The 115,110-nt window shown below is 44.5% G+C and overlaps 5 gene segments (V, D, J or C); all 5 read left to right on the top strand.

Moving 5' to 3' along the window:
• The first annotated feature begins 2,156 nt into the window (after window positions 1–2,156).
• On the top strand, window positions 2,157–3,035 carry LOC130363525 (Ig heavy chain V region PJ14-like). The segment is given in 2 exon segments: window positions 2,157–2,286; window positions 2,752–3,035. Coding segments are annotated over 2 exon segments (345 nt in total).
• A 7,638-nt stretch (window positions 3,036–10,673) lies between these two features.
• LOC130363370 (immunoglobulin heavy variable 4-30-4-like) lies at window positions 10,674–20,015 on the top strand. The segment is given in 3 exon segments: window positions 10,674–10,725; window positions 10,815–11,138; window positions 19,909–20,015. Coding segments are annotated over 3 exon segments (477 nt in total).
• A 17,602-nt stretch (window positions 20,016–37,617) lies between these two features.
• On the top strand, window positions 37,618–38,180 carry LOC130363214 (Ig heavy chain V region PJ14-like). The segment is given in 2 exon segments: window positions 37,618–37,760; window positions 37,843–38,180. Coding segments are annotated over 2 exon segments (384 nt in total).
• A 375-nt stretch (window positions 38,181–38,555) lies between these two features.
• On the top strand, window positions 38,556–77,308 carry LOC130277074 (Ig heavy chain V region PJ14-like). The segment is given in 3 exon segments: window positions 38,556–38,582; window positions 75,953–76,051; window positions 76,836–77,308. Coding segments are annotated over 2 exon segments (375 nt in total).
• A 7,799-nt stretch (window positions 77,309–85,107) lies between these two features.
• On the top strand, window positions 85,108–107,431 carry LOC130363155 (immunoglobulin heavy variable 4-38-2-like). The segment is given in 2 exon segments: window positions 85,108–85,192; window positions 107,013–107,431. Coding segments are annotated over 2 exon segments (465 nt in total).
• Window positions 107,432–115,110: the final 7,679 nt, after the last annotated feature.

Below are 115,110 nucleotides of genomic sequence, written 5' to 3'. Positions count from 1 at the left end.
TTGCAAAGTTCAAATGCTGATTTTTGTGGTGAGGACGTAGAAGAGGTATTCTTCTGATGACTCTTCCATGAAGACCATATTTGTACAAGTTTCTCTTTATAGTAGAATAGTGTACCACAACTCCAGTGTCTGCCAGATCTTTCTGGAGGGATTATGCAGTCAAACATGGGTTTTGAATTGTTTTTTTCACAATCCTGCGAGTGGTTCTGTCTGATATTTTTCTTGGTCTTCCAGATCTTGCTGATGACTGCCATTTCTTAATTACATTCGGAACAGAGGATATTGACATCTGAAAATGTTTTGCTACCTTCTTATAGCCTTCTCCAGCTTTGTGAGCCTCAACTACTTTCAGTTTCAGATTTCTAGACAACTGCTTAGAAGAACCCATGGTGCTGATTGTTGGGGCAAGGTCAGATGAGTCTGGGCATTTAAAACCTTTGAGATTGACATCACCTGGTCTTCCCAGATAATGATTGAGAACAATCCATGACACTGGTCTCAGCTTTGCAAAGGGGGCAGTGCATGCTATAAATTCTGCATGGTGCCCAAACTTTTGCAGATGCCATTTTTTTGTTTTCTGTTATTTTGAAAGTGTAAATGATGGAAATAAAATCTAACTTTTGTTGACATATTATAAGAATGTCTAATCTGTAATTTGATGCCTTTTGGAGATTTTTCCATCTTCCCTTGTCTTCTTTATGCACATTAATACATTTTTTTACCTGGGGTGCCCAAACTTTTGATGCCCACTGTACGGTCCCATGTTGCTGAAAACATAATGTGAACCCAGCCTAATACTGTTGGGGGGGGACTTTATAATGCTTCAGAGGTGGGACCACAGAAAGGGGGCCTAATACTCCTGGGGGCCCGGACATGGCCCTATCCACTATTTTGGGTCACAGTGGGAGACCTAACTACTATATCTCTATATATCTCTATAGGAAAGAATTAGGTGGTCAAAAAACCAGACCTTAATAAAGGCTTAAAAAATCCTGTGGTATGTTTGAAGCATATGTAACAGCATAACAGCCATTTGTTTGGAAGTGGATCAGTTGGCCACTACACTCTCAATTCTGGTCATCCATGGGCTCCTAAAGGTTCCTGAGAAATGTTGTTATAAATGCCAGTTATTACCAGGTCTCTATGATAATAAGTGTCTTTCAACAAGTGTAACCATTAGGGGGATCCCTCTAGTTTTGGCTGCAAAGATTAAAGAGTGAAGGCGGGGAATAGCAGAAAACCATCCCTTCCCCTTTGTGTGGGACCGGTAACATACAGGACAAGAAATTGTCAGTGGTTTCCTTAAATTTGCCAGTAAAAAATATGTACCGTATATACTCGAGTATAAGCCGACCCGAGTATAAGCCGAGACCCCTAATTTCAACCCAAAATCCCAGGAAAAGTTGTTGACTCGAGTATAAGCCTAGGGTGGGAAATACCTCATCCCCCCCTGTCATCATCCAGACCCGTCATTAACATCCTCATCATCATCCCCTTGTCATCATCCCACACATCCCCCCTTCATCATCCCCTTATCATCCCACACATCCCCCCTTCATCATCCCCTTGTCATCATCCCACACATCCCCCCTTCATCATCCCCTTATCATCCCGCACATCCCCCCTTCATCATCCCTTTATCATCCCACACATCCCCCCTTCATCATCCCCTTGTAATCATCCCACACCCCCCCCTTCATCATCCCCACCCCCCTTCATCATCCCCACACCCCCCCCTTCGTCATCCTCTTCTCATCATTCGCCCTCAGTGGTCTTCAACCTGCGGACCTCCAGAGGTTTCAAAACTACAACTCCCAGCAAGCCCGGGCAGCCATCGGCTGTCCGGGCTTGTTGGGAGTTGTAGTTTTGAAACCTCCAGAGGTCCGCAGGTTGAAGACCACTGCGGCCTTCAACATCATCCAGCCCCCTCTCACCCCCTTTAGTTCTGAGTACTCACCTCCGCTCGGCGCTGGTCCGGTCCTGCAGGGCTGTCCGGAGAGGAGGTGGTCCGGTGGGATAGTGGTTCCGGGCTGCTATCTTCACCGGGGGCGCCTCTTCTCCGCGCTTCCGGCCCGGAATAGAGGCGTTGCCTTGACAATGACGCAGAAGTACGTTGGCAATGAACGCACCTCTGCGTCGTTGTCACGGCAACGTGACTATTCTGAGGCCGGGCCCGAAGCGCTTAGAAGAGGCCTCCCCGGTGAAGATAGCAGCCCGGAACCACTATGCCACCGGACCACCTCCTCTCCGGACAGCCCTGCAGGACCGGACCAGCGCCGAGCGGAGGTGAGTACTCAGAACTAAAGGGGGTGAGAGGGGGCTGGATGATGTTGAAGGCCGCAGTGGTCTTCAACCTGCGGACCTCCGGAGGTTTCAAAACTACAACTCCCAGCAAGCCGGGAGATGTAGTTTTGAAACCTCTGGAAGTCCGCAGGTTGAAGACCACTGCGGGTGGGGGAGTTCACTCGAGTATAAGCCGAGGGGGGTGTTTTCAGCACGAAAAATCGTGCTGAAAACTCGGCTTATACTCGAGTATATACGGTAAATACATACTATTTTAATAGAGAAAAGACTTTAGGAAACAGCATTTCTGAACAAATCTTTAGCGTTAACATGAAGACTCTCTTGGGGTTGCTCAGTGCTGTACTGTCTCTACAATGTGGGTCTCATTTCAGGAAAATATTGGTGTCAGTGTTATCAATAGCTTACTGAAATTTTAAGAATTGACAGTTATTTCTTTTTCTTATGCAGGTGTCACTTCACATATCTCTATGGTGGAGTCTGGTCCTGGGACTGTGAAACCATCAGAGACTCTGGCCATGACCTGTAAAGTGACCGGAGCCTCTCTGACTGATAAAACTAACTTGTGGTGTGTAGAATGGGTCAGAGAACCTGAAGAAAAAGGCCTGCAGTGGTTGGGAAGAATATGTCATGATAATTTCAAACGTTCTGCCCAGTCTGTCCAGGGAAGATTAACTCTCTCAAGAGACACAAATAAAGGAGAAGTTTACGGTATCTTAAACTCACTGGAATGAAACCTGAAGAATCTGGGAAACATTATTGTTTTAGAAATACACAGTGTAACTGATGAACTGAGGACATGTACATTAACCGATTAACCTATTCCTACCCCATTACATAAATTTACATCATGGCAAGGTGGGTTTTTGTGCACAAAGGGACAGCAGCATCTAAGAGATTTGACAGATGAAGTGTCTCTACTTTTGGCACCCCGCAATTCAATCACAGGGTGTTACTAGGTTGCCTCAAGCCCCAAGGTCTGCAATCTATATTCACCTATAAAGCACTGCCAGAAGAAGTTCAAGTCCCCAAATGGGGTGGAAAAAAAAATAGGAAAAAAGTTTTATAATTTAAAAAACAAACAATTTTTTAATGCCGAAAGATAAAGAAATAGAATTAAAAATAAATAATATAGAAAAAAAAAACATGATTAGTGTCTTGGTGTCCATAGCCCATACTAAATTATCACATTCATTAACCCACATAGTGAAGACTATAGATGAGCAAACCTTTTAAAATTTGGTGCGACCAGTTTGCCGAACTCTAAAAACCCTAAAAACCTGTAATTCACCAATAGCCCAAAATACATGTATAACACTGCCTAAGAGCCCTAAAAACTCAGTATAACACTGTTAGATCACCTAGGAGTATATTTGCTTTAACCTCTTCAGTACATAGGGCGTATGGATACGCCCTGCATTCCGAGTCCTTAAGGACCGAAGGTGTATCCATACGCCCGTGGGAATTCCGGTCCCCACCGCTAGCCGGTTGGGGATGGGAGCCGGATGCCTGCTGAAATCGTTCAGCAGGCATCCCGGCATATCGCCCAGTGGGGTCATTATGTCCCCCCATGTCGTCGATCGCCGCAGATCGCTGGACAATTCAGTCCAGCGATCTGCAGCGATTCCGGGTCAATCGGGTCTCCAGTGACCCGGAATTACTGGCTGTTCGAGGCCGTCTCTGACTGCCCCGAACAGCCAGAGCCTGCAGGGGTGAGGTGGCACTGGTGCCACTTCACGATCGCGCTGATTCGTCGTCCGGATTACCGGCCGACCAATCAGGGCGCCTGCTGCGGGTGTCACTCCCGCACCCGCTCGGCCCCTCTTCCGGAGGACGTGAGCGGGTGCGGGACGTGCACCCCAGGTGCTGGGGACCCCGATCCCCGGCGTCAATGTTGGGATCGGGGCCCCAGGAGCAGCGGCGGCGGCAACGACGAGGGACTGACCTCATGCAGCGTGGATCGTTGGAGGTGAGTGACAGCCTCCTGCTGTTGCTTAGCAACAGCTCCCAGCATGCAAAAAGGGCATGCTGGGAGCTGTAGTTTTGCAATAGCAGGAGGCAGACCACCACAACTCCCAGCATTCCCTTATGGGCATGCTGGGACTTATGGTTTTGCAACAGCTGGAGGCACATTTTTTCTATGGAAAAGTGTACCTTCAGCTGTTGTATAACTACAACTCCCAGCTTGCACAAACAGCTAAAGTGCATGCTGGGAGTTGTAGTGGTGCATCTGCTGGTTGCATAACTACAACTCCCAGCATGCCCGTTGGCTGTCGGTGACTGCTGAGAGTTGTAGTTTTGCAACAGCTGAAGGCACACTGATTGTGAAACTTAGAGGTTTTTTTGTACCTAACTCAGTGTTTCACGACCGGTGTGCCTCCAGCTGTTGCAAACTCCAACTCTCAGCAGTCAATGTACACCATGCACCGTACATGCTGGGAGTTGTAGTTTTGCAACAGCTGGAGGCACACTGGTTGTGAAACACTGAGTTAGGTCACAAACTCAATGATACATGACCAGTGTGCCTACAGCTGTTGCAAAACTAAAACTCTCAGCATGTACAGTCTGTCAGCGCATGCTGGGAGTTGTAGTTTTGCAACAGCTGGATGTCCCCCCCCCCCCCCCCATGTGAATGTACAGGGTACACTCACATGGGCGGAGGATTACAGTAAGTATCTGGCTGCAAGTTTGAGCTGCCGCAAATTTTCTGCCGCAGCTCAAACTGCCAGCGAGAAACTACTGTGAATCCCGCCCGTGTGACTGTACCCTAAAAACACTACACTACTCTAACAAAAAATAAAATAAAAAGTAAAAAACACTACATATACACATACCCCTTCACAGCCCCCCTCCCCTCCCCAATAAAAATGAAAGCGTCTGGTACGCCACTGTTTCCAAAACGGAGCCTCCAGCTGTTGCAAAACAACAACTCCCAGTATTGTCGGACAGCAGTTGACTGTCCAGGCATGCTGGGAGTTTTGCAACAGCTGGAGGCACCCTGTTTGGGAATCACTGGCGTAGAATTCCCCTATGTCCACCCCTATGCAAGTCCCTAATTTAGGCCTCAAATGCGCATGGCGCTCTCACTTTGGAGCCCTGTCGTATTTCAAGGCAACAGTTTAGGGTCACATATGGGGTATCGCCGTACTCGGGAGAAATTGCCTAACAAATTTTGGGGGGTATTTTCTGCTTTTATTCTTTTTAAAAATGTTAAATTTTTGGGAAAACAAGCATTTTTTTTTTTTTTTTTACATATGCAAAAGTCGTGAAACACCTGTGGGGTATAAAGGTTCACTTAACCCCTTGTTACGTTACACGAGGGGTTTAGTTTCCAAAATAGTATGCCATGTGGGGTTTTTTTTTGCTGTCCTGGCACCATAGGGGCTTCCTAAATGCAACATGCCCCCCAAAAACCATTTCAGAAAAACGTACTCTCCAAAATCTCCTTGTCGCTCCTTCCCTTCTGAGCCCTCTACTGCGCCCGCCGAACACTTTACATAGACATATGAGGTATGTCCTTACTCGAGAGAAATCGGGCTACAAATACAAGTAAAAATGTTGTCCTTTTACCCCTTGTAAAAATTCAAAAATTGGGTCTACAAGAACATGTGAGTGTAAAAAATGAAGATTGTGAATTTTCTCCTTCACTTTGCTGCTATTCGTGTGAAACACCTAAAGGGTTAAAACGCTGACTGAATGTCATTTTGAATACTTTGGGGGTGTAGTTTTTATAATGGGGTCATTTATGGGGTATTTATAATATGAAGACCCTTCAAATCCACTTCAAACCTGAACTGGTCCCTGAAAAATACAGAGTTTGAAAATTTTGTGAAAAATCGGAAAATTGCTGCTGACCGTTGAAGCCCTCTGGTGTCTTCCAAAAGTAAAAACACGTCAATTTTATGATGCAAACATAAAGTAGACATATTGTATATGTGAACCAAAAAAAATATATTTGGAATATCCATTTTCCTTACAAGCAGAGAGCTTCAAAGTTAGAAAAATGCAAAATTTTCAAATTTTTCATCAAATTTACGGATTTTTCACCAAGAAAGGATGCAAGTTACCACAAAAATTTAAAAACTATGTTAAATGGGTACTGTCATGAAATAAAAAAATTGATATGTTGTAGTACTTAAGTACTACAACATATCTCTAATATAGTTTAATTAAAAAAAGTGATTTTAAACCAGTTTAAAATCACTTTTAAATTCGGCCACTAGGGGTCGCCCTCCTAGTGGCCGAATGCATTCGGCAGTGACGTCACTACAGAATTTCGTCTCATTTGAGCCTGGCAAATGAGTCGAAATTCCAGTCACTGCGGTGCTCGCTCCCGTCTGTCAATCAAACAGGCGAGAGCGAGCACAGTGAAATCCAGGGCTGCGCATTGGCTCCCTGGACTCACACACTGGCCGCCTCCCTGCTGCATATTCTCCCTGCAGCAGGGAGGCACATGGCGCTTACCTCTCCTTACAGCCGTGGCTCCTATGGGGATACGCCGCCTCCTCACTGCTGTGTCCTGTCATTACCGGGAGCGCGTTATAAAGAGAGGGGGGCGCCATTTACAGGAGGGCCCATCACACTCTGAGCAACAAGCGTGTGCCCGGCTTCCTGTCATGCTCCTACACTCTGGTAACTCTCTCTATGGTTCTGGAGGACTTTCAATCCTCCAGAAACATAGAGACAGTTTCCAGAGTGTACGGGCATGACAGGAAGCCGGGCACACGCTTGTTGCTTGCTACGGACCCCCGCTCATGGTCCGGCACAGGTGAGGGTGAGGGGGGCGATATTGGTCGGGGGCTGGGTGTCTTCCAACACAGGGTGCCTCCAGTTGTTTCCCCACTACAACTCCCAGCATGCCCTGACAGCAAATAGATGTCAGGGCATGCTGGGAGTTGTAGTGGTGAAACAGCTGGAGGCACCCTGTCAGGAGAACTATGGGCGGAACTCGGCCCCCAGCAGGCATCAGTGACGTGGTGCCTGCTGGGGAAGTCTGCCTGGTAGTGAGCACACTACCAGGCAGACAAAATGGCATTTTTAAGATAATAAAAAAATAAAATAAAGGCAGGGAGGGGGTTAGGGATAGATGGGCAATAGGCAGGGACAGAAAAAAAAAAAAAGAGGATGGTGGGAGCTACCCTTTAAAGTAAAATATGTCACGAAAAAACAATCTCGGAATCAGAATGATAACTAAAAGCATTCCAGAGTTATTAATGTTTAAAGTGACAGTCTTCAGATGTGCAAAAAACGCTCCGGTCCTTAAGGCCAAAATGGGCTCCGTCCTGAAGGGGTTAAAGGGGTACTCCCATGAAAAACTTTTATTTTAAATCAACTGGTGCCAGAAAGTTAAACAGATTGGTAAATTACTTCTATTAAAAAAAAATCTTAATCCTTCCAATACATTTTATGGGCTGTATACTACAGAGGAAATGCTTTTCTTTTTGGATTTCTCTGATGTCATGACTACAGTGCTCTCTGCTGACCTCTGCTGTCGATTTTAGGAACTGTCCAGAGCAGCTTATGTTTGCTATGGGGATTTTCTCCTGCTTTGGACAGTTCCAAAAATGGACAGCAGAGGTCAGCAGAGAGCACTGTGGTCATGACATCAGAGAAATCCAAAAAGAAAAGCATTTCTTCTGTAGTATATAGCCCCTAAAAAGTACTGGGAGGATTAAGATTTTTTAATAGAAGTAATTTACAAATCTGTTTAACTTTCTGGCACCAGCTGATATAAAAAAAAAAGTTTTCCACGGGAGTACCCCTTTAAAGGCAAATTTAATTTCAAAGTTATGGCAACATGTATGGCTATGGTAATCCGACGGTACCCAATGACAAAAGCTTATTTAATCCTTTAAGATTTTGCCCTTAAGGACACAGTCAATTTCATTTTTACATTTCCTTTTTTTTCCAATAACCAATTGTACTTTGTAACAAGACCTTTTATTTTACCACAAAATGTACAGCTAAACAAAAAAACAAAAAAATTTGGAAGTTGAAAAAGTCTTAAATTTTCCAATTTTCCAACAAGCTCCGTTTCGCACACTTCAGTGCTTCGTCCAGCCATATGGCCGGAAGAAGCACTTAAGTGTGCGAAACGGAGCTTGTTGCCACTGTACCCCCCTGCTCTTCCCTTTGTGTTCCCCATGTATGTGAGTATTACTAAAGGCATGAAATAAAGCCTGAAGCAAGAACTATTTGGTGAGTGACTGGCTGTTCAATTTTCTTCTGACTTTTTTGACTCTTTAAAAGAACACTGCAGCCACCAGGGGAACCTAGGAAGATGAGGTGCAGAGTGAATGCTGATGAACTGCAAATGAGCTAACAGCACTTGTTTACAGTTACTAAGCACCCACTTACTGGAAAGCTAGATACTGTGGACACAGAAGTCCCATATGACCCACCATAACTTCTATTGAAGCAGAGTAGCTGGCAGTCTGGACTTCTGTGGCCTCTAAACAAACCCCACAGTTTCACTAGTGTAATTCTCCAGTGCAGACATCCTCACTATATCATGCTGACTGCTGGAAGGTGAGAGATGATGTGGGTAGGACTGCATGGCAGTAGGACAGAGCAGAGCTGTGATGGGGGAGTTATTTTTTGTTTTTTGGGGGGAGGGAGGGGCCTAACAATACTATGAGGAAATAGCAATAGCAATTCTACTGGTGGGGACCTAACAATACTGTAGGGGGGGGGCTTAATAATACAAAAGGGGGGGGGACCCAACAATACTATGGGGGAGACCAAATAATACTATAGGGGGCATCTAATACTACAGGTAGGGGGATCTAGGGCCCGGAGGTGGTCCCTTACTTCTATATGGCAGCACAGTGTGAGGACTAATTACTATATTCCCAATGCATCAATTAGATATGTGTATGCCATGAATTTAGGGAGCCTTGGGAAAATCCTGATACACTGGGGGTCGTGAACTGAAAAAGTTTGAGGACCACTGCTCTAGCAAGTACACTATATATATGTGTGTATATATATATATATATATATATATATATATATATATATATATATATATTAAAAGAGCATAAGAAGGCCAGAAAACCAGTCCTTAAAAAACTCAAATCCTTAGGAATGTATAGGGCATATGTAACAGCATAAAAGCATAAAACAGTGTCAAAGGGGCTCTCCACTGCCTTAACCTACTTGTGGCAGTTAGTTAGTACTGTGGCTATATGTTATTATGGCTTTTTTTTCCAGTTGCTCACGGTACTGTATGTGGTGTTTTTCTTACCTTGGTTCCAGACCCGGAAGCTGGTTTCTTCATTTGCTTCCTGCCTTGCCTCAACCACTTTTTTTTCTTCCGCCACCATCTTGCCATCGAGACGTCACCGTAGAGGGTGGTGTGTGGGAGGCCGGCCTGCCCCTCGCTACGTACGTGCCCGCCTCCTGCGCAACTGAATCCTCTGGCTTCATCAGCGCGCACCCTCCTTACTTTCAGCTTCTTCTAAGCTGAATGCGGATTGGGCTGCTTTCGGCGAATCAGATCCCTTGATGGGCGCATGCGCAGTTTGTCCTCGCTCAGGAGGGTCATCTGCACATGTGCCATTGTGATGTCAGCCTCGGGACATCACAATGGCACATGCGCAGATGACCCTCCTGAGCGAGGACGAACTGCTCATGCGCCCATCACGGGATCTGATTCGCCGAAAGCAGCCCAATCCGCATTCAGCTTAGAATAAGCTGAAAGTGAGGAGGTGCGCGCTGATGACGCCAGAGGATTCAGTCACGCGGGAGGCGGGCATGTACGGAGCGAGGGGCAGGCCGGCCTCCCACACACCACCCTCCACGGTGACGTCCCGATGGAAAGATGGCGGTGGAAGAGAAAAAAAGTGGTCGAGGCAAGGCAGGAAGCAATGAAGAAACCAGCTTCCGGGTCTGGAACCAAGGTAAGAAAAACACCACATACAGTACCGTGAGCAACCGGGAAAAAAAAGCCATAATAACATATAGCCACAGAACTATCTAACTGCCACAAGTAGGTTAAGGCATTGGAGAACCCCTTTAAATATAAGGCACATAAAATTCATAGCCACATAGACACTACCCTATCATTTCTCTTCAGACATTGGCTCTTAAAGGTCCCAGAAATTTTTTTTAAATGCCAGTTATTACCAGGTCTCTATGATAATAAGTGTCTTCTTTGTAAATGTTTAGCTCCCTTTAGTTTTGGCTGCCAAGATTGAGTGAAGGAGGGGAGTAGCAGCAGACCATCCCTTCCCCCTGTGTGGGACCGGTAACATACAGGACAATAAATTGTCAGTGGTTTTCTAAAATTTGCCTGAACAAAATATGTAAATTTATACAATGTAAATAGAGAACAAACTCCAGGTAACATCATTTCTCCACAAATCTTTAGACTTAACATGAAGACTCTCTTGGGGTTACTCAGTGCTGTACTGTCTCTACAATGTGAGTCTCATTTTAGGAAAATATTGATGTCAGTGTAATAAATAGCTTTTGGAAATTTTAAGAATTAATCATTATTTTTTTTCATTCAGGTGTCACTTCACAGATCTCTATGGTGGAGTCTGGTCCTGGGATTGTGAGACCATCAGAGACTCTGGACATGACCTGTAAAGTGACTGGAGCCTCCCTGACTGACAGCACTAACATGTATTGTGTAGTATGGATCAGACAACCTGCAGGAAAAGGCCTGGAGTGGTTAGGAATGATATGTTATAATAATGACATATATTATGCTCAGTCTCTCCAGGGACGAATAACTCTCTCAAGAGACACAAATAAAGGAGAAGTTTATTTCAAACTCACTGGAGTGAAACCTGAAGAATCTGGGAAATATTATTGTGCTAGATACCCACAGTGTAACAGATGAACTGAGGACATGTACATTAACTGATTAACGCATTCAATCTCCATAACATACATTTACATAATGGCAAGGTAGGTTTTTTTGCACAAAGGGACAGCAGCATCTAAACAATTTGACAGAGGAAATATTATCCCTATTAGCACCCCACACTTAAAGGGGTTATCCAGGAAAAACCTTTTTATTCTATATCAACTGGCTCCAGAAAGTTAAACAGATTTGTAAATTACTTCTATTAAAAAATCTTAATCCTTTCAGTACTTATGAGCTTCTGAAGTTAAGGTTGTTCTTTTCTGTCTAAGTGCTCTCTGATGACACGTGTCTCGGGAACCGCCCAGTTTAGAAGAGATTTGCTATGGGGATTTGCTTCTAAACTGGGCGGTTCCCTAGACAGGTGTCATCAGAGAGCACTTAGAGAGAAAAGAACGACCTTAACTTCAGAAGCTCATAAGTACTTGAAGGATTAAGATGTTTTAATAGAAGTAATTTACAAATCTGTTTAACTTTCTGGAGCCAGTTGATATATATATAAAAAAGTTTTTTCCTGGAATACCCCTTTAAATCACAGGATGCTGTTAGGTTGCCTAATGAAATCCCCACAGTCTGCAATCTATATTCCCCTATTAGGCACTTTTAGAAGAAGTTCAAGTCCCCAAATGGGAAAAAAATAAAGATAAAAGTTTTAGGATGTTTTAAAATGTAAAATAAAAAAAACTATTATTTTAATGCCAAAAGATAAAGAAAAAGAATAAAAAGAATATACATAATTAGTGTCTCTGTGTCTGTAATAGCCCATACTATTAAATTATCACATTCATTAAAGGGTACCTCTCATCAAAAAAACTTTTGATATATTATAGATTAATGTATGCAGAATAACTTTACAATTGCATGTTATTAAAAAATATGCTTCTTTCTATTTAATTTTCCACTTTGAAGAAATGACCACTAGGGGTCTCCCTACCAGTCCTGGCAGCAAGCGTTTCAGACTCATGCTGGAGTCCTAAACGCTACGAGCTGCCAGTCTGCTTTGTTCACAAAGGAGAACACTCAGAGCTGCCAGCCTGCTTTGTTCACAGCCTGTTTGGCTGTGAACAAAGCAGGCTGGCAGCTCTGAGTGTTTAGGACTCCAGCATGAGTCAGAAATGCTTGCTGACAGGACTAATCGGGAAAAATACAATAGAAAGAAGCATATTTTTCATTAACATGCTATTGGAAAGTTATTCAACATTCATTAATCTAAAATATATCAAAAGTTTATTTGATGAGAGGTACCCTTTAACCCACATGGTAAAGACTACATATGAGCAAACTTCTGAAAGTTCAGTTTATCCAGTTTGCCAAACTCTGACAAAACCCTGTTATTCACCAATAGCCCAAAAAAGTATGTAAAAGGCTAGGATTCCACTGAGGTTTTTTTTTCACAGCAGCAAAAACACTAGAAAAATTGCGACAGCTTTTTCCTGCGTTTTGGCAGTTTTTCTGGCGTTTTTCCTGAAATATGGAAACAGCCAAATTTGTCCCCAGTGGCAGTTTTCTCACTGACTTCTGGTACCACTGTGTGGGTCAGATGCTGAGCGCCCGGTCCACAGAGTGTAAGGAGATGAGGAATGATGTATAGCATCACTACTGACCTCCCATATAGTATACATGGGGCATAGTGTACCCGTGTATACTATACAGGAGCCGGGAATCATGTCACTATACTGACAGGACTCCCTGCTCCTATAGCCCCTTTGATGGCTATACACTATATACAGACATCTACACTCCCCCACAGCCCTCGTTAGCCATTTTATTAACAGAAAAAAAATGCAGATCATCCCCATATTCCACAGGATACACGGATCTGAAACGAGAAGAAAAAAAAAAAAAAAAACGAAAACTGGGTTAGTACATGCATAATGCATTGTCTTCCCAAATAGGGAGCCTCCAATTGTTTCAAAACTACAAATCCCAGCGTGCCCTGACAGCCTTTCGTGGGAGTTGTAGTTTAGCAACAGCTGGAGTCTCCCTGTTTGGGAAGACATTGCCAGAAGGGTCTGTTCACATTATAAAACGTACAATGTGAACAAAGCCTAACACTCATCATCTCTGGCTCCCGGCTGTAGCTCCACCCCTAATTACATAATTAGGGAGGGAACTACACAGACCAGCCGGAGCAGAAGGATGGGTTAAGTGGACAGATTCTGTATACAGTATATGCAGCCTGTAAATGGCTACATATACTGTATAGAACCAAAGGGTTAACCAGCAGTGATCTGAAATGCTGGTTAACCCTTTCCTTGCTGCGCTGGCGCATGGCACTCAGCAAGGGGCTGACGTATATCTACTGCTCAGCATCAGCTGTGCTCCCCGCTCTGTAGCCGCGAGCACAGCTGAAGTCCTGATCTATACAGGGACAGTTTACAGGGCAGCGCTATGCTGTGCTGGAAGCTGTCTGGCTGTGGAGAGATGCTGAAACTATGGCGTTGTTTTTTCCTGCGTACAAATACGCTTAACAGTGGCCTTATCATTGCAAAGGGCCTAAATACAAGCAAATAGCTTACCATATACTACCTTTTATTCTGTCTCTGTGCTAAATTAAGTGTTATACCACACGTTATACACCTGCCGATGTATTAAAGAAAAAAAAGCTTTTTCAGTGGCCTTATCATTGCAAAGGGCCTGCATACAAGCAAATAGTGTACCATATACTACCTTTTTTTCTGCCTCTGTGCTAAATTCAGTGTTATACCACACGTTATACACCTGCCGGTGTATTAAAGAAATAAGGCCACTTAATAGTGGCCTTATCATTGCAAAGGGTCTAAATAAAAGCAAATAGCGCACCATATACTACCTTTTTTTCTGTCTCTGTGCTAAGTTAAGTGTTATACCACACGTTATACACCTGCCGGTGTATTAAAGAAAAAAAAGGTTTTCCTGAGTAAAAATACGCTTAACAGTGGCCTTATCATTGCAAAGGGCCTACATACAAGCAAATAGCGTACCATACACTACCTTTTTTTCTGTCTCTGTGCTAAACTAAGTGTTATACCACACGTTATACACCTACCGGTGTATTAAAGAAAAAAAAGTTTTTTCTGCGTACAAATACGCTTTTTCAGTGGCCTTATGATTGCAAAGGGCCTACATACAAGCAAATAGCGTACCATATACTACCATTTTTTTCTGTCTCTGTGCTAAATTCAGTGTTATACCACATGTAATGCACCTGCCGGTGTATTAAAGAAAAAAAAGTTTTTCCTGCGTACAAATACGCTTAACAGTGCGCTCATCATTGCAAAGGGCATACATACAACCAAGCAGTGTACTATTTAGTACCTGTATTTCTGTCTCGGTGCTAAATTCAGTGCTATTCCACACATTAATATACACCGGCTGGTGTATACAACAAAAAAAAGAGTTTTTTCCTGCTTATAAATATGCTTAACAGTGCGCACATCATTGCAAAGGGCATACATAGAACCAAGTAGTGTACTATTTACTACCTGTTATTCTGTCTCTGTGCTAAATTTAGTGCTATTCCACTAATTAGTATACACCTGCTGGTATATTTTAAAAAAAAAGTGTTTTTTCTGTGTAGAAACACGCATACCAGTACACTCATCATTGCAAAGGGCATACATACAACAAAGGAGTGTACTATTTAGTAACTGTTATTCTGTCTAGGGCCTATATACTTTGAAAGGACAGCCGTAAGTAATCGCCTGCTGCTGTTCTATACCCTCATAAACACACTAAGTATGTCAGGCAGGGAAGTGCCAGGACGTGCACAGAGAAGGGGCAGAGGCCTACATACGTCAGGCAGAGTTGGCAGCAGACTTGGGGCGAGTGGCAGCAGGAGTCGCAGCAATAGGCCTGAGCTCCCGTTAAAACCCAGCGGTCGTGTCGTCGACCCATCTCTCCTCGTCAATTGGTTTGCACACTCATCCCCATCATCACAAGCGACATCTGACAACCCCAGTCAAGAGTCGGTGGGTTCCTCAGACACAACCCTCAGTTGGCATGGCCCGGGAGCAGACCAAGTAATCACATTGCTTTTGTCCTATGCTGTTCCCTCTCCCAAAGAAGTATCTCATGCTTTGGGTTCAGCTCCACTATTTAGTGAGGACGATGTAATAGAGGACAGTCAGCAGCTAATGGGCAGCCAAGAATGTGAGGAGACATGCGTCGCTTGCTCCGCAAGGCGGGCAAGTAGTGATACAGAGAGTGACGTGGGAGGCAGTGTTTCAATTGTTCAGGGTCCTGAGGCAGACACTGTTGTGGAACACGAGGAGGACATCAGTGACATGCACACATCTTTTGATGATGATGAAGCCGATCACAATTGGGAGCCGGATGCAGAAGCCGGGGCTTCATCATCATCATCAGGAGAAGAGATTTACTCTTTGTCTATGAGGCAGCAAGGCGGTAGCATGGTTGGCAAACAGCGTGGTGGTGGCAGTAGTGGAAATTCAGCCAAGGCTACACCATCTCAGCCGAAGGGAGCATTGTGTCAAACCCTCCTTCTTGCGCTCCTGCTTCTTCCGCTCGTAGTCAGCCATTCCGCCAACAATCGATCGGCGAAGCCATGTCCAAGAGACAACAGTATGCGCCCACTCATCCAACGGCGCAGAAGTTGAATGTGCTCCTGTCCAAGTTGCTGGTGTTGCAGTCCCTCCCTTTCCAACTGGTGGACTCTGCAGCTTTCAGGGAATGATGGCTTGTGCCGAGCCGAGGTGGAGAGTCCCAAGCCGTCATTTCTTTGCGAAGAAGGCAGTACCAGCCCTGCATACGTTTGTACAAGAGAAGGTGGGCCAGTCCTTGAGCCTGTCAGTGTGTTCAAAAGTGCACGGCAGCACCGACGTGTGGAGCTGTAACTACGGGCAGGGACAATACATGTCTTTTACGGCCCACTGGGTAAATGTTGTTCCTGCACAGCCACAACAGCAACTTGGACAGGTCACACCGCTTCCTCCTCCACGCTCTCGCTCCCAGGCAGTTGGTCCTTTTACAGTGTGCGCCTCCTCCTCCCCCGTGTCCTCGGCCTCCACTGCACATCCAAATCTCGGTGGCCCTTCATCGTACCACGTGTGTAGGGCACAGCGGTGTCAAGCCGTCCTTCACATGGTTTGCCTTGGCGAACAAAGTCACACAGGGGAGGAACTGCTGAAGTTACTCCACGCAATCTGGAATTGGGAACCATGGTGACCGACAATGGGAAGAACATTGTGGCCGCGCTGCGACAAGGAAGTGTGAACCATTCGCCCTGCATGGCACACGTGTTGAATCTGGTTGTCAAGAAGTTCATCAAGTCTTCACTCCATTTGCAAGATGTCCTGACAATGGAAAGGAAACTGTGCATGCACTTCAGCCACTCGTACACCGCCAAGCACACTTTGCTTGAGCTGCAGCGTCAGAACGGTATCCCACAACATAGTCTAATTTGTGATGTTGCCACACGTTGGAATTCCACCCTGCATATGTTGGACAGTCTATATGAACAAAGAAAAGCCATCACAGATTTTTTGATGATACAAGCAGATAGGAGTATTCCCCTGTGTAACTTCAATGTGAATGAGTGGCAGCTCATACGTGACACCTGCCGTTTGCTGAGGCCCTTTGAGGAAGCCACATTTTTTGTTAGTCGCTCGAATTACACCATTAACGACTTAATTCCACTCCTACATTTACTCCAAAAAATGATTGAAAACATGGCTGGTCACGGCAATGGAGACGTTGCGCCTACATCAGAAGGCTAAATGAGTCCTGTGGGGGATGAACTGGCGGAGGATGATGAGGGGCAGAGCGGAGCACAGTTTACGGTGGATGAGATGGCCGGTGTTTCTGGTCATTGGACAGGAGAGGAGGAGCAGGAGCAGCCAGAGGAGCTGGAGGGTTATTACAAGGGAGGCGAGACAGAGGACCCAGACACACCGTGGCAGTATGCAGTGGAGATGGAGGCAGGTAGTCCCAGCGAGTCACTGTCACAAATGGGACGATGCATGCTGAGTTGCTTGCGTAGTGACCCCCGAATTGTCAAAATTCGTCAGCGCGATGACTTCTGGATCTCCACCTTATTAGATCCTCGCTTCTGGCCCAGAATGGGAGCCTTTTTTACACCCACTGAGAGGGAGGACAAACTGACCTACTACAGGGAGCTTCTACGTAGTCGGTTGGCCAATGCCTATCGGCCACATGGTCCATCCACTAGTAGTGTTGCTCGCGAATATTCGCAATTCGAATATTATTCGCGAATATCGCATATTCGCGAATTCGCGAATTTCGCGAATATAGCGCTATATATTCGTAATTACGAATATTCGTTTTTTTTTTTTTTTTTTTTTCACAGTACACATCACAGTGATCATCCCTCTCTGCTTCCAGCTTGTGTGGTGTAAAGAAGGCTCTAATACTACTGTGTGAGACTGGCAAGCGAACATTCGCATATGCGAAAATTAGCATATGCGAATTTTCGTATATGCGAATTTTACCTTATGCTAATTTTGTATATGCTAATTTTCACATCTGTAAATTTTCGTATACGCAAATATTCGCATATGCGAAAATAAAACGAGGGTATGACGAATATGCGAATATTCGCGAATATATGACGAATATTCGTCCATATATTCGCGAATATTCGCGAATTCGAATATGGCCTATGCCGCTCAACACTATCCACTAGCAGGTCTGACTCGGGGGGCCCTCTGCACTCCCCTTACTCTGCCATGGCTGCTGGGGAGGGGAGGGGTGGCAGGAGCAGTACCGGCTCAATCAGCAGCAGCCTGAGTCTACAGTCGCTGATGGGTAGCTTCCTTCAGCCGCATAGTGAAGCTGCTCATCAGCAGCAGGTGGACATGGAGCCGGACATGAACCAGCAGGTGGTGGCTTACCTCGACATGACTCTGCCAACAACCGTTGAAGATCCGCTGGACTTCTGGGCAGCCAAACTCGATTTATGGCCGCAACTAGGGGAGTTTGCCCTGGAAAAGCTGTCCTGCCCGGCCAGTAGTGTGCCATCAGAGCGGGTGTTTAGTGCTGCCAGGGCTATAGTCACCCCAAGGCGAACTCGTCTGTCTAATAAAAATGTGGAGAGACTGACGTTTGTCAAGATGAATCAGGGATGGATCAGCCAGGATTTCCAGCCACCAATGACAGATGGGTCTGAGTAGATTGACCATGCTCCTACAACAACATTTTCTCTATTATGGTTGGTTATGAAACCCTCTGGGGCAGACCTGGGCATTGTACGGCCCGCTTGCCACATACGGCCCTTTGATTGGCTCTGACCGGCCCGCGCTCATTGGGGGAAAACTATGCTGCCTAATCTGGGGGACAACTATGCTCCTAATCTGGGGGACAACTATGCTCCTAACCTGGGGGACATCTAGGCTGCCTAATCTGGGTGACATCTATGCTGCCTAATCTGGGGGACAACTATGCTCCTTATCTGGGGGACAACTATGCTCCTAATCTGGGGGACATCTATGCTGCTGCCACACAGTAAAGGATTTGTCGCTCTGTCTGCAGCAGAAAGTGTCACACTGGCTCTTTGGTCAAAATCTGAGATTGGGAAACATGGTGGCCGATAATGACACAAACATTGTGGCTGCCCTGCGTCAAGGTGGCATTATACACTTTTCCTTTATGGCACATGTGCTAAATCTTGTCATCAAACATTTTTGGAAAAATTGTGGCGGTCTGAGCGATGAGGGAGCTATGTGCAAGAAAGTTTGCATTTGGTTTAGCAGTTTTTATGCTTTTAAATATGCCCTTCTAGACCTACAACGTCTAGGAGGACTACTACAACTCTCACAACCCACCACTGCCAGCTGTCCTGTCCACTGGCTACCACAACTCCCATCATTCTACCACTGCCTGCTGTCCTGTCGGCTGGCTACCACAACTCCTACCAGTCCACCACTGCTTGCTGCCTGCTGGCTACTACAATGACCTCCACCAGTCCACCTCTACCTGCTGTCCCATCCATTGGCTTCTACAACTACAAACAGTCCACCACAGGCTGTTGTATGCTGACTACAACAATCACTAGTCCACTATCACCTTTGCTTTTGGGAGGGAGAATTTGTGTAGTTCTTGGAAAAATGAATTGCTTCTTCCGATACCTCTGTGTGCATTTAAACAACTAGAAATACTTTATGCAGCTTTATTTTCGTGTTAAAAAGCATACAAAACTGTGTGTGCAGTGTGTTTTTAAACAAGCTGTTAGTTACCATGGGTTACCGCATGTTGCTGTAACTTTGATATTAACTTAGCCTTAAAATACATAAAAAATACTTAAATACATTCCTAGATGACCCCAGCAATGTTACACAGGAATTTAGCTCTTAGGCAGTATTATTTACATGTTTTACGGCTATTATTATTGCTGGTTCACTGCTGGAGTACCTATTCAGCGTGGACCAAACTTTTTAGCAAAGTTCGATGAGTCAGCCAAGCCGAGCTTTTGAAAAGTTTGCTCAACTTTACTCAGGACCATGAATATTTATGAAGAGGGGCATTGCATCGGGCAGACAGAAGAGTGCAGCAAGTGGCTGGGAATGCCTTCAGTGCACCAAAGCACTTGATCTGCACATTTTGAGGCTAACTTGGGAACATGGCTAGGTGGGAAAAAAGATAAACAGTGTTTGAATCAGCATCATTCACACTATTACCCTATACTAGCTGGTTAATGTGAGTGACGCTGGTAACGGATTTCATATACATTAAATTTATCTATTTAAAAATGTGAATATGTTTCTCATACTTTTCTTAAGATTCAGTGGAGCTGCAGGAGGTTCCCTTCTTGGTCGAAGAACTATCCCGGGTGATTAAGGACCTTCCAAGGAGCAAGAGCCCAGGCCAAGAATGGCTACACGGCTAAATTTTATAAAGTCTTGGAGTCTTCTTTGTCTCCTCTCATGCTGTCTGCTTTCAAATCTATATCCCCCTTTATACGCCAAAGACTCCCCATATCATTCACTATGCTTGTACTCAGGAGATCCCTTTAGTGGTCCTCTCCTTGGACGCAGAAAAATCTTTCAATCATGTGTCCTATCCCTCCCTGGTACAAATTCTCTGGCTCATTGGACTGGGTCTGATATTTATTGACAAGATTCTAGCACTGTATTAGTTCCTGGTGGCCCGCCTTAAAATGAATGGTTCTCTTTCCGCTCCCTTCTCTATTCACCAGGCAGGGTTGCCCCATCTCCCTCCACCTGTACATCCTGATGATGGAACATCTTCTAGCCTCTATACAAGCCGATCCTGACATTGGTGGCTTTGTTGTGGGCGGCCACAAATATAAATGTTCGGCCTTTGCTGATGACCTGTTGGTCTATCTTTCCAACCTCTTGGTATCTTTGCCTGCACTTATGGCACGGCTCTCTGTTTTTGGCCGTTGGTGCAATTTCAAAATCAAATTTCTCTAAATCTGAGACGTTGGGTGTTTCACTGCCAGGGTGTATGCTGGACTCTCTATGTTCATCGTTTCCACTCTCTTGGCCATCTCGCGTTATCTCTTACTTAGGTACTATTATTCTGGCTGACCTGGCTTCTTTATTCCACCTCAACTTCTCTCCCCTGTTAGCCCGTTTTCGAACAGACTTGTCCTCCTGAGATCATAGGGAATTCTCTTGGTTTGGTAGGATCAACATACTTAAGATGATGCTAATGCTGCATTTATTATACTTGCTCCAAACTCTACTGGTCCATATTCTGGCTTGGTTCTGGATGCAGCTTCAGCTGTGTTTTGGCACCTTTGTATGGATTTCCTCCTACTACAGGATTAGCAGATTCCTTCTGTCCAGACACAAGCTTATGGGTGGGGCTGGGTTGCCTGATGGCCGACTCTACTATCTCGCCTGCGCCCACGCAAGGGTTTTGTACATGGTTCATAACATGGACCACAAACTCAGGGTTCGTTTTGCGCAGAGCCTATGCCCTCGATCTATATCCACGCTACCTTGTAGTTGGTCGCCTTCGATTCATGATACATTATCTCTCTCTTTCTGTACACGACACACTCTGGCCTCCTTGTATACATCTAGCCCTACTGGTTCTCTGTTAGATAGGTCTGGTCCCCTCCTTCCGATTTCAGATAATCCCGATTTTTCCCCGAGCCAGTCCTCGGTGGGTGGGATCTTGGGTTCCTCCCTCTCCCACCGCTGCATTTCTCTCACATCATAGCTGGAGGTGCTCTCCAACCCCTTGACTTCATTTTAAAATCTTGGCCCACATCTCGTCAAGCCCTGTTTGAATACATCCAACTTAAATACTTCTACTCTTCACTGTCTGGCGGATTTGACCTGCACCGCTCCCTCGCCCCCTTTGTGCAGCTTTGTATGGCTTTAACCTGCCCCCGACACTCTATATTACATATATATGCTCTGCTCTACTGCTTTCTCCCAGATCATCTAACGCGTTTCGGTCAGTACGCTGACCTTCGTCAGAGATGGCCATCTCTGACGAAGGTCAGCGTACTGACCGAAACGCGTTAGATGATTCTTTGGCTCCTGCGCCTTGCTGTAGCTGCAATCGTGACATCACGTTCAGTAATCAGATCTCCTTGCAAACTATCACAGCGTGGTCGTACCGGTGAGACGCTCACGGCCGGAGCAGATCTCCCGGCGCCTTCACCCGCTGTCCACCTGGACTGCCTGTCATACTGTCCCTCTGGGGGCTCCTGGAAGGACTGTGTTTCAGTACCCACACTATACTTTTGGACGAACAACGCTCCGTGGATTGTATCGGGCACACTGGTATCCTTCACCGCAACTCAGGACAAACAACGCTCCGTGGATCAATCTATGCAAACCAGCTTTCAGATCACAGGTACCTTCAACCACTCATAGTGCCTATTACATGGTACCATATATAGATTTACACTTTACTATTACTGTGTACATGTAAGCAGATTGCATTATACTCAAATCAATCAATCACGTTTATCTTACAAATATATGTAGTGAGTGAGACAGAAGTTTTCCGCCAATTACGGTCATTGAGACGGGGGGTCGGCATCTATCTGCATCATAGCTCAACTCTAATAAGATAAAAGTAAGTCTTTCTGCTACACTATTTAACAGTACAAAATCGACACAATCCTATGACATCGATACAGTATCTGGATTATTTACTTAAAAGCCGTTCCTTTAATTTCTCTGCTTAGTGAACGAAACCAACACCAGCCCACTCCTCAAAATCTTCTTATCTCATCCAGATGCTAATAAACCAACTGCATTAGTAAGTTTGTTCCCATATGTGTGTTCCTTTTATGTGCGCCGATACACAAACACAATTTATCCTTGAATTTACATATCTGTTTAACTTTTTGGCACAATTGGATTTAAAAAAAAGGTTGAAGACCACTGCGGCCTTCGACATCATCCAGCCCCCTCTCACCCCCTTTAGTTCTATACAGTACTCACCTCCGCTCGGCGCTGGTCCGGTGCTGCAGGACTGTCCGGAGAGGAGGTCGTCCGGTGGGATAGTGGTTCCGGGCTGCTATCTTCACCGGGGAGGCCTCTTCTAAGCGCTTCGGGCCCGGCCCCAGAATAGTCACGTTGCCTTGACAACGTCGCAGAGGTACGTTCATTGCCAACGTACTTCTGCGTCATCGTCAAGGCAACGCCTCTATTCTGGGCCCGAAGCGCGGAGAAGAGGCGCCCCCAGTGAAGATAGCAGCCCGGAACCACTATCCCACCGGACAACCTCCTCTCCGGACAGCCCTGCAGCACCGGACCAGCGCCGAGCGGAGGCGAGTACTGTACAGAACTAAAGGGGGTGAGAGGGGGCTGGATGATGTCGAAGGCCGCAGTGGTCTTCAACCTGCGGACCTCCAGAGGTTTCAAAACTACAACTCCCAGCAAGCCCGGACAGCCGATGGCTGCCCGGGCTTGCTGGGAGTTGTAGTTTTGAAACCTCTGGAGGTCCGCAGGTTGAAGACCACTGAGGGCGGATGATGACAAGAGGATGATGAAGGGGGGGTGTGGGATGATGACAATAGGATGATGAAGGGGGGGTGTGGGATGATGAAGGGGGGTGGGGATGATGACAAGGGGATGATGAAGGGGGGGTGTGGGATGATGACAAGGGGATGATGAAGGGGGGGTGTGGGATGATTACAAGGGGATGATGAAGGGGGTGAGGATGATGACAAGGGGATGATGAAGGGGGGGGTGTGGGATGATGACAAGGGGATGATGACAGGTGATGATGATGAGGGTCTGGATGATGACAGGCGGTGATGATGATGAGGATGTTAATGATGGGTCTGGATGATGACAGGGGGGATGATGTATTTCCCACCCTAGGCTTATACTCGAGTCAATAACTTTTCCTGGGATTTTGGGTTGAAATTAGGGGCCTCGGCTTATACTCGGGTCGGCTTATACTCGAGTATATACGGTACTTATTAGGTTTCCTCAGTCTTCTTTTCTCTAAGTTAAATAACTCTAACACTAAGCACAAGCATATTTTATTGATGCTTGTATGTTCAGCAGTTTTTTGCTATAAGCAACAAAAAACGGCAATTATTATTAAGCAGTTTTTTTTTCGGTTTATTACGGTTCAAACTTTAGTGAAAAAAAACTTTTTTAGTCCAATAATATGTTATATTAATGTCTATGGAAAACTGGCAATTAGTACATGTTTAAAAAAATGCAATAATTCAAATGTCTATTAAATAGCATGCTCTTTGCCAGTTTTTGGGTAAGAATTGCTGGGAAACAGTAAAAAAAAATCAGCTATAAATCAAAATACTTTTTTGTTTTTCACAAAAACAGCTGATTTTTGAAAGGCTACAAAAAATGTCCTAAAAACTGTGTGTAAATATAGCCTAAGTCTACTCTCCAGCTTTTCTGTTTTAACACAGTGGCCCAGATTCATTTACCTCTTGCCATCGCAGCCAGTTTTTTGCCTCAACTCTGAAGCCCTATTTTTCAAATCTTTATGTGGTAATAACTTCATGATGCATTTACGTATCCAAGTGATTCTGAGACAGTTTTTTTCTAACACATTGCACTTTATTTTAATGATGTACTTTAGTTGATACAGCGTTTTATGTGAACAACTTCAAAATGTCATGCAACATTAGAAAAAATAATTTTTTTCTAAATTTGAAATTATCTGCTAGTATGAAAGATAGACTTGCCACAAAAAATAGTTTTTATTTCAAATTTACAATAGGTTGATTTTTATGTTCAGGTAATTTATTAAACATTCTTTAACTTTTTTAGAAAGTTAAAAAGCTTATAAATTAAGCAGTAATTTAGCATATTTTCAAGAAAATGTCAAAAAATCTTTATGGACCAGTTCAGTTCTGAAATAAATTTGAAGTAATTTATATGTTAGGAACCCAAAATGACCTTTGCAAACTACTAGACTCAAACACAGGCCCTAGAGCTCCTAGTTAATTTTGATGCTTCCATAAATTTAGGATATTTTGTACACATCATATCAGGTTGCAGAGGTCTTGGGGTGCCCCATTCTGTGGTAAATGAGACACTGATCGCTTTAAACAAATTTTTTATTAGGTAAGACAAAAAAATCTATTCTGCTATAGTTTTTCTATTTATTTAAAATTAACACAATTTTTCTTGCAGTTTAAATAGAATGTTAACTTTATTATACAGGTCGGTACAATTATGGTGATACCTAATTTATACACCACAAATACATTTTGTTAAAAAAAAAAATTGTGTTTGTGCGTCCCCAGTTTTATAGGTTAGATTGTTAAGGATGCAACGACAATAAATATGACTATATATGTTTTTTTTCTAAAAAATAAATTTATAATGGAAGAATTTTTTATCAATATTTTTATTTATTCAGTGTTTTTTCTACGTCTGGACTAGTGACTATTTTACAGTATTTTGTGTGGAATGGCTGAAACAGCCTTTGAAGGGGTTGTTAGAGAGCACCAGAGATACACGAGTACAGCAATCGTGCATCCCTGCCACTCCCATACAAATTAATAAGGTGTGTTTAATCTACAGCATGGGCTACCACTGAGGGCCAGGCTCGTTTGTGAAGATCGCAAGGGTCTTAGTGGTTTAACAACAACCACCTCACTCAGCTCCTTTAAAAATGTTATTTAAAAAAGATTCCAAGAGGTTTGAGCAAATTTACCCAAAAAATGTGCTTTCTGTGCACAGCCAGAACATGTCTTTATAAAATTACAGGCGTGAGTACACATCTGCTAGGCAGAATCAAGAAGACATCTCAAAATGCCACTAAGATTCTACTTTTGATTTCTTGTAGAAAAGTAATGTGCGTGTACAAACAAGATAAGGTTAGACAATGCCATCTACTGTCAGCAATGTCAAATTACATTTTCCTTCTTTTTTTTTATGCCAAATATGTTACATTTTTTCTTATAGACTTTTAGCTTATCTTTACATCTGTAAAGCGGATTATTCTGCACATATACGTCTCAGTACCAATGTTGGCTTTGTTCGCATCTGTTTTGTTTAAGATTTTATAAAAAAAATCCAGCAGAAAATATCATAATGTACAGTTCCATTATGTCCAGTAAAATGAAGGACATCAAGATCCAACTGATCACTGACAATGGGGTCTATCGGCACAATTAGTGCCCGTATCCGGTATTGCTTTTATGTTTATTTCTCTCCTCCTATGGATTTCTTCACATGGCGGAATGTCTGTACGGAATTCAGCTGGAATATTCCACATGGACATTTCAATAGGATTCCACTGCACAAAGTAAAACAGTAAGAATATAAGAATATGAGCGAGCCAAGCCAGCAAAACTGATCTCACTTAGAACTTTGGGGTGACAGCAGCTCAAAGAACTTTTGAACATTGCCATGCTCAAGGTGAGTCTGGCAAAGGCAGTTATACTAGCAGAAGGAATGTGGAACACATGGCATCCCATGTTCTATATGGAGGGTGCGTGGGGGGTCCCTCTTCGTGCAGGGGTCATGATGCGCTGCTCTGGGGGAGAGCTGGAGCTCCATACAGGAGATTGTGGGGGGTCCAAGTAATCTGCCCCCCCGTGGTATAGAGGGTGCGGAAAGGGGATACGTTTTGAGACTTCTCCTTAAACAAAGCATTAATCAGTGGGCTGACCTCAGACAGTGATCTCCTGTCACCTGCAGTACTGTATCAAGTTGGTGCACTACAAATCCCAGCCAGCAGTAAACAAGCCCACAAGAGCTATTACATTAGTATCCCTAACAACCTAAGCAAAGCAGTGGTCCAAACTATAATATAAGCAATCCGATACCACCTTTTCTCTACATAGGTTTCGATAAATCTCCTCTATTCTGTGGGTCAATACGATTACCCAGATTTGCATAAAAATGTTTTTAACAAAATATGTAATGGGCCTACTTTTACTATGTAGAACATCAATGGGGGATTCAGTTCCTAAGGGAATTTAAAAAGGTTAAAACAAAAAAAAGTCAAAAGATGTTTAAAAAAAAAAAATGAAAAATCCCATCCATAATAAAAAATTTCAAATCATCCTTTTTCTAATGAGAAAATGTAAACAAAAAAATACATAAATATATTTGTCAGATGTGGAAATGTCCAAACTATTAAAATATAATGTGTGTGACACTGCATGACGAAGGGCCTACACGTAAAAAATCTGATCTGGTAGTAAAAAAAATTGGATCTGCTGTAAAACATGATGAGAACTATACACACTGGTTATTGTTGTAATCATACCAGCCACAGGAATATAGATAACATGTGAATTTTACAGCAAAATTCTGTTTTGAAGTATATTTTATGGTAACATGAAGTCAAGGCTGTCATTACAAACTACAATTGGCCCCACAAAAAACAAGCTTCCATATGGCATCTGTAAATGAAAACATAAAAGCATTCTGTCTCTTAGAAGTAGAACAGGTAAAAAAAAATAACCTACAAATAAAAATGTCTTGTGTCATTAAGAGGATAAAGTATACCTTAATTTTCAGAAGTTGTTATAGTGGGGGTCAGGCTGCTGAGAAACCCATATTACTTGAACAAAGGAACAAAAGCGATCACCTTAGCACTTTCCTCAGAAATCAAAATTCTGTGCGCTCTCTTTTTCAAGAAAAGCCAAGCAGAAATGAAGGGGCACAGTGCTAAGGCAAATGTTTTTTTCCATATTTTGTAGTGATGGTGGGGGTCTCAGCAGCTAGACCCCATCTGATCACAACTTCTGGCTTGTCTTGTGACATGTTTTAATTTGTAGTCACCAAAAAGAAACACTACCAATTATGGTAGGTAGATGTGTACACTACAAGTGTATTAACTTTATGTAAAGGAATGCATACATGCAACTGAATTCAAACAAAATATACCTATAAACAATAGCATTAAATTCCATATTAAAATCTATAGACACCAGAACACATACAGGACAGAACATATGGAGAAGGTCACACGAACATAGGAACTCAGGATACACAAACGGAGTCCAAACAGTGACTAAGGTAAAAATAAACCACCAATAAGTATATAAAATGTATTATACTGCTCACTAAGAAAGTGCTGCAGTGGTAGACAAATTGCAAAAATTATACTGACAGATCCTGAGATACAAACCAGAAGTAAATCTTACAACTATGTGTGGTGCCAAGAAGGCAGACCAGAGAAGAAGACCCTGGGATGACGGCAGCAGGTGAGGGGACTTCCGTCCGCCATCTTGGTGGATGATCACAGAATCTGAGGTGATAATGGCAGACATCAGCGCGATTGCTGATGTCTGCCAATTCCGGTGGGTCCTTAGCTGGTAATAGCAGCAGGGACCTACCACGCATAAAGCGAGAACCGCTCTGGTGCTCGAGTCATCCAATGAACGGAATAAAAAATAAAAAAAAACTCAGATCAGCTTAGGACATTAACCTTGAATCTATTATTCTACTGTGACCTATTAAATCTCCTCTACATGGCTCTAATACACCTTTCTGCCCTCCTACTTGTTTTGTTCCCCACATGCTGTCTTTAAACTACAGGTCCCAGCATCCTTTGCTGCTGCTCTGTGCTCACTTCCTCCTAACTGCCATTTTCTTTCCAGTCCCTTGGCCCCAACCCTCAGAGCGTTACTAAGCAACCATTCCCATCCTGCTTCCATCTTCTGTACTATATAGCAATGATTCAAAAAATGGGTGCCTCCATCTGTTGCAAAACTACAACTCCCAGCATTCCCAAAAAGTCAAAGCCCATCTATAACCCCCCTCACTTCCTTAGAGTTATCAGATCTTTCTTCTGTGCAGTTGCTTCTGGGGGCATGGCTTACATGGACTCAGAGACAGCATAAAAGTCAGATGACTCTGTCTCCAAGGGTGGGGGCCAGTTAGGGGAAGATAGCCAAAACAGAGTGGACGCAGGATGGCTCATTTTCCTGCATATCGCACATTTTGTGCTTCCTATAGCTCTGCAATGGCGCATTACTTTAAATTACTTGCTTAGGAAGTTATATTTATCATTACATGAGGGAATTAAATAAATGATATTTTACTTAACTGAACTACCCCTTTAAGTACCAGGACACCAGGATGTACATTTACATCCTGTGTCGTTAAGGGGTTAAAGAAGCTCTGGAGCAAACAAAATGTCTAAATTTGTTTATAAGTTAGGCACACTTTAACCCTTAACCACCAAGGACGTACCGATACATCCTTGGTCCTGCTCTCCTGATATAACGCGGGGTTACACAGTAACCCCGCGTCATATCATGGCGGGCCCGCCGTCATAGTGAAGCCGGGACCCGCCTCTAATAGCGCGCAGTGCCGATCGCGGCGCCGCGCGCTATTAACCCTTTAGCCACGCGTTCAGAGCTGAGCCGCGCGGCTAAAAGCGAAAGTTGCCGGCTAGCTCAGTCGGGCTGTTCGGGATAGCCGCGGCGAAATCGCGGCATCCCAAACAGCTTATAGGACAGCGGGAGGGCCCCTACCTGCCTCCTTGCTGTCCGATCGCCGAATGACTGCTCAGTGCCTGAGATCCAGGCATGAGCAGTCATGCGGCAGAATCGTCGATCACTGGTTTCTTATGAGAAACCAGTGATCAATGATGAAGATGGAAGCTATAACACTGCAAAAAAAAAGTGAAAAAAAAAGTGAATAAAGATCATTTAACTCCTCCCCTATTAAAAGTTTGAATCACCCCCCTTTTCCAATAAAAAAAAAAAAACACAGTGTAAATAAAAATAAACATATATGGTATCACCGCGTGCGTAAATGTCCGAATTATAAAAATATATCATTAATTAAACCGCTCAGTCAATGGCGTGCGCGCAAAAAAAATTCCAAAGTCCAAAATAGTGCATTTTTGGTCACTTTTTATATCAATAAGTCCTATCAATGCAAAAATTGTACCGTTAAAAACTTCAGATCACGGCGCAAAAAATGAGCCCTCATACCGCCCCATACACGGAAAAATAAAAAAGTTATAGGGGTCAGAAGATGACAATTTTAAACATATTGTTACGCCGAGCGCTCCGGGTCCCCGCTCCTCCCCGGAGCGCTCGCAACTTCCTCGCATTTGCAGCGCCCCGGTCAGACCTGCTGACCGGGTGCGCTGCAATGTCTCTCTCAGCCGGGATGCGATTCGCGATGCGGGAGGCGCCCGCTCGCGATGCGCATCCCGGCTCCCGTACCTGACTCGCTCCCCGTCGGTCTTGTCCCGGCGCGCACGGCCCCGCTCCTTAGGGCGCGCGCGCGCCGGGTCTCTACAATTTAAAGGGCCACTGTGCCACTGATTGGCGCAGCAGGCTTAATTAGTGTGTTCACCTGTGCACTCCCTATTTATACATCACTTCCCCTGCACTCCCTCGCCGGATCTTGTTGCCATTGTGCCAGTGAAAGCGTTTCCTTGTGTGTTCCTAGCCTGTGTTCCAGACCTCCTGCCGTTGCCCCTGACTACGATCCTTGCTGCCTGCCCTGACCTTCTGCTACGTCCGACCTTGCTCTTGTCTACTCCCTTGTACCGCGCCTATCTTCAGCAGTCAGAGAGGTTGAGCCGTTGCTGGTGGATACGACCTGGTTGCTACCGCCGCTGCAAGACCATCCCGCTTTGCGGCGGGCTCTGGTGAATACCAGTAGCAACTTAGAACCGGTCCACCAACACGGTCCACGCCAATCCCTCTCTGGCACAGAGGATCCACCTCCAGCTACAGCAGCTATTACCACAACTCCAGCAACAATCTCCTTCGCCAGCTCCTGCACCTCCTCCGCAGCGAGTGGCCACTTCCGGCCTACGATTATCCTTGCCGGATAAATTTGATGGGGTTTTGCCGTGGCTTTCTTTCACAATGTTCCCTGCACTTGGAGATGATGTCGGACCATTTTTCTATTGAAAGGTCTAAGGTGGCTTTCGTAGTCAGCCTTCTGTCTGGGAAAGCTCTGTCATGGGCCACACCGCTCTGGGACCGCAATGACCCTGTCACTGCCTCTGTACACTCCTTCTTCACGGAGATTCGAACTGTCTTTGAGGAACCTGCCCGAGCCTCTTCTGCTGAGACTGCCCTGCTGAACCTGGTCCAGGGTAATACTTCCGTTGGCGAGTACGCCATCCAATTCCGTACTCTTGCCTCCGAATTATCCTGGAATAATGAGGCCCTCTGCGCGACCTTTAAAAAAGGCCTATCCAGCAACATCAAAGATGTGCTGGCCGCACGAGAAATTCCTGCTAACCTGCATGAACTTATTCATCTGGCCACCCGCATTGACATGCGTTTTTCCGAAAGGCGTCAGGAGCTCCGCCAGGATATGGACTTTGTTCGCACGAGGCGGTTTCTCTCCCCGGCTCCTCTCTCCTCTGGTCCTCTGCAATCCGTTCCTGTGCCTCCCGCCGTGGAGGCTATGCAAGTTGACCGGTCTCGCTTGACACCTCAAGAGAGGATACGACGCCGCATGGAGAATCTGTGCCTGTACTGTGCCGGTACCGAACACTTCCTGAAGGATTGTCCTATCTGTCCTCCCCGCCTGGAAAGACGTCCGCTGATTCCGCACAAAGGTGAGACAGTTTTTGATGTCAACTCTGCTTCTCCACGCCTTACTGTGCCTGTGCGGATATCTTCCTCTACCTTCTCCTTCTCTGCTATGGCCTTCCTGGATTCCGGATCTGCAGGAAATTTTATTTTGGCCTCTCTCATCAACAGGTTCAACATCCCGGTGACCAGTCTCGCCAGACCCCTCTACATCAATTCTGTTAACAATGAAAGATTGGACTGTACCGTGCGTTACCGCACGGAACCTCTCCTAATGTGCATCGGACCTCATCACGAAAAAATTGAATTTTTGGTCCTCTCCAACTGCACTTCTGAAATTCTTCTTGGATTACCGTGGCTTCAACGCCATTCCCCAACCCTTGATTGGTCCACAGGAGAAATCAAGAACTGGGGTACTTCTTGTCTCAAGGACTGTCTTAAACCGGTTCCCAGTACTCCCTGCCGTGACCCTGTGGTTCCCCCTGTATCCGGTCTTCCTAAGGCTTATATGGACTATGCTGACGTCTTTTGCAAGAAGCAAGCTGAGATTTTACCCCCTCACAGGCCTTATGACTGTCCTATTGACCTCCTCCCGGGTACTACTCCACCCCGGGGCAGAATCTATCCTCTGTCTGCTCCAGAGACTCTTGCCATGTCAGAGTACATCCAGGAAAATTTAAAAAAGGGCTTTATCCGCAAATCCTCCTCTCCTGCCGGAGCTGGATTTTTTTTTGTGTCCAAAAAAGATGGCTCCCTACGCCCTTGCATTGACTACCGCGGACTTAATAAAATCACGGTAAAAAAACGCTACCCCCTACCTCTTATCTCGGAACTCTTTGATCGCCTACAAGGTGCCCACATCTTTACCAAACTGGACTTAAGGGGGGCTTATAATCTCATCCGCATCAGGGAGGGGGACGAATGGAAGACCGCATTTAACACCAGAGATGGACACTTTGAGTATCTGGTCATGCCCTTTGGCCTGTGCAACGCCCCTGCCGTCTTCCAAGACTTTGTTAATGAAATTTTTCGTGATCTCTTATATTCCTGTGTTGTGGTTTATCTGGACGATATTCTGATTTTTTCTGCCAACTTAGAAGAACACCGCCAGCATGTCCGCATGGTTCTTCAGAGACTTCGGGACAATCAACTTTGTGCCAAAATGGAGAAATGTCTCTTTGAATGTCAATCTCTTCCTTTCCTAGGATACTTGGTCTCTGGCCAGGGACTACAAATGGACCCAGATAAACTTTCTGCCGTCTTAGATTGGCCACGCCCCTCCGGACTCCGTGCTATCCAATGTTTTTTGGGGTTTGCCAATTATTACAGACAATTTATTCCACACTTTTCCACTATTGTGGCTCCTATCGTGGCTTTAACCAAGAAAAATGCCAATCCCAAGTCCTGGTCTCCACAAGCGGAAGACGCATTTAAACATCTCAAGTCTGCCTTTTCTTCTGCTCCCGTGCTCTCCAGACCTGACCCATCTAAACCCTTCCTATTGGAGGTAGATGCCTCCTCAGTGGGAGCTGGAGCTGTCCTTCTACAAAAAAATTCTTCCGGGCATGCTGTTACTTGTGGGTTTTTTTCTAGGACCTTCTCTCCAGCGGAGAGAAATTAATCCATCGGGGATCGAGAACTACTGGCCATTAAATTGGCGCTTGAGGAATGGAGGCATCTGCTGGAGGGATCAAAATTTCCAGTTATCATATACACTGATCACAAGAATCTCTCCTATCTCCAGTCTGCCCAACGACTGAACCCTCGCCAGGCCAGGTGGTCGTTGTTCTTTGCCCGTTTTAACTTTGAAATTCATTTTCGCCCTGCTGACAAGAACATTAGGGCCGATGCCCTCTCTCGTTCTTCTGATGCCTCTGAAGTAGAGGTATCTCCGCAACACATCATTCCTCCGGACTGTCTGATCTCCACTTCTCCAGCCTCCATCAGGCAAACTCCTCCAGGGAAGACCTTCGTTTCTCCACGCCAGCATCTCGGGATTCTCAAATGGGGACACTCCTCCCATCTCGCAGGCCATGCGGGCATCAAAAAATCCTTGCAACTCATCTCTCGTTTTTATTGGTGGCTGACTCTGGAGACGGATGTTGTTGATTTTGTGCGGGCCTGTACTGTCTGTGCTCGGGATAAGACTCCTCGCCAGAAGCCTGCTGGCCTCCTTCATCCTCTGCCCGTTCCCGAACAGCCTTGGTCACAGATTGGTATGGACTTTATTACAGACTTGTCCTCATCCCGTGGCAACACAGTTGTTTGGGTGGTCGTTGATCGATTTTCCAAGATGGCACATTTTATTCCTCTTCCTGGTCTTCCTTCAGCGCCTCAGTTGGCAAAGCAATTTTTTGTACACATTTTTCGCCTTCATGGATTGCCCACGCATATCGTCTCGGATAGAGGCGTCCAATTCGTGTCTAAATTCTGGAGGGCCCTCTGTAAACAGCTCAAGATTAAATTAAACTTCTCTTCTTCTTATCATCCCCAATCCAATGGGCAAGTAGAAAGAATTAATCAGGTCCTGGGTGACTATTTACGGCATTTTGTTTCCTCCCGCCAGGATGACTGGGCAGATCTTCTACCATGGGCCGAATTCTCATACAACTTCAGAGTCTCCGAATCTTCTGCTAAGTCCCCATTTTTCGTGGTGTACGACCGTCACCCTCTTCCCCCCCTCCCTACTCCCTTGCCCTCTGGTTTGCCCGCTGTGGATGAAGTGACTCGTGATCTTTCCACCATATGGAAAGAGACCCAAAATTCTCTTTTACAGGCTTCATCCCGGATGAAAAGATTTGCCGATAAGAAAAGAAGAACTCCCCCCATTTTTGCTCCCGGAGACAAGGTATGGCTCTCTGCTAAATATGTCCGCTTTCGTGTCCCCAGTTACAAACTGGGACCACGCTATCTTGGTCATTTCAAAGTCTTGTGCCAGATCAACCCTGTCTCTTACAAACTCCTTCTTCCTCCTTCTCTTCGTATTCCCAATGCCTTCCATGTCTCTCTCCTTAAACCACTCATCATTAACCGCTTCTCTCCCAAACTTGTTTCTCCCACTCCTGTATCCGGTTCTTCTGACGTCTTCTCCGTGAAGGAGATTCTGGCCTCCAAGACGGTCAGAGGAAAAAAAAAATTTTTGGTGGATTGGGAAGGCTGTGGTCCAGAAGAGAGATCCTGGGAACCTGAGGACAACATCCTAGACAAAAGTCTTATTCTCAGGTTCTCAGGCTCCAAGAAGAGGGGGAGACCCAAGGGGGGGGGTACTGTTACGCCGAGCGCTCCGGGTCCCCGCTCCTCCCAGGAGCGCTTGCAACTTCCTCGCATTTGCAGCGCCCCGGTCAGACCTGCTGACCGGGTGCGCTGCAATGTCTCTCTCAGCCGGGATGCGATTCGCGATGCGGGAGGCGCCCGCTCGCGATGCGCATCCCGGCTCCCGTACCTGACTCGCTCCCCGTCGGTCTTGTCCCGGCGCGCGCGGCCCCGCTCCTTAGGGCGCGTGCGCGCCGGGCCTCTGCAATTTAAAGGGCCCCTGTGCCACTGATTGGCGCAGCAGGCTTAATTAGTGTGTTCACCTGTGCACTCCCTATTTATACATCACTTCCCCTGCACTCCCTCGCCGGATCTTGTTGCCATTGTGCCAGTGAAAGCGTTTCCTTGTGTGTTCCTAGCCTGTGTTCCAGACCTCCTGCCGTTGCCCCTGACTACGATCCTTGCTGCCTGCCCTGACCTTCTGCTACGTCCGACCTTGCTCTTGTCTACTCCCTTGTACCGCGCCTATCTTCAGCAGTCAGAGAGGTTGAGCCGTTGCTGGTGGATACGACCTGGTTGCTACCGCCGCTGCAAGACCATCCCGCTTTGCGGCGGGCTCTGGTGAATACCAGTAGCAACTTAGAACCGGTCCACCAACACGGTCCACGCCAATCCCTCTCTGGCACAGAGGATCCACCTCCAGCCAGCCGAATCGTGACACATATAAATTTTCCTGCATGTAGTTATGATTTTTTCCAGAAGTCTGACAAAATCAAACCTATATAAGTAGGGTATCATTTTAATCGTATGGACCTACAGAATAAAGATAAGGTGTCATTGTTACCGAGAAATGTACTACGTAGAAACGGAAGCCCCCAAAAGTTACAAAACAGCGGGTTTTTTTTCAATTTTGTCGCACAATGATTTTTTTTCCGTTTCACCGTAGATTTTTGGGAAAAATGACTGACGTCATTACAAAGTAGAATTGGTGGCGCAAAAAATAAGCCATCATATGGATTTTTAGGTGCAAAATTTAAACAGTTATGATTTTTTAAAGGCAAGGAGCAAAAAACTAAAAACGGAAAAACGGAAAACCCCACGGTCCTTAAGGGGCTAAAGACCAGGCCCATTTTAGCCTTAAGGACCAGACCAATTTTAGTTTTGCATTTCCATTTTTCCTCCTCGCCTACTAAAAATCATAACTCTTTTATATTTCCTTCCACAGATCCATATGAGGGCTTGTTTTTTGCGTCACCAATTTTGCTTTGTAATTACATCACTTATTTTACCATAAAATGTATGACGCAACCAAACAAATATTATTTATGTGGGACAATTTAAAAGAAAACAGCAATATAGCAAATTTTGGAAGGTTTTTTTTTTTTCACGCTGTACACTGTATGGGAAAAATGACATGTTTTCCTTATTCTGTGGGTCAATGAGGGACATTTATCAATGTTTGCTTATGTATTCTTTTTTTTAGTAATTTTTTCCTTACTTTTTTTTTGCTTATGTGCGACGTATTTATCAACTGGTTTCAGCCTGTTGATAATTTTCTTTCACGTAAGCAATTTTTCCTTTTCTACTTTGGTAGTAACTTTTTCTGCTCCATGTTTGAGCTGGAGTAAATTTAGTCAATTTTTAACGCTGTTGCGACTTTTTTTTGCGCAGTTGCGACTGTCGCAGTTAATAAATACCTAACTACCCGTAGTCCATTTTAAAATTATTACTACATAGTCAATTTTAGGAAAACTTGCTTTTCTCGCTTTCCAGTCAAAATGTCGCACGAAAAATCGTGTAGTCGCAGTTGCGACAATTTTGCGACAATTATAGTAAAGAAAACCTGACTAAACCCGTTGATAAATGTCCATAAATATGATTAAAATGATACCCATGTTATATGCTTTTCTATAATTGTACCGTTAAAAAAAAATCTCAAACCATTTTAACAAAATTTGTATGTTTGAAATTGCCCTATTTTGCCCACCTATAACTTTCTAATTTTTTCATATATGGGGTGGTATGAGGGCTAATTTTTTGCTCCATGATCTGTAGTTTTCATCAGTACCTCTTTTGCTTAGGTTTTACTTTTTATAAATTTTTTATAATTTTTTTGGGAATAAAATGTGACAAAAAGCAGCAATTTTGGACCTTTTACATTTTTTTTTTACGTTTACACCGTTCACCGTACAGGATAATTAACTATGGCAGCAATGCCAAATATGTGTATAAATTATTATTTTTTTTACACTTTTTGGGGGGTAAAATGGGAAAAACTAACATTTTACCTTTTTATTGGAGGAGGGTATTTTTCAAATTTTTTTACTTTTTTATTTGACATGTTTTTACTTTTTTTTTTTTTACACTTTAATAGCAATCATTTGACTGCTAATACTGTTCAGTGCTATGTATAGGACATAGCACTGATCAGTATTATCGGTGATCTTCTGCTCTGGTCAGCTCGATCTCAGACCAGAGCAGAAGACTCCGGGAGGCAGCCAGAGCAAAATGAGGGGACCTCAGGCTGCCATGCTGGATGATCGGATCCCGCGGCAGCGCAGCGGGCAATCCGATCATCCATCTAAAGTACCGCACTGCCGCAGATGCCGTGATCTGTATTGATCATGGCATCTAAGGGGTTAATGGCGGATATCCGCGTGATCGCGATGTCCGCCATTACCGGTGGGTCCCTGGCTGCTGATAGGAGCCGGGACCTGACGCATATGACGGTCATGGTGGAGCGTAAATGTACATCATGGTGCGTTAAGTACCACGGCACCATGATGTACATTTACATCCATTGTCGTTAAGAGGTTAAATGTTGTGAGGCATAATGGTATGTAAAAGCTATAACCATTATTGTGGAAATGCCAGAAAGACCAGCACATGACAGCTGAGGTCAGTGATCATCACTGGTAGCTTTTGTACTTATTTATTTATTTTAAATACTCTTAACACGGTCAACTATAGATATGGTTGGGTGCGAAAGTTTGGTGAACAGCTTCGGGTCTAAGGCACAGTTTATCCGCACTGCAGAGGGCCCTGCAAACATTTTTTTTATGTGGCCCAGTAATATCTGATGCCTGTCCGGTCTATTCCAATAATATATATGCCAGATGACACATTCTATCTGTAATGGGCATGCTCCAGGGTTGTGCTATGATTTTGATCATACATAACAATATCATGTATAAATATATTTGTTCACTAACTTTAATAAATATATATTTTTTTTGTTTCCTTCAATTGGACAGAAAAATAAGTATGTAAATATATGACGTTGACTTTACATTTAAATAGAGAACACATTCCAGGAAATGTTCACTGAGCGGCATCAGTGCCCACAGATCCTGAGCTGAGATTCTCTATCACTCCACACACCAGACATGAAGACTCTCTTGGGGTTACTCAGTGCTGTCCTGTCTCTACAATGTGGGTCTCATTTAATGAATTAGCTAAATATGTTAGTAGATGATAATATCTTCATAAGGTCCTAATTCTTTTTCTTATGCAGGTGTCACTTCACAGATCTCTATGGTGGAGTCTGGTCCTGGGATTGTGAGACCATCAGAGACTCTGGACATGACCTGTAAAGTGACTGGAGCCTCCCTGACTGACAGCACTAACATGTATTGTGTACACTGGGTCCGACAACCTGCAGGGAAAGGTCTGGAGTGGTTGGGGGCAATATGTTATGAGAATAGCAAATATTACGGTCAGTCTGTCCAGGGACGATTAACTCTCTCAAGAGACACAAATAAAGGAGAAGTTTATTTCAAACTCACTGGAGTGAAACTTGAAGAATCTGGGAAATATTATTGTGCTAGACAGAAACACAGTATAACAGTGTAAACTAAAGACATGTACACAATCTTATTTATAGAAAGTAGTTTCAATTAATTCAGAGAGGTGGGAAGAGTACCAGCTATAGACAGCTTTAGAATGATGCCTCCTTTCACTTCTTACTACAGCTGCCATTTATCTATTTGGATTAACACAACGTCATACTAGGATAGTTTAAAATTGTATAGAAATCATATTGGGGGAGATTTATCAAAACCTGTCCAGAGGAAAAGTTGCCCAGTTGCCCATAGCAACCAATCAGATTGCTTCTTTCATTTTGCAGAGGCCTTGTTAAAAATGAAAGATGCGATCTGATTGGTTGCTATGGGCAACTTTTTCTCTGGACAGGTTTTGATAAATCTCCCCCATTGTCTGTGACCTGCCAGAAAATATAGTAATACACAACATATGGTGAGCACGAGCTGTGATATTATTACATACATTGCATGTATTACCGTATTTTTCGCCGTGTAAGACGCACTTTTTCTTCCGCAAAACTGGGGGGGGAAAAGTTGGTGCATCTTATACGCCGAATACACACCTATCGCGGCGGTCCCTGCGGCCATCAACGGCCAGGACCTGCGGCTAATACAGGACATCACCGATCGCGGTGATGCCCTGTATTAACCCTTCAGACGTGGTGATCAAAGCTGACTGTCGCGTCTGAAGCGAAGATAACACTAACCCGGCTGTTCAGTCGGGATGTTCGGGACCGCCGCGGTGAAATCGCCGCAACGTTCCAGAGCGGCGGGGACACCCCGGGGAAACAGCGACAGCAATGTAGGGCAACATCCAGGGGATCGGTGATGGGTCCGGAGAGGCGGGGACACGTGAGTACTAGCTCCTATACCAGTGGTTAGAGATGAGCGAACTTACAGTAAACTCGATTCGTTACGAACTTCTTGGCTCGGCAGTTGATGACTTTTCCTGCATAAATTAGTTCAGCTTTCCGGTGCTCCCGTGGGCTGGAAAAGGTGGATACAGTCCTAGGAGACTCTTTCCTAGGACTGTATCCACCTTTTCCAGCCCACCGGAGCATCGGAAAGCTGAACTAATTTATGCAGGAAAAGTCAGCAACCTCCGAGCTGAGAAGTTTGTGACAAATCAAATTTAGTGTAAGTTCGCTCATCTCTACCAGTGGTCTTCAACCTGCGGACCTCCAGATGTTGCAAAACTACAACTCCCAGCATGCCCGGACAGCCAACGGCTGTCCGGGCATGCTGGGAGTTGTAGTTTTGCAACATCTGAAGTTCCGCAGGTTGAAGATCACTGTCCTATACTTTACATTGTATTTGGTTCAGAATCTTTATTTCCTAAATATTTATCCTATAAAATGAGGTGCGTCTTATATGCAGGAGCGTCTTATATGACGAAAAATATGGGTTTTATGAATCATGAATTCTGCTGCTTCACATATAATTATAGCTGTATTCTAGCCATTGGCACGCCCAGGAATTTTCTTTGCAGTCCTGTTCCAAGTTCTGGTAAATTCCCTTTCGCTCTCTGTTAAATTTGGAGACAATGCCAGTAGCCATGGTCTAACTTCTTTCTTCTTTACCTTCAAAATGATGTGGAGGATGAGAAGAAGAGACATAGGTGCTCATTGTCTAAGCCAGATATTTTCTTGTCAGAATTTGCCTGCTTCTCTTCACTTGGGGTTCTTTTGACTGGTTGACCCTTTGCTATCACATGCTGCTCCTAAGAAAAAAATCTACGGGTAAGAAAAAAAACAAAATGTAAACAGTGATGTCATACACACTATTACACACATGCACATAAGTAGAAAATGTAGGATGTGGCAGCAGATCCATCAAATTCCAGTTTAAAGGTAAACTGAGAGCAAATTCACCAGCACTAAACCTAATTCAACAGCGTTATAGTACGGGTCCCCCTATACAATGAGCAGGCGTTCACAAAAATGATATATATCTTACTCAGAACAGTGCCACCGTTCTGGAGATACAGGTTGTATTAGCCTCTGTTTCTAATTTGTTAAAGGGGTTGTGCGCTGCCCTGCCTTTTGGAGCTCCGCTCACAGCGTCCGGAAGTTTATTACTCTGAACGCTGTGTGCGGGCTTCCATGTTCGCGGCAGCCGGGCGTGACGTCACGCCCGGCCCCTTCGTGACGTCTCGCCCGCCCCCTCGTGACGTCTCGCCCGCCCCCTCAACGAAAGTCTATGGGAAGGGTGCGCGACCACTGTCACACCCCCTTCCCATAGACTTAGGTAGAGGGGGCGGGCGTGACGCCACGAGGGGGCGGGCGAGACGTCACAAAGGGGCCGGGCGTGACGTCACGCCCGGCTGCCGCAAACAAGTAAGCCCGCACACAGCGTTCGGAGTAATGAACTTTCGGACGCTGTGAGCGGAGCTCCAAAGGCAGGGCAGCGCACAACCCCTTTAATGTCTTACTTTGTGCAGTGGAAACATGACCCGGCATACGCATAGTCCATGTCTCTGTCCCTTCTGCTCTGATACGCCTGTCCACCTCCCACTCACATAAGGTTGACAGCATATATAAGCAGAGAGGACTGAGGCAGAGATGCTGGCTAACAGAGGGTAATACACCCTGTTTCTTCAGAACAGCGGCACCTATATGTGTAAGGTATACATCATTATAATCTGGTTCACTCGTGTATTGGGTCTGTGTCAGGGGAACTAAATGTCAGTTTCCCTTTAAGTCTTAATTTTAACTGAGACACTGGATCAAACGACTAAATCAATTTAGATCTTAAACCAGACCCCTAAAAAATGAATCGTCCTTCTAACCAGACCCCTTTGAAATACACAGACCAGCCTAAATATTATAAATAACCCTACAAAAGACCCATAAAATAGAATAATGTGAATAGTACAATACATACAGTGTGTGTATATATATATATATATAAATATATATATATATATATATATACAGACCAAACTTTTGATACACCTTCTCATTCAAAGTTTTCTTTATTTTCATGACTATGAAAATTGTAGATTCACATTGAAGGCATCAAAACTATGAATTAACACATGTGGAATTATAGACATAACAGAAAAGTGTGAAACAACTGAAAATATGTCATATTCTAGGTTCTTCAAAGGAGCCACTTTTTGCTTTGATTACTGCTTTGCACAGTCTTGGCATTCTCTTGTTGAGCTTCAAGAGGTAGTCACCTGAAATGGTTTACACTTCCCAGGTTTGCTGGTGTGGAGGAGGAGGTGTGATGGTGTGGGGGTGCTTTGCTTGTGACACAGTTGGGGATTTATTCAAAATTGAAGGCATACTGAACCAGCATGGCTACCACAGCATCTTGCAGCGGCATGCTATTCCATCCGGTTTGCGTTTAGTTGGACCATCATTTATTTTTCAACAGGACAATGTCCCCAAACACACCTCCAGGCTGTGTAAGGGCTATTTGACCAAGAAGGAGAGTGATGGGGTGCTGTGCCAGATGACCTGGCCTCCACAGTCACCGGACGTGAACCCAGTCGAGATGTTTTGGGGTGAGCTGGACCGAAGAGCGAAGGCAAAAAGGGCCAACAAGTGCTAAGCATCTCTGGGAACTCCTTCAAGACTGTTGGAAGACCATTTCAGGTGACTACCTCTTGAAGCTCATCAAGAGAATGCCAAGAGTGTGCAAAGCAGTAATCGAAGCAAAAGGTGGCTAGAGCCTAGAATATGACATATTTTCCCACTTTTTTGTTATGTATATAATTCCACATGTGTTAATTCATAGTTTTGATGCCTTCAGTGTGAATCTACAATTTTCATAGACATGAAAATAAAGAAAGCTCTGAATGAGAAGGTGTGTCCAAACTTTTGGTCTGTACTGTGTGTATATATATATATATATATATATATATATATATATATATATATATATACACACACAAAGGGAACACTTAAACAACACAATGTAACTCCAAGTCAATCACACTTCTGTGAAATCACACTGTCCACTCAGGAAGCAACACTGATTGACAATCAATTTCACATGCTGCTGTGCAAATGGAACAGATAACAGGTGGAAAATATTGGGAATTAGCAAGACACCCCCAATAACGGAGTGGTTCTGCAGGTGGTGACCACAGACCCTATGCTTCCTGGCTGATGTTTTGGTCACTTTTGAATCCTGGCGGTGCTTTCACTCTAGTGGTAGCATGAGACGGAGTCTACACCACACACACAAGTGGCTCAGGTAGTGCAGGTCATCCAGGATGGCACATCAATGCGAGCTGTGGCAAGAAGGCTTGCTGAGTCTGTCAGTGTAGTGTCCAGAGCATGGAGGTGCTACCAGGAGACAGGCCAGTACATCAGGAGACGTGAAGGAGGCTGTAGGAGGGCAACAACCCAGCAGCAGGACCGCTACCTCTGCCTTTGTGCAAGGAGGAGCAGGAGGAGCACTGCCAGAGCCCTGCAAAATGACCTCCAGTAGGCCACAAATGTGCATGTGTCCACTCAAATGGTCAGAAACAGACTCCATGAAGGTGGTATGAGGGCCCGACATCCACAGGTGAGGGTTGAGCTTACAGCCCAACACCGTGCAGTACATTTAGCATTTGCCAGAGAACACCAAAATTGGCAAATTCGCCACTGGCGCCCTGTGCTCTTCACAGATGAAAGCGGGTTCACACTGAGCACATGTGACAGACGTGACAGAGTCTGGAGACGCCATGGAGAACGTTCTGCTGCCTGCAACATCCTCCAGCATGACCAGTTTGGCGGTGGCTTAGTAACGGTGTTGGTTGACATTTCTTTGGAGGGCTGCACAGCCCTCCATGTGTTTGCTAGAGATAGCCTGACTGCTATAAGATACCGAGAGGAGATCCTCAGACCCCTTGTGAGACTATATGCTGGTACGGTTGGCCCTGGGTTCCTCCTAATGCAAGACAATGCTAGACCTCATGTGGCTAGAATGTGCCAGCAGTTCCTGAAAGAGGAAGGCATTGATCTTATGGACTGGCCCGCACGTTCCCCAGACCTAAATCCGATTGAGCACATCTGGGACATCATGTCTCGCTCCATCCACCAACGCCACGTTGCACCACAGACTATCCAGGAGTTGGACACCTCATCCATCTCGCCACCTCATCAGGAGCATACCCAGGCATTGTAGGGAGGCCATACGGGCACATGGAGGCCACACACACTACTGAGCCTCATTTTGACTTGTTTTAAGGACATCACATCAAAGTTGGATCAGCCTGTAGTATGGTTTTCCACTTTGATTTTGATATCCAGACTAGTGTTGAGCGGCATAGGCCATATTCGAATTCGGGATATTTCGCGAATATATGGACGAATATTCGTCATATATTCGCTAAATTTGCGATATTTCGCGAATATATGGACGAATATTCGTCATATTTTAGCAAAATTCGCATATTCGTAATATTCGCGTTTTATTTTCGCATATGCGAAAATGTGCATATTCAAAAATTAGCATAAATGGAAATTTGCATATGCGAAAATTAGCATATGCTAAAATTCGTACGCCAGTCTCACACAGTAGTATTAGAGCCTTCTTTACACCACACAAGCTGGAAGCAGAGAGGGATGATCACTGTGATGTGTACTGTGAAAAAAAAAAAAACGATTATTCGTAATTACGAATATATAGTGCTATATTTGCGAATATTTGCGAATTCGCGAATATGCGATATTCGCGAATAAAATTTGCATTGCGAATATTCACGAGCAACACTAATCCAGACCTCCATTGGTTGATAAATTTGATTTCCATTGATAATTTTTGTGTGATTTTGTTGTCAGCACATTCAACTATGTAAAGATGAAAGTATTTAATACGATTAGTTCATTCATTCAGATCTAGGATGTGTTATCTTAGTGTTCCCTTTATTTTTTTGAGCAGTGTATATACTCATTGACAAAAAAGAATAATGCATCAAGAAGGAGTGGTAGATATAAAATGAAACTTTTTGGGAATGTAATGATGACATGACGTTACAATATTAGATACGTTTGCTTGAAAAAACTGCCACCTCTAGCCTGGATATAGGATAAGATTCTGTTGGATATGGAGGCATAGCGGTTTTGTATAGCATCTTGTGGAAAATTTGCCCACAGATGTTGCAGCTTGGCCTGTAGTTCCTGCAGACTTGTTGGTTACCAAATCTGCCATAAATGCATGATTGATGATATATCTGGTAACTATGAAGGCCAAAAAAGTAAATCTGGTGAAAACAGTCCTGGGAAACAATAACTGTATGAAGAATAGAAAGCCAGGGCACTCACCATAAATGCTTGATTCTTCTTTATTAACAATATCACAGGGATCCTTCTAACAGGGTGCATCAGCCTGTTAGAAGGATCGCTGTGTTTGTTTGTCCGCATGTACCCATCTGCACACTGATGTACATGTAATATCATTAATAAAGAAGAATCAAGCATTTATGGTGAGTGCCCTGGCTTTCTATTCTTTATACAGTTATTGATTACAAGAGAACTTACGATAACAGTGAGCACCACCTATTGCTACTTACCAGCTGCTATATAAAGGGAAATTGTGTCGAACAAGGGAATGCACAGCATTGCAGTGCCAAGAATATATGTGTTACGCCGAGCACTCCGGGCCCCCGCTCCTCCCCGGAGCGCTCGCAACATCCTCGCAATTGCAGCGCCCCGGTCAGACCTGCTGACCGGGTGCGCTGCAATATCTCTCTCAGCCGGGATGCGATTCGCGATGCGGGAGGCGCCCGCTCGCGATGCGCATCCCGGCTGCCGTACCTGACCCGTTCCCCGTCGGTCTTGTCCCAGCGCGCGCGGCCCCGCTCCTTATGGCGCGCGCGCGCCGGGTCTCTGCAATTTAAAGGGCCACTGCGCCACTGATTGGCGCAGCAGGCTTAATTAGTGTGTTCACCTGTGCACTCCCTACTTATACCTCACTTCCCCTGCACTCCCTCGCCGGATCTAGTTGCCATTGTGCCAGTGAAAGCGTTTCCTTGTGTGTTCCTAGCCTGTGTTCCAGACCTCCTGCCGTTGCCCCTGACTACGATCCTTGCTGCCTGCCCTGACCTTCTGCTACGTCCTACCTTGCTCTTGTCTACTCCCTTGTACCGCGCCTATCTTCAGCAGTCAGAGAGGTTGAGCCGTTGCTGGTGGATACGACCTGGTTGCTACCGCTGCTGCAAGACCATCCCGCTTTGCGGCGGGCTCTGGTGAATACCAGTAGCAGCTTAGAACCGGTCCACCAACACGGTCCACGCCAATCCCTCTCTGGCACAGAGGATCCACCTCCAGCCAGCCGAATCGTGACAGTAGATCCGGCCATGGATCCCGCTGAAGTCCCATTGCCAGTTGTCGCCGACCTCACCACGGTGGTCGCCCAGCAGTCGCAACAGATAGCGCAACAAGGCCACCAGCTGTCTCAACTGACCGTGATGCTACAGCAGCTACTACCACAACTCCAGCAACAATCTCCTCCGCCAGCTCCTGCACCTCCTCTGCAGCGAGTGGCCGCTTCCGGCCTACGATTATCCTTGCCGGATAAATTTGATGGGGACACTAAGTTTTGCCGTGGCTTTCTTTCGTAATGTTCCCTGCACTTGGAGATGATGTCGGACCAGTTTCCTACTGAAAGGTCTAAGGTGGCTTTCGTAGTCAGCCTTCTGTCTGGGAAAGCTCTGTCATGGGCCACACCGCTCTGGGACCGCAATGACCCTGTCACTGCCTCTGTATACTCCTTCTTCACGGAGATTCGAAGTGTCTTTGAGGAACCTGCCCGAGCCTCTTCTGCTGAGACTGCCCTACTGAACCTGGTCCAGGGTAATTCTTCTGTTGGCGAGTACGCCATCCAATTCCGTACTCTTGCCTCCGAATTATCCTGGAATAATGAGGCCCTCTGCGCGACCTTTAAAAAAGGCCTATCCAGCAACATTAAAGATGTGCTGGCCGCACGAGAAATTCCTGCTAACCTGCATGAACTTATTCATCTGGCCACCCGCATTGACATGCGTTTTTCCAAAAGGCGTCAGGAGCTCCGCCAGGATATGGACTTTGTTCGCACGAGGCGTTTTTTCTCCCCGGCTCCTCTCTCCTCTGGTCCTCTGCAATCCGTTCCTGTGCCTCCCGCCGTGGAGGCTATGCAAGTTGACCGGTCTCGCTTGACACCTCAAGAGAGGACACGACGCCGCATGGAGAATCTGTGCCTGTACTGTGCCGGTACCGAACACTTCTTGAAGGATTGTCCTATCCGTCCTCCCCGTCTGGAAAGACGTACGCTGACTCCGCACAAAGGTGAGACAGTTCTTGATGTCAACTCTGCTTCTCCACGCCTTACTGTGCCTGTGCGGAAATCTTCCTCTACCTTCTCCTTCTCTGCTATGGCCTTCTTGGATTCCGGATCTGCAGGAAATTTTATTTTGGCCTCTCTCTCATCAACAGGTTCAACATCCCGGTGACCAGTCTCGCCAGACCCCTCTACATCAATTCTGTTAACAATGAAAGATTGGACTGTACCGTGCGTTACCGCACGGAACCTCTCCTAATGTGCATCGGACCTCATCACGAAAAAATTTAATTTTTGGTCCTCTCCAACTGCACTTCCGAAATTCTTCTTGGATTACCGTGGCTTCAACGCCATTCCCCAACCCTTGATTGGTCCACAGGAGAGATCAAGAACTGGGGTACTTCTTGTCTCAAGGACTGTCTTAAACCGGTTCCCAGTACTCCCTGCCGTGACCCTGTGGTTCCCCCTGTACCCGGTCTTCCTAAGGCTTATATGGACTATGCTGACGTGTTTTGCAAAAAGCAAGCTGAGACTTTACCTCCTCACAGGCCTTATGACTGTCCTATTGACCTCCTCCCGGGTACTACTCCACCCCGGGGCAGAATCTATCCTCTGTCTGCTCCAGAGACTCTTGCCATGTCAGAGTACATCCAGGAAAATTTAAAAAAGGGGTTTATCCGCAAATCCTCCTCTCCTGCCGGAGCTGGATTTTTTTTGTGTCCAAAAAAGATGGCTCCCTACATCCTTGCATTGATTACCGCGGACTTAATAAAATCACGGTAAAAAACCGCTACCCCTTACCTCTTATCTCGGAACTCTTTGATCGCCTACAAGGTGCCCACATCTTTACCAAACTGGACTTAAGAGGTGCTTATAATCTCATCCGCATCAGGGAGGGGGACGAACGGAAGACTGCATTTAACACCAGAGATGGACACTTTGAGTATCTGGTCATGCCCTTTGGCCTGTGCAACGCCCCTGCCGTCTTCCAAGACTTTGTTAATGAAATTTTTCGTGATCTCTTATATTCCTGTGTTGTGGTTTATTTGGACGATATTCAGATTTTTTCTGCCAACTTAGAAGAACACCGCCAGCATGTCCGCATGGTTCTTCAGAGACTTCGAGACAATCAACTTTATGCCAAGATGGAGAATTGTCTCTTTGAATGTCAATCTCTTCCTTTCCTAGGATACTTGGTCTCTGGTCAGGGACTACAAATGGACCCAGAGAAGCTAGCTGCTGTATTAGATTGGCCACGCCCCTCCGGACTCCGTGCTATCCAACGTTTTTTGGGCTTCGCCAATTATTACAGACAATTTATTCAACACTTTTCCACTATTGTGGCTCCTATCGTGGCTTTAACCAAGAAAAATGCCAATCCCAAGTCCTGGTCTCCCCAAGCGGAAGACGCATTTAAACATCTCAAGTCTGCCTTTTCTTCTGCTCCCGTGCTCTCCAGACCTGACCCATCTAAACCCTTCGTATTGGAGGTAGATGCCTCCTCAGTGGGAGCTGGAGCTGTCCTTCTACAAAAAAATTCTTCCGGGCATTCTGTTACTTGTGGTTTTTTTCCTAGGACCTTCTCTCCGGCGGAGAGAAACTACTCCATCGGGGATCGAGAACTACTGGCCATTAAATTGGCGCTTGAGGAATGGAGGCATCTGCTGGAGGGATCAAAATTTCCAGTTATCATATACACTGATCACAAGAATCTCTCCTATCTCCAGTCTGCCCAACGACTGAACCCTCGCCAGGCCAGGTGGTTGTTGTTCTTTGCCCGTTTTAACTTTGAAATTCATTTTCGCCCTGCCGACAAGAACATTAGGGCCGATGCCCTCTCTCGTTCCTCGGATGCCTCTGAAGTAGAGCTCTCTCCGCAACACATCATTCCTCCTGACTGTCTGATCTCCACTTCTCCAGCCTCCATCAGGCAAACTCCTCCAGGGAAGACCTTCGTTTCTCCACACCAACGTCTCGGGATTCTCAAATGGGGACATTCCTCCCACCTCGCAGGCCATGCGGGCATCAAAAAATCCTTGCAACTCATCTCTCGTTTTTATTGGTGGCCGACTCTGGAGACGGATGTTGTTGATTTTGTGCGGGCCTGTACTGTCTGTGCCCGGGATAAGACTCCTCACCAGAAGCCTGCTGGCCTCCTTCATCCTCTGCCTGTCCCAGAACAGCCTTGGTCACTGATTGGTATGGACTTTATTACAGACTTGCCCTCATCCCGTGGCAACACAGTTGTTTGGGTGGTCGTTGATCGATTTTCCAAGATGGCACATTTTATTCCTCTTCCTGGTCTTCCTTCAGCGCCTCAGTTGGCAAAGCAATTTTTTGTACACATTTTTCGCCTTCACGGTTTGCCACGCAGATCGTCTCGGATAGAGGCGTCCAATTCGTGTCTAAATTCTGGAGGGCCCTCTGTAAACAGCTCAAGATTAAATTAAACTTCTCTTCTTCTTATCATCCCCAATCCAATGGGCAAGTAGAAAGAATTAATCAGGTCCCGGGTGACTATTTACGGCATTTTGTTTCCTCCCTTCAGGATGACTGGGCAGATCTTCTACCATGGGCCGAATTCTCATACAACTTCAGAATCTCCGAATCTTCTGCTAAGTCCCCATTTTTCGTGGTGTACGGCCGTCACCCTCTTCCCCCCCTCCCTACTCCCTTGCCCTCTGGTTTGCCCGCTGTGGATGAAGTGACTCGTGATCTTTCCACCATATGGAAAGAGACCCAAAATTCTCTTTTACGGGCTTCATCCCGGATGAAAAAATTTGCCGATAAGAAAAGAAGAACTCCCCCCATTTTTGCTCCCGGAGACAAGGTATGGCTCTCCGCTAAATATGTCCGCTTTCGTGTCCCCAGTTACAAACTGGGACCACGCTATCTTGGTCCTTTCAAAGTCTTGTGCCAGATTAACCCTGTCTCTTACAAACTTCTTCTTCCTCCTTCTCTTCGTATTCCCAATGCCTTCCATGTCTCTCTCCTTAAACCACTCATTATTAACCGCTTCTCTCCCAAACTTGTTTCTCCCACTCCTGTTTCCGGTTCTTCTGACGTCTTCTCCGTGAAGGAGATCCTGGCCTCCAAGACGGTCAGAGGAAAAAAAAATTTTTGGGTGGATTGGGAAGGCTGTGGCCCAGAAGAGAGATCCTGGGAACCTGAGGACAACATCCTAGACAAAAGTCTTATCCTCAGGTTCTCAGGCTCCAAGAAGAGGGGGAGACCCAAGGGGGGGGGTACTGTTACGCCGAGCGCTCCGGGCCCCCGCTCCTCCCCGGAGCGCTCGCAACATCCTCGCAATTGCAGCGCCCCGGTCAGACCTGCTGACCGGGTGCTCTGCAATATCTCTCTCAGCCGGGATGCGATTCGCGATGCGGGAGGCGCCCGCTCGCGATGCGCATCCCGGCTCCCGTACCTGACCCGTTCCCCGTCGGTCTTGTCCCGGCGCGCGCGGCCCCGCTCCTTAGGGCGCGCGCGCGCCGGGTCTCTGCAATTTAAAGGGCCACTGCGCCACTGATTGGCGCAGCAGGCTTAATTAGTGTGTTCACCTGTGCACTCCCTACTTATACCTCACTTCCCCTGCACTCCCTCGCCGGATCTTGTTGCCATTGTGCCAGTGAAAGCGTTTCCTTGTGTGTTCCTAGCCTGTGTTCCAGACCTCCTGCCGTTGCCCCTGACTACGATCCTTGCTGCCTGCCCTGACCTTCTGCTACGTCCGACCTTGCTCTTGTCTACTCCCTTGTACCGCGCCTATCTTCAGCAGTCAGAGAGGTTGAGCCGTTGCTAGTGGATACGACCTGGTTGCTACCGCCGCTGCAAGACCATCCCGCTTTGCGGCGGGCTCTGGTGAATACCAGTAGCAGCTTAGAACCGGTCCACCAACACGGTCCACGCCAATCCCTCTCTGGCACAGAGGATCCACCTCCAGCGAGCCGAATCGTGACAATATGCAGGTGTGCATTATTTTGCTTAACAATTCCACTTGGAAGCTCTGCCATAAGAGGCGACACGTATGGCTGCAGAATTTCCTTCATATATCACTGAGCTGTTTGTGTCCCTCATATTACTACTAAAGGGTGACTGATGTATACAATGGCTCCCCAGATCATCACACCAGCAGTGGGGCAGTGTGTCACTCCACAACAAAGCAAGCAATAAAGCACTCACCATGAGGCCTACACAATCAAACCCAACCATCAATCCCAAACAGAGCCTGGATTATTTGCTGAAAACAATAGGTTTATGTCTGTAGCAGTCCAGGTTTTTTACTCAAGACACCACTGCATACAAAGGCAACGGTGGCTGGCGGAGAATTAAATGATTTATCAATGGAAACCAGTGGATCAGAGTATCACTGAGCTCCTGGGCAGTCCAGGTGCTGCTTGCCAGCTTGAATAGGATGTCTGATCGCGGGGGTCCAGCCTATGGGATGAAACACCGGGCGATCTGAACATTATGTTCAGAACACTGGGTTCGGTTGACCGTGGTCGTGATGTCACGCCATGCCTTCTCGTGCCATCATGCCAGGCCCCCTAGTGCCGTCACGCCATGCCCCCTCTATTTATATCTATGTTCAGAACGCTGAGTGTTTGCATGGAGTTAAGTATATTAGGAAGTGTGTATATAAGTATATATCTCAAACACAACATTGTCGAATATGATTGTTCTTATACCTATTTATATTCATGGGGAATACCCCCTAAAAGTTCACAATGAGCTTAAAATCAGTCATGTATATCCCAATCCGTACATCATGTTAAGCATGTCCATTGTAATAAGTTAAACAACACTAGATTGAGTACATTTCTTCTTATCAATGGCCTTCATCATATATAAGCGAAAAGAATATGGACACAGCAAATACATCATTAAACAATTTAAAACATCAACTACTGAAATGATAAAAATGCATTATACAAAGTGATTGGTGGAAATGATAGAGACAGCCATTCCAGCCAACATGCAGCCTATGTGTAACATACTAAGCCTACCATACTGGGGGTGTATTCAAAAACTTGATATTCAGATGTTTAGTGCCTAATTTAGCGCCGTGTTAGACATTTTTTTAAAGAGGTGTGGATAGGCTTTTTGTGCTATTAACACCATATTTTCAAAGGTTTAACACAACTTTCTGGTGCACAAATGTCTTGCAGTTACACCTGATATTAAATGATTTGCATTTTGTCCCAAATTTTCAAAAGACCAAACAAACTTCTGAAAATGAGGTGCAGTTAACACTCTTTGAGGTTCAAAAAAAGAGCCCTAATAACACAAGTCTTTTGACATTCCCCTACTATGCGTAAAATACTAAGTATGGCCTCTTTGCATTGTCTGTAATTACACAATTACAGAAAGTTATATTCTAAGCTACAGTATGTTAGTATTAGAAAAACATAACCCAAAATGTAATATTCATTCTTCAACCTTAACCTTAATATTTTATCACTACTTCATTTGTTTTACTCATTCAGTTCTACTCTTTATTTTGGTTAAAAAATATTGACCAAAATACTATTTTATTACTAATATTTTAATTTCCCAATACTCCATTCCTAAGCTTATTACACAATTTAACCAAAACTCATTCCTTAAAAGGGTTATCCAGCATAAGGTGATTTTTGTACGTACTTGGCAGACAGTAATGGACATGCTTAGGAAGGATCTGCGCTTGTCTTGGGCTAAATGGCTATGTTTTGAGATTACCATAACACTGTGGCTAGCTTTCTGTGAACTTGTATTTCCTGTTTTCAGTTTTCTTGTTTGCCTACAAATCCCATGATACCATTTTCCTCCTTCTCACACATCAGCTACCCCACCCATTGAAACATAAATGAGCTGCAGACCTGTGGTTTTCAATCAGGGTGCCTACAGCTGTTGCATTAGTTGCAGATTGATCTCTCTCCCACCAAGCGATCGCTCCACCCATTGAAGCTGACAGGCTCCCTGTCATCAGCTGACTAGTGAGTCAGGTCTCGGCCGCATTGCAACCTGGGAAAAATCTGAGACAACAGTCATTCTGTATGCTGTTAAAAATAAATATTGGGATGAAAATCACAGAAGAATTGTGAGAAAACCATCACACACAGGTACAGACACTATATTATGAACTACAATAACTGTACAGCCCCTGTAGCATAGTCAAATAAAAAAAATTCCCGGAATACCTCTTTAATTGTAACTCCTTATCCCTAACCCTTGTCACGATGCCGGCTGGCAGGAGGTGGATCCTCTGTGCCAGAGAGGGATTGGCGTGGACCGTGCTAGTGGACCGGTTCTAAGTCACTACTGGTTTTCACCAGAGCCCGCCGCAAAGCGGGATGGTCTTGCTGCGGCGGTAGTGACCAGGTCGTATCCACTAGCAACGGCTCAACCTCTCTGACTGCTGAAGATAGGCGCGGTACAAGGGAGTAGACAGAAGCAAGGTCGGACGTAGCAGAAGGTCGGGGCAGGCAGCAAGGATCGTAGTCAGGGGCAACGGCAGGAGGTCTGGAACACAGGCTAGGAACACACAAGGAAACGCTTTCACTGGCACAATGGCAACAAGATCCGGCGAGGGAGTGCAGGGGAAGTGAGGTATAAATAGGGAGTGCACAGGTGAACACACTAATTAGAACCACTGCGCCAATCAGCGGCGCAGTGGCCCTTTAAATTGCAGAGACCCGGCGCGCGCGCGCCCTAGGGAGCGGGGCCGCGCGCGCCGGGACAGGACCGACGGAGAGCGAGTCAGGTACGGGAGCCGGGGTGCGCATCGCGAGCGGGCGCCACCCGCATCGCGAATAGCATCCCGGCTGGAGGCGGTATCGCAGCGCACCGGGTCAGTGGATCTGACCGGAGCGCTGCAGTAGCGAGAGTGTAGCGAGCGCTCCGGGGAGGAGCGGGGACCCGGAGCGCTCGGCGTAACAGTACCCCCCCCTTGGGTCTCCCCCTCTTCTTAGAGCCTGAGAACCTGAGGAGCAGACTTTTGTCTAGGATATTGTCCTCAGGTTCCCAGGATCTCTCTTCAGGACCACAACCCTCCCAATCGACTAAAAAAAAAGTTTTCCCTCTGACCTTCTTGGAGGCCAGTATCTCCTTTAGGGAGAAGATGTCTGAGGAGCCGGAAACAGGAGTGGGAGAAACAAGTTTGGGAGAGAAACGGTTGATGATGAGTGGTTTAAGAAGAGAAACGTGAAAGGCATTAGGAATACGAAGAGAAGGAGGAAGAAGAAGTTTGTAAGAGACAGGATTAATCTGGCACAAAATTTTGAAAGGACCAAGATAGCGTGGTCCCAATTTGTAGCTAGGGACACGGAAGCGGACATATTTAGCGGAGAGCCATACCTTGTCTCCAGGAGAAAAAATGGGGGGAGCTCTTCTTTTTTTATCAGCAAACTTCTTCATGCGTGATGAAGCCTGTAAGAGAGAATTTTGGGTCTCTTTCCATATGGTGGAAAGATCACGAGATATTTCATCCACAGCGGGCAAACCAGAGGGCAAGGGAGTAGGGAGGGGGGGAAGAGGGTGACGGCCGTACACCACAAAAAATGGGGATTTGGAGGAAGATTCAGAGACTCTGAAGTTATACGAGAATTCGGCCCATGGTAGAAGATCTGCCCAGTCATCCTGGCGGGAGGAAACAAAATGCCGTAAATAATCACCCAAGACCTGGTTAATTCTTTCTACTTGCCCATTGGATTGAGGATGATATGCAGAAGAAAAGTTTAATTTAATCTTGAGTTGTTTACAGAGAGCCCTCCAGAATTTTGACACGAATTGGACGCCTCTATCCGAGACGATCTGCGTGGGCAACCCGTGAAGACGAAAAATGTGTACAAAAAATTGTTTTGCCAACTGAGGCGCTGAAGGAAGACCAGGAAGAGGGATGAAATGTGCCATTTTGGAGAATCGATCAACGACCACCCAAACAACAGTGTAATAAAGTCCATATCAATCAGAGACCAAGGCTGTTCGGGGACAGGCAGAGGATGAAGAAGACCAGCGGGCTTCTGGCGAGGAGTCTTATCCCGGGCACAGACAGTGCAGGCTCGCACAAAATCCACGACATCCGTCTCCAGAGTCGGCCACCAATAGAAACGAGAGATGAGTTGCACGGATTTCTTGATGCCCACATGACCTGCGAGATGGGAGGAGTGACCCCATTTGAGGATTCCGAGGCGTTGGCGTGGAGAGACGAAGGTCTTCCCTGGAGGAGTTTGCCTGATGGAGGCTGGAGAAGTGGAGATCAGGCAGTCAGGAGGAATGATGTGTTGCGGAGAGAGCTCTACTTCCGAGGCATCCGAGGAAGGAGAGAGAGCATCGGCCCTAATGTTCTTATCGGCAGGCCGAAAGTGAATTTCAAAATTAAATCGGGCAAAGAACAGAGACCACCTGGCCTGGCGAGGATTCAGCCGTTGGGCAGACTGGAGATAGGAGAGGTTCTTGTGATCGGTGTAAATAATAACTGGAAATCTTGATCCCTCCAGCAGATGCCTCCATTCCTCAAGTGCTAATTTAATGGCTAGAAGCTCTCGATCCCCGATGGAGTAGTTCCTCTCCGCCGGAGAGAAGGTCCTAGAAAAAAACCACAAGTAACAGCATGCCCGGAAGAATTTTTTTGTAGAAGGACCGCTCCAGCTCCTACTGAGGAGGCATCAACCTCCAATAGGAAGGGTTTAGATGGGTCAGGTCTGGAGAGCACGGGAGCCGAAGAAAAGGCAGACTTGAGCTGTTTAAAGGCGTCTTCCGCTTGAGGAGGCCATGACTTAGGATTGGCATTCTTTTTGGTTAAAGCCACGATAGGAGCCACAATGGTGGAAAAATGTGGAATAAATTGTCTGTAATAATTGGCGAACCCCAAAAAACGTTGGATAGCACGGAGTCCGGAGGGGCGTGGCCAATCTAAGACGGCAGAGAGTTTGTCTGGATCCATTTGTAGTCCCTGGCCAGAGACCAAGTATCCTAGGAAAGGAAGAGATTGGCATTCAAACAGACATTTCTCCATTTTGGCATAAAGTTGATTGTCACGAAGTCTCTGAAGAACCATACGGACATGCTGGCGGTGTTCTTCTAGATTGGCAGAAAAAATCAGGATATCGTCCAGATATACAACAACACAGGAGTATAAGAGATCACGAAAAATTTCATTAACAAAGTCTTGGAAGACGGCAGGGGCGTTGCACAGGCCAAAGGGCATGACCAGATACTCAAAGTGTCCATCTCTAGTGTTAAATGCCGTTTTCCATTCATCCCCCTCTCTGATGCGGATGAGATTATAAGCACCTCTTAAGTCCAGTTTGGTAAAGATGTGGGCACCTTGGAGGCGATCAAAGAGTTCAGAGATGTGAGGTAGGGGGTAGCGGTTCTTTACCGTGATTTTATTAAGACCGCGGTAGTCAATGCAAGGACGTAGGGAGCCATCTTTTTTGGACACAAAGAAAAATCCGGCTCCGGCAGGAGAGGAGGATTTGCGGATAAAGCCCTTTTTTAAATTTTCCTGGATGTACTCAGACATAGCAAGAGTCTCTGGGGCAGAGAGAGGATAAATTCTGCCCCGGGGTGGAGTAGTGCCCGGGAGGAGGTCAATAGGACAGTCATAAGGCCTGTGAGGAGGTAGAGTCTCAGCTTGTTTTTTGCAAAAAACATCCGCAAAGTCCATATAGGCCTTAGGGAGACCGGTTACAGGGGGAACCACAGAGTCACGGCAAGGAGTACTGGGAACCGGTTTAAGGCAGTCCTTGAAACAAGAGGGGCCCCAACTCTTGATCTCCCCAGTGGACCAATCCAGGGTTGGGGAATGGTGTTGAAGCCAGGGTAGTCCAAGGAGAATTTCGGAAGTGCAATTGGGGAGGACCAAAAACTCAATTTTCTCGTGATGAGGTCCGATGCACATTAGGAGGGGCTCCGTGCGGAAACGTATGGTACAGTCCAATCTTTCATTGTTAACACAATTGATGTAGAGGGGTCTGGCGAGACTGGTCACCGGGATGTTGAACCTGTTGACGAGAGAGGCCAAAATAAAATTTCCTGCCGATCCGGAATCCAAGAAGGCCATAGTAGAGAAGGAGAAGGTAGAGGCAGATATCCGCACAGGCACAGTAAGACGTGGAGAAGCAGAGTTGACATCAAGGACTGTCTCACCTTTGTGCGGAGTCAGCGTACGTCTTTCCAGGCGGGGAGGACGGATAGGACAATCCTTCAAGAAGTGTTCGGTACCGGCACAGTACAGGCAGAGATTCTCCATGCGGCGTCGTGTCCTCTCTTGAGGTGTCAGGCGAGACCGTTCGACCTGCATAGCCTCCACGGCGGGAGGCACAGGAACGGATTGCAGGGGACCAGAGGAGAGAGGAGCCGGGGAGAAAAAACGCCTCGTGCGAACAAAGTCCATATCCTGGCGGAGCTCCTGACGCCTTTCGGAAAAACGCATGTCAATGCGAGTGGCTAGATGAATGAGTTCATGTAGGTTAGCAGGGATTTCTCGTGCGGCCAGAACATCTTTAATGTTGCTGGATAGGCCTTTTTTAAAGGTCGCGCAGAGGGCCTCATTATTCCAGGATAGTTCTGAAGCAAGAGTACGGAATTGTACGGCGTACTCGCCAACGGAAGAATTACCCTGGACCAGGTTCAACAGGGCAGTCTCAGCAGAAGAGGCTCGGGCAGGTTCCTCAAAGACACTTCGAATTTCCGAGAAGAAGGAGTGTACAGAGGCAGTGACGGGGTCATTGCGGTCCCAGAGCGGTGTGGCCCATGACAGAGCTTTTCCAGACAGAAGGCTGACTACGAAAGCCACCTTAGACCTTTCAGTAGGAAACTGGTCCGACATCATCTCCAAGTGCAGGGAACATTGGGAAAGAAAGCCACGGCAAAATTTAGAGTCCCCATCAAATTTATCCGGCAAGGATAGTCGTAGGCCTGAAGCGGCCACTCGCTGCGGAGGAGGTGCAGGAGCTGGCGGAGGAGATGATTGCTGAAGCTGTGGTAGTAGCTGCTGTAGCATCACGGTCAGTTGAGACAGCTGGTGGCCTTGTTGCGCTATCTGTTGTGACTGCTGGGCGACCACCGTGGTGAGGTCGGCGACAACTGGCAGAGGAACTTCAGCGGGATCCATGGCCGGATCTACTGTCACGATGCCGGCTGGCAGGAGGTGGATCCTCTGTGCCAGAGAGGGATTGGCGTGGACCGTGCTAGTGGACCGGTTCTAAGTCGCTACTGGTTTTCACCAGAGCCCGCCGCAAAGCGGGATGGTCTTGCTGCGGCGGTAGTGACCAGGTCGTATCCACTAGCAACGGCTCAACCTCTCTGACTGCTGAAGATAGGCGCGGTACAAGGGAGTAGACAGAAGCAAGGTCGGACGTAGCAGAAGGTCGGGGCAGGCAGCAAGGATCGTAGTCAGGGGCAACGGCAGGAGGTCTGGAACACAGGCTAGGAACACACAAGGAAACGCTTTCACTGGCACAATGGCAACAAGATTCGGCGAGGGAGTGCAGGGGAAGCGAGGCATAAATAGGGAGTGCACAGGTGAACACACTAATTAGAACCACTGCGCCAATCAGCGGCGCAGTGGCCCTTTAAATCGCAGAGACCCGGCGCGCGCGCGCCCTAGGGAGCGGGGCCGCGCGCGCCGGGACAGGACCGACGGAGAGCGAGTCAGGTACGGGAGCCGAGGTGCGCATCGCGAGCGGGCGCCACCCGCATCGCGAATCGCATCCCGGCTGGAGGCGGTATCGCAGCGCACCGGGTCAGTGGATCTGACCGGAGCGCTGCAGTAGCGAGAGTGTAGCGAGCGCTCCGGGGAGGAGCGGGGACCCGGAGCGCTCGGCGTAACAACCCTTTTATTCATTATAAAAACTTATTACTCATTCCTGTACCCTAATATTCATTTTGTAACTCTAAGGCCACATTACATTCCACATAGAATTCACTTGCAGCAGCCTCCCATTGATTTCAGTGAAAGTTCCACTGCTCTGTTCACAAGTTGGAAGTTCCTTGACAGAACTTTTGATGAGGAATTGGATTCCGCAAGAAGATGAAGCTTGTTCAATCTTCCAGCACACTCCTCCTGTCTGTCGATTGGACAGTGCTTATGTCTGTGGAAGATTGCTATGGACATAAGCGCTGAACCTGGATCATTTCTGCTCCATGCATGAAGGTCACTGATCCATAGAGGAAATTTAGCAAGGAAAAGACCCTAATACTCATTTTCAAACCCTAAGTATATAAACAATGAAAGTGAAGAAAGCAGCGTAGAGGCACTTGATTCAATCTGCAAAATTTATTTAGCACAGGGAAAATGCACGGCAACAATTGTTTCGCTACCATGTAGCTTTTTTCCAGAGACTGTGAAAAAGCTTCATTTTTTCCTCCTCACCTTCTAAAAATCATAACGCCTTCAGTTTTCCACCAACAGACCTATATGAGGGCTTGTTTTATGCGCTACCAATTTTACTTTGTAATGACACCAGGCATTTTACCATAAAATCTATGGCAAAACAAAAAATATATATTTGTGGGACAAAATAGAAAAAACAAAACACTATTTTGTAAATTTTAGCAGCCTCCATTTCTATGCAGCACACTTTTTGGTAAAATTAAGAACTTATATTTATTCTGTAGGTCCATACAATTACAAGGATACCCAAATTATAAAGGTTTTATTTTATCATACTACTTTAACCCCTTAAGGACTCAGCCCATTTTGGCCTTAAGGACTCAGACAATGAAATTTTTACGTTTTCATTTTTTCCTCCTCGCCTTCTAAAAATCATAACTCTTTTATATTTTCATCCACAGACTAGTATGAGGGCTTGTTTTTTGCGCGACCAGTTGTCCTTTGTAATGACATCACTCATTATATCATAAAATGTATGGCGAAACCAAAAAACATTATTTTTGTGGGGAAATTAAAACGAAAAACGCAATTTTGCTAATTTTGGAAGGTTTTGTTTTCACGCCGTACAATTTATGGTAAAAATGACATGTGTTCTTTATTCTGAGGGTCAATACGATTAAAATGATACCCATTATTATATATTTTTATATTATTGTTGCGCTTAAAAAAAATCACAAACTTTTTAACCAAATTAGTAAGTTTATAATCCCTTTATTTTGATGACCTCTAACTTTTTTATTTTTCCGTATAAGTGGCGGTATGGGGGCTCATTTTTTGCGCCATGATCTGTACTTTTTTTTTATACCACATTTGCATATAAAAAACTTTTAATACATTTTTTATAAATTTTTTTTAATAAAATGTATTAAAAAAGTAGGAATTTTGGACTTTTTTTTTTTCGTTCACGCCGTTCACCGTACGGGATTATTAACATTTTATTTTAATAGTTCGGACATTTACGCACGCGGCGATACCAAATAGGTCTATAAAAAATGTTTTTTACGCTTTTTGGGGGTAAAATAGGAAAAAACGGACGTTTTACTTTTTTATTGGGGGAGGGGATTTTTCACTTTTTTTTTACTTTTACATTTTTTTACATTTGTTTTTACACTTGAATAGTCCCCATAGGGGACTATTCATAGCAATACCATGATTGCTAATACTGATCTGTTCTATGTATAGGACATAGAACAGATCAGTATTATCGGTCATCTCCTGCTCTGGTCTGCTCGATCACAGACCAGAGCAGGAGACGCCGGGAGCCGCACGGAGGAAGGAGAGGGGACCTCCGTGCGGCGTTATGAATGATCGGATCCCCGCAGCAGCGCTGCGGGCGATCCAATCGTTCATTTAAATCGCGAACTGCCGCAGATGCCGGGATCTGTATTGATCCCGGCACCTGAGGGGTTAATGGCGGACACCCGCGAGATCGCGGGCGTCGGCCATTGCCGGCGGGTCCCTGGCTGCGATCAGCAGCCGGGATCAGCCGCGCATGACACGGGCATCGCTCCGATGCCCGCGGTTATGCTTAGGACGTAAATGTACGTCCTGGTGCGTTAAGTACCACCTCACCAGGACGTACATTTACGTCCTGCGTCCTTAAGGGGTTAAAAAAAAATGTAACTACATGCATAAAATTTTGTATGTTTAAAATTGTCATTTTTTTAGGGTATACAAAATGAACAAAAATACGCAATTTTAGATTTTGTAATATTCTTACGTATACACCATTGACTCTACGGTTTAATTAACATTATATTTTTATAGTTCGGACATTTACACACAAGGTGATACCACATATCTTTGTTTACTTTTTGTTTACATATATTTTTTTTTTTTTTAAGCGGAAAATTCAAACTTTTATTAGGGAAGGGGTTAAATCCCATTTATTAATTTAAAAAAAAAAAATTCTACACCACTTTTCAGTCCCCATAGCAGACTATTACATGCAATCTTCTGATTGCATACACTGTTAATGCTATGTCATAGCAGGGCAGAGCAGGCATGGAGTAGCAGAACACCGATTGGACGGCGAGGAGGCAGGTAAGGGCCCTTCCGCCATCCTCCCAGCTGTTCGGGACACCGTGATTTTAAAGCAGCTGTCCTAAACAGCCTGATTGAGCTGTCGGTTTTGTGAAAAAAACTGTAATCTAAGCCACCAGGACCACCCGACTATGACACGGGGTCAGCTTGTCATAGCAGGAGAGCGGGCGCAGGGTACAGGTACGCTCTGCATCCTTAAGAGATTAATATTCATTGCTACACATAACACTCATTATCTAACCCTAACTCTTTATACTCCCTTCCTAACTACAAAGTTTAAAACCTCAGTGATATCAGGCATACATGTGCAGCTCTGTGCACAAATATCTTAAAGACTCCACACAATTAATTTACGAACTTAATAATTTGACTTTACCATTGTCTTTTTAATTTTTAACACTAGATGTCTGTTCCCTTTATTCAAATATTGATGGTAATTTAGGTTTATAAGCTATACAAGATTATTTTCAGCAGGACCCTTCTATGAGTCTGGATCAAGCTGACATTTTTATTACATTCCATTTTATTCATTTTGGAGCACAATATTTTTTTCCTTTTCTGACACTATATATAGGCAGACCAGGGGCTGTGCTATGGAAACGTGCTTTACACCCAGTTACGCAAATTTATTTATACCCACATAGCACAGTCCCTGGTATACCCTCCCCATATTGCGTTTTTCCAGCGTTTTATTGATGATTTGTGTTTTGTTTGGACAGGGATCCATACACAAGCTTTCGAATTTGTGGAATATTTGAATTCCAACACTTGGGGTTGCAATTTTCCCTCAATTATTCTGTGGAAGCTATCCAATTTTTGGATTTTGAAACAGGCAGGACACATTCCTATTATGACTTATTTTAACCCCTTGGGCACCGAGCCCATTTTGACCCTAAGGACCAGAGAATTTTTTGCAATTTTTACCACTGTCACTTTAAGCATTAATAACTCTGGGATGCTTGTACTCATGAATTTGATTCAGAGATAGTTTTTTCGTGACATATTCTACTTTATGTTAGTGGTAAATTTCCATCGATACTTGCATCATTTCTTGGTGAAAAATTCCAAAATGTCATGAAAAATTTGAAAATTTTGCATTTTTATAACTTTGAAGCTCTCTGCTTGTAAGGAAAATAGACGTACCAAATAAATGATATATTGATTCACATATACAATATGTCTACCTTATGTTTACATCATAAAGTTTACATGTTTTCACTTTTTGAAGACATTAGAGGGCTTCAGAGTATAGCAGCAATTTTCCAATTAAAGGGGTTATCCAGGAAAAACCTTTTTTATATATATCAACTGGCTCCGGAAAGTTAAACAGATTTGTAAATTACTTCTATTTAAAAATCTTAATCCTTTCAGTACTTATGAGCTTCTGAAGTTAAGGTTGTTCTTTTCTATCAAAGTGCTCTCTGATGACACATGTCTCGGGAACCGCCCAGTTTAGAAGAGGTTTGCTATGGGGATTTGTTTCTAAACTGGGCGGTTCCCGAGACACTTAGACAGAAAAGAACAACCTTAACTTCAGAAGCACATAAGTACTGAAAGCATTAAGATTTTTTAATGGAAGTAATTTACAAATCTGTTTAACTTTCTGGAGCCAGTCGATTTATAAAAAAAAAAAGTATTTTCCTGGAATACCCTTTTAAATTTCAAAATCTGAATTTTTGATGGACCAGTTCAGTTTTGAAGTGAATTTGGGGTCTTTATGTTAGAAATACCCCATAATGGACCCCATTATGAAAACTGCACCCCTCAACGTATTCAAGATGAGATTCAGAAAGTTTGTTAACCCTTTAGGTGTTTCACAAGAATAGCAGCAAAGTGGAGGCAAAAATTCTAAATCTTAATTTTTTACACTACAAGGGGTAAAAAGCCCCCCCAAAATATGTAACCCAATTTCTCTCGAGTTAGGAAATACCTCATATGTTGATGTAAAGGGCTCTGTGGGTGCTCTAGAGGGCTCAGAAGAGAAGGAGAGACATTGGGATTTTGGAGAGAAAATTTTGCTGAAATGTTTTTTGGGGGGCATGTCGCATTTAGGAAGCCCCTATGGTGCCAGAACAGCAAAAAACACCCCACATGGCATAATATTTGGGAAACTACACCCCCCAAGGAACGTAACAAGGGGTACAGTGAGCCTTAACACCCCACAGGTGTTTGACGACTTTGCGTTGAAGTTTGACGTGAAAATGAAAAATAAATTTTTACTAAAATGCTGATGTTACCCCAAATTTTTCATTTTCACAAGGGGTAATAGGTGAAAATGTCCCACAAAATGTTAAACCCCATTTCTCTCGAGTAAGGAAATACCTCATATGTGGATGTAAAGTGATTTGTGGGTGCACTAGAGGGCTCAAAAGGGAGGCAGCAACATTGGGCTTTTGGAAAGCAAATTTTTCTGAAATTGTTTTTGGGGGGCATGTCAAATTTAGGAAGCCCCCATGGTGCCAGAACAGCAAAAAACACCCCGCATGGCACACTATTTGGGAAACTAAACTCCTTAACACCTTAACACCCCACAGGTGTTTGATGACTTTGCATTGAAGTTGGACGTGAAAATGAAATTTTTTATTTTTTACAAAAATTTTGATGTTACCCCAAATTTTTCATTTTCACAAGGGATAATAGGTGAAAGTGTCCCCCAAAATTTTAAACCCCATTTCTCTCAAGTAAGGAAATATATCATATATGGATGTAAAGTGATCTGCTAGTGCACTAGAGGGCTCAGAAGGGAAGTAGTGACATTGGGATTTTGGAGACTGAATTTTGCTGAAATGGTTTTTGGGGGGGCATGTCGTATTTAGGAAGCCCCTATGGTGCCAGAACAGCAGGAAAACCCCACATGGCATACCATTTTGGAAACTACACCCCTCAAGGCACATAAAAAGGGGTCCAGTGAGCTTTAACACCCCACAGGTGTTTGACGAATTTTCGTTAAAGACGGATGTGTAAATGAGAAAAATATTTTTTTCACTAAAGTGCAGTTTTTTCCCCAAATTTACGATTTTTACAAAGGGTAATCGGAGAAAATCCCCCAAAATTTGTAAACCCATCTCTTCTGAGTATGGACATACCTCATGTTAGGGCATAAAATTACAATGCTCAGAAGAGAAGGAGTCACATTTGGCTTTTGGAAAGCAAATTATGCTGACATGGTTTTTGGGGGGCATGTCACATTTAGGAAGCCCCTATGGTGCAAGAACAGCAAAAAAAATAAATAAAAAAAAAACACATGGCATACTATTTTGCAAACTACACCCTTCAAGGAACGTAACAAGGGGTACAGTGAGCCTTAACACCTCACAGGTGTTTTTGACGACTTTTTGTTAAAGTTGGATGTATAAATGAAAAAATATATATTTTTTTACTAAAATGCTAAAAAAAAATTTTTACATTTTTACAAGGGGTAATAGGAGAAAATTACCCCTAAAATTTGTAACCCCATTTCTTCTGAGTATGGAAATACCCCATGTATGGATGTCAAGTGCTCTACTGGCGCACTAAAATGCTCAGAAGTGGAGGAGCACCATTGAGCTTTTGGAAAGAGAATTTGTTTAAAATGGAAGTCAAGGACCATGTGCGTTTACAAAGCCCCCCGTGGTGCCAGAACAGTGGACCCCCCACATGTGACCCCAGTTTGAAAACTACACCCCTCACAGAATTTAATAAAGGGTGCAGTGAGTATTTACACCCCACTGGTATTTGACAGATCTTTGGAACAGTGGGCTGTGCAAATGAAAAATTACAGGTCGCCTACAGAGGAAATTCTTTTCTTTTTGGAACACAGTGCTCTCTGCTGACATCTCTGTCCATTTTAGAAACTGTCCAGAGCAGGATATATTTTCTATGGGGATTTTCTCCTACTCTGGACAGTTCTTAAAATGGTCAGGTGTCAGCAGAGAACATTGTAGTCATGATGTCAGCACAGAGTTGTGTTCCAAAAAGAAATGAATTTCCTCTGTAGTATTCGGCAGCTAATAAGTACTGGAAGGATTAAGATAATAGAAGTAATTTACAAATCTGTTTAATTTTCTGGCACCAGTTGATAAAAAAAAAAAAGTTTTCCACCAGAGTACCCCTTTAAGTCAGTAGATGTTAACAGTTTTCTCCAATATGAGAGTGCCCACTATCCTGCTTGGCTGAGGGAGCGTCCCCTATAGCCAGTATCTGAGGATACGTATAAATTGTACCTTGGATACTGATTTCTTCCATCAAGTGGCCATTCTTAGGGGCTGCTTCCCAGCAAAGGGATATCCCCAAAGTCTGCTTAGCAGTGCTTATCAAAAGGTAAAGAATATTAAACAGATAGAATTAGTTGCTCCCAGAAAGTAAATGAAGTTCTAGATAATGTCAGAATTGAGAAGATGACCACAGTGAAAGAAAGGGTTAAAAGAAAGAAAGAATATAAATAAAACTCAAGATCAAAGTAAATTTAAATATAATTTCATCATCAACTATAATTGGCGGGCAACCGATATTAGAAACATTTTGCAACGCAACTAGCACATCATTTGCAGTGCCCCTATCTTGAAGTACATTGTGCCCACTACCCAGGGAGTGACATTCAAACGATCTAGAAATTTACAAAGTCTAGTAGCACCGAATAGATTAAAAAACAATATTAATGAGATTCAAATCTCTTCTAAATCATCAGTAGGTTGTTATCCCTGTAATGGGACCCGATGCTTATGTTGCCCTATGATCGGCACACCCAACTTTACTTTTGAGTCTTTTCAAACTAATCGAACATTTTCTATTGAACAGAGGGTAAGTTGTGATATGCAATTTACCTATTATACTGTAGTTACCGATTGCAGTATGTAGGTCGCACGATTCAGACTGTGCGATCATGTATGTGCAAACACAGATCCAATATTAAAAATAATTTTTTATTACATAGTATTTCTCGTCATTTTTCTGTAATAATAACATTAATGATTTACACCTCATTATTCTGGAAACTATTCCAGAATCAACTTTGAATCGTTATCAAAAATTAATTGATCGTGAATCCTATTGGATCTTTAATGGACTTAACAAATCAATAGAGAATGTTCGATAATCATCTTTATCATCTTTATGAGTTGTTTCAAAAGGGCTTGATCAATCATATATATATATATATATATATATATATATATATGTCACGATGCCGGCTGGCAGGAGGTGGATCCTCTGTGCCAGAGAGGGATTGGCGAGGACCGTGCTAGTGGACCGGTTCTAAGTCACTACTGGTTTTCACCAGAGCCCGCCGCAAAGCGGGATGGTCTTGCTGCGGCGGTAGTGACCAGGTCGTATCCACTAGCAACGGCTCAACCTCTCTGACTGCTGAAGATAGGCGCGGTACAAGGGAGTAGACAGAAGCAAGGTCGGACGTAGCAGAAGGTCGGGGGCAGGCGGCAAGGTTCGTAGTCAGGGTGGATAGCAGAAGTTCAGGTACACAGGCTTTGGACACACTAAACGCTTTCACTGGCACAAGGCAACAAGATCCGGCAAGGGAGTGCAAGGGAGGAGATCAGATATAGCCAGGGAGCAGGTGGAAGCCAATTAAGCTAATTGGGCCAGGCACCAATCATTGGTGCACTGGCCCTTTAAGTCTCAGGGAGCTGGCGCGCGCGCGCCCTAGAGAGCGGAGCCGCGCGCGCCAGCACATGACAGCAGGGGACGGGAACGGGTAAGTGACCTGGGATGCGATTCGCGAGCGGGCGCGTCCCGCTGTGCGAATCGCATCCCCGACGGCCATGACAGTGCAGCGCTCCCGGTCAGCGGGACCGACCGGGGCGCTGCGGAGAGAGAGACGCCGTACGCGCTCCGGGGAGGAGCGGGGACCCGGAGTGCTAGGCGTAACAGTACCCCCCCCCTTAGGTCTCCCCTTCTCTTTGTCCGGTAACTGCCTCCCCTGGGATGAGGACACCGGGAAAGGATGGAGGGATTCCTCAACGGCAGGCAGTACAGCAGGAGTGGGAATGGGGAGGGAGGGCAGAGGGCGAGGCCTGGCACGGGGCAGTGTGACACCAGGACGAGGGCCATGAGGAGGCACCGAGGCTTGCCTGACTGGACTGGGAGGGGGGGAGAGGCACTTCTTATGGCAGGCAGAGTCCATAAAGACCTTAGGGAGACTGGATACAGGGGGAACCACAGGGTCACGGCAGGGAGTACTGGGAACCGGTTTAAGGCAGTCCTTGAAGCAAGAGGTACCCCAGCTCTTGATCTCCCCTGTGGACCAATCCAGGGTTGGGGAATGGTGTTGAAGCCAGGGTAGTCCAAGGAGAATTTCGGAAGTGCAATTGGAGAGGACCAAAAACTCAATTTTTTCGTGATGAGTTCCGATGCACATTAGGAGGGGCTCCGTGCGGTAACGCACGGTGCAATCCAACCTGGCTCCGTTGACCGCGGAAATGTGGAGTGGCTTGACGAGACGGGTCACCGGGATGCGGAATTTATTCACCAAGGACTCCCGAATAAAATTCCCAGACGTGGAGGACGGATAGGGCAATCCACCAAAAAATGTTCGGTACTGGCACAGTACAGACAAAGATTCTCTTCCCTACGGCGATTCCTCTCTTCCAGGGTCAGGCGAGACCGATCCACTTGCATGGCCTCCTCGGCGGGAGGCCTAGGCGCAGATTGCAATGGAGACTGTGGGAGAGGTGTCCAGAGATCTAAGTCTTTTTCCTGGCGGAGCTCTTGATGCCTCTCAGAAAAACGCATGTCAATGCGAGTGGCTAGATGAATGAGTTCATGCAGGTTAGCAGGAGTTTCTCGTGCGGCCAGAACATCTTTAATGTTGCTGGATAGGCCTTTTTTAAAGGTCGCGCAGAGGGCCTCAATATTCCAGGATAGTTCAGAAGCAAGAGTACGGAATTGTATGGCGTACTCGCCAACGGAAGAATTACCCTGGACCAGGTTCAGCAGGGCAGTCTCAGCAGAAGAGGCTCGGGCAGGTTCCTCAAAGACACTTCGAATTTCCGAGAAGAAAGAGTGTACAGAGGCAGTGACGGGGTCATTGCGGTCCCAGAGCGGTGTGGCCCATGACAGGGCTTTTCCTGACAGAAGGCTGACTACGAAAGCCACCTTAGACCTTTCAGTAGGAAACTGGTCCGACATCATCTCCAAGTGCAGGGAACATTGCGAAAGAAAGCCACGGCAAAACTTAGAGTCCCCATTAAATTTGTCCGGCAAGGACAGGCGGAGGCTAGGAGTGGCCACTCGCTGCGGAAGGGGTGCAGGAGCTGGCGGAGGAGATGGTTGCTGCTGTAGCAGAGGCAGAAGTTGCGACTGAAGTTGCTGCACCATGGTGGACACTTCCGACAGCTGGTGGGTTAGATGGGCGATCTGTCGGGATTGCTGGGCGACCACCGTGGTGATATCAGAGATATAAGGCAGAGGAACCTCAGCGGGATCCATGGCCGGATCTACTGTCACGATGCCGGCTGGCAGGAGGTGGATCCTCTGTGCCAGAGAGGGATTGGCGAGGACCGTGCTAGTGGACCGGTTCTAAGTCACTACTGGTTTTCACCAGAGCCCGCCGCAAAGCGGGATGGTCTTGCTGCGGCGGTAGTGACCAGGTCGTATCCACTAGCAACGGCTCAACCTCTCTGACTGCTGAAGATAGGCGCGGTACAAGGGAGTAGACAGAAGCAAGGTCGGACGTAGCAGAAGGTCGGGGGCAGGCGGCAAGGTTCGTAGTCAGGGTGGATAGCAGAAGTTCAGGTACACAGGCTTTGGACACACTAAACGCTTTCACTGGCACAAGGCAACAAGATCCGGCAAGGGAGTGCAAGGGAGGAGATCAGATATAGCCAGGGAGCAGGTGGAAGCCAATTAAGCTAATTGGGCCAGGCACCAATCATTGGTGCACTGGCCCTTTAAGTCTCAGGGAGCTGGCGCGCGCGCGCCCTAGAGAGCGGAGCCGCGCGCGCCAGCACATGACAGCAGGGGACGGGAACGGGTAAGTGACCTGGGATGCGATTCGCGAGCGGGCGCGTCCCGCTGTGCGAATCGCATCCCCGACGGCCATGACAGTGCAGCGCTCCCGGTCAGCGGGACCGACCGGGGCGCTGCGGAGAGAGAGACGCCGTACGCGCTCCGGGGAGGAGCGGGGACCCGGAGCGCTAGGCGTAACAATATATATATATATATATATATATATATATATATATATATATATATATGTGTGTGTGTGTTTGTTTGAAAATTTTCGATAAATCATATATATGTATATATGTTTAAAAAAAATGGTCGGGAATTAATGTAAAATGTTTGATAATTATTTACAATATACTATATATATAACTTTTTCTATACATATTCTATATTTTATTTATATATAAATGCTTAAGAAAGAATGGAAAATGTTTATCTCATTTATAACATCTTTTTCCCTATATATATATTTTTCTTTTGATGTAGATTGTCTGTTTGTATTGTCATTATATTCTGTATACCTTATATGCAATTCATTATAATGACTGCTATGTTTATTTCTATTGTCAGATTCCTGATATTAGTCCATAATACATTCCATTTTTTATTTTTTATTTATCAATTTTTTATAACTCTTGGGGTTGTATACCCTGCGAAGATTTTTCTATGTTGTAGTACTTGTGAAATAATGTCTTGTGTTTGGATTAATGTTTACAAATTACAGTATTTTATATGTTATTGGTCTTTGTGAACTGCACATTGCGATTTGAAGTGAGGTCTTCATTTTGCGGAACTCTCACGGCTACTCGCAATGTGAGTACTGATTAAAACACAGGTGATTGATTCTCTCTGTGGTTCATGCTGTCAACGAAATGGTTAATTCTTACCTATATAAACTTGCCGTGTAGCTCTCTTGTCATGGAGGCTGAGGATTTATTGACCAGAATGCAACGCGTTTCGCTGCATGCGCAGCGAAACGCATTGCATTCTGGTCAATAAATCCTCTTTTATCTATACACCTGTAAATCATCGCCATTGAGCCGGGCACTGGCTTTTTGATCCATGATACATTTTTACAACATCTGCAAATATAAGTCTTTTTGGAAAGAGGAAATCATTGAGTGAACTGAAAATACATAAAAACATGAATAATTGAATCATCAATGTGGATCCGCACGCCCTGTTATACAGTAAATCAGTGAAGTTCTCCAGATAATAAAGTCTCGGGCCCTTGCTGCAGGGTGTATGTAAATAGATTTAAATAAGTTCCTGTATAAATAGAGAAGTAGAAGGTTCTATTGCTAAGAACTGTACACCCAGACCTGGAACTGACTAGGTCTATATCCTTAGCCCAAACATGAAGTTTCTCTTTTGGTTACTTTGTGTTATATCAGCTCTACTATGTAAGTAAGATTTTCAGTCAGTACTGCACAGATTCTAGTAATAATTGTATTTTTAAAATATTGAAATGTGAAATAATATCTATGTATTTTCAGGTGTCACTGCACAGATCACACTAGTAGAGTCTGGTCCTGGGACTGTGAAACCATCTAAGTCTCTGGATATGACCTGTAAAGTGACCGGAGCCTCCCTCACTGACAGTGATAATATGTATTCTGTACATTGGGTAAGACAACCTGTTGGAAAAGGTCTGGAGTGGTTTGGGAGAATACTCCATCAAGATACCAAATATTATGCTGAGTCTCTTCAGGGACGACATATTATATCAAGAGATACAAATAAAGGAGAAGTTTATTTCAAACTCACTGGAGTGAAACCTGAAGAATCTGGGAAATATTATTGTGGTAGACAGAAACACACAATGTAATAGACTATATGAAAATAGCCACATAAACTAAATCTTAACTGTAGGGGATTAAAGGGGTTATCCACCATAAGGTGATTTTAGTACGTACCTGCCAGACAGTAATGGACAAGCTTAGGAAGGATCTGCGCTTGTCTTGGGGCTAAATGGCTATGTTGTGAGATTACCATAACACTGTGGGTAGCTTTTTGTAAACTTGTCTTTCCTGTTTGACTTATGTTTTTTTTTTTTTACTACAAATCCCACAATGCCATTTTCCTCCCTCTCACACATCAGCCACCCCACCCATTGAAACAAAAGACCTGTGGTTTTCAATCAGGGTGCCTACAGCTGTTGCATTAGTTGCAGATTGATCCCTCCACCCATTGAAGCAGACAGGCTCCCTGTCATCAGCTGACTAGTAAGTCAGGTCTCGGCCGCATTGCAAGCTGGGAAAAATCCGAGACAACAGTCACTTTGTATGCTGATAAAAATAAATATTGGGGTGAAAATCACAGAATTGTGAGAAAATCATCACACACAGGTACACACAACTACACTAACTTTACAGCCCCTGTAGCATAGTCAAATAAAAAAAATCCTGGAATACCCCTTTAAATGCTTAAATAGCATCATTTTCTAATTGTATATTTCTGTTTAGATTATAGAGTGCAGTGAAGTGAAACACTGTGCAGCAATGCACTCTGCTGTTCTCTAATATACCATATTCTGGTTACTGTGAAACTACCCCAAAAATTGCCCTAAAAATATGCCAATATTCCCACATGCTGACCATATGGAGGTAGATACCAGCTGTATGCAAGTGCTCTGCAGACAGTATTAGTGATGACAGTTACATGTGACTTGCAGCGGTGTCTTCTCTAAGTGAACGACAGTGAAGTCTTCTCTGATGGAGGTTGTTCATTCCTTTTTCTTTTTTTTTAGTATCCGCCTGGGCCATCATGAAGATTTCTCCTGGCCAAGACTTGTGCCCACAAAACCTGTCAGTGGATTGCCCCACACAGTAATAGTGCCTGCTTTGTGCCCTCATATAGCTGTAGGCCCCCCATATATAGCTGTAGGCCCTCTCTTTCTCTGTTTTAGGCACCCTCTGTCATTGTGCCCCCATGTTGTAGGCCCCCTCTGTCATTGTGCCCCATGCTGTAGGCCCCCTGTGTAACTGTGCCCTCATGCTGTATGGCCCCTGGTGTCATGGTTTACCCATTCTGTAGGCTCCCTATATTTGGGCCAACATATAGCTGTAGGCTCCCTCTGTCTGTTCCCATATATATAGTTGTAGACTCCATCTGTGCCCCCTATATAGTTGTAGGCCCCTTGTTTGTGGCTGTGCCTCATTAATAGTTGTAGACCCCTCCTGTGCCCCTATATATAGTTGTAGGCCTCCTCTGTTTGTGGCTGTGACCCTCATATATAGTTGTGGGCCCCTTTGTTCACAGCCATACTGTCTCCAGCCATATACAGTTGTGATGTCCCAGTACGGGATGATGTGGCCCCGTACTGTCCTGCATGTCCCCAGGGCTCCCCTGCAGCATACCCCCATTATTTATATAGGTTTGCATCATTTAATGTACTGTTGTTTTAATGTTTGTACCACATGATTGTTAACCAGAGGGCTCCAGTTACCAGGTGACCCCCCCAAGTGACCTATGGGCTTCTTGCGCAGCCCCTCTAATTAACAAGGGGAGGGGCTGCAATCTCTCTCTTAGCATATTGCTCCTTCTGCTGAGGTCAAGTCCAGTCAAGTTGTTCCAGTGTCTGTGTCCAGAGCATTGGAGGCCTCAAACCTAAAGTCCTGCAGCCACAAATTGGTCATCATTAAGTCAAGTCATCTTATTGTCAGTCACCATCTCTGTCAGTCAAGTCCATGAGGAGTCACCGTGGCCTGCACTAAATTCAGTCTAACTACTGCAAATCCCAGCAAGCCTGCAATGTCCCCCTGTGTCACTGGTAACCCCCTGGGATATTTGGCTGTATTGCAAAGACTATATCACCTGTCTTGCCTCAGTAAAGCTGCCATTATCCTTAATCTGGCACTGGTGTCTTCATTGCCCTTGCCTAACCCAGGATCAGCGGTTTTACCCTTGTATGGTTAAGGATGAACTACACCCTGGCGTCACGACAAGAAGGGGTTAATACCATCTGCCCCTTGGGCTATAACATCTGCCCTGCATCTACCCTGCACCTCACACCCCGACACCACACAGTATATGGCTGCAGGCAGTATGTCTGTGCATTGCCTTATTTTAGTGCTTCACTGCTCCTTTGGTCCATGGTCAGGACCTACTGCTATGGCCTATAGGCCAAAGCAGTAAGTTTCCAGACCCTAGAAGCAGTGGTTGGAACCCTGTAGGTGCTGTTCTAGTAATATATTATACTGGTTTGCCTTTGTGTCCTCCTGCTTGCTGCTCTGCTCTTATAGCCACTGGGCATTTAAAGTGGCCATGGTCCTGGGGCAAAATAACAGGGAAAAATCCTGGTGGCTGGCACCAGGATACGTCAGATGCCTGCCCAGACCCCCCTGGAGGCACGGACCCCTTACTATGTATTTTTACCACACTTGAGCATAGTATATCAGATGAATCTACTCATCTCCACTGTGTATAGATGGAAATGTATCACTGATGGCATGCCCAGTAGGATGATGACATGCTTTCCTTTGTGTAACCATGAGGTAAGTATGGAGGTTGTAAACAGATGGATCCTGTATATACATAGGCAGATTTGTGATATGCCCCCAGCAACACATTACATCCAAAGGCAATATATGGAAACATAAAAGATTATAGGGTTATGTTTTTTTTTTTTCTAATTATTAAGAAAACAGTAAGACATAACAAAAATATATCCATTTGGTATATGAACTTAAAATAGTTGCCAAGGGGGCAGGAAAGGTAATACCTGATCTGCTCCTCTGCACCTAAATTTGGCATGTCTCAGAAGTATACCTTCCAAGAAGCGAGGGGGCAGGTGCCAAGTTGTGAAATTGTTCAGCTACTGGACATCACATGTTGAAGATTTTTTTTTCTTTTTTTATTCTACATATTTTGTTTCTCAATTCATTATATGGTGAAGCAACTTTTCCCACAAAAAACAAGCCTTGTATGTTGTCATAAAAATAAAAGTTGTGCTTCTTAGAACAAACAACTCATTGCCAAATATTCTGCTGTGGGAAGGGGTTAAATTACTGTTAGGTTAGACAAAACATAGGAAGAAATGTATTATTGACCTCAGTTTTCCAGCATACAACGTTTATAAATGTTTGCATAAGGCTTTGCATACAAATTTGACATTTTGGCATCTATACTTAGTTCCTGCTGTTCTTTTCATTTACTTTGTGTGTTGAATGCTGGTAGGAAGAATTTATTTCTAGTGAACTGTTTCTTATTGCCTGGTCTACTAAATAGCAAGTATTACTCCACCATTCCAGTGTACAGGAGATATGGAGCTATTAAGCATGAGTGACCACCAGCATTATGCTGAGTTTCCACTTGTTTTTTTTCTGGCAGTTTTTGGATATCTGCCACTGCAGTGTTTGAGCCAAATTCAGAAGTGGATCCATAAGGGAGAAGTGTAAGTCCTTCCTTTATATGTCCTATTCCTTTTGAATACACTTTTGGCTTTGACTCAAAAACTGCAGTGGCAGTATTCCAAAAACTGCCAGAAAAAAAACCAAGTTGAAACTTAGCCTTACACACATCAGGTGGACATTCTGAAAGGGAAATGAGGAGCAGAGGTGTCATAATAAACATGTAGCAGCTTTATCTAGACACAGATGCACCTTTTTAAAATGTATTTCAGTAAAAAAACTGAAATTGTCATGGCAGTACAGCAGGTCTTCATTACTATCACCAACCACCACAATCCAACATTGCGGCACCTGTAAAAAAAAAAAAAAAAAAACGTCTAACAGAAAATATATACAGTGTAACATAAAATTGTACAAGTATAAATGTATTAAAACAGAATTATGTAATTAGTACATATTTAATGAGCAGATATCTTGGTGAAAATTTTTCATTTAAACTATTTCACCTGTTGGGGACATAGGGTGTACCTGTAGACCCTCGTCCCACTCCCTTTCTATGACGCGCGCTCAGGAGCTGAGCGCGGGTCATAGCGAGTTGGTCCTGGCGGCTATCTGCTGCCGGGACCCATGTCTAAAGCCGGACATTACTGATCGCGGTGATGCCCGGCATTAACCCCTTAGACATGGCGATCAAAGTTGATTGCTGCATCTAAAGTGAAAGTAAAAGTATCATGGCAGCTAAGTCAGGCTGTTCGGGACCGCTGCGCTGAAATTGTGGAGTCCTGAACAGCTGAGAGGAGGGGGGGGGGAGGGTCCCTACTGTCCTCCTCTCCGTTTGATTGGCGATCTGCTGCTCCATGCTTGCTCTGCAGGCTGGAGCAGTGGAGTGCCAATAACACTGATCAATGCTATGCTATGGCATAGTATTGAACAGTGTATGCAATCAGAAGATTGCATGTAATATTCCCCTATGTGGACTAAAAAATGGTGTAAAAAGTAGAAAAAAGTTAATAAATGTGATTTAACCCCCCTTTTCCCATTTAAAAAAATAAAAACATATGTAAACAAAAATAAACATATACATGTGGTATCACTGCGTGCGTAAATGTCCAAACTATAAAAATATGTTAAAAAAAATCCAAAACATGTTAAAAAAAATCCAAATTCCATATTTGCGTATTTTTGGTCACTTTGCATACCCTGAAAAAAATTTATAATAAGTGATCGAGAAGTAAAAAAAAAATGGTACCAATAAAAAGGTCAGACCATGGCGCAAAAAAAAAAATAAAAAAGAGGCCTCATGCATCCCTGTATGCTGAAAAATAAAAATAAAGTTATAGGGGTCAGAAGAAGACAATTTTAAGCATTCTTATTTTTGTACTAAAAAGTTATAATTATTTAGAACAAGTAAAACAAAATCAAACTTATATAAGTTGGGTATCATTTTAATCCTATGGTCCTATAGAATAAATATAAGATGTCATTTTTACCGAAAAGTGCACTGCGTAGAGTCGGAAGCCCCCAAAAGTTACAAAATGGTCGTTTTTTTTCCCACTTTTGCCTCACAAATATTTTTTTCCTTGTTTTGCCATAGATTTGGTGGTGAAATGATTGACAGTATTACAAAGTAAAATTGAAAGCGTTATGATTTTTAGAAGGAGAGAAGGAAAAAACTAAAGTGCAAAAAATAAAAAATAGCTCTGTCTTCAAAAGGTTAAAAAAATATATCCAGCAAAGAAGCATTGTCAGTTCATTCCTCTTAAACGAGTGGTCAGATTGGAATAGTCATTACAACATGTCATTGAGGTGTTATATTATTTTTACTTTATTTTTTCGTGACAGGAGCAGAACTGGAAGCTGGCTTAGACTAGAGGAAATCTACTAGTATTCATTCTTCTCTGTGGCCAGAAGAGCAATGGAACATGTCAATGAGTCATTTATGTAATGTAGCACTATGTTGAGTATTTGAATGAAGCTTAAAGAAGTTGGGGTCTCTTATATGTTGTATATGCAAATATATTTTAATCATTTTCTGTATAAATTAAGAAGCAAAAGTGTCCTCTGAAGAGGAACTGTGCCCCCAGACCTAGAACTGATTTGTTCTTTCCCATCAACCCAAACATGAAGAACCTTCTATGGTTATTCTGCCTTATATTAACTCTACAATGTAAGGCTGGGTCCACACTACGTTTTGTCCCATACGGGAGCGCATACGGCAGGAGGGAGCTAAAACCTCGCGCTCCTGTATGTGACCGTATGCGCTCCCGTATGCCATTCACTTCAATGAGCCGACCGGAGTGAAACGTTCGGTCCGGTCGGCTCATTTTTGCGCCGTATGCGCTTTTACAACCGGACCTAAAACCGTGGTTGACCACGGTTTTAGGTCCGGTTGTAAAAGCGCATACGGCGCAAAAATGAGCCGACCGGACCGAACGTTTCACTCCGGTCGGCTCATTGAAGTGAATGGCATACGGGAGCGCATACGGTCACATACGGGAGCGCGAGGTTTTAGCTCCCTCCTGCCGTATGCGCTCCCGTATGGGACAAAACGTAGTGTGGACCCAGCCTAAGTTGGTTTCCATACCAATGTCAGACAATTGCTATTTATAATGTATTCTGAATAATGTGATTTCAATTTATTGACAGGTTCACTACACACAAATGATTAGATTGGCTTCCAGGAATATGTGTTTTGTTGTTTAAATTCTTGTGTATTTGTTCACAGGTGTCAGCGCACAAATCGTCTTGGAAGAGTCTGGTCCTGGGATTGTGAGACCATCGGAGACTCTGGACATGACCTGTAAAGTGACCGGAGCCTCCCTGACTGATAGCGATAACATGTATTGTGTACACTGGATCAGACAGACTAATGGGAAAGGCCTGGAGTGGCTTTGTGGTATATATTATAATAATAACTTTAACTATGCAGAGTCCCTTCAAGGGAGACTAACTTTATCAAGAGACACAAATAAAGGAGAAGTTTATTTCAAACTCACTGGAGTGAAACCTGATGAATCTGGGAAATATTATTGTGCTAGTCAGAAACACAGTGTAACAGATGGACGGGGGACATTTACATAAACTTTTTTATCAAAAGTATAAATCTAAAGACATGCACTGGCGGAATCGGGACATGAAGTGCTGAACATAAAGTGTGTGGGATTTACAAAGTGGAGAAAACAATAAGAGTTAGAAACATTGAAGAGATGTATTGCAATTTTATATCTCTCTGTACTTAATATAAGCCAAAACACATTATGATTATAGGTGGAAATAATTATCCTAATTGTATCCTAATACATCACTATTTAATGTTATCAATTATTATTTTACCATTTTACCCTACATCATTTGTTTTTTAGTGTGTAACCATGGAGGCACACTGAAGCTCATAGAAGCTGTGGACACAATGTTGGTTAGGATAAGGCAGTGAGGAGTGTATTAAAGGCTTATGTTTGGAACTAAATGCAAAATGTTTGTGGTGAGACCTCAACCTTTTGTTGGACTCCAAAAAAATACAGTGGTCCCTCAACATACGATGGTAATCCGTTCCAAATGGACCATCGTTTGTTGAAACCATCGTATGTTGAGGGATCCGTGCAATGTAAAGTATAGGATAGTGGTCTACAACCTGCGGACCTCCAGATGTTGCAAAGCTACAGCACCCAGCATCTGGAGGTCCACAGGTTGAAGACCACTGGTATTGGAGGTTATACTCACGTGTCCCGCCACTCCGGACCGTCACCACTCGTCACCACCGCCCTGGATGTCGCCCTCCATCGCTGTCGCCGTGTTCCCGGGGTGTCCACGACGCTCCGGCAAGGCCTCTGCTTCCCCGGCATCCTCGCTCTCCGTTGCCGCCATCACGTCGCTAAGCACGCTGCTCCTATTGGATGACGGGAAGGCGTGCGCAGTGACGTGATGACGACGATGGGGAGCACGGACGATGCAGGGGATCCAGAAGAGGAGCTCCGGAGCCCCGAGGACAGGTAAGTGATTGTCAGCAGACCATACAGGGCACAGTAAACGTCTATCCGGTGGCAGCTGAAGCAGTCTGCGCTGCCAGATAGCCGTTTATGCGATGGCCCCGACATACAAAAGGATCGTATGTTGATGCTGCCTTCAACATGCGATGGCCTATGAGAGGCAATCGTATGTTGAAATGATCCTATGTCGGGGCCATCGTAGGTTGGGGGGGTCACTGTATGCTGGTGGGCTCTAAGCTAAATGAAGATATGGCAGTGGAAGCTGTACCATGGGTATCCTGAACTTGAGGCAGAGACAGAAAGGGTGAGAAATGCAAGAGCACTACTGTATAGTGAGACTAGAGTGTTGTTACAGAGAAAAATTTGCTAAGTTGCTCCACACCTGTGCCACTGACCCACCGGAACCACACCGACTTCAAAGCAGCAGAATCCAAACAAGGAAATTGTCCAGCACTCAGGGATGAAGTAAAATCTTCTTGTTTTATTAATATAAATTCCAGGACAATACAGGTACAAAACAGTAAATCTCTGACACATTTCACACCTATAAACAAACAAAAAAAAAACATGCAATATCAGTAGTGTGAACACATACCTATATAAAAAAAATGCAATATCAGTAGTGTAAACACATACCTATATTTAAAAAATATGCAATATCAGTAGTGTGAACACATACCTATATGTTTTAATACATTGTGATGAGATCTAACCTCTGATTTAATCCTTATGGATGAATGGTTCCCAATGTGAACATCCAGTATGTTTCCCTGTTCATAAGGCAACTCCTAAGATCACCTCCAGACACATTTCTTTTCACTTTTTCTATGCTAGGGATGAGCGAATCGAATCTGACGAATCCGAATTTGTTAAGAATTTCAAGAGAAATTCGATTTGCAACGAATGCGAATATAGACACGATTCAATCGCGCAAATAGCTTCATTAAACTCCATTTAGGTGGGTTGAGTCTCCAGGGCATCGAAAATGATGGATCCACATGTGAGCACATGGGGCAAGGAATCCTGGAAAGGTGGGAACAAGGGTAGGCGGGATGACCCTGAATCACATGCAGGATGCAGCCTATCAGCACCTAGCCACCCCTGTGATGTAACAGCCCTATATAATTGGCAGCTATCTTGCAGCCAGTCACTTCAGCCTTTTATTGCAGAGAGAGAGGGACAGACAGCAGTGTGTGTTGCACAGAAAAGCTATTTTACAGCAGCGATTCACCTCCCAGTCATATTAGCATTCTGCTGGAGAGAGAAGGGGACAGAGAGCAGTGTGTGTTGCACAGAAAAGCATTTTTAGAGCAGCATTTCACCTCCCAGTCACATCAGCGTTCAATTGCAAAGAGGGACAGAGAGCAGTGTGTTGCACAGAAAAGCTTTTTTACAGCAGCAATTCACCACAAGCCCAAATCCATCCTAGATGCACTGATAGGGAAGGGAGCGAGATTTAGAGAGAAAGTGCAATTTTGGGTGTAGTACACAGCAACTGTGTGCTGCAGCAATGGTGTGTATTGCTGGTGTTGTAGACAAATACTGTTTTAAGCGTAGTGGAGCGCATTGTCCTCCCCTCATAAGTGCACACCAAATATGTACATCTAAGTGGTGTACTATTTTGTTCCTGTTAAAGTCTTAACCCCTTGGGAACAGAGGGTTTTTCCGTTTTTGAACTTTCATCTTTTCCTCCTTACCTTTGAAAAATCATAACCCTTTCAATTTTGCACCTAAAAATCCATATGATGGCTTATTTTTTGCGCCACCAATTCTACTTTGCAATGACATTAGTCATTTTACCAAAAATCTACGGTGAAACAGAAAAAAAAATCAGTGTGCAACAAAATTGAACAAAAACGACATTTAGTAAATTTTTGGGGCTTCCGTTTCTACGCAGTACATTTTTCGGTAAAAATGAAACCTTATCTTTATTATGTAGGTCCCAACTTTAACAGGTTTGATTTTGTCATACTTTTGGAAAAAATCATAACTACATGCCGGAAAATGTATATGTTTAAAATTGTCATTATCTGACCCCTTTAACTTTTTTATTTTTCCACGTACAGGGCGGTTTGAGGGCTCATTTTTTGCGCCATGATCTGAGCTTTTTACCGGTCCCATTTTTGTACCGATCAGACTTTTTTGTTATTTTTTATACATTTTTTCATGATATAAAAAGCAATCAAAAATACGTTATTTTGGACTTTGGAACTTTCTTGCACGTCCGCCATTGTTTAATTAACGATATATTTTTTATAATTTGGACATTTCTGCACACGGTAATACCACATATGTTTATTTTAATTTTTTTATTTACACAGTTTTTTTTTTAAATGGGAAAAGGGGGGTGATTCAAACTTTTATTAAGGAAGGGGTTAAATGATCTTCATTAACTTTTTTTTCTACAATTTTTTTGCAATGTTATAGCCCCCATAGGCCCCCTTGGAGTCACACTGGAGAGAAAGTGCTAAAAGTAATTAATCAAGAAATCGAGTCATGGCTTACTCCACGATAAATGGAAATGGGAACCATGGTGACCGCCAACGGGAACAACATCTTGTCTGTGCTGCGACAAGGAAGACTGAGACATGCCCCTGCATGGCACATGTGTTCAATCTGGTTTTCAAGCTGTTCCTGAAGTATTCCCCCTATCTGCAAGACATCCTAAAAATGGGAAGGAAACTTTGCATGCACTTCAGCCACTCGTAGACAGCAAAGCACACCCTTCTTGAGCTGCAGCGTCAGAACAGCATCCCCCAACATAGTATGATTTGCGAAGTTTCCACACGTTGGAATTCCACCCTCCATATGTTGGACCGACTATACGAACCAAGAAAAGCCATCACCGATTTCTTGATAATACAAGTGGATAGGGGGACTCCCCTGTGTAACTTCAATGTCAACCAGTGGCAGCTCATATTTGACACCTGCCGTTTGCTCAGGGCCTTTGAGGAAGCCACATTATTAGTCAGTTGCCAGCATTACGGGATTAACGACGTCATTCCACTGCTTCATCTACTACAACACCTGTTGGAAACGATAGCTGGTCAGGGCACTGGAGACGTGGTGCCTACATCTCACGGCCACATGAGCCCTGTGGGGACTGAACTGGAGGAGGAGGAGGGGGTGGGGCACAGTGGAGCACAGTTTAGGTTTCGTGAGATGGGCGGTTTTTCTAGTCATCTGACAGGAGAGGAGGAGCAGGTTCAGCTAGAGGAGCTAGAGGGTTATGAGGAAGGTGAGAGAGAGGACCTAGACACACTGTGGCAGTATGCAGTGGAGATGGAGGCAGGGAGTCCCTTCAAGTCACTTGCAAAAATGGCACGATGCATGCTCACTTGCTTGCGTAGTGACCGCCGAATTTTCACCATTCAGAAGCAGGATGATTCTGGCTCTCAACCTTATTGGACCCTCGCTACCGGCACAAAATTCAGGCCTTTTTTCACCCACTGAGAGGGAGGACAAACTGACCTACTACATACACATCCTATGTAGTCAGTTGGCTGATGCCTATCTGCACCATCGTCCATCCTCTTGCAGGTCTGATGTGGGGGGGCCCTTTGCGCTCACCTTCCACTGCCATGGCTGTTGGGGAGGGGTGGGGTGACAGGAGCAGTACCAGCTCCACCAGCCGCAGCATGAGTCTACAGTCACTGATGAGTACCTTTGTGTTTAGTGCAGTGTTTAGTGTGGCGGGGGTCACGTCTGTCCACCAAAAATGTGGATAGACTGACCTCTGTCAAGATGAATCAGGCATGGATCAACCAGGATTTCCACCAACCAATGCCTGATGCATCAGAGTAGATTGACCATGGTGCCATACCAACACTTCACAAATATGGATAGTGCAAAACATATTTAAGGTGCTACTCCCCAGTTACAGAAATTCCTCCGCATCATACCATATGCATTAGCTGAAACTTAACTTTTCTTAGGATAAAATATATGGACCCCAAATAATTTTTTAAAGCTAACAAAAGGAAAGGTGTGCAAAAAACACTATGTTCCACCTACACCACCAAGTATTGATGTGATGCAAAGACCTCTAAAAGGTAGAAGGAAACAATGTATGGTCCATTGTAACAGGTGGGCGGGGGGGAACTTTCCCTGTAAGGCCCTACACTCCCACTATTAATTCCTTTTTTGGCAAGTGTTACTCAACCTAAAAAGGGCGGCCCCACACAGGAACCTCTCCCTATTTCCACCTAAAAACTCTGCCATTTCCCAGGATTTTTAGGTGGAAATAGGGAGAGGTTCCTGTGTGAGGCTGCCCATTTTAGGGCGAGTAACACTTGCCGAGAAGGGAATTAATAATGCTAGAGTAGGGCCTTACAGGGGAAGTTTTTATCCCCACCGGTTACAATCTACCATACGTTGTTCCCTTCAACCTTTTAGAGGTCTTTGCATCACATCAATACTTGGTGGTGTAGGTGGCACATGGTGTTTTTTGCACACCTTTCCTTTTATTCAATTAAATAAAAATGTTGGGTCCATATATTTTATCCTAAGAATAAAAATAAAAGTTTAGTTTTACTTCATGCATATCCTCAAAACTTACTTGTGCACACATCAAAACTTTGACAAAAGAGACCGTTTTCTTCTGCCTACCTGCCTACCTGCTACTATTCTGATTGCGGTTTTCTTCTCAAGTTCCCAACACAAATATTAGCTTTTTTGTTGCGCCATACATTTTATGGTAAAATGAGACATGTCATTACAAAGAACAACTGGACGCTCAAAAAACAAGAGCTCATACTCGTCTGTGGATGAAAATATAAAAGAGTTATGATTTTTAGAAGGTGAGGAGGAAAAAATGAAAATGTAAAAATACAATTTGCTTCAGTCCTTAAGGCCAAAATGGGCTAAGTCCTTAAGGGGTTAAAGATGTTTTATAATTAATGAAAAGTGACTTGTAAATTTGTTTATAAAATGTAATAAAATTTAAATAAAAAATGTTGATACATTAAAGCCAGAATAGAAGCACAGAATGGAAGTTAACTCTTGTCACTACATTCTCATGGCATGAAGGAATTTTTCAAAAGAATCTGCATGTCATACTGAATAACTGTTACTTTGTGCGCTCCGGCCACACACGCTGGCCGTGAGTGTATGGTCCCCTTACCTGCTGCTGCCGACGGGGCTGGGACTCGCATCGCAGGACGTGCCCACATGCGAGCCCCAGTCCGCCACTCTCCGGGTGTTTCTCCGTCCTCCGCCTCTGGGTCTATGCTTGGGCGCGCGTGTCCCTGTACCCTAGGGTGTGCGCGCGCCGGAGCTTTAAAGGGCCAGTACGCTCATTTGTATAATTCACCTGTGGCTCATTTATAAATTCTTCCACCCTCTTCACTTCCCCTGATGAATCTTTGTTGCCTTGTGCCTTAGCGAAAGCGTTCCTCAGCATTGCCTTGCTGTGTATTTGATACTTTGCTTTGTGACTTGACCTTGCTCCTCTGCCGCCTGCTCATTGAACTCCTGCTACATCTTGACTAAGCTACTGTGCCGCTTGCCCTGACCTTCTGCTATCCAGACTACTAGCTGCCTTATCTCTCCTGTGCCTCGCATCTCCTCAGCCACCTGTGTGGTCGAGTCGTGCCAGGGGTAGTGACCTGGGTGTCGCCTGATGCAGCAAGTACATCCCACTTTGCAGCGGGCTCTGGTGAAAACCAGCGGCACCTTAGACTACACTCCCTGGTACGGTCCGAGTCATCTGCCATAGAGGTCCAGCAGATCCACATCCACCGGTGTTCCTGTCTTCTGAAACGTGAGTGTTACAATAACAGCATTATTTCACTAACACAGCACAGTCCCTATGCATGTTACGACAAGGCAAAGTGTTCTACACCTCTATTGAGGCTCTCTGTAGCCCGGAAATAGGCATTTTTAATAGCGATTCGCCGCAAATAAATTTGGAACAAACTGAATTTTTTCAGAAAAGTCGGCAAATTGTCCAAATCGAATTCTTCAAACATTCGCTCATCTCTACTCCTTATGGTAAATAAAAAAAACCTATGCATGATACAACAAGGCAAAGTGTTCTACACCCCTATTGAGGCTCTCTGTAGCCCAGAAATAGGCATTTTTTATAGCGATTCTCCACAAAAAAATTTGGATCCAACTGAATTTTTTTGGAAAATTCTACAAATTGGCTGAATCAAATTTTTCAAACATTTGCTCATCTCTACTCCTTATGGTAAATAAAAAATCTTTCTAATGGACTTTGTTTAAAAAAAAATAAGTTTTCTATGTTTTAGTGGTGTTTAGAAAGCTGCCACTAGGTGTCGCCCTACTTGTCCAGAGCTCATTTCCCCCATATCTTTGGACTCTTGCTGGCCTTGCAGAAGTCCAAAATCAGGAAATACAGTCTGGAGTGCTGAGGGTGTGTGTACAGCTTTAGCCAATCATAGCTCATCTCACATTCAACTGCTCTGGGCTGTGTGTAGCAGAGTGAGGGAGGAAGTTCTCCCATGTATGGCTTCAGATGATGTCACGCCTGTTGGGTATCGCTCCTTCCTAGTCTGTAAATCTGACTGAGACTGAGCGGAAAATACAATATCAAGAAAACTAAAAAATAGTTAAAAAAATAAAAGCAGGGGGTGGTTTATCCTAATGGGGGCAGTGAACTGGGAGGATTATAAAATATAACAAGATTATGGCAGGTACTCTTTAAACAACCAGGTTCACCAGTCAAGAGCAAGCAGGTTAAACACTGTTAATCCCTCCAGAATAGTTGTAGTTTTTTTAATTTAAGTGCGTCCTGAGCACAGTGGAATAATGAAAAAATCTCTAGAAAACCCCTTTAAATGGGATTCCATTAGTTAATGCAGTGTGACAACATGACCCATAAGTCTAAACGATGGCACATTTATAGTATTCTTAGTGTGTCATAAAAAGCACGAGCTATTATAGGTTTTTCTTTGATAGCACAGGAAATATGTAAATATATTGAGATGACTTGTAGTATAATAGAGCAGAGAGGCCAGGACGTATCCACTGAGCAGCATCAGAGCACACAGAACCTGAACTGAGGATCACTGACTGCTCACACCAGACATGAAGAATTTCCTGTGGTTCCTCTGTATTGGATTGTCCCTACAAGGTGAGCATCAATGATATCAAAGATTATGATCATGAGATATAATATGTGATCTATATATCATTGTATATTTATTTACTTATTTGTTTGCAGGTGTCACTTCACAGATCTCTATGGTGGAGTCTGGTCCTGGGATTGTGAGACCATCAGAGACTCTGGACATGACCTGTAAAGTGACTGGAGCCTCCCTGACTGACAGCAATAACATGCATTGTGTAGTATGGATCAGACAACCTGCAGGAAAAGGCCTGGAGTGGTTAGGAATGATATGTTATAATAATGACATATATTATGCTCAGCCTCTTCAGGGACGAATAACTCTCTCAAGAGACACAAATAAAGGAGAAGTTTATTTCAAACTCACTGGAGTGAAACCTGAAGAATCTGGGAAATATTATTGTGCTAGACAGAAACACAGTGATATAACATAGATTGAAAAAATGCAAATAAACTACTTTTCTTAGCAGAATAGATAATAGTGTGAGACATAAATTGATAAAAACCAAGGCCCAGATATATTAATCAGTTGAAGACTAAAACTGTCTGATTACTTTTCTGAGGGGAGTAGGTCCCACTTCTGGATGGTTGCCAGTGTATTGGACACTGCAAATGCACATGGTGTCCTCAAACTATTACAGAAAAATATGCACGAAAAACAGCAATCCTTCCCTTCTGTTATGTGCCCAAACAGCAGTTTATGATCACTTATGGAGTACTGCTGTACTCAGGAAAAAATATCCCCCTGCATTTCCTGCAAAATGAAAAATTGTGAGCTAAAAGTGTATATTATTACAAAATTATTATTACAAAAATTATTATTATTACAAAAATGTTAGTTAGCCAGTGCCTTTAATGTTTCACTTGTTCCCAAGCTTCCTCAGAAAGGACTAGTGGCTAGAGGGTTAATAGCGTGCGGCACTGCGATCAGTGCCGCGCGCTATTAGGGGTGGGTCCCGGCTTCACTATGAAGCTGCGCCCGCTGTGATATGATGCGGGGTCACCGTGGGACCCCGTGTTATATCACGGGAGCGGGACCAAGGACGTACTCATATGTCCTTGGTCCTTAAGAGGGTTAAATTACGGGTTCTACAAAAAGACACCACGGGGGTTCAGTTGTAAAATTTTGTAGGGCAGTGTCAGCCTGAATAATATGCCAATTCTTGTGAACAAAAAGTTAATATGACACAGACTGCAACTCAGCTCTCCACTTTTCCCGGTGCAAGGCTGTTCTTCACTGCACTAGCCTCTGCAGCAATCTAAGATATCTGATGAAGACCCTCATATGTGTCGAAATGTCATATAATCTGTCTGGATTGCTACATATGCGGAATAAAATTCACATTAGTCAAATCTACGAGTGCCGAGTCTATTCATCTAATTCTTGCAAATAGTCTGCCTAACAATATTAGACATAGGGCTGTGTTCAAATGAGAAAACATTTCGGGTGATTTTACCTTTTTTGTTGCTTCCCCTCTTGCACACCAGATCTTGTTGTTTTTTAGATTTTGTTGTATATGTAGTATTTTGTCCTTGCCGTTTATTTTATATTGGTAAAACGATCCGTCCTTTGTTTCATAGGTTCTGTGAACATATTAATTCAATCAGGATTGGCAAATTTTGATCACTCATATCAAAGAAATGCATGATGGAAATAGCAATGTATTAAGATTTTTTGGTCTACAGAGAATTATGTATACAGGGGGAGGCCTGGATCGCCACACCAGGTTACTGCAGGCTGATGCGAAGTGGATCATTCGGACCGGAGCAACAGGTGCTCTCGGTCTGAATGACTGGAACAATGTGTCCCCATTTCTCTGATGTAATTTATGTTGTAATTTTGTTCTTTTTTCAGCAATTGAAATATTTTCTATTACTGTTTTGTATTTGCTAATTTGTATGATTTTAGATGTGTTTCACTGATTGGTCAGAGGGAGGATATAGATGGGACTCCATCTACTCCCAGAATGCCTAGTCACTAGACACGAAACCAGCGCTCGGCGACGCCTTGTTACATTTCTCATTGTCCCGCAATTCTGCAATAAAGAAGGTTTTACTTGCAAAGAATACCCGGTGCCGTGGTTTCCTTCTCTTAAGTGGATGTTGGCAATACTGCCTGTCAGGGCAGAATAAATTTCGAGCAACAGATTTAAACCCATGCGACACAAAAACAGAGGCGGGTTAAAGATTAGTAAATCTGAGTAAAAAGAAAAAAACTCACATTAAACACTCGGTCTTTAGTAAATCAGGGCCAGTGTGTGTTTGTATGCATGAACAGGATAATCCTGATCTATATATTCCTACACAAGCCTCATCTTGTACCACAAAGCCCAGCAAGCCTTTTTGAAGACTCATACAAAAGAAAAAACAGAACAAGCACTGAACTGAGCAATGCTGTGCTGTGGCAGACCTGCATGATAGCAATACATATGCAAAGCGCCATAAACACTGTATAGTGCTTTTACTCACATTTACAGAGATTAATCGCTAAACCAGTATACCTATAGGTTGTAACATAGCAGCGGACTAAAAAGGGGGTTCAATAAATACGCATCAGTTTTACTGGTTCAGTGAAACTTGCATTATATCTTTCTAGCTGTTAAACAGCTTTGAAGTGAAAAGGATGTGCATGTCACATGCAACTGCCCTGTGAACACATTTTTCGTGAATATTATTGGGTTCATCAAACACAGATTACATCTTACTAGTTGTGCCATAACAGTAAAGTAAACAGGGTGTACATTTGACACAGATTTAACCTGTGAACACATTTTTCGTGAATATGATTGGATTTATCAAAGACCTATTACATCTTAGGCTGCTTTCACACTATAAAATCCATCCGTTTTAAAGATCCGTTTGATGTTCCGTTATGAAAACCCTGAAAATCGGCCATTAAATGTCCGTTAGAAAATCCCATACGTCCGTTCGAAAATCTCATTATAGTCTATGGGATTTTTACATTATCCGTTTTAATCCATTATAGTCTGTTCTTAATAACGGACGTTATTTTGTGATGAATGTACTGAGGATGAACAAGAAGGCCACAAGAAGGACACAGCAGAAGTTCTTACTGAGAGGAGTGGTAGGGATGATGAAGAGGAGCTTAAAGAAGAGGATGTCAGCTGGCCTTTTGGTCTGAGCAGCTCAGGAGCAAGTGGTGGTGCTGGATCTGAAGGCTTGAGAAAAAAAACATTCTAGAACAGAAGCAGTGTTGGATGGTGATGTACCTACAGTCATGGCTGTAAATCTTGGCACTCCTGAAATTTTTCAAGAAAATTTGGTATTTCTCACAGAAAATGATTGCAGTAACACATGTTTTGCTATACACCAGTTTACTCCCTTTGTGTGTATTGGAACTAAATCAAAAAAGGGAGGGAAAAAAATAAATTGGACATACAACAATCTCAAGGTTACAAGTCCATCTCCAGATATCTAGATTTGCCTTTGTCCACAGTGCACAACATTATCATGAAGTTTGCAACCCATGGCACTGTAGCTAATCTCCCTGGGCATGGACAGAAGAGAAAAATTGATGAAAGGTGTAAACGCAGGATAGTCCGGATGGTGGATAAGCAGCCCCAGACAAGTTCCAAAGATATTCAAGCTGTCTTCTAGGCTCAGGGAGCATCAGTGTCAGCGCAAACTATCAGGTTGACATTTAAATGAAATTAAATGCTATGGCAGGAGACCCAGGAGGACCCCACTGCTGACACGGAGACAAAAAAAAGCTATTTTGCCAAAATGAACTTGAGTAAGCCAAAATCCTTCTGAGAAAACCTCTTGTGGACAGATGAGACCAAGATAGAGCTTTTTGGTAAAGCACATCATTCTACTGTTTGCTGAAAACGGAATGAGGCCTACAAAGAAAAGAACACAGTACCTACAGTGAAATATGGTGAAGGTTCAATGATGTTTTGGGGTTGTTTTGCTGCCTCTGACACTGGGTGCCTTGAATGTGTGCAAGGCATCATGAAATCTGAGGATTACCAACAGATTTTGGGTCACACTATACAGCCCAGTGTCAGAAAGCTGGGTTTGCATCTGAGATCTTGGGTCTTCCAGCAGGACAATGACCCCAAACATACATCAAGAAGCACCCAGAAATGGATGGCAACAAAGCGCTGGAGAGTTCTGAAGTGGCCAGGAATGAGTCCAGATCTAAATCCCATTGAACACCTGTGGAGAGATCTTAAAATTGCTGCTGGGAAAAGGCGCGCTTCCAATAAGACAGACCTGGAGCAGTTTGCAAAGGAAGAGTAGTCCAACATTCCGGCTGAAAGGTGTAAGAAGCTTATTGATGGTTATAGGAAGCGACTGATTTCAGTAATTTTTTCCAAAGGGTGTGCAACCAAATATTAAGTTACGGGTGCCAATAATTTTGCCCAGACCATTTTTGGAGTTTGGTGTGACATTATGTCTAATTTGCCTTTTTTCCTCTCAATTTGCCTTTTTTCCTGTCCAATTTGCCTTTTTTTGGTTTAGTTCCAATACACACAAAGGGAATAAACATGTGTATAGCAAAACATGTGATACTGCAATCCTTTTCTCTGGGAAATGCTTCATTTTCTTGAAAAATTTCAGGGGTGCCAACATTTATGGCCATCGTCACAGCAGTCAAAGCCAGATGGAAAATAAAATAAAAGAGGACGAGACTGATCAGAGAACATATTGCCTGCGAGTTTCACAAAGATGTGGCACTCTGCAACTGTGATTTTTATGCAAATTTTTGCGCAGTTCCACTCCGGGGCCATCTGCCCGCATATACCTCCTGCCCACTAGCTGGTTCAACTACAACTCTCAGCATGTCCTCACTGTAAGGGCATGCTGGGAGTTGTAGACTTGCAATAGCTAGCCGGCGCCGGCCACTAGCTGTTGCAAGACTACAACTCCCAGAGTGCCCTTACAGTGAGGACATGCTGGGAGTTGTAGTTGAAACCGCTAGCAGGCAGGTGGCAGATGTGGACAGGTCGCCGGGGAGACATTTTAACACCAGGGTGCCTCCAGCTGTTGCTAAACTACAACTACCATCACAGGAGTTGTAGTTTAGAAGTAGTAAGACTCCAGCTGTTGTTAAATTACAACTCCCATCATTCCCAGACAGCCTGGAGGCTCCCTGTTTGTGAACCCCTGCTTTATGGGCGTTCTGCCCAGGGGAGAGCGCCATAAATGTAGTAACGATTTATTCTTTTTTTTTTTTTCATTTCCAATCTGTGTATGCCGAGGACTACTTCAAATTTGGTGGACTACGACGATGACTAGATGGCCTCCATGTTGGAAACTAGATGGCCTCCATGTTGGAAAATGCAGTCCAATGTACATCCTGTTCAATGTATGCAATCCTTGAACAACAGTTTGAGGGTGCATATTGTTGTGCGAGATGTGTGCTAGTTGTCCGTTTGGAAGCCCAGATCCTGGATCTAGAGGGGCGACTGGCAACAATGAGAAGCATTAACAACATGGAGAGGAGTCTCGTGCTCACTGAGCAGGCACTCTCGGGAATAGAGGTGGGGGAGGACAGTGGGACGGAGTTGCAGGACAGTCAGGCAGTTAGCTGGGTTACAGTTAGAAAGAGGGGTAGGGGAAAAAGTGTCAGGGAGGCTAGTCCTGAACTGGCACACCCCAACAAGTTTGCCCGCTTGGCAGATGAGGGGGATGCCATTACAGAGCTAGCAGAACTGCAGCAGGATACCGCCTCTGACCGCCAGGGGGGTGTCTGCTCCAGTAAGGAGGGAGGGAGGAGTACAGGGCAGGCCAGACAGGTACTAGTGGTGGGGGACTCAATTATTAGGGGGACAAACAGGGCAATCTGTCACAAAGACCGGGATCGCCGAACAGTGTGTTGTCTGCCTGGCGCACGAGTTCGGCACATCGCGGATCGGGTTGACAGGTTGCTGGGCGGGGCTGGAGAGGACCCAGCAGTCATGGTACATATTGGCACCAATGACAAAGTAAGAGGTAGGTGGAGTGTCCTTAAAAATGATTTCAGGGACTTAGGCCGCAAGCTTAAGGCAAGGACCTCCAAGGTAGTATTTTCTGAAATACTACCAGTACCACGAGCCACACCAGAGAGGCAGCAGGAGATCAGGGAGGTAAACAAGTGGCTCAGAAGCTGGTGTAGGAAGGAAGGGTTTGGGTTCATGGAGAACTGGGCTGACTTCGCTGTCGGTTACCGGCTCTACCGTAGGGACGGGCTGCACCTCAATGGGGAGGGTGCAGCTTTGCTTGGGGAGAAGATGGCTAGAAGGGTGGAGGAGTGTTTAAACTAGGGACTTGGGGGGAGGGAACCTACAGCAAAGAGGGGGAAGATAGTGTAGATAGAGAGGTGGGAATTATAAATGTACCTGGGGGTGGAGCGGAGGGTGGGGTTAGAATAGTTAATAGGAATAGGCTTCATAGGAAAATAAAACTTACACCCTTGAATCCCATTAACCCCAATAACATAAAGGATGGAAATGTAAAGTGTATGTTCACAAATGCCAGAAGCCTAGCAAATAAAATGGGGGAGCTTGAGGCCTTTATACTGGAGGAACATATTGATATAGTTGGGGTCACTGAGACATGGCTGGACTCCTCGCATGACTGGGCCGTTAATCTGCAGGGGTTTACATTGTTTCGCAAGGATAGAATGAACAGAAAAGGTGGTGGAGTCTGTCTGTATGTAAGCAGTGGTATGAAAGTCAGTGTGAACGATGCCATAGTGTGTGATGATTTTGAGGAGGTGGAATCACTGTGGGTAGAATTACAAAAGGAGGGAAATACTGAAAAAATAATATTTGGGGTAATCTACAGACCCCCTAATATCACTGAAGAGATAGATGTTCGGCTTCATAAACAAATAGAGAGGGCCGCCCGGGCAGGTACAGTGGTAATAATGGGAGATTTTAACTATCCAGATATAGATTGGGGTCCGGGGTTGGCTAAAACTACAAAGGGGCGACAATTCCTAAATTTATTGCAGGATAATTTTATGGGCCAGTTTGTGGAGGACCCAACAAGAAGTGATGCCTTGTTGGATCTGATCATTTCCAACAACGCAGAGCTGGTTGGCAATGTAACTGTGCGGGAAAACCTTGGTAATAGCGACCACAATATAGTTATTTTTGACTTAAAATGTAGAAAACAAAGACAGGCGGGGAAAGCAAAAACATATAACTTTAAAAAGGCAAACTTCCCTGGGCTGAGGGCTGCACTACAGGACATAGACTGGGGGGAGGTGTTCTCAAATACTGATACAGAAGGTAAATGGGACATCTTTAAATCAACTCTAAATAACTATACAGCTAAATATATACCAAAGGGGAACAAATATAAACGATTAAAACTAAATCCTACATGGCTGACAAATGAGGTTAAAAGAGCAATAAACAACAAAAAAATTGCCTTCAAAAAATTCAAATCTGATGGGTCAGCGATAACATTTAAACAGTACAAAGAGCTTAATAAAATCTGTAAAAATGTAATAAAAACAGCAAAAATTCAAAATGAGAGACAGGTGGCCAAAGAAAGCAAAATTAATCCTAAATATTTTTTTAGATATATAAATGCAAAAAAAACAAGGACAGAGCATGTAGGACCCCTTAATAATGATAATGGGGAGGTTGTCACAGGCGATCAAGAGAAGGCGGCGCTACTGAATGGGTTCTTTAGTTCTGTATATACTAGGGAAAAAGGAGCTGACATTGGCCAGGTCAGTGCTGGTAACACATCATATAATGTATTGAACTGGATTAATGTAGAGATGGTACAAGGTAAGTTAAGTGATATAAATGTAAGCAAATCCCCAGGGCCGGATGGACTACACCCAAGAGTTCTTAGAGAGGTAAGTTCAGTAATATCTGTACCCCTGTTCATGATATTTAGAGATTCTCTGGTGTCTGGTATTGTGCCAAGGGACTGGCGCAAGGCGAATGTGGTGCCAATCTTCAAAAAGGGCTATAGGTCTTCACCAGGAAACTATAGACCGGTAAGTTTAACGTGCATTGTGGGTAAATTGTTTGAAGGACTTATAAGGGATTACATACAGGAATACATAGGGGATAATTGTGTTATAAGTGATAGCCAGCATGGGTTTACTAAGAATAGAAGTTGCCAAACCAATCTAATTTGCTTTTATGAAGAGGTGAGTAGAAGCCTTGACAGAGGAATGGCTGTGGATATAGTGTTTCTGGATTTTGCTAAAGCGTTTGATACTGTCCCTCATATACGTCTGACAGGTAAATTAAGGTCTTTGGGCTTGGAAACTTTAGTTTGCAACTGGATTGAACACTGGCTCATGGATCGTACCCAGAGAGTGGTGGTCAATGATTCGTACTCTGATTGGTCCCCGGTAATTAGTGGTGTACCCCAAGGTTCAGTACTGGGCCCGCTGTTGTTTAATTTATTTATCAATGATATAGAAGATGGTATTAACAGCTCTGTTTCTATCTTTGCAGATGACACCAAGCTTTGTAGCACGGTACAGTCTATAGAGGATGTGTATAAGTTACAAGATGACTTGGATAGACTAAGTATCTGGGCATCCATTTGGCAAATGAGGTTCAATGTGGATAAATGTAAAGTTATGCATCTGGGTACTAAGAACATGCATGCATCGTATGTCTTAGGGGGGATTAAACTGGCAGAGTCACTGGTAGAGAAGGATCTGGGTGTACTTGTAGATCACAGACTACAGAATAGCATGCAATGTCAGGCTGCTGCTTCCAAAGCCGGCAGGATATTGTCATGTATCAAAAGAGGCATGGACTCAAGGGACAGGGACATAATACTCCCCCTTTATAAAGCATTGGTACGGCCTCACCTGGAATATGCTGTTCAGTTTTGGGCACCTGTCCATAAAAGGAACACTGCGGAGTTGGAAAGGGTGCAGAGACGCGCGACTAAACTAATATGGGGCATGGAACATCTTAGCTATGAGGAGCGATTAAAGGAGTTACAATTGTTTAGTCTTGAGAAGAGACGTTTAAGGGGGGATATGATAAACGTATATAAGTATATTAATGGCCCATACAAAAAATATGGAGAAAAACTGTTCCAGGTTAAACCCCCCCAAAGGACGAGGGGGCACTCCCTCCGTCTGGAGAAGAAAAAGTTTAGTCTCAAGGGGCGACACGCCTTCTTTACCGTGAGGACTGTGAATTTATGGAACGGTCTACCTCAGGAACTGGTCACAGCAGGAACAATTAACAGCTTTAAAACAGGATTAGATACATTTATGGAACAAAATAACATTAATGCTTATGAAGAAATATAAAATCCCATCCCTTCCCCAATATCGCACCACACCCCTACCCCTTAATTCCCTGGTTGAACTTGATGGACATATGTCTTTTTTCGACCGTACTAACTATGTAACTATGTAACTATGATGACCCCCCTTTTTTTTGTTAACTGTTAATAAAATAAACAAGGGCTGTGGGGGAGTGTTTTTGGAATAAACATTTTTTAAAACGTATTGTATTTTTTTAAAATGTACTTAGGCTTAGTAGTGGAAGCCATCTTATAATTACTAAGCCAGGGCCATTACTAAGCCAGGGCTTAGCGTTAGCCCGATTTAAAGCTAGCGCTAACCACCAAGTATTATCCCGGTACCCACCGCCAGTAACAATAGTCCTCGCCCACCTGGTAACGTCAGGCTGTTGCTGCTTGGCTAGTATCTGGCTGAGAATGAAAATACAGGGAACCCTATGCATTTTTTCCCCATAAATAATGAAATAATTTAAAAAAAATTGCGTGGTTCCCCCTATTTTTATTCTCAGCCAAATAACAACCAAACAGCAACAGCCTGACGTTACCAGGGTGGGTGAGGATCATTGTTACTGGCCCTCCCCAGCCTAAATAATGCCAGCCTGTTACCGCCTAGGAACAGGAGCACCATTTTTGACGCTCCAGGCCTGTTGGTACCGACTTTTCCCAGAACCCCTGTGGTGGTGGGTACCAAGGTATTTTTTTAGGGTTAGCGCTAGCTGTAATTTGGACTGACACTAAGCCCCGGCTTAGTAATGGACTCTGTCTATAAGACTGCTTCCACTGCTAAGCCTGTAAAGTAAATTTAAAAAAACAAACACAACACATTTAATAAAAATTTAAAAAAACACTCCCCCACAAGCCCTCGCTAACCATTTTATTAATATTTAACCCAAAAAATGCTGGTCTACGTAGTCCACCAAATCCAAAGTAGTCTTCTGCATACACGGATATGAAATGAGAAGAAAAAAAACACACAAAAATGGGTTAGTGCATTTAGGGGGAAAAAAAGTATTACAAATTTTATAAACACATAAAAAAATATTTTTTTGTTTATGTGTGCTAAAAATAATGGTATTCCAAAGTGATTTAGGGTTTTTTGCCTATGTGAGCCAGATGTATCAACCCTCTGTGACAGTATGATAAAAAAAAACAAAGCAAAAAGAAACATGACTAGAGAACCCGCTTACCAAAGCAACAATAAATGGCCCTCATTATCTTTTTTCTATATGTCAATATGGTTACAACGATACCAAAATTATAAAGGGTTTTATTTTCTTTTACTTCTTTTAAAAAATTATAACTATTTATACAAAAATTTGTATGTTTGAAATTTTCCTTTTCTGATCCCTATAACTTTTTAATTTTTCATTATACAGGGATATGTGAGGGCTCACTTTTTGTGCTGTGATCTGTATTTGTCATTGGTACCATTTTTGTTTTGATGGGACTTTTTGATCGCTTTTTATAATTTTTTTTAGTGTATACAAAGGGACCAAAAATACACAATTCTGGTATGTTTTTTCATATACGCCATTGACCATACGGTTTAATTAACTTTATATATTTTTATAGTTCAGACATTTACGCACGCAGCGATCCCACATATATTAATGTTTATTTTTGTTTACATTTTTGAGAAAAGGGGGGTGATTCTAACTATTATTAGGGAAAGGGTTAAATCACATTTATTAACTACTAGCTGAGTACCTGGCATTGCCCAGTTTTTCCTTCCTAATCCTTGTTGAGGAGGAAAATTAACAAAGGAGGAAGCTTTTGACTTCATATCCCATCCTCATATATTGTTGTCATATCCCAAGCCCATATCCCGTCTTTATATCCCATCCTCATATCTCAATCTCATATCCCATCCTCATATCCCGACCTTATGTCTCGTCCTTATACCCCGTCCTCATATCTCGACCTCATATCCCGACCTCATATCCTGCTCTCATATCCCGTCCTCCTATCTCTACCTCATATCCCGTCCTCATATCCTATCCTCATATCCCGTCCTCATATCCCGACCTCATGTCCCATCCTCATATCCGGACCTCATGTCCCGACCTCATATCCCGACCTCATATGCCGACCTCATATCCCGACCCCATATTCTGACCTCATATCCTGGCCTCATATCCTGTCCTTGTGTCCCATCCTCATATCCTGACCTCAGGTGAGACTGATTTGTAATGAAGATATTGTAAGCTGAAAATAGAAGAGGACGTGGCTTTGAGGAAAAGGGCGCGATTTGCAAGCCAGACCAATGCACAAAAAGGGTAGGGAATAAAAGGGGTGGGGCTTAAACAGTGGACGTGTCTTTGTGAGATGGGGTGTGGCTTGCAAGCCGGACTGACACATTCACCAGGAGATGCAGAGTGGAGCTTGTGGTGTAAGGTACTGGAAGTCCTATATACTTGCATGGGACTTGAAACAAAAACCCATATTTTATATAAGGGTGTAGATGAGGGTTAATTTAACTATCATAACTTTTTAATGGACATATAAGTAATATGTGTTCCAGGTATTATTGAAATATCTCCAGCCATACGGAAGTTATGTGGGAACATACATTTCCCATAGATTTGAATGGGACTTTAAACAAAAACCCTGACCCTCACAAATGTGGGTAGTTAAGGGTTAAATTAACTATCCTATATTTTTAGTGGACATATAAGTAACATGTGACCAAGTATTATCAAAATATCCCCAGCCGTTTGGAAGTTATGCAGCAACATATATTTGCCATAGACTTGTATGGGACTTTAAACGAAAACCCAGAGCTTGGCAAATGGGGGTGACTAAGGGTTAAATTACCTATACTATGTTTGTTGTTGACATATTAGTAACATGTGTGCCAAATTTCATGGTAATATCTTTAGCTGTTTGGTAATATCTTTAGCCACTGGAACATAAACACACATACACACATTATATCTTTAGCTCCTAACTTCAAATATTTGAGCCAAGTTATTACAAACTGAACCATTTTTACATTTGTAGTTCCGATTCAACAGTATTTTTATTATCCCTGAGGTGTCCCCGTCGCTCTGGACCGTCTCTGAGACCTGGGATCCTCGCCCTTCATCGCCGTCATCACGTCGCTGCGCACGCCGCTCCACACGCCGCTCCGCACGCCGCTCCTATTGGATGACGGGACGACGTGCGTGGCGACGTGATGGCGATGAAGGAGAGCGACGACGATGCAGGGGATCCTGAAGAGGACGGTCCGGAATGATCGTCACCGGACCACACGGGGCACCTTAAACGGCTATCCGGCAGCAGCTGAAGTAGTCTGCGCTGCCGGATAGCCGTTTATGCGATGGCCCCGACATACAAAAGCATCGTATGTTGATGCTGCCTTCAACATGCGATGGCCTCTGAGATGCCATCATTTGTTGAAATTATCGTATGTCGGGGCCATCGTAGGTCGGAGAGGTCACTATATACCCCAGGATTTGCAACACATTATTTTTTAATAGTAAAACTGCACCACAGTCATCACAGCATAAAATTATTTTATATTCCAAATGTACTCCGGCCCAATAAAAGGTAGGGACCTATTGTACAGGGTGGGCCATTTTTATGGATACAGCTTAATAAAATGGGAATGGTTGGTGATATTAACTTCCTGTTTGTGGTACATTAGTATATGTGAGGGGGGAAACTATTCAAGATGGGTGGTGACCATGGTGGCCATTTTGAAGTTGGCCATTTTGAATCCAACTTTTGTTTTTTCAATAGGAAGAGGGTCATGTGACACATCAAACTTATTGGGAATTTCACAAGAAAAACAATGATGTGCTTGGTTTTAACATAACTTTATTCCTTCATGAGTTATTTACAAGTTTCTGACCACTTATAAAATGTGTTCAATGTGCTGCCCATTGTGTTGGATTGTCAATGCAACCCTCTTCTCCCACTCTTCACACACTGATAGCAACACCGCAGGAGAAATGCTAGCACAGGCTTCCAGTATTCGTAGTTTCAGGTGCTACAGAATGGGCAAAACAAAAATTGGAACAGGACCCTCAGTTTACGCAGAAGATTTTGTTCAGTGACGAGGCAAACTTTTATGTGAATGGTGAAGTTAACAAACAAAACCACCGCTATTGGTCTGACACTAACCCACATTGGATAGATCCCTCCAAGACTGTTGGAACACAAAAATTGATGGTATGGGGTGGTATATGGGGTACAAAGATAGTGGGGCCATTCTTCATCAATGGAAACCTCTAGGCCACTGGATATGCGAAATTGCTAGATGATGATGTGTTTCCCTCTTTTTGCACTGAAGCTGGCACGTTCCCTGAGTTTTTCCAGCAAGATGGTGCACCACCACTGTTACGCCGAGCGCTCTGGGTCCCCGCTCCTCCCCGGAGCGCTCGCAACATCCTCGCAATTGCAGCGCCCTGGTCAGACCTGCTGACCGGGTGCGCTGCGATACCTCTCCCAGCCGGGATGCGATTCGCGATGCGGGTGGCGCCCGCTCGCGATGCGCACCCCGGCTCCCGTACCTGACTCGCTCTCCGTCGGTCCTGTCCAGGCGCGCGCGGCCCCGCTCCTTAGGGCGCGCGCGCGCCGGGTCTCTGCGATTTAAAGGGCCACTGCGCCACTGATTGGCGCAGTTGGCTTAATTAGTGTGTTCACCTGTGCACTCCTTATTTATACCTCACTTCCCCTGCACTCCCTCGCCGGATCTTGTTGCCATTGTGCCAGTGAAAGCGTTTCCTTGTGTGTTCCTAGCCTGTGTTCCAGACCTCCTGCCGTTGCCCCTGACTACGATCCTTGCTGCCTGCCCCGACCTTCTGCTACGTCCGACCTTGCTCTTGTCTACTCCCTTGTACCACGCCTATCTTCAGCAGTCAGAGAGGTTGAGCCGTTGCTAGTGGATACGACCTGGTTGCTACCGCCGCTGCAAGACCATCCCGCTTTGCGGCGGGCTCTGGTGAATACCAGTAGCAACTTAGAACCGGTCCACCAGCACGGTCCACGCCAATCCCTCTCTGGCACAGAGGATCCACCTCCTGCCAGCCGAATCGTGACAGTAGATCCGGCCATGGATCCCGCTGAAGTTCCACTGCCAGTTGTCGCCGACCTCACCACGGTGGTCGCCCAGCAGTCGCAACAGATAGCGCAACAAGGCCACCAGCTGTCTCAACTGACCGTGATGCTACAGCAGCTACTACCACAGCTTCAGCAATCATCTCCTCCGCCAGCTCCTGCACCTCCTCCGCAGCGAGTGGCCGCTTCCGGCCTACGACTATCCTTGCCGGATAAATTTGATGGGGACTCTAAGTTTTGCCGTGGCTTTCTTTCACAATGTTCCCTGCACTTGGAGATGATGTCGGACCAGTTTCCTACTGAAAGGTCTAAGGTGGCTTTCGTAGTCAGCCTTCTGTCTGGGAAAGCTCTGTCATGGGCCACACCGCTCTGGGACCGCAATGACCCCGTCACTGCCTCTGTACACTCCTTCTTCACAGAGATTCGAAGTGTCTTTGAGGAACCTGCCCGAGCCTCTTCTGCTGAGACTGCCCTGCTGAACCTGGTCCAGGGTAATTCTTCCATGGCGAGTACGCCATCCAATTCCGTACTCTTGCCTCCGAATTATCCTGGAATAATGAGGCCCTCTGCGCGACCTTTAAAAAAGGCCTATCCAGCAACATTAAAGATGTTCTGGCCGCACGAGAAATTCCTGCTAACCTGCATGAACTTATTCATCTAGCCACCCGCATTGACATGCTTTTTCCGAAAGGCGTCAGGAGCTCCGCCAGGATATGGACTTTGTTCGCACGAGGCGTTTTTTCTCCCCGGCTCCTCTCTCCTCTGGTCCTCTGCAATCCGTTCCTGTGCCTCCCGCCGTGGAGGCTATGCAAGTTGACCGGTCTCGCTTGACACCTCAAGAGAGGACACGACGCCGCATGGAGAATCTGTGCCTGTACTGTGCCGGTACCGAACACTTCCTGAAGGATTGTCCTATCCGTCCTCCCCACCTGGAAAGACGTATGCTGACTCCGCACAAAGATGAGACAGTTCTTGATGTCTACTCTGCTTCTCCACGCCTTACTGTGCCTGTGCGGATATCTTCCTCTACCTTCTCCTTCTCTACTATGGCCTTCTTGGATTCCGGATCTGCAGGAAATTTTATATTGGCCTCTCTCATCAACAGGTTCAACATCCCGGTGACCAGTCTCGCCAGACCCCTCTACATCAATTGTGTTAACAATGAAAGATTGGACTGTACCGTGCGTTACCGCACGGAACCCCTCCTAATGTGCATCGGACCTCATCACGAAAAAATTGAGTTTTTGGTCCTCTCCAATTGCACTTCCGAAATTCTCCTTGGATTACCGTGGCTTCAACGCCATTCCCCAACCCTTGATTGGTCCACAGGAGAGATCAAGAGCTGGGGTACTTCTTGTTTCAAGGACTGTCTTAAACCGGTTCCCAGTACTCCCTGCCGTGACCCTGTGGTTCCCCCTGTAACCGGTCTCCCTAAGGCTTATATGGACTATGCTGACGTGTTTTGCAAAAAGCAAGCTGAGACTTTACCTCCTCACAGGCCTTATGACTGTCCTATTGACCTCCTCCCGGGCACTACTCCACCCCGGGGCAGAATTTATCCTCTGTCCGCTCCAGAGACTCTTGCTATGTCTGAATACATCCAGGAAAATTTAAAAAAGGGGTTTATCCGCAAATCCTCCTCTCCTGCCGGAGCTGGATTTTTTTTTGTGTCCAAAAAAGATGGCTCCCTACGTCCTTGCATTGATTACCGCGGACTTAATAAAATCACGGTAAAGAACCGCTACCCCCTACCTCTTATCTCAGAACTCTTTGATCGCCTTCAAGGTGCCCACATCTTTACTAAACTGGACTTAAGAGGTGCTTATAATCTCATCCGCATCAGGGAGGGGGACGAATGGAAGACTGCATTTAACACCAGAGATGGACACTTTGAGTATCTGGTCATGCCCTTTGGCCTGTGCAATGCCCCTGCCGTCTTCCAAGACTTTGTTAATGACATTTTTCGTGATCTCTTATATTCCTGTGTTGTTGTGTATCTGGACGATATTCTGATTTTTTCTGCCAACTTAGAAGAACACCGCCAGCATGTCCGCATGGTTCTTCAGAGACTTCGAGACAATCAACTTTATGCCAAAATGGAGAAATGTCTGTTTGAATGTCAATCTCTTCCTTTCCTAGGATACTTGGTCTCTGGCCAGGGATTACAAATGGACCCGGATAAACTCTCTGCCGTCTTAGATTGGCCACGCCCCTCCGGACTCCGTGCTATCCAACGTTTTTTGGGGTTCGCCAATTATTACAGACAATTTATTCCACACTTTTCCACTATTGTGGCTCCTATCGTGGCTTTAACCAAGAAAAATGCCAATCCCAAGTCCTGGTCTCCCCAAGCGGAAGACGCATTTAAACGGCTCAAGTCTGCCTTTTCTTCTGCTCCCGTGCTCTCCAGACCTGACCCATCTAAACCCTTCCTATTGGAGGTAGATGCCTCCTCAGTGGGAGCTGGAGCGGTCCTTCTACAAAAAAATTCTTCCGGGCATGCTGTTACTTGTGGCTTTTTTTCTAGGACCTTCTCTCCGACGGAGAGAAACTACTCCATCGGGGATCGAGAACTACTGGCCATTAAATTGGCACTTGAGGAATGGAGGCATCTGCTGGAGGGATCAAAATTTCCAGTTATCATTTACACCGATCACAAGAATCTCTCCTATCTCCAGTCTGCCCAACGGCTGAACCCTCGCCAGGCCAGGTGGTCGTTGTTCTTTGCCCGTTTTAACTTTGAAATTCATTTTCGCCCTGCCGACAAGAACATTAGGGCCGATGCCCTCTCTCGTTCCTCGGATGCCTCGGAAGTAGAGGTCTCTCCGCAACACATCATTCCTCCTGACTGTCTGATCTCCACTTCTCCAGCCTCCATCAGGCAAACTCCTCCAGGGAAGACCTTCGTTTCTCCACGCCAACGTCTCGGGATTCTCAGATGGGGTCACTCCTCCCACCTCGCAGGCCATACGGGCATCAAAAAGTCCTTGCAACTCATCTCTCGTTTCTATTGGTGGCCGACTCTGGAGACGGATGTTGTTGATTTTGTGCGGGCCAGTACTGTCTGTGCCCGGGATAAGACTCCTCGCCAGAAGCCTGCTGGTCTCCTTCATCCTCTGCCTGTCCCCGAACAGCCTTGGTCACTGATTGGTATGGACTTTATTACAGACTTACCCCCATCCCGTGGCAACACTGTTGTTTGGGTGGTCATTGATCGATTTTCCAAGATGGCACATTTTATTCCTCTTCCTGGTCTTCCTTCAGCGCCTCAGTTGGCAAAACAATTTTTTGTACACATTTTTCGTCTTCACGGTTTGCCCACGGAGATCGTCTCGGATAGAGGCGTCCAATTCGTGTCTAAATTCTGGAGGGCCCTCTGTAAACAGCTCAAGATTAAATTAAACTTCTCTTCTTCTTATCATCCCCAATCCAATGGGCAAGTAGAAAGAATTAACCAGGTCCTGGGTGACTATTTACGGCATTTTGTTTCCTCCCGCCAGGATGACTGGGCAGATCTTCTACCATGGGCCGAATTCTCATACAACTTCAGAGTCTCTGAATCTTCTGCTAAGTCCCCATTTTTCGTGGTGTACGGCCGTCACCCTCTTCCCCCCCTCCCTACTCCCTTGCCCTCTGGTTTGCCCGCTGTGGATGAAGTGACTCGTGATCTTTCCACCATATGGAAAGAGACCCAAAATTCTCTTTTACAGGCTTCATCCCGCATGAAAAGGTTTGCCGATAAGAAAAGAAGAACTCCCCCCATTTTTGCTCCCGGAGACAAGGTATGGCTCTCCGCTAAATATGTCTGCTTTCGTGTCCCCAGTTACAAACTGGGACCACGCTATCTTGGTCCTTTCAAAGTCTTGTGCCAGATTAATCCTGTCTCTTACAAACTCCTTCTTCCTCCTTCTCTTCGTATTCCCAATGCCTTCCATGTCTCTCTCCTTAAACCACTCATCATCAACCGTTTCTCTCCCAAACTTGTTTCTCCCACTCCTGTTTCCGGTTCTTCTGACATCTTCTCCGTGAAGGAGATACTGGCCTCCAAGACGGTCAGAGGAAAAATATTTTTTTTGGTAGATTGGGAGGGCTGTGGTCCTGAAGAGAGATCCTGGGAACCTGAGGACAACATCCTAGACAAAAGTCTGGTCCTCAGGTTCTCAGGCTCCAAGAAGAGGGGGAGACCCAAGGCGTACTCGGCGTACTGTTACGCCGAGCGCTCCGGGTCCCCGCTCCTCCCCGGAGCGCTCGCAACATCCTCGCAATTGCAACATCCTCGCAATTGCAACATCCTCGCAACATCCTCGCAATTGCAGCGCCCCAGTCAGACCTGCTGACCGGGTGCGCTGCGATACCTCTCCCAGCCGGGATGCGATTCGCGATGCGGGTGGCGCCCGCTCGCGATGCGCACCCCGGCTCCCGTACCTGACTCGCTCTCCGTCGGTCCTGTCCCGGCGCGCGCGGCCCCGCTCCTTAGGGCGCGCGCGCGCCGGGTCTCTGCGATTTAAAGGGCCACTGCGCCACTGATTGGCGCAGTTGGCTTAATTAGTGTGTTCACCTGTGCACTCCCTATTTATACCTCACTTCCCCTGCACTCCCTCGCCGGATCTTGTTGCCATTGTGCCAGTGAAAGCGTTTCCTTGTGTGTTCCTAGCCTGTGTTCCAGACCTCCTGCCGTTGCCCCTGACTACGATCCTTGCTGCCTGCCCCGACCTTCTGCTACGTCCGACCTTGCTCTTGTCTACTCCCTTGTACCGCGCCTATCTTCAGCAGTCAGAGAGGTTGAGCCGTTGCTAGTGGATACGACCTGGTTGCTACCGCCGCTGCAAGACCATCCCGCTTTGCGGTGGGCTCTGGTGAATACCAGTAGCAACTTAGAACCGGTCCACCAGCACGGTCCACGCCAATCCCTCTCTGGCACAGAGGATCCACCTCCTGCCAGCCGAATCGTGACAACCACATTATGGGTGTCCGGCCAGAGCATTCCTAGATGAACAGTTTCCTGGAAAGTGGATTGGTCATCGTGGGCCAGTTGAATGGCCCCCAAGGTCTCCCAATCTGACCCCCTTAGACTTTTATCTTTGGGGTCATCTGAAGGCACTTGTCTATGCTGTGAAGATACGAGATGTGCAGGATCTGAAACTACGGATACTGGAAGCCTGTGCTAGCATTTCTCCTGCGGTGTTTCTATCAGTGTGTGAAGAGTGGGAGAAGAGGGTTGCATTGACAATCCAACACAATGGGCAGCACATTGAACACATTTTATAAGTGGTCAGAAACTTGTAAATAACTCATGAAAGAATAAAGTTATGTTAAAACCAAGAACATCATTGTTTTTCTTGTGAAATTCCCAATAAGTTTGATGTGTCACATAACCCTCTTCCTATTGAAAAACAAAAGTTGGATTCAAAATGGCTGCCATGGTCACCACGCATCTTGAAAAGTTCCCCCCTCACATATACTAATGTGCCACAAACAGGAATATCACCAACAATTCCCATTTTATTAAGGTGTATCCATATAAATGGTCCACCCTGTACAATAGGTCCGTACCTTTTATTCGGCCGGAGTACATTTGGAATAAAAAATAATTTTATGCTGTGATGACTGTGTTGCATACATTTTTTATGGGAAAATGGGGGTGATTCAAACTTTTATTAGGGTATGGGGGAAACTTTTCTTTACACTATAACATGCAATCATTTGATTGCATACACTGTCCAATGCTCTTCCATAGAAGAGCATTGATCAGTGTTATCGGTGCTCTGCTCCTCCAGCCTGCCTGCTGACTGGAGCATCGAGGGACAGTTCAGACCGCGAGTGGGCAGTTCAGACAGCGAGAATTTGATTGTGGCATCAAAGAGGTTAATGCTAGGCATCACAGCGCATAGTGATATCCAGCATTAGGCATGGGTCCTGGCGGGACCACCCCGTTATGACCCGCTCACAGTTTCTAAGCGCCCGTTATAGAAGGGGAGCGGGACAAGGGCATACAGGTGTGCCCTTCATCCCCAAGAGGTTAAAAATATAAAAACACAACAAAAACTTTATCAATTAGGTATCACTGACCCACAGTATAAAGCTAATGTGCTTCTTGTTTTATTGGATATCTGTGTAAATTTAAGTTAAAAAAAAAAAAGCATGGGGAAATGCACACCTTCATTTATGTTTTCCCCTCTATTTTCTCTGCTTTTTCACATCCACCCGTTTCAGCTACTTTTCCCTCTGCTCTGATATTTCCTATATGGATTGTTGAGGTATCATTCTTGTTTTTGCAGTTATCTATTGGAATTTACTAAGTTCTACTTGCTGGATTGGTTAGGACTGGTCCTAACATATCCCGGTGGCACTGTTCACAATAAGTACAAGGAGGGAGATTTATCAAAACCTGTGCAGGGGGAAGAGTGACACAGTTGCCCATAGTCTATCGCAGGGGATGTGACATGATGTCATGACCATGGCACAGGGATTGTGGGGGTCCCAGAGGCCAGACCCCCTCTACCAGACATCTTATCCCTATCCTTTGGATAAGATGTCTAGTGGTGGAGTACCCCTTAAGCTTGTGATCTTTTTTAACCTTCAGGAAATACCCTCATTTTGTTTCAAATCTGACATTCTTTAGCAGAAGGTTACAGAATTGTCAGGACTTTTAAAAATGTATCCTGTTGCTGTAACATCATTGAAATTGGTAATATTTAAGCAGTGTATCATATGATCTCTTACTTTACCTGATAATGAGTGAGCTAGTTCATTTTATCAATTTTATCAATTATTGAAGTAATCATATGGATAAAATAGTGTTTAAAGGAAAAGGTGGGCATTCACGTTGCTTTTAAGGGATATGCTGGACATGTTTTTGTATTTAACTGTGCTCATGACAACTATGCTCACCCCCTTGCTTCACTGCCACACCAACTACCTCCATGTTGGTCTATGGCTGCTGCCACTGATTGGCTGAGCATGATGGTCCTTGTGCGACACAGACTCAAGGAATTGCAGCATGGTAGGGAATCAATGCAGAGATAGTGGGAGAACAGGAGTAGTGAGGGTGCTAGAGGGATCAGTATGGTGTTTTCTTTTAAGTGAGCCCTGAGCGCAGTTAAATAATGAATACTACTTTAGCTGTGATTCCATTAGTTAGTGTACTCTGATAATGTGACCCCTAATTCAAAAAGGTGGCACATTTATAGTATATATATATATATATATATATATATATATATTTATATAAAAGCAAGGCTATTATTGGTTAACTGATAGCACAATGTGTATGTAAATATATTCAGATGATATAAATAGAGCAGAGAGGCCAGGACGTATCCACTGAGCAGCATCAGAGCACACAGAACCTGAGCTGAGGATCACTGACTGCTCACACTAGACATGAAGAATTTCCTGTGGTTCCTCTGTATTGGATTGTCCCTACAATGTGAGTCAGAATTTATATGAAGTAATAATTAGATTAAATCTGATGTGTTATTTATCTATTGTTGTGTATATATGTATTTGTCTACAGATGTCACTTCACAAATCTCCTTAGTGGAGTCTGGTCCTAGGACTTTGAGACCATCGGAGACTCTGGCCATGACCTGTAAAGTGACTGGAGCCTCCCTGACTGACAGCAGTAAAATATATTCTATAGAATGGGTCAGACAACCTGCAGGAAAAGGTCTGGAGTGGTTGGGGAGAATAATCCATCAAAATGACAAATACTATGCTCAGTCTCTCCAGGGACGAATAACTCTCTCAAGAGACACAAATAAAGGAGAAGTTTATTTCAAACTCACTGGAGTGAAACCTGAAGAATCTGGGAAATATTATTGTGCTAAACACAGTGTAACAGATGAACTGAGGACATGTACATTATCTGATTTACTGAAGAGGAAACAAAGATCAAATAACCTAAAAAATATAAAAATACAGAGTGGAATATGAACATGGCTGAATTATTAAACAATATGCGCCACATTATCTGTTCTACAAAAATTGCTCATTATTGCACAAGCTTTCTTTTGCAAAAAGATGTGTGTCTTTCCCTTTTTGCGTCATTTGGATGAAAAAGAGCATAGGGTTAGTAGGAGGGGTACGACCTCCTAAGAGTTCAACATGTTTAAAGGTGTTATCCAACATATTGCTCAAAAAAAGGTCAGCTACCAGTATATTGTTTACGCTCACTAGTCTGTAAAGGCTGTTTTTAACTAAATTCTGCTGCCAATTCTCACCCCTAAAAATCTGTGCTACGCTCGATGTCTGTGCTTACTTTCTGATTTGACAGCAACACTGAACTTCCAGGGGCAGCTGGATAAGCTACAAAATACACAAACACTGATAAAAAAAAAAAAAGGTAATATTGGGATGTTAGATATTGGGTAATCTATAATGGGTATAGATTATATATAAAAATGTAAACTTGGAGTACCACTTTAGGGTGTATTTACATGTAGGATTTGAAGCTGCAGATTTTATGCTGCAGAGTTTAATGCTAAATGATTCAACACAATATACTAAAGAACACATCATGTACAATAAAATGTTCCAGTGCCATCGTGAATGAATGTCTATAAAGTGTCAGAAATATGTATAAGGTTGATGTTTCCCCATTTTGTTGCATTACAAGCTAGAATTAAAATAAATTTTATTATAGTTGTAATGCAAAGAGCATGACAAAATAATCCACAGTGAAAAGAAAACAAAACACCCTGTTAATTTTTTTTTTTAAGTAGTCAGCATAGATGTGTTCACCCTCTTTGCTATAAATCTCATAAATTAAGTCTATGCAAATAACTCAAAGCCTCTGTCACGATGCCGGCTGGCAGGTAGTGGATCCTCTGTGTCAGAGAGGGATTGGCGAGGACCGCGCTAGTGGACCGGTTCTAAGTCACCACTGGTTTTCACCAGAGCCCGCCGCAAAGCGGGATGGTCTTGCTGCGGCGGTAGTGACCAGGTCGTATCCACTAGCAACGGCTCACCTCTCTGACTGCTGATGACAGGCGCGGTACAAGGGAGTAGGCAGAAGCAAGGTCGGACGTAGCAGAAGGTCGGGGGCAGGCGGCAAGGATCGTAGTCAGGGGCAACGGCAGGAGGTCAGGAACACGGACTAGGAACAGACAAGGGAACGCTTTCACTAGGCACAAGTGCAACAAGATCCGGCCAGGGAGTGCAGGGGAAGTGAGGTGATATAGGGAAGTGCACAGGTGGGAGCCAAATAAGCTAATTGGGAAGATTGGACCAGGCACCATCATTGGTGCACTGGCCCTTTAAATCGCAGAGACCCGGCGCGCGCGCGCCCTAGGGAGCGGGGCCGCGCGCGCCGGGACAGGACCGAGGGAGAGCGAGTCAGGTACGGGGGCCGGGGTGCGCATCGCGAGCGGGCGCTATCCGCATCGCGAATCGCATCCCGGCTGAAGGCGGGACCGCAGCGCACCCGGTCAGTGGATCTGACCGGGGCGCTGCAACAACGAAGATGAGGCGAGCGCTCCGGGGAGGAACAGGGACCCGGAGCGCTCGGCGTAACAGCCTCCTATTCATTTACCAAAACTTTTGACATGTTGCACAGATATATGAAAAATATTGATTGGTTGGTTTCCCAATGCTGAGACCCCCACCGATCTTTAGATAGAGCTGGGAGAAGCATGCTGCTGAGCACCTTTCTTATCTCTGTCTTGTAGCAGGCTCCATTGTAAGTCTATGGAGTCCATCTACTGCAACAATACAGAAAAGGCAGAAAGCCCTTGTGCTTAGCCATGCCCTTCTTCCTGGTCTATCTAATGTTCAGTGGGGGTCTTAGCACCGAGACCCTAACTGAGCTAAACTTTTGACATGTTTGCAAAGGGAACACTTTAACCCGTCCAGGACAAAGATATGCCCTTGCCTCCTGGTACTTAAGGACCGAGGGCATACCTGTACACCCTGGTCCTGTTACCGGGGTTTAAACCATTCTAATGAGTGGAGAACACTTCAAGATTGGTGGGTCCTGGTTGCTATGAACAGCCAGTACCCACGGTTAATACTGGGCATCACTTATCAGGCCGATGCCCGGCATTAAACCTTTAGACGCCGTGACTAAAGTTGATTGCCGTGTCTAAAGAGCGGGGTTAATGGTGACAGTAGCTCAGGGATGCTGATCAGACATCTGCAGCAAAATCATGGGTCCCGATCAGCTGAGTGGACGGCAGGAGGGCCCTTACCTGCCTTCTCGACGTCCGATTTGTCCAGCTAGCCATGTAGCAGAGCACCGATAACACTGATCAATGCTATGCTATGGCATTGCATTGAACAGTGTATGCAATCTTCAGATTGCATGGTGAAGCCCCCTACTGGGACTAAAGAAAAAAAACAGTAAAAAAAGAAATAAAAAACTTAATAAAAGTGAATTAACCCCTTCCCTAATATAAGTTAAAATTTCCCATTTTTTTACATAAAATAATAAAATTATATGTGGTATCGCTGCATGCGTAAATGTCCAAACTATTAAAATATAAGGTTAGTTAAACAGTCCAAAACTGTGAATTTTTAATCACTTCATATACCATAAAAAAAACTAATAAAAAGCGATCAAAAAGTCCCATCAAAATAAAAATGGTACCAATACAAACTACAGATCACGGCACAAAAAATGAACCCTCATATATCCCTGTATGCAGAAAAATAAAAAAGTTATAGGGATCAAAAGATGATAATTTTAAAGATACAAATTTTGGTGCCTGTTTTTAAGCATACTTATCGGTCCTCATTTACTAAGGTTTTTCTGAGTAGATTTTATGTTTTTTTTTATGTTGCATATGTTGTGCGCCAGAACTTGCACCGAAAATCCAAAAACATTTTACTCACCACTTTACTCACCAGAAAAAAAGTGTGGCCATTGGGGAAAAGGAGGTGTGTCTAAAAGAGAACTTAATTTTCAGAAAAGAAAAAAAACTACAAATTTACTAACATTCCCACATAAAATGTGGTGGATTTGAACCCTGGAAAACCCGACAGCTCAGAGCATGTGTGAAAAAGCAAAAGGTAGGGAAAAGTGCAAAATATAGGTAAAATCGCCAAATACAAGATATAATAGTATATACCATGGAAAAATATCTCTCGGAAAAAAAACCACAAAGAAAACTACACTTCACTTTGGTAAATAAGGGCCATTGTCACGATGCCGGCTGGCAGGTAGTGGATCCTCTGTGCCAGAGAGGGATTGGCGTGGACCGTGCTAGTGGACAGGTTCTAAGCCACTACTGGTTTTCACCAGAGCCCGCCGCAAAGCGGGATGGTCTTGCTGCGGCGGTAGTGACCAGGTCGTATCCACTAGCAACGGCTCACCTCTCTGGCTGCTGAAGATAGGCGCGGTACAAGGGAGTAGGCAAAAGCAAGGTCGGACGTAGCAGAAGGTCGGGGCAGGCAGCAAGGATCGTAGTCAGGGGCAACGGCAGAAGGTCTGGAAACACAGGCAAGGAACACACAAGGAACGCTTTCACTGGCACTAAGGCAACAAGATCCGGCAAGGGAGTGCAGGGGAAGTGAGGTGATATAGGGAAGTGCACAGGTGAACACACTAATTGGAACCACTGCGCCAATCAGCGGCGCAGTGGCCCTTTAAATCGCAGAGACCCGGCGCGCGCGCGCCCTAGGGAGCGGGGCCGCGCGCGCCGGGACAGAACAGACGGAGAGCGAGTCAGGTAGGGGAGCCGGGGTGCGCATCGCGAGCGGGCGCTACCCGCATCGCGAATCGCATCCCGGCTGGCAGCGGAATCGCAGCGCCCCGGGTCAGAGGACGTGACCGGAGCGCTGCCGCGGGGAGAGTGAAGCGAGCGCTCCGGGGAGGAGCGGGGACCCGGAGCGCTCGGCGTAACAGCCATTATGTTACAAAAAATGTTTGACTTCTCAAAAAGTAGTACAAGAAAAAGTAGTAACAGAAAAGCTATGTAAATATGGGTATGCTAGGATATCTATTGACCCACAGAATAACTACACTTTGTCCATTCTAAGTGCACTGCATAGAAATGAAATAGAAGTTTTTTTTATTTTTTATTCCCACACGTTATCTATAGGATAATATGATGACAGGTTCCCCTGTCATATTATAGGAATAAAAAGATGACAATTTTAAACATACAAATTTTGGTGCCTGTAGTTATAATTTTTTTAAAAGTAGTAAAATAAAATAAAACCTACAAAAGTTGGGTATCCATGTGACCGTATGGACCTCCAGAAAAAAGCGCCCAAAAGTAACAAAATTACGTTTTTTGTATTTTGTTTTCAAGCCTTTATATGGAAATGTAGGTGCAAAATTGATAGCGTTATGATTTTTAGAAGGGGAGGAGGAAAAAAACAATAACTGTCCCGGACCTTAAGGTCTAAAGGAGCTTCGTGCTTAAAGGGTTAAAGGGAATGTATCATCAGAAAATAAGCTATTATTTAAACCTCCTTTATAGGAAAAACTATTTTAAAAAAAATATTGCTCATCGTTTTCCACATAGCAGAAAATATTGAATAAAAAAGTAATCAAACAGTCACACATAAGCAAAAAGTGGTACAGATAGAAACTATAGATTACAGTGCAAACAGTCCCATAGACAGAAAAGTTAAAAAAAGTTATAGGGGTCAGAATAAGCTGATTTTAAGCATACTTATCTATCCTCATTTACTAAGGTTTTTCTAAGTAGATTTTATAGGGTTTTTTATGTTGCATATGTTGTGCGCCAAAACTTGCACCGAAAATCCAAAAACATTTTACTCACCACTTTACTCACCAGAAAAAAAAGTGTGGCCATTGGGGAAAAGGAGGTGTGTCTAAAAGAGAACTAAATTTTCAGAAAAAAAACCTACAAATTTACTAACATTCCCACATAAAATGTGGTGGATTTGAACCCTGGAAAACCCGACAGCTCAGAGGATGTGTGAAAAAAGCAAAAGGTAGGGAAAAGTGCAAAATATAGGTAAAATCGCCAAATACAAGAAATAATAGTATATACCATGGAAAAATATCTGTCGGAAAAAGAACCACAAAGAAAACTACACTTCACATTGGTAAATAAGGGCCATTATGTTACAAAAAAGGTTTGACTTCTCAAAAAGTAGTACAAGAAAAAGTAGTAACAGAAAAGCTATGTAAATATGGGTATGCTAGGATATCTATTGACCCACAGAATAACTACACTTTGTCCATTCTAAATAAAGTGCACTGCATAGAAATTAAATAGAAGTTTTTTTTTTTTTTTTTTTTATTCCCACACGTTATCTATAGTATAATATGATGACAGGTTCCCCTGTCATCATATTACAGGGATCAAAAGATGACAATTTTAAACATACAGTAACCCCCCGACCTACGATGGCCCTGACATATGATAAAATCGACATACGATGGCCTCTCAGAGGCCATCGCATGTCAATGTCAGCATCGACATACGATGCTTTTATATGTCGGGGCCATCGCATTAACTGCTATCCGACAGCGCAAAATGTTTAAGCTGCTGTCGGATAGCAGTGTAATGTGCCCCAGCAGGTTCACTTACCTATTCCCGCTGCTCCGGGTCCACTTCGCGATCCTCCGGTGTGTTGCGCATCTTCTCCAGGGTCCGGGCCTTGCTTTCCGGCGTCGTTACTACGTCACTACGCACGCCGCACCGGCGCAGAAGCGTAATAACGTCACCTGAAAGCGAGGCCCGGACCCTGTAGAAGATGCGCAAGACACCGGAGGATCGCGAAGAAGACACCGGAGCAGCGGGACAGCATCGGGAGCCCCTTGGACAGCATCGGGAGCGGTGAGGACCTGGTGCGGAGTGGCGGGGACAGGTAAGTACAGCTTCCTATACTTTACATTGCACGGATCCCTCAACATACGATAGATTCGACAAACGATGGGTCGTTTGGAACGAATTACCATCGTATGTTGAGGGACCACTGTACAAATTTTGGTGCCTGTAGTTATAATTTTTTTTAAAGTAGTAAAATAAAATAAAACCTACACGTTATCTATAGTATAATATGATGACAGGTTCCCCTGTCCCACGTCCCACACGTTATCTATAGTATAATATGATGACAGGTTCCCCTTAAGCACTTCTTTTCTAAAAATTTTAAATTTCCAGATACAAAAAGCGATAACTAGTCCCCATCTATGAATCATGAATTCATGAAGATAACAAAAAATCATGAAGCCATGAATCAAAGGGGTGTTGCAGGATAACCAATTTTGCCCTACCCTAGCTTAATGCTTTCCTCTAGTTCATCTATCCATGCCTTTTGGGGTGCCCACTTCCCTAACAGACAGTTCCTTCCTTCCTACAATAAAACGAGGGGAAAAAAACAAAAAGGGTCCTAAGATGCAGCGGCATTGACGGTGGAGGCAATAGATGCAGAGAGGGGTGCTAAATACCTTACACCATTTGGCAATAGCCAAGTATAATTCCATATTGCAATAGCCACAAAAAGTGTAAAATCGATATATAAAGTAACCATAACAATACAACTATCATAGATTCCATTGATTCCAATGTGTTTCTGCTGAATGATATTGTCAGGTTTATCAGGGTATACAGTATATCCAATGGGATAAGAAAAAACATAATAGAATATACCATAAGCATTTGTTAAACCAGTAAGATATATCAAATGCACTTGTGGACAGCAGACAAAGAACTGATATGTCAAATGATTGTAACGTATATAGGAAGGCAACACTATGTGAGTCCCAATGGTTCTGAATTCCTAATATTTTTGGATGGTGTTTAGGATTAGCAGTAGCAAATCTCCAAACCCCACACCTAGGAGTAACTCCAGGTGGGGGTACAATACCCCATATGAAACACCCTCCCTTAAAACTTAACTTTTCTTTCAGTGTATATTAGCAAATGAAACTTATGAAAACTTTATAGTTTAAAACACCAGCATGATATGAGAGCATATCACAAAATACTACTGTGGCGACAGTTTGCTGGTGTTTTAAACTATAAAGTTTTCATAAGTTTCATTTGCTAATATACACTGAAATAAAAGTTATGTTTTAAGGGAGGGTGTTTCATATGGGGTATTGTACCCCCACCTGGAGTTACTCCTAGATGTGGGGTTTGGAGATTTGTTATTGTTTAACCCCCTACATCATCCTAGGGCTATTTGCTAGTGCTAGGATTAGCAGTAAACACCCATCTGTTCACCCCAGGGCATATAGCTTAAAGGGGTTATCCAACATAAGGTGATTTTAGTACATACCTGGCAGACAGTAATGAACAAGCTTAGGAAAGATCTGCGCTTGTCTTGGGGCTAAATGCCCATGTCATGAGATTACCATAACACTGCGGCTAGCTTTTTGTGAACTTGTATTTCCTGTTTGACTTTTTTTTTATACTACAAATCCCATAATTCCATTTTCCTCCCTCCCACACATCAGCCACCCCACCCACTGAAACATAGATGAGCTGTATCCAAAGACCCACAGCTGTTGCATTAGTTGCAGATTGATCCCTCTTCAAGCAAGCGATCCCTCCACCCATTGAAGCAGACAGGCTCCCTGTCATCAGCTGACTAGTGAGTCAGGTCTCGGCCGCATTGCAAGCTGGGAAAAATCTGAGACAACAGTCATTTTGTATTGGGGTGAAAATCACAGAAGAATTGTGAGAAAACTG

Source organism: Hyla sarda, chromosome 1, assembly GCF_029499605.1.
Source record: "Hyla sarda isolate aHylSar1 chromosome 1, aHylSar1.hap1, whole genome shotgun sequence".
Lineage (NCBI taxonomy): Eukaryota > Metazoa > Chordata > Amphibia > Anura > Hylidae > Hyla > Hyla sarda.
The sequence above is the reverse complement of the archived record's forward strand: the minus strand, read 5'-3'. Positions and strand labels throughout refer to the sequence as shown.